Here is a 144,179-nt window from a genome sequence, read left to right as displayed (position 1 = left end):
GACCCACACTTTTTTTCTTAGATTAGATTTAGTACAGAATTCTACAACTATCTATAGTATAGGTGTCAAGATAACAGTGGAGAAAGTGAAACCTATGATCTGAATAGTCATTCTTATACATTCTCTCTTCTAGCCGGTGAAATAATAGTGAAATTAAATAGTTCATTAATTTGATGGGGACCCCCTGGAACCCCTTCAAGGGCCCCTTTGAGAACCACTGCCGTATAGTTTCCATAGTTCAAACAGTGCTGATGTGGTTCATACTGTATACTTTCTAGGTATATTTCTGTGGGTGTGCCAAAATCCTATATTCAAGAAAACCTCATTTTCTATGTGCATATTTTCACACCTTTTGATTCACTGAATGTTAATGTCAGACTATCAAATGGTGGAGGTTAATGTTCCCCCTAGTGCCCATCTGACTGAAACGGACAATTCTTCTCCCTGACTTCCATAGGCCTTCATTTGATTCATTTAAGTTTTTTATTTTGAAATTTCACTGGAGGATAAGCGATGCAGCATCTCGTTTTCGAGGGGGTCCTCAAAGCACAACACAAAACAAGAAAACAATTCAACAACATAGAACAAAACAAATCAAGGACATACACATAAAGGTTCTTCCGCCATCTCAAACCTCACTACTATGGCAGTATACGTAACCTTTAGAAATGCTTTAAATTTAAATAAAATAACATTTAACAATCAATTCAAATAAACAAACATGATGCCAATATTGGATCATCTTAAAAATACAATAGATAAGTAAATAAATACAATCAGAAACAGGAACAGCTAGATGTAAGGTGAACAAGCAAAGAAGTCTTGTAAGCATTAAAAATTGATCTAATTGACAAGGACAGGTTCTTTCAGTCTGACGATGCTTTGAACTTAAAAGCACGTCTCCCAATTTCTTTAGAAAGGCTGGCCACAATGAAAAAAATGAAGGAAAAAAAACATAAAGAATATTTATTTTTGTATCATTCTAGTAGGAGTGATAACATCATTGTTTAGTCATACACTATTATACAGCTCTTGGTTTTAATAATAAAGGCTTTACTGATGCTATGTTGTTTCTCAACTATTAACCAACTGATTACCTGCCAAAGACGTATATATACGTCTTTTAATAATCAGCTGTTGTCCGCCAAAGACGTATATATACGTATTTGAAAAAAAAAAAAAAAAAAAAAAATCAATTTTTTTTTTTTTTTTTTTTTTTAAATTTTTTTTATAATTTCAACCCTTGTCGAATTACGAACAGATTAGGAGCTAAAAATGTTCGAAGATTTGCTGCTCCATTCACTTCAATGTTAAAATTCAAACGGACAAACAATTCACTTTGTTTTTTGGTTTAAAACTACTGGTTTTGAGCTATATTGAAACATCAAACAACACATGTCAACGAGGTCAAAATGACCTCGTTGACATTTGTGAAACCACACCTGAATCTCATCTGTGATTAGAAACCATCTGGGGATCAATCATACTGGAGGAAAAAAAGCTGTGGCTAAGCGAACAGGTACCAAAATCATGGCAAAACCCTGGCAGAGGCTACAGACTGTTCTGAAAAAACTCTGGCAGGCATTGTGCAGGCTGTTAAAGATGTTAAAGATCAGCTGTGGTCGTGAAAAAGTATTTTAGTGAGTTATGTGCAGTGTAGCAGCAGAGGGTCTAATCAGTGCCAACGGTTGTTATCAAGGGGGATGCAGGCATAACCCTACCGTATGACTTCTAGGCTTTGAAGGCCCAACTTTTGAGAAGGAAAAGTTATAAATATCAACACTTTCTCTGTTTTATTTCTTTCTTTCTTTTTTCGTACCTTAAAGACAAGTAACATCTCAGTGGTATAGCTCAAGGGATAGATAAATCAGATCCCAATGAGTCCCAGTTCTGGCACATTTAGCCTAGGTGAGATCACACAAGGACCCCTGGACCAGTTCTGCTACTGGATCCCATGTAATTAATCGTGAGTTTACAACTTCAACTTTCTAAGCATCCACCTGAAAAAACATGTGACTGTTTTAAGTAGCTGAATAATGTAATTAATTAGTCATGAGACTTTTTTCAACTTGGCTTACACAGTCGCGTAAAGTAACTAAGTATTTTTTGCTTTACTGGAGTACTACAATTTTCAATACTTTTACTTCTGTTCTACACCACTACATCTCAGATCCAAATATTGTACTTTTACTCCATTACAATTATTTGAAAACTTTATAGTTAATTTGTAGATTTTGATTATTGTTACAAAACATACATTAACCACTTCAGCACTTTATATACTTCGGCTATTTGAAAATAGCCGATCTATAAGCTCACAACTCGCCACGATGTGACGCGTTGTGAGCTTGTAGATCTGCTATTTTCAAAAGATTTCTATGCATTTTGAAAACTTGTGAAATGGGACATGCTGCGTAATAAGTACTTTTACTTTTGGTGCTTTAAGTATATTTTGATGCCAATTGTACTTTTACTCAAGTAAATTTTGAATACCAGACTTAATTGTAACAGAGTATTTCTACATTGTGGAATTAATACTTTTACTTAAGTAAAAAATGTGAGTACTTCCTCCAACACTGGGCTTACATAAATGTTTAGAATTTGGCACTTGACAGGAAACAGGAAGGAATTTAAATGTTATCTATTCTGTAAAAGTCTTCCAACTTAGCTCCAATCGTGCCCTGCCCAGTCATGGTAACAATGTAGCCTATACATGCCTAGTCTGAAATACTGATAAAAACTTGAGATGGTAAAGAAATGATAACATTTCATTACCTGCTGACACATGCAGTACTATAGAGTGCATGTAGAGGTAGAGGTCATTTAATGTAGCTCTATGGATCTAAAAGGAAAGTTTGGATGCTTGGTAAAAAATAAAAAATAAAACTTATCTGACAGCTAATGTCTGTGCTTTAGCCAGTGAGCAGACAAGAAAGAGTGTTCCTCCTGGGGGGCACACGGTCCAAGTCTACTGAGAGGATTAGGCACTGTGGTGATGCCTTCCTGCACAGCCCCCCTGGGACATAGCCCTGTCAACATTCTGTCACCAGCAGTGAGCGCACACACTTCCACTCACACTGAGATTACTCTGTCCCGTTTACCTCCCCAGAGCCTTTGATGAATGCATACATTTCAAGTAGTTTCTACCAAAATATAAATAAACTTTCACTGGCTACTTTATGAGTACAGAATAAAGAAAACTGAATAGAGTGTAAAGCATTGACTTTATTTTTATTTATAAAAAAAAAAGAAATTGGGGTTAAATAAACCAACGTTGAATGCACACAGTAAACATAAGTCTACAGAATGTACAAAATTGAAAACTAAAGTCAGTCATTCCCTAAACCCCCCATCCTATAGCCAACCAGGGCCCAATTAGAGGAGCTTTAGTGACAAGTCAAGCATTAACGTCCTCCACAGGCCAAGAGATCTGGACTCTTGTTTATCTCTTGTGTCAACTGTAGATACCCTGGCTGCAACCATTAGAAAATACTTTGAATGTGTTATTAATAAGTGCCGAACCAACATAAGCCGCATGGCCAATATATGTTCAATTAGGATTATCCAGAGGGAACAATGCAGCGGGAGTATAGAGTTCAAGTCCTCATGAAGCTTGTCAAACTGCACAAACTTCCATGAGCCGTTAAAGGCTTCAAGAATTGCAATTAAATAGAGCAACAGCGAGGAGAACAATGCACTACGCACAACACCACCACCCCACAGCTTTTCCATTATTTTAACAAGCACAACAGCATATTGTATGTTAATAGATTTCGTCCCTTCCCTCTAGAGTTTTCTCTGCCTGTTGTCAGTCTTGCTGATTAACAAGAACACAATTTGAATTAGAGCCACTGTTCACCATTAGTATTCATAATATGTGCCTCTATAAAATTACATCTCTGGCTAATGTTGTATCATATGTGCCTCCTTGCTGCACCTTCAGTGACTGCCCTGTCCTATTTATGAGATACAACCTCAGATGAAAAACATACTTTAGCAAAGTGTTTATTTAAAAAGCTTATGATATTCAGGCAGGGAAAGTTTATATGAGCAATACTGTTATGCAAATGTAATGATAACTAAAATCTAAATATAAACATATGTATTGTAACATGTCTGATTGAAGGTAATTTAATCCATGTGTATTATTTACATTCATTTAAAATCAAGAGATAAAAGCTATTCACTAGTATTCACATAGTGTGAAGTGCACAGCTATGCATTTCAATTCAGAGCAAGTGAAGTATCAACAGGGAACAGTACAACACGTGAGGCCAATAAAAACGGATTAAACCAAAACATACCTAATGACTATTAAAACATTTAATACAAATAATTGCACCGACTTGCTGGCCACATTGCAGCAGTTTTTACAATAGTCCATACACAGGTCAGTTAACCAATAACTGATATAACAAAAATATTTTCAGAAGATTGTTGTGAGAATCTGGTGTCTTTATCACGATTTTCAAGTTAGAAAATGTTTTCTGGAGAGCAAGTTTGAGAAGGACATCCTTGCATCCTTGTATTAACCGCAACTGAATCAATACTTTCCATTCAGACAAAGACTATATTTACATATAGCCTAATCGAACCTCCAGGGTCCAGTCGCCTCCATTCAATGAATGATCTAAATGGGTGGACAGATCACTGATACCCGGTGTAATTGTGTATGCAGTGGCAGTTAGGTGGAATTGGAAAAGGAGATACTGCAATTATGCTTGAAAAAACATCTGTCCTCCGTTCTTATTGTTTCCCTGCTTGCTGTAGAAACCTGATAGGAAGCCGTCATGACTGTTTCTTATTTATGTATTTATTTATTTATTTTTATCAGATGTAGTTTCAAACAGCCCTGCTCAAGAGTATGCATAAGCCCTTATGCTTCAATTAATTATAACAATCTATAATATTGGACTATGAAATCTAGTAAGTGTATAGAAAGCATAACAAAACATTTAAAAAGCAAGACGAACTGTCTAAAAGATCTAAGACTCTGTGCTGCTCCTTACACTAGCTAGCCTTTATTTGCACCGCACTGAGGGCAAATAAAGGCTGGTTATATGATGAACATACCGTAGATCACTCAGGCATTCACCGTTTCCCGAGCTTATCCAACTGAGGGCAAATGATGAATGCCGGGTGATGATTTGTTTATCACCTACCAAGCCTTAAAAATTCACAAAGACAACAAACTTTGCATTTGATCAACACTTTAATTTAATAAATAGATTAACATTAAATGAGGAACTGGAGCTGGGTTTCCCCGACATGACAGGTGCAGTGGGCAGCCAGCCAAGCCATTACGCAGCCATTCTGTGAACCTTTGGATGTCACTGTTTTCCACTCTTTATTTTTCCATTGTCTTCTTAAGCCATGAATTTGACATCGTGCTGAATTTGCTGTGTACCATCATGCTCTCCAAAGGATGAACCCTGCTGATTTGGATGACCCCATGGCTTTTCCTCTAGCCGACTCATAGGCTAACATTTCCACTTGTTTTCTGATTTAAAGACACTTAATTATGATACATGATTTTATTGAACTATTAAGTAGTCTATTTATTTTATGAGCCAATCAAATGCAAAAGAAAACATAATGTTGGTGCAAAATGCATACTTAAATACAATTCAAGAGATTGAAAACATGTCATAATAAAAAATCATTTAGTGACCATTAATCAGTCTAACTATGAACATACAGTAGTATATTTTTGTAGCGTGTTGATTTTCACCTTGTCTCCTGCAGTTGTTTTCTCTGCCTTGTCCTGGCCCCTTCTGGTCCTTTACCACTTGATGGGAGCCAGATGGAGAATTTGGTGGAATGCAGCAGCTTGAGAGCAACCTTCATTCACAGCTCCTCACATCTCTTCTTCAGAGGTTGGATGGTGGTGTCATGCAGGCCTCTTAGTTGAATCTGTGGCTAGAGAACCAAGGATGATACTGACTGCCCTCTTCTGGACTCTTTGTATTGTCTGGTCTATGTTAAAATGCCAAACAGCAACAGCATACTCCACAACTGGACTTATGTATGCAATATATATACGTCCTCAGTTTTCATCCGCTAGAGTGCAACATGTTCACAGTAGTTTTGTTGTTGTTTTTTCAGTAAGAATATGTTGGTTTCTATGTGTGTGTGTGGGGGGCACATGCACGAACACATCCACACAAACTTTTAACCTTCTGGTGAGAGCACAGCGGTTTAAGGATAGGAATGGCAAAACCACTTTGGTCACCGAACCGATACAGCTGGCTCTAATGGACTAAAAAGGTGGACCTAATGAAAAGGGGTAATGCACCACAAGAATACTGGCATTTCATGCATTTTATATTACCATCTTCTTTTTTCAGTCTGTCTGCACCCTATCCAGTCATGGATCTTCAAAAACAAAGGGGAAGAGGAACATAATAGATATGGCTGTCATTAGTCAAACTTGTCCATTGTCAAATGAAAAATTGCTGACTCACCCACATCAGTAATGTGAATGTCACATCCATCATGGCAAAGGTTCTGGCTCACAATACTTCTCGGTGCTGACTGGAGATTTCCTTAGTGCCTGCTGTGTACCAGTTTGCCACCTTCAAACTAGCCCTTTTTCCTGACTTTCTTCCTTATGCATGATTTTCTTCAGGCCTTATATGCAATCTTTTGTGAACTTGTAGATCTGCTGTTTTCAATGCACCACAGCGGTGTGCAACTAAGTATAAATCAGATCCTATCCTTGTTAAAGGAGAAGTAGCAGGAGCTTAATAGTGATATGTGCCAGTTATTGAAACTAAGGCAGCATCGCCTCCTTGATTACTTAACACCTCTAAATAAAAGCAACAAATTTCCCACATCGTCCCTTTTCAATGCACCTGCAGTGGAGGCCTTCCAAATTGCTCTTCTCTTTCCAGCAGCTCTGCATGTCTAAATACAGCAATCAGGAGTAGACATTTACATCCTAGGGTGTAATGTGATTCTGGATCAATCTAGGCACTCACCTGATTAACATTGTGTTCTTGCAATGCACTTAAGGGCATGTAATTTTGTTTACAAGGAAGAAGAGTATTTCTGGCACAGTTATAAAGATTTGAACGCAATGTGACCTTTGTATGCATTTCAAATCATTGTTGATGGTAATCATAGTCCATAGACACAACAATATAGACAGATATTTATGACTGACAAACACAATTCTTCTCTGTGTTCCTCCAATTCCCATGATTCATTTTGTGGGCATGCACTGGTCTGGCAAACACACAACATCATAGTTGCCATTACATCAACATGATTCATGCTGTTTTCCATAAACATAGTGAACAAAGACTATGTCACATACCAAGAGTAGTGACTAAAAACCAGCCAAGTAAGCCAACCAAGTAAGGGTTTTAAGTAAGTAAAGTTTTCTCAGTCACACTGTGACATCATTGGAGTCAACTTTTCAGTGCAATTTTGCCAGTGTTTCAGAACTGCTCAGTGTTATTGCTGTAAATGGAAAATCAGTCCTACAATGAAAATAACGCTGAAAATAGTGATAGTGTCACATGAAAAGGCGTGAAGCCCAATTCCATCATAGATAAGTCATTGTACATTGCCTGTTTTCCATCCAAATGTTTTCTTTTCAGGTGAGCGGCTAATCCAGGGCTCTATAAACTTGATTTATCATGTGCATTGTTGTAAGACGTGTATAAATGACGCATACGGCGATTCAGAGAAATACTGTAGTACTTGCTAAAGGTAAAAACATTCTGAAATCTGTGAAATGTTAATGCTCAACACGATGTCATTTGCCTTTGTTGCGTTTGTTTTGTTTTTGGGAGTTCTTCTAGTTGGGGAATCATTTGCAGAGTATGCCAAATCTGGGAGCCCATCGTCAAATAAAAAGGAAAAACAGCGCCCTCTACTGTTTTTCTTGTATTTGCCTATGCTCACGAGAAACCAGGGTTTTGGTCTGCCCTCAGCCCTCCACTTCCGGTGGTGCGCCTATGTTTTCATTCCCACTAACAATATTTCTCCACGGAACACTAACACCATTTCTCCCAAAGAACATGGATCGTTTTGGTTATATTAAAGCCCACTTGTTTCTATGATGAAAGAGCAAGTTAAAATGATACTAACTTTCCGTGGTTTTGTCGGCTCCGAGGACGCTATTGTTAAATGAGTTTCGGTTTGTTTCCAGTGGGAAGCGAGCCACACACATGTAAATCCCGCCCACTACATTTGATTGGGTAAAGCGTGGCCTTCTTCCTGATCTGAAGGCACGCCCACTTTTGTAGCCAATGTGCATGGGTTCTCAACACGGCTCCCGACAGATTCAAGCGCAGCGAAGAATCTGTTCTTGAGAGATTATGGTATGCCAAGCGAGGGAACCACCTAAAACAATTACATAAAACACCCGCGGCAACAACACAGAGACAATTAAAGAACAATTAAAGAACATTTGGAAAGTATTAATTTCAAAGTAATGAGAAGCCTACACAGTAAAATGTTACACAACCAGTTGGTCCATTTCCATCCATCTATACATAGTAGGGGCTGTTAGTGACACGATACTTCACTTTGTGATACAAGCGCCAAATTTTCCACAAAGTTTCTTCTGGACCTACTTGTTCACAAAAGCCCGTTAGCCACCCAAAAAAAAACAATATGGATGCCATTTTCCAAAATGGCTGCCGGCGAAAGACATGCTATGTGGTTTTTGACCTGGATTGTGATTGGATAATCCAATTTTGATTATTTTGGCATCAGAACATAGTTTTGACTCCCCCCCACCCCCTCCCCCCGTTAGCCATGCAAAAAAAATATATATGACTGCGATTTTCCAAAATGGCTGCTGGCGAAAGACATTTTATGTGTTTTTTTTACCTGTATTGTGATTGGATAATCCAAATGTTTTCTGAGGGTGTACTGTAAAAAGGTTGCGCAGAATGCGCACCATTGAGCTAAGGGACTAACGGGACACAGGTGGAGAAATAAAACTAATCACAAGGTAATGAGACAAGACAGGAAACGTTACAACAAAATAAAACGAACACAACAGTAAAGTAAAAACTAAGTAACCACTTAAAACAGGACAAACAAACACATTACAAAACAGTACTGTACTGTTATTGTACAGCACTGTACTTTACTCTACTGTACTGTTCTGTTATTGTACAGCACAGTACTATACTGTTTTGCTATTGCACAGCACAGCACAGTGCTGTACTGTATTGTTATTGAACAGCACTGTACTGTACTGTATTGTATTGTTGTTGGTTACCAGTTCACGATTTAGTGAAGAATCTAGGCCCTGAAAAATCCATTGGCATCCTTTCTTTCACACTTTCACTGGATGTGATGTCGTGTCAACCTTTCGTGGGAAAAGGCAAAAAGACAGAAACCCGGTAGGCTAAGTGTGGCCTGAAGTGTCTCATGTCTTCCAGAAGCTCAGTCAATACCCACCAGTAACAGTGCATGACAAGAACAGCACTGGTGATGGGGTTGATGATGCAAGATTTTACCTGTTTGCATGGAAGCAGAGGTCCTATGATGCCATTCCACCTACAAGGGCATCTCTTGCACATCATGTGAAGCATGCCACTTATCAAGTTGCCCCTGTCTGAAGCCAGGTAACTGTTTGTCAAATGTCATACAGAGAGCCCTGCCAGCTGGGGATGGCGAGCAGAAGATGACATTTGGCAAGTAGCGTGGATGACACTCTACAATTGCCCAGATTTGTGAACAACTGACAAAAGCCGGTGCAAGACTGAACATCGTGGTAGATGCAAGTGCTAACGCTTTGGCGTTCAGTGCACACAGCTGAGTGCCTGCAAATGTGACGATTAGAACAATTTGTGATCCAGACATTGGGGGGGGGGGACTCATATGTTGATACCAAAATAATCAAAATCCAATCACAATCCAGGTCAAAATATACATAAAATGTCTTTCCCCAGCAGCCATTTTGGAAAGTGGCAGCCATATTGTTTTTTTTTTTTGCGTGGCTAACGGGGGGAGGGGGCGGGGGGGAGTCAAAACTATATTCTGATGCCAAAATAATCAAAATTGGATAATCCAATCACAATCCAGGTCAAAATACACATAAAATGCCTTTTGCCTTAAGCCATTTTGGAAAATGGCAGCCATATTGTTTTTTTTTCGCGTAGCTAACGGGGGGAGGGGGCGGGGGGAGTCAAAACGATATGTTAATACCAATATAATCAAAATCCAATCACAATCCAGGTCAAAATACACATAAAATGTCTTTCGCCAGCAGCCATTTTGGAAAATGGCAGCCATATTGTTTTTTTTTGCGTGGCTAACGGGCTTTTCTGCAAAAGTAGGTCCTAGGCATTGTTCATGCCAAATTTGGCGCTTGTATCACAAACTGAACTATTGTAACATAAAAATGGACTTAGTGGCCCGCACTAACAGTCGTGTTTCTCACTGATCTAGTGAAGATGTGTGATTATGGCTCTTAATAGAGTGATCTAGGTCTGTTTCAGCCCTCTGCTGTCCTGGTTCAGAGGGATACATTAAAATGGAAGTCCCTCAAAACACATTTTCCAAATGGTATCATGATTGTCACAATCCCTGAGATGGAGGTTCAACATCAACACCTTTGCCATTTATCTGTCCTGTTTTGAAGACTGACCATTCATGCATCATTGTCTGAGCCACAGTATCTACTCTTATTAGAGTTATTATGGATGCATTATCTTGGCAGTGACTGCAAGATGTAAATAACAACACCAGAACAGCAGCTGACATCCTTCTACTAAATCAATGGCCATGTGTATGACCAGCCTCTGTGTAGTGACTAACATAACAAGAATTCATTGGATATAAACAATTTGACTGTGTGTGTGTGTGTGTGTGTGTGTGTGTGTGTGTGTGTGTGTGTGTGTGTGTGTGTGTGTGTGTGTGCAGTGTTGTAGTGCTACTTTTACAAGTCGAAGAGCCCCATAACACACGTGCTCGCGCACAAGAATGCATGTTCACGCGCACGCGCATTTGCGCAACACGCACGGACACGCACACACTATAAAAACATGCAGACATAATGTGAAAACATTTCAGCACACCTTGACCAATATGAAAACATTACATTGCATACATGTTATGAATAGCATTAAAAATGTGAATTACATCAATAAATATGAATGACAAAGAGATACATGTGAGCCTATATGCATGACAATAAGTGCATGCAAAGGGTGTATTATTTCCAAGCAAAAGCCTAAATTTGTGTTGGATGTGAATAGTTTCTATAGTTACAACTACAACTTATATAATTTATCTGATGCTTGCTCCAGTCTAATCTTCCACTCTACAATCACCAGCAGTACTCAAGATGAACTCGGATATTTTTTCTAGTGATTGATAAGGTTACAATACAGCAGGATATTATTGCATGCCTTCCACACACAGCCATGTACTCATTGTGTTTTCTGTGGCTGTGTATGTATCTAATAAATGCCATGTATGGAATTAAGCTGCAACTCTCCTGACAAACGGTAAGACAGAATGTAGCATGTTTATTCTGCTGGTTTTATTTTACAATTAAGGCCACTAAAACTGCAGAATGAATTCATTGCTGAATGGGGTTTGACCGGGTTTGACCAGAGCAAATTTTATTTACTTTCACTAGGCTATCAGCAGTGGTGGAAAAAGTACTAACATTTTTTACCTAAGTAAAAGTACCAATACTGCAATGTAGAAATACTCGGTTACAAGTAAAAGTCAGGAATTCAAAATTTACTTTAGTAAAAGTTCCACAGTTGGTATCTACAGTACAAGCTCACAATGTGTCGCATGGCGACGAATAGTGAGCTTGTAGATCGGCTATTTTCAAATGGACGAAATGTATATAGGGCTGAAGTGGGTAATGTATGTTTTGTAATAATAATGAAAATCTACAAAGTAACTAGTAACTCAAGTTTTCAAATAATTGCAGTGGAGTAAAAGTATAATATTTGCCTCTGAGATTTAGTGGAGCAGAAGTAAAAGTACAGAAAATTGGAAATACTCAGGACTGTAAAGTAAAAATACCCCAAAATTGTACTTAAATGCAGTACTTGAGTAAATGTACTTAGTTACTTTACACCACTGGCTATCAGACGCTGATAAGATCGTCAGTCAGATGAGGGGATTCCTCTTACAACTTTGTAAAGTATTACCCTTACCTTGGGCCGCTCATTTTGCTCTCAACAAAACTTTTTTCATAACTAAAGTACAAGGACATGCAGTTTTGTTGTGGCACATCCACATTAGGATCCCATCTCCAGGAGACCGTAGTTTAGGTCAGGATAGATCATATAGCCCGAAGGGACAGTCGTGGGTTTTATTGGTTGTTGTGGTTGTCAGGGCGATATCACAAACCAACTGGTGGACGGGCCTCTGCCTGGCTTCGTCCCCTGCAGCCCTTTTTTAAAGACGTCCCCCTTTCCACAGCCTCGCCCCCTTTCCTGGCTGGGGAATATAAATGAACGGGAGCGCACGCCTCGTTATTGCGGGGGGTTTATAGGACTGTGTTACACACAGTCAAAATGATTCATCATCCAGAGAAGGAAAGACTAAAGTTTAGTCGAACGAATGAACGAACAAACACAGAGATAATTTAGTCACTAAATGATTTCTGTTTGTTTGTTTGTTTGTTTGTTTGTTTTCTTTAACGTAATCATCTATTCCTCTACAAACATTTTCAAGGTGCTTACCAGAGAAATAATAAACTACAACATAAAAAATTATGCCAGGGATGATATGAAGGCCTATTATCTGACAAATTGTATCCTGCTCGCCAGTCACAGAGGTTTTCCAGGCATATGGCATCATCCAGTGATATACCAGTACCAACCAGGCCTACAAATGATCCTCTGTTAGACCCCCATTAAACTATCCTCTCCTTAGAAGAATAAATCCTATATACTGTACACTCCACCTCACAACACAAGCATGTTGAATCATTCCAGATGGGTTCAAGCACATTTTAAAACTATACGCTGCTTCACTGACAGCCACTATCAAGCTCTCAGAAATGTTCAAAAGGGCATAAACTGCAGTTAAATGTGTTTCCTTGCTATTAAGCACAGCTGTTAATGGACTATATTCGTAAAGCATGTCAGCCCTTTGGATGATGTCACACAGATGTCGCAGCACATCCCACAGTGCAACATATAAGTCACATGTTTCTCCACCTTTATGTTTCAAGTCGAAGAATTTAGCTGTCTCCACTGTAAGAGCAACATGGCTTTAACTCATTCACTGCCAGAATAAAACATTGTCTAGCCGACCCTGCCAGTGTTTTCACTAACCTTTGAAAAATCATAGAATATTTGATCCAAAATGTTTTATTTCTGCCAGGCTGGGATTGTCTGGAATGGCTGGAGGTTTGTTTTCACCCCTGTCTGTGTGTCTGTGTGTTTGTGTTAATCTGTGCATGTGCACCACAAACAGAGAGAGAGAGTGACACACACACAGAGACGTGTGCACCTATGGCATGCATACGTTTGCACGTGCAAGGGAGAAATGCCGTTCAGTTAAAGCACACGTCAAATAACACCCACATACTAAACATGACAACATACCCCATACACCTATGACTCACACACATGCGTTCGTGCACACCAGACATAGAGAGGCAGAGAGAAAGACGGGCAAGACAACGGGCAGAGAGCTAGACGTTAGCGCTTCAGAGGGTATACGCATTATTATTGGGCCTTGCCTCCTGGCAGAGATTTGCGCTTCCCTGAGCGCACCTTTCTAGTTGTAAAAATGTGACATTGTAACTGCACACCCAAGTGTGGAACGCATTCCACACTTGGGTGGCAGTGTTGAAGAAGAAGAATTTACCCATGTTTGTTTTAAAGGTGGGTGGTACAAGATCGTTGTTGATGGATCTGTTTTCTTCCTTATCACCCATATATATATATATCCATGCATGGCGAGACATCACATATACTGTATATAAGTACCTGTAACTTTCATAAAAAGCGACAAAGAAAAACCAGACTCAGAACACAGATAGCCATTGGATGTCGTGAAATATCTTGTATTCAGACAGAGAGAGAATGGAAGGTTACAGTATCAACAGGTGTTAACGCATCATCGGTCGTCGCCTCTCTCCCGTTAAACAGAGAAAGCCCTGGACTTTAACAGCGTCCGGTAACATAAATATATGACATCATTGAAGATACATCGAGCGTCCAGCCGTCGGAGGTGTAATCCTGCCATTGGTGGAAAGTGATGATTACGTCGTCGTCAGATGAGGATGATGATGGTAGATGATGAAGATGGTGTGACAGTTTATCTTTGAACAAACAGCGTCCACATGTCTCGAACAACACGTTGGCCTCGTCTCTGACCGGTCACTGGTCAGTGGTGACTTTGTGACACTGCGAGAAGGGTTATGCATTGGAGAAGAACACCGAGATATCGTGTTCTCAAAACATAGATTGAAACAATAGATAGCCACAGAAAGCCTGTAGCTAGTTTGACCTTGCATAGACAGAGACAGGATAGAGTACATGACAGAATTAGGCCAATATGACAGCATTATATTAATTTGACATTTAAAGCAGGTTTAGGGCACTAGACAAATTATGATCAATCAAGATAACGAGATTCTAACTCTATCAGTTGTTGTCGCTCCCTCTGGTATTGTGGCTGTGGGTCCCATTTTCATTTGCTTAACCCTTTCTTCTACCCTGAGCCATCCTAGGCTAGCAAAATGGGTTGGAAAAAGGTGGGTCATGGGCCCCAGGCCGAAGTAGTCCAATTATTGTTTTGGGAGGTTTGAAGCTTAGTCTTTAGTGACATTGAGATGTTGGAGAACCAGGAGGTGCAAGCATAGTCAAAGTGGCATTGAATGAGTCCTGAGAGCACTTTTGTTGACAAAGGAGGAAATTCTGCTGGAAAATGTAAATACATTTTTTTTATCACCTTTGTTGCCATGCTTTCACCTTGGCGACTGTCAATTTGTGGTCAAGAATACAGCCCAAATAGGTAAGCTCGCTCTTCTTTGCTGGAGATTACTATGCCATCAACTCTTACCTTGAAAGCATTTACCTTACTACAAATTAAGATGTATTGACTGACAAAATGTTGTATAACAGCATCACAAAAAAAGTGAACTTTTATCTTCCAAGGGATAGGTTTATTTGAATTTAGTACAACTAAATTTGAGGATGTAGTCACGGACAAGAAACAAACTGCCTGCAGACACATATCTTAGTTCTCAAACATGTATTTTATTCCCACATTGAAGGTGTTGTCTACAACAGCCTCATTGCACGCTCGCCTCAGATACAGTAACTAATCTATTTTCTACGATGAGAGACACCATCGTGCAACAAATTATAAATTAAGCTTAACAATGGGATGGTTGCCAAAGCTTTCCGATGAATGTGGTGTTATAAACATCAGTCAAGAACATCCCTTGAGTTTGTTTGTATATGTCATTAACAGACATTAGTGTTGTCATGTAGGCACACAGAATCACCTTAAAGTCTATTACCTATGGACTATCATTCTTTGCTAGAACATTACAAAATCAAGCCGTGGGATAATAAGAACAACGTGAGATTGATTTCATTTTCTCTGTAACATCAGCACCCAATTGTCTGTCTAGCATCAGAGTGGATATATGCAGGATCTTGCCAATGAAACCATGTTCACATTATTGATTTTCACTGGATAATATAATTGCACATTCATTCAGAGATCATAAGGGGCCATGTGCTTGTTTGATGAATACAAAGCAAATACGCTTAGTCAATGCTCTGTCTCCCATACATGTTACTCAATTAACCCATTGAAACAGGGAAAGCATCTGTGTCATTTTAGAATTTAGCTATAGGCCTACATAGCAACATAAGTTTTTCAGAAAGCTCTTTGGATTTAGACTGGGGTATAGAACAGTGGTTCTCAAAAATAGCAGATCTACAAGCTCACAGCGCGTCACTTTGTTCCACGCTGCGAGCTTGTACATCGGCTATTTTTGAACATTTTTGAAAAATCTTGGAAGTAATTTTGTTTTGTTTTCAATTTTGAAAACACAAACCTTCTCTTCTGGGGGTCCCTGGCACAAAACATTTCAGATGGGGGGTCCATGACCGAATTTTGGGGGTCCTTGGCACGAAAAAGTTCGAGAAGGCATTTGTAAAATCAGCCTCAGGTCTAAAGCATCTATAGCTACAGTATCAAAACTATTTAATGAAGAAATGGGTTTTGGAGAAAAAAAAACATATAAAATCTGTTCTCATTTAAGGCACAAAATGATTTTATCTGGCCCAGATCTTTTTTTATGTAGTATTGTAAGCTACATCATGCTAATTATTCAAGAACAGCAGAACAATGGGCCTTAACTCTTTGATGACTTCATGGTTAAATAACCAAGAGCTCCAAGCCATTCACATTGTCCATATCAGCTATAGATAACATTTCATAATACAGAGCAGTTCCACAAAATTATATTGGTCAATGTTTTGTAACTTGTATGGCCTTCAGGGCAATCCACACACACACACACACACACACACACACACACACACACACACACACACACACACACACACACACACACACACACACACACACACACACACACACACACACACAAACACACACAGTCTCATTAAAGGCAGGGTAAGTGATATTCTTTCGTTAAAACAAAACGTTTTTTGTTAAAAGGTTAAAGCATTATATTCTGATAGTAATCATTGATATATAGAGTGTTTGTTCAGTAACAGGAGTCTCCCCATCTCTCCAGCTCTTTGATAAACAGAAAATACTTTTTCAGGTAGGTGACACAATTTCAGCCAATCAGGAGAGAGTACCCATTTATCAGCTTCAATTTGATAGTTTTCCAGTTCCAATTTTGTCTGCTCGTTTATTTGTGTCAACACTTCCACTTTCACTTGCTTAATCTGTATCCTGTCTGAGTTCTCTATCCTGATTGGATAAAATTGGTGTTCCAACATGAAAATGCATTTTCTGTTTAATAAAGAGCTGGAGAGACATGGAGACTCGTGTTACTGAACAAACACTATATGGCAATGAGTACTATCAGAATATAGAGCTATTAACACTTATTTTAACCAAAGAAAATCACTTAGCCTACCTTTAAGTACAAATTGAATGTATTTAGAGGTTTGCGGTCTACCTTAACTTCCACTTCACCAGCAATCTTGCCCTGTTTCCATCCATGCAGTGTCGTTTCATTTCTGCTCCTGTATAGCTGTTGCACGGTGTCTCATCCAGGCACATATAACTTAAGACAAGACAAGACAAGTAGAGAAACTCAGGTGTTGTAGCAGCAACAGCATGCAGTAAGCATAAAACACACGGTCAGTACAAGTAGATAAGAATATCAATAGAAATGTAATCAAATACACACAAAAAAGGGTATGTATATTTGCAGTGATAGATTTATGTTAGCTACTGGTTTGCCAGGAACATGGCATATTGCCAGTGGGGGGTGTGATGCATACATTTTGATATTGATGCTAAGTACTGTAGCTGAGCCATGTGTCCACGGCAAATATGAATTCCTAGATTTAGAAGCAGCCCAGCATGTGCCATGCCGGCATCTTGGGGGTTTATAACCTGGTTCAAGGACTGTGTGGATGGAATAGGCCTACTAACAATGCAAAACTACCATTTCCATGTTTTTCAACAATACCTAAACCAAACATCGGCAACCTCGTGTACTACCGTTGGAAGGCCGTTTAGGTCGAAACTTTGATTGTTCAATAAAATAGACTGTGGGAGAATTCATGATGGTGCAGACAACGGATCATTCTTTTTGTATTTATGAAATACTAGAGTTTCGGGGGGCTACGCCCCCCTCAACCCCAGCCGCGCACGGGGCCCAGCGTGACCGTGTGTATATTGGGGGACCCAAATTGCCGGAGTGAAACTGTGGAATTTTTTTTTTGAAAAAGGAAAAAATTTGAAGAAATAATATTTGTTATGTTTTAGGGGGTCCACAGGGGGTCCGCGGACCCCCTGATGGTCCACTGACCCCCTGTGGAGTGTTGGGACGCGCGGGGACACCCCTGCAACATTGCGGACCATTTCGGTGTTTTTATTTTTTTCATGAAGGTGGTTGCTTGTTTCTGGCGCAGGCTGTGCAAACCTGGCAACCCAGCGCATGCTGCCGCACGTTTAAGTGGCGTAGCGTCATGAGGGTCAGTGGGGCCGTGGCTCGGTCAGTGAAGACCCTGTAGTGCGGATGATATGTGGCATAGAGGGGCAGATTGTAAATCCACAGAGGAAACATCCGTGGGCTACCATTGGTTCAGCGATGTGTGCGGTCGCCCTGCGGCCCCTCCTCCTCCACCAATGTGCAGTATTGAGAGCCCTGACGTCACAACAATTGGAGCGATGGGCACTGCACTGTGGTTGGTTAGGGTACACCTAGGGCCCAGGTAGAACCCAGTTAAAGCCTGCATGGGCAAACCCAGTTAGGACCCGCCTTGGTCCCACGTAAACATGGCTAGTTGGGGCCCACCTAAGGGGCAGGTAGAAGCTACTTATAGCCTGCATGGGCATCGCAGTTGGGACTGAAGTGGATGCCGCTGACATTGCTGACATGGGGTCCATATGGTTTAGCCCACCTTGAAACCATATGGGAACTACGCTGGCATGCTGGCTGTAATGCAAACGCTGCATCATACCTGCAGTGTGTAGTTTGATGTTGTGTGTGTAGCAGATATACCTGCAGTGTGTAGATCAATGTCCATAGGAAAGTCAATGCCCAGCAGTGTTTTTTTTCCCCAGCAGAGTTTCTAGTGTCTCTGTGTCTCTCTGGAAGAGGTTGCACATGAACTCTGCAGCCGCACTGAGGCGCTGCAACACAAACACTCTGACATTAAGCTGCTTCACACAACAAACATCAGCACCACGCTGCTGTTTGTCCAAAAGACACAATATCTCCTCTCCCACCGACGTCATGTGTTCATTTATCGACAGCCGTACAGAGTCCTTTTGACACATTTAACGTCGTTTATCCAGCTCTCACTGACTGTCCACATCGGGCTGTTATTTTGCTGCGATCAAGTCAACGATGTCAGAGATTAGCTATCACAGACGGACGGACAGGGGGTGAAACATAGTCTTGCGCCATGCCTTTCGGCCTGGCGGAGACAATAAAAAAGCGAAAGTAAAGGAAATGGCCATTTCTGCAACAGAAGTAGTCAATAAACTATGCGATGAAAACATGGGCCACATTGGCAAAGAATGTAAGAAAGAGGCAATCATGTAGAAAATAGCCGATCTCCAAGCTTACAAAGCCTCTCAACGTGAGGCGTTTCGAGCTTGTAGATCGGCTATTTTCACAATATTTACTTGTGGAACGGAGTCAAACAGAATGGGGGGGTCCCAGATCAAGTACGTGTATTTGGGGGGGGGGGGGGGGGGGCGGCGTGAAAGGGTTGATAAACACTGCTCTAATCGGAGCGAAATTATCTGAAATTACTACATGACCATAATGCAGCCTAACATGCGTTGCACGGGGCGGTCCTGCCATTACGTTAGTTACTGTAGTTGCTGTGGAGCTACATAGTTCTCCAGAAGACACACACAAACATACACCATCTACAATGGACGAACTGAGCAGCAATATAGACATTCACCACACGAACGTGCATTGTTGACAAAGTGATTGCACAGGCGCTGCAGGCATGACAACCAGGTTAGCGTTAGCGACATGGCAGCTATCACAGCGCCCTGTCCGTCGTGCTGCAACTGCCTGTGATGGCTACAGCAGTAACAGCAAGCTGTCTGCGATGCCATTGTCTGGAGACTGCTCTTAGCGTGACACGACCAATGACAGTGAGCGCTGTAGTTGTTGCTAAGATACGGTGGCGTCTCTGCCCCATAGCTTGTAGATCTCTCACACATGATTGGCGTAGGCTGCGTTGCCAGGTCTGACTTTGTGTCTAAGCAATGGTCGGCTTATTTTTGCGCGCCTTTGGGCTCGTTTGCATTGTGCGCACGGCAGCGCTTGTTTAGCGTACGTCAGCGCGACGTGGCAACGGACGTGGCAACGTGAAAGGTGATTGGCTGGTGAAAAGAAACACCCGACGTTACACCAGAAATGGTGCCTGGAGAAAATGGTGACCAAAAGAAAAGGTTGGAAAAAAAGGAAAAAACCCCCGCAGCGGCTGCCTGCTGTTGTGGTGATGAGGTCGTGCGCACGGTAAACGGTACGAAGCTGGCTCCCCTTCCGTTTTGTCCGACATTTGGTGAGTAGAATTAATTATGTTTCGCGGTGGAAACGGTGTAGTGAGCAGTGAGATGTCCCCTACGCGAGGCGTAAATTCAGCGCGGCCGGCGTGGCGAGTCAGTAGGCGACATGTGGTCTGGCGGTGCGTTGTTTATTCGATAACAGAGCTGTGGGGTGTCACCACCGAGGGTGCGGAAGTTGCTCGGCATTTATATAGTTAGATAACAGTAAATGTAAGGGGAGTGCAAATAGGGAAGAGGCTCTATAGTGTCTAATGATATAATGACATAAGTTCAAGAAAAAAAAATCTGTAGCCTTAGCAATGATTGTATTCATAGTGTTTAATGTGTTATTTCTGCCATGCTGCTCAGGTCATCTCCATTATTGCTCACTGTTTGTATTGTTTGTTAGGCTATATTTTAGGTTTAGCTTGTTGTTGTTTTATAATCCACTGTATTGTATTGGTTTTATACATTTAATTGTCTTGACACAAAGCACACTGCACTTTAACTAAGCCTGTGTCAGGACAAGGGCCACATTCCCATCAACGATGGCCTAGTTGATTCCAGGGTGATCAGCAGATTTGCTGATCACCGTTTCACAGTTTGTCTCTGCCCTCTACTGCTATGTGGGAATTCTGGGAAATAGCTAAGTATGGTTACTTATATTGTGTAGTCTCATGTGTTACAATTAGGTATTTAGCAGACACTCTTATCCATCGCAACGTACAAGTGGGAGATCAGAATAACCAGAGCAAGCATGAACTCTAGTCAATAAACAACAAGGGCAAGGTAAATAGTCACATAGAGTTGCAGAGAGAACAATGTAGTGCCTCAAAGGAACTAGGATACCAGTTAAACAATTAATCTAGCATATGTCAGTCTATGTAAATAACATTCTAGATTCATATATATTATAACATAATATGAATATATATGTTGAATCAATATGTATTATTGATTGCAGTCACTAAATTCACTGTAACATTTAAAGCTATCTGTGGGACTTATTTGAATGAATAAATCATTATTTCAACCAATACCTATACTAACCAATACAATACTATACCTGTATGGTATAGTAGGGTAATACAATATAACTATCACATCTGCTGTGGTTGGAGACGGTGGTCCCCCTACTCTTCCACTGAGAAATACCGACCCTGGTGTTGGTCGATCGATAGATAGATAGATAGATAGATAGATAGATAGATCGATCGATAGATAGATAGATAGATAGATAGATAGATAGATAGATAGATAGATAGATAGATAGATAGATAGATAGATAGATAGATAGATAGATAGATACCTTTATTGATCCCCCGGGGGGATTTCAGTCGCCCAGAGGCAGCACATCAGTTGAGAGTTACAGAGTTACAGGAACAGAGTAAGGAAAGTACTGTCGTATGTGGCAATACAAAGGCAAGAAAAACAATAACAAGCACTGTTATTGCAGTCAGAACAACAGTATACAATAGTATACACCTATCCAACTATCCTGCACTATGCAGAAAAACAACAACAACACCAGGTTACAGTTTCCTCACCGTATCCTGCCCCAAAACAAATAAAGTGTCCATTACAATCAGTGCAATGCACTGATTGAAATTCTTGGAGTTGAAGCGGATCAGCTGTGTAGAGGGTGAACAGGAAGGGTGCACTGTGCCCTGGGGAGAGCCCATGTGGCGTGTTGCTCACCACCACCTCCGACCGATAACCCTGCAGTCTCACATACTGCGGTCTGCCCGAGATCAGTCTGCGACCCATGCCACCAGACCATGGCCCACCCACCACAAGCTTATCTGCAAGCAGTTGTGGCTGGATAGTGTTGAAGGCACTGAAGAAGTCAAGAAACATGATTCTGATTGTGTTGTCCTGTCTGACTCCGACTGGTTGACAATGTCAATAAAGTTATTTGAAACACGAGTGAGACCACGGGGCATAAAAGTTACGGATTGTAGCTTTAATAGAATTTTGTGTAGAATATTACTGGTGTTTTACAACAGAACTCGGCTCTGCAAGCTGCAGAGTGTCACTCAATGCACAGTATAATATAAAGCGTCAATACAGTGGAGAGAGATTCTGTAGAAAAGATGGAAGTGGGTATGACATGTGACACAGAGCTGCAGTCCAATCCACATTTGTTTTTGCAAAACAACAGCACACACACGCACGCACACGCACACGCACATGCACACGCACACACACACACACACACACACACACACACACACACACACACACACACACACACCTAGTGTCTGTACATACTGCTTACTGTAGGCTATATACAGTACACTGTAGCTAGCAACAGCGACAAACTCTGCGACCGTCTACAGAATCTAAAGGTTACACTTTGAACAACAGTCAAGGAGAGTCGGTATAGAAACTTGGTGAACAGCAGAGAAAATATGTGAAAACTTTTAGCCGGTAGCCTCGCAAGGAATGGGGACTGAGCGGTCTGCAGTTGGAAATGTCATATTGTTATTATGGAAGACATTTTAAAAACATGGGGACAGAGAGGCAAGGCTTTAATCTAAAATCCACAACATGAAATCTTGCAGTGAAGCAATAGTAGCCTATATAACACAGTGAATGTGAATAAAACAATGTAAAATTCTAAGTGCTGATGTAACTGTTAGGGTCCATGTTTACACTCTCCGAGTTGATTCCACACTCCATATTTTGCACAGTAGTATACCAAAGAATCAACAGCAATTTTAAAGCTTAGAGCATGACCATGTAGCCTATATTACTGAGAGGATTCAAGAATATGACATGCAGGGATAGCTCTTTAATTAACCATAATCCTTTTTGGACTAATATGCAGTCTGTTATACAAGTCTGGAAGCAATTTACAGGGAGCAACAATTTTGGGGGGATTACAAAATCATAAATACACAGAGAGGAAATATGTGAACCCTCTGCTGAGATTGATTGTGTTATTGAAAAGGATAATCATGACAATTCTAACATAGGTTAAAAAAATATTATGTGATCTCCGATAAATTATTGTAGAACTAAATCTTTCAATATCCATTCATCAGAAATGTTTTTTGAGGAACAGTTCCAACAAGCAGCAATCAGCCTATTCCCACTGCTGACAAGAATTAATGTTGACTTTGATTCAGTTTCTCCTATTACTTTTTAAAAAGGGGTCTTGGCCTAACTGTTTTTGTTTACTCGTTTTGGTGGAAAGAAGTCTTACAATTTCTCTCTGATTTCTGCTTTGTTTGGGTTTGAGTTTATTTTATTTATGACAAACTCTAGGTGGAGTTTGTCATAAATAAAGTGTCTTGTTTTATGTGGGCTGAGACTTCAGTTGCTAGTTTTTAGAAACAGCCCATATGTGCCATGCCAGCAATCTGGAGTTTTGTAAACTGGTTCAAGGACTGTGTGGATGAAATACTAACAATACAAAACTCCCTGTTCCATGTTTTTGAACAATAGTTGTTAGCTTCATGTACTACCTTGCAACAAAAGATGCAACATCATTCTACATGCTGTTTATACACCTTACATGCTGTTACCCCAAAGGGGCATATTCAATATTTACGCAAAAAGATTGAGGTATGTGAAAAAGTGCCTAGATTATAGATGAGGTCTAGTCCATACTGCATGTTAAACCTCTTTTGTTCACAGTTTCTTATTCCATAAACACAGTCAGTCAAGCCTGGGCAGCATTGGCTCAGGAGGAAGTGTGGCCATCTGAGAATCGGAAGGTCGCTCAGAAGGTTCACTCCCCGGCCTTTGTGCCACCTGGTTAGCCAAATAAACCCTATATTTCATTGTCTAGCGTCCCCCAGGGTTCTGTACTAGGCCCGTCCTTTTTTCCTTCTATACAAAATCTCTATACAAAAACGTGCATTGTGAGCTTGTAGACCGGCTATTTTTGCTGAATGTTCGCTTATTATGACATGCCCAGAATATGGACACTAGGTTTGAGGTTGAGTATTTCTGAGCAAGACTTTTGCAAAACAATTTATTTTGATATTACTCCTACAAACGTTGTCAAAACATCACGCAAATCGGTATAGTATCTGTATGAGATCAACATGATTAAAAATGTTATCCTACAATTCATCTGAATTTGAGCAATTATTACCGGTAAGTTGTTTTAACCACATTAAAGGCCAAACCAGTGATACAGACGTAAGAATGTATGTATTTTTATTTTTATTTTAAGACATTCTCTAGGTGATTGACTCAGCTCTTGATAGAAGGATTAACACTATACTGTATAGAGACAATAGTAATAGGTTTGTTAGCAGCGGAAATGTTTGTAAGCATTGGGGTAGAACAGACATGTAGTTTCATTTTTGATGGGGTAAGAAAGTTCCAAATAGCATATTTTCAATCATGTGAATAATAAAACCCTAATTTGTATATTCAAACATACAGAACATACTGTTGGCGCACTTGTAATTATTAATATAAAATAGACCTAAATGAAATGATTCCGCTGTAGGCTACTTGCTGACTCATTAGGAGGGTTTAAAAGTTCAACATTACATTCCAAAACTGTATCAATAATACAGTAATTATAAAAATAATTATTCACTTTGTGTTAGCATCATTTAGTATCTTGAAGCCATTTATATACGATCAGAGAAAGACTCACACACAGGAATGAAGAAATCAGTCTATAGCTCTTGGTTGCATATAAAGGTCTTTAAAAGATCAGTCCACTCAGGGACTATCATCAGTGCAGTGACCTATAATAGTCAGATTTCTCTATCCCTATGTGCGAGTCCTTCTCTGCTCTTATGTGACTTTTAGCCTTGACTGCCAGAGAGAAAGACAAACAAAGGACAGTTTTCTAAGGCACAGCTCAACTTGTGCTGAATCCATTTACAAAATTGTAACTGTTACAAACAACTGTGCATTGCCAAGTATGTCATTAAAGTTTCAGTCACTGTAGGTGGAATTTTACTGGAAGGCAAACAGAGTGATTTATAGAGTCAAACAGTGCCTCAACTGCAGCAAAATACTGTACCATATTATTGAGAAAAGAAAAGGATTCCAACTGAGTGAAGGAAGTGAAAATGAAACACCATCATGCTACGTGTTGCATTTGACAAGATTGAATGTGAAGCCTGACACACACTAGTAGAGCCTGGAATTTAATAGCCCCTTTCCTTCTCAACTTCTCCTTTTACAAGAAATGAATCCTTGCTTAATATGTTGAAAGGATACACAGTCAACAACAAGTCAGTCATTGTTAACCACGTATAGCTTCCCTATTCTGGGGCTAAACATTCTGCGAAAATGGCAGATCTAAAAGCTCACAGATTGTAGCTCTTGCAGATCTGTTATATTTGGCTAGAGATTTGGTGTAGAGGGGGGAAAGGAGTGGACCTAGTATAAAGGTTAATAACTGCATACAAATGAAAGCAATTTGTTTCATTTGTACACTTTTTACACAAGTTACAAAGAGTTACAAATGAATAAATGAACACTGAGTATTTTAGCGTGCGCCCCGATTGTAGTGTTTTATATTTGACATATCTCCTTAACTGTATTTGGATATAATTGATCTGATACAGATATAATATTCAATGTACTGCATAATGTACAACACATATGTATATAGTCTATATCTGTCACCTCAAAAATGAAAAAAGAAAAGAAAAATGCAATCAATGTAACAGCTTAAATAAAATATTAGCATAAGGCTTTCAAGCAACCTTGCAAGGCTTAGAATCATTGGGGCTTTATACACAAAACTGTCCAACCAAAAGGGATTTGCTTGTGTCTCCCTGTTATTTTGTAAACCGGCATCCTGGTGATTGGTTATTCATCTATTTTCACTGTGATTGCACATCCTGTGTGTGATGATGGAGAATAAGCTAATTTCAGTTTTGTCATGGCAAATGAAACTTCATTTTCTGCTGCTGAGTCACAACAATACATCCATCAAACTAGCCACATAAATCATCCCTGACAGGGCATTTAAAAATAAATACATATTAAAGACACAAATGGTGACTAACAACATGTCGCTTGGGTTGTGCACTTGACTCAGTCTCTGCACCAGTAAATCCACATTTGGCATTCGATCATTGTCTCCGTCAGACCGAAAGGCATGTCCAAGACGATGTCCGTCCGTCCGTCCGTGTGTCCGTCTGTGAACAGCTAATCTCCGGCATCGTAGGCTTGATCGCAGCAAAACTGTGCACACACACTCCCTGAATTCATGGCCTGTTCTAGCGCCTCCAGTACTCCTAAAGATTTTGTCTAAACATCACGCAAATCGGTACACAGTATCTCTATAGTCATTTAACGAAACAGGTCTTTCAGATTTTTTATATTCCATCCTGATTGGCTAAAATTGGCTTCTAAAGTTAGCAGGGGTGCGCCGTTTTGAACAAAACACAGCATGCAATTTCCGTCAAATTTTGCACGCACATTTCCACTAGGCCGGGGAAGAAATGCCACTTTGTGTTTTTACCTATAACTGCACCTATCTGTGTAAAACTTTGTATGTGCACTCTCTACAGGCCAAGAAAAAACCTTTGTCCTGCATTATTCCCATCTACCTTTTATAGCGCCACCAGGAGGCCAACTTATGTAAAAGTATTTGTTTGTTATTACTCATTCAGATTTTATCCAAATATCACTCCAATCGGTCTCTATAGTCATGTGATCAAGACGGATCTGTTTGATTTTTTCATATTCCAAGATTGGCATGTAAACTTAGCAGGAGTGGCCCATTTTGCACAATTCCGATTGCGGTGAAACTTTGCATGCACATTCGCACTACGTTGAGGAACAAATGCCACCCTTTTAACCTTTTAACAACTCCATTACAATCCCCTGGTGCCGCCACTGATTCCATGTACATAGGCTATCCATCTTTGAGATCTCTATGGTTTCACCTGCATGTGACGCAACCTTGCAATCGCATTGACGCTGGTAATGGACAGCTGCTGTGAGTCTCCTTAGGCATGTTGGATGTTTCATCTTCAAATGTGTGTGCATTGTTGTTGATTCATGGTATAGGACAACATGGCACCTTTCCCCTTGTTTTCATTGAATTTTCGTAACAGTTCCACATTGATGGAACTACCCATATGTGCCAATCTCTCATCTTGCTTGTGTTTCGGCCTCTCGTTTGTCTTTGTCTGTGACGTGTCTGTGACGTGCGCGCGCGCGCGCGCGCGCGTGTGTGTGTGCGTGCGTGCGTGCGTGCGTGCGTGCGTGCGTGCGTGCGAGAAAGTCAGACAGACAGACAGACAGACAGTGTGCATTTGAGGTGCAGAGGATTTGAAATGTGTCTGATTTCCGGTGATAATAAATTGCTGTGTTTTGCCGACCAGGATGGTGTTCAGGCCTGAACATCTAGATCTTCAGCTTTATACATTTTCAGGCTGCTTCAAGGCCTGATAATCCAGTTCCGACTCGTCTCCATATATGGCCGTAACACGTCTGTGACGTAACCCAAGACAGTTTGCACCCATTAGTTAACATTGAATCACAAAAGGGACACAGGTAGGTAACGTCACGTTTTTTTTGTCACAATTTTCGTCTGTTAACATTAAAACGTGATATAGCTTGAGGTGTGGGTTCTACTTCAAAATCATGTTCTTCACTTTTTTTTGTCATTACATGATCATGGTTGCGGTCAAATTACAGTAAAGTACCAAGTGAAAAGGTGTGGTTTTTAAACAAAAGCAGTACTGTATTCAGACCACTTGTAATAATGCAGTAATCTAAAATGGCACGGTATCCAGGAAGCCTGTCAAAGAGTGAAATATATGCCTCTTACTTAGGCTATGGAACATCAATAATATGGATGTTCTGTCCACAACTTGCTCTTTTGATTAACTCACTTCATTGGGATCAACTCTCATGAGCTTGCTTTCAATCCCTGCTTAAATCAATGCCCTTTCTGTTTGTTAAACAGCCACATGATCTGGAGTCTTACTTTTAGTATCAACATAATCATTTATTGCATTGCCATGCTAATTTTATATTATGTAGTAAATTGTTTATTTCCATTATAAAACGTACAACCATCCAGAAGTAACCAATCACTTCAGTCAACATATATCATTGGTAGGCATTATAAAATAACATGCCATGTCATTTAAAGTCATACTTTAGATGATAAGACGAAGTCATAGATAACTACTAACTAAGGCTTACCAGCTCTCACACAATATTGCAGCATCAGTATTGTTCAGCTTAGTTAAATATTAATGTTATATTACATGAATCAGCAAAAGACTCCCCACTTCATAATGATTCAGCAGATACAAATCTGCAATAGGTCCAGTAGGTAATGAAGTCCAGTTCATCTCATTAGAAGAACCACTGCTGAACCCGTAGTCACTGCCAAGGAGATACAAATTACCTTGATTTTGAGAAGTTCTCATCATTAAGGGAGGATCCAACGTAAATCAAAATTCAGATATGGATTATCAGAAACTATGAACAACCCTATCCTCATCTGTGAAAGTGTGCAGTTCTCTCCTAAAGCTTGCAACAAAGCAGCCAAGAATCGTTCTCATTCTTGAGCATGCACAAATCGGCGTTGTTCATCAGCATCATCATATATTTTTTTTATGAATCAAAAACTAATTATACGCGGTTTCTGTTGTGTCTGACATCAGTGCATGTTGAAAATCTCCATATAAATTATGAGCATTTGATACAGGGTGCGCGTGCATGCGTGCGTGCGTGCTTGTGTGAGTGAGTAAAGATAAAAAGACAGACATTTGTCGCACACAATTTATTAAAACTAGAGATCCGCTACACTGTTCTCACACCTATACGCGGCGGCACTGCCAAAAGTCTCCATGGGGTGACTAATCAATAGAAAAGGAACTATCCCTTTAATGCATCGCTATGTACAAGAGTGGTGTTCTAGTGTGCAGTTAGCTACCAGTTACCATTGAGGCAGCGGTGCATACGTGACGCAAAGCTCGGCCAATCCGTGAAGCCGATTAGGTTGGCCAATCAGGGAGGATGCCTACACGCACACAGATTCAGTGGTTCCTCCACAGAGCCGCGGAAAGATACCGAAATTTGTGGATTTCTGGTTCTGGACAATCGCCTGTCGATTCCCACTTGACACAACACATACCGGGGTCATCAACGACACACACGGCATGATTGAAGTTGATTCGTCATACAGTGGCCAGGTTATACTCGGGACAGATAAACACACAGAGACAGATCCAGGTTCCTGGAATTTATAGATAGATGAAACCAAACAGAATTTCCCTTGTGGGATCAATAAAGGTCAAATCTCTCTCTCTTTCCCTGAGCCTTCCCTTTCTCTCTACCCCAACGCTCTGGCAGTATTATTGTGTGGGTGAAAATATGAACAAAGTACCCAGTGCAGTAACCCACTAACATAAAACCAATTGACTAAATATGGAGATACCTGATGTCATCAGAAACTGGTGACATTGTGATGATGTACAATTGTACATGATCATATGCGAATGGAGTTCTATTGTACACAGTCACACGCCATTTATATTGACGTGGGTAAGCCAGTGCCTACACTTCCCCAAACACACAGAGATTTGGTGTGTCCTCCACAGACCCCCAGATACACATAGATATTTGGGGTTCTCCGGTGCTCCGACCGAATTGCCACTCAGCACTGACACACTCGCCAAGTTTTAGGTCATTCAGTCGGACAGTGCCCGAGTTATGCCCTGGACACACACACATACGTTTCTGCAGTTTAATGATAGATTATGATAACTATCAAGCTCTGATTATGCCTAGTGCAGTTGTTGCCTGTGCTGGGCCAGACAATAATCACAATCATAATCATAGGAGTGAGAGGATATTGAACATTTTCAGAAACTTGGGGGAGAAAAGAAAAATATAACTATTCCTTCTGGCCTAAGAGGGCCCTATATGTTGTGGCTTATTATTAACACAGGCCACTTTGTTAATTTCTGATGAATTCCCATTGAACAGTAATTACCCTTACGAGATGCTCTATTGTTTTGTAATGTAGTATTTTATCGTTCACTGTTCTGTGTTTTTTGTGGGGACTGAGGAGAATTTGCATCACTGCTACATCCGGAGTATTTACGCTACATTTACTATGTGTACTGTTGATTAACATGCTCTGTCCCGTCAAAATAAACAAATAAAGTAAGTAGAGCTGGAGCTCATTTATGCAACTTTGCTCACCGAATGTTGATGTCATGTCTCTGCCTCGTAGCAAAAAAATATGTTAATTGACGGATTGCATTTTGATTCATCAGACTTTGATTATGTTTCATTTGTACAGTAGTTAGGCAAACAAAGAGCCTTTGTGAGGGCTGCAGTCACTTTGCATATCTCATCCTTGGATGAGATGATGCTGTGTTTATGGACATATTTGGAAATAACCACATACCTAGTGGGCAGGGCTTCTATCAATTGCTTTGGGCCTGTTTATTCCCAACCAATCGCAGAGCTGATTCCTTTGTGTCCGTACCGTATCAATGTCATCACTATCCCAATTAGTGTCACATAGCAGGGTCATAGTATCATCCAACACTTCTGTCTCTATGACGTCATCATAAATCAGCAGCATCTCATACATCTGGCTGGCTGTGGTCTTCCTGATGTTAGGAAAGGGATGGCAGAGGAGCAGCAGCAGCTGCTGCAGAACTTTCTTCCGCACATTGCCTGGAAACTGGATCAGCCCACAGAACACAGCTATACACGGTTTTAGCTTCTGGAAGTCCCTAGACCTCTTGATCTCCTTGCAACACAGTGCCAACATGTCCAAACAGAACTGATGATTCTCTTGAGTTGTGAAGATTTCAAAGCAGCTGTTAGCCAGAATCTGATCCAACATTTTCAGGAAAGGAACAGACACCCTGTCATTGTGAAGGTGGTCTCTGAATATGCTCAACAGTGTGTCTCCAAACTGTCCAAGAGCAGCAGTGTTTTGCTGGATCCCTTTCAGATGGTCAAACAGCGACTTGGAGGAAAATCGCATCGTGGACTCTGTGATTCCTCCGACTGACACGGTGAGACCCAGAACAGTGTGATACTGGTACTGAGGCAGTCTCAGCAGCTGGGTGATGTGGGGGAATGCTTGGGATGGATCATTCCAGTTTAGACTAGCTGTCTTCTCAACAGGGAAAATGCTCAGCAGCTCCTCCCGGTGGGGGATATGAAGCACTGCAGGCTCTGTGCTGTGGAGGAGGCGTAGAAAGACTGTGCCAGCATGGGCTCTGTAACGGTTTGTCTTTTCAGCTGCCTGCTGGGCCAGGCAACACATCATACGCTGCACCATGTCTGGGGAGAGCAGCTCTGGAGCATTGCTGGCCACCAACAGGCTAACATCCAACAGACTGGACATGGCTGCCTCTCTCACCCAGGCCCCCACATCCCCTCTGTGATCTATGGTATAGTCATCCATGCAATCAAGCAGGACTGCGTACACACCTGCTACATTCTCCACACACACAACAGAGTCCAGGGACCCACTGGCCTGCACACCTGCTGTCAAGCTCACTTGAGCGATGGCTCTGACCGCATATGTTCTTGCCTCTATGAAATTTGCTTCCTTCTGACTAGCTTTACAAGTCTGTAGAAGGCCCTCCAGGATCTGTTGAAGTTTGCCATAGATCATAAATCGTGGCAGACAGCCCAGAGCCATGGCTGAGCCGCAACGAGTCAGCACTGCTGGACTCTTCAGCCCTGTAATGTATTGGGAAACCAAGACCTCCTGCATTTTGGAGTCAGCTTCACCCGTCTCTGTCTGGTAGTTCTCCTCACACAGAGCGGCCAGGGCTGACACTACTGCATCCTTGCTGGACATCAGGTCAAGGCTCTTTAGGGTGTCATCAATCAGCCACTGCCAGCCGGTAATTACAGGGTCGTCTTTGAAAGGCATTTTGGAGAGGGACATCTTTTCTATGAGAGTACATACTGCTGGTCTCAGCAGCTTACCATCACATCCCCGGTACTGCTTCCTGTCAAACAGCCTCTGGTGAATGCTCTTTAATCCGTCCACACATTCTGAAGAGATGTAGTCCACTGTAGATCTGTTGTTCTGTGTGGCCAGTTTGTGCAGGGCATAGGTGATCTCAGCACATGCCAAGATAGCTCCATGGCGACTGTGGAGGCTAGTAATGTGGAGGTCAACACTGTGTAGGTCAATACAGTCAAGGTCGACACTGTGGAGGTCAATACCCATCGCCATGGACAACAGCTGGGGTAAAACTGTTGTCGCCATATAATCAGGAGCTTGAGGCGTTAGGTTGTGAAGAGCTTTGGTCGCAAGCTTCCTTATCACTACATCCCAATGATTGACCTTCATGGCTACCAGGTGGTCTATGATTGGCTTGGTGTACTCTGGCAAACTAGCTATGTAGACACTAATGGTCAGGTAGCAGTTGTTAAGATTTCCAACGGCATGGTAGTCTGCAGTAGTTACAATGTCAATACCATGAGGAAATGTGCCCTGTCTTCCAACATTCTCCTGAAAAGCAGCTGAAGCAGCTCTTCTGCAGATAATATTTTGATCAAACAAGGCTGTGATGAGCAGTGCACTGGCAATCTGGTTGACGAAAGGCTTGAGCTCTGAAGGTTCATAGGCCCTGGCGAAAGCCCAGCACACATAGCAGGCGGCATCACGCACATTGGAGCCAGTGCTACACTTACCCCTCTTTTTATCATAGGTCAGGGCCTTCACAACGAGTGGAACGACCTGTTTGAGTCTGGAGGGCAGCAGCAGGCCTCTTCTACCCAACTCTGCCAGTGCCAGACAACCACCATGCCAAGCATTGTCAGTTTCCTGGGAGCTTAAGCAGCTCAACACTGACTCAACCACCTCATCTGCCAGCTCTTTTGGAAGCCTCCCAGTCACTCTGCCAATGCCCTTAGCTGCAGACCAGCGGACAATTGTTGCCTTGTCTTTCAATCCCACCAGCAGTTGCTCAATGACATTCTCCACTTCCTCCGGAATGTCATAGTCTTCCTGATCCTGCATCCCCACATCTGGAGTCACAGCCTCAACATTTGTAGTAGCCTCAGACACAGCCAGGTTGACTACAAGGGAGCGACTTCCTCTCTGGTATCTCCACTTGGCCAGGCGTGACTTGAGGAAGGTGAGGGCCAATCTTTGGATTAGTTTAACTCCAAGCTTCCTCAACATCGAGTGGCCGCTCTCCGACAGATTCTTCTGTTCCAGACACTGTAGAACCATAGGTGCATACTGTAGAAAGTCATCCCGTTTTCCATGCTTGAAAAGCTGTGCCAAGGACTGAAGGGTACCATCCAGCACTATTATGCCATCCACTGACTGGTCATTTGTCTGGGATATAGTGGTGAGGCACCAGTCCAAGAAGTCTCCGAGGCGCTTCTGTTTTACATCAGGGCGTGTCATAAACTTTGATACCAGTACAGATGCAGCATCTCTGGATTTATCACTGACAATTAGATATGATTTGGCAATAGCTAGGATGCGATCCATGGTTGACTCTCTGGCCTGGCTGACGTCAAAGTCTAGATGGCCGTCCAGACGTGAAAGGTCAAAGGGTATGAGGCAGGTCATAGAGAGCCACAGCAGCAGAATGTAGCGGGTTTCCCAAACCTCTGCGTCTTTGGGATCCTGCCTACACAGCAGGTCCAGAACTGACTGAATGTCAGAAACCTCATGAGGTAAGAGCTGCATGAATATCTTATAACCCCTCACCTTCGAGACAATGTAGAGAAATCTGAAGCTCAAATGAGCCAGCATAGGTTTCTTGCTCTTTACCAAGTCCAACATCATGTTCACCATCCATTCTAGATGTGGATCCAGCAAATGTGGCTGCTCCTGGTATCTATCCATGATAAGCAGGAATTTCTCTGTTGCAGACTCCCTTGTGATATTGTTCCCGTGGACCTCTGGGAGGCTGGCAATTAAAGCACGGACTTCTGCACTCTCATTGAAACCCTCCAAGATTAACATTACGTGCGGTTCACCTCCTTCTTCACCGCTACAACCATGTTCCGTCTCTGTGAATGCCATGTTGCTTTAGCAACAAAGTTGTATAACGTAAGTTTAAAAACAGAGGTTGTTATCAAGTGGAAATGCCTCCTATACAGTACTATTCCTGTGCCCACCTTTCAGCGCTTAAAGGCCCTACAACACCTTATATAGGCTGCCTGAGCTCTGGTCTGACGTCACGCAACACAAACGGTTTGCCTAACCACAAAACCTTGCACAAGCGTGTTCTGAATTTGGCATTGTATGCCCACGGCTTGTTGGTCAGCACAGTGGGAAAAATTAATGGCCAGTTTATGATTTAAGTTGGGGTTTAAAACTGGGGTGTTCTTATCTGCAGTGGTGGAAAGTAACTGAGTACATGTACTTGTTTTAACATTTTTGAGTTTTTTTAGTTTTTACTTTACTGGAGTATTTCCAATTTTAACACACTGACACGCTGATACCCACCAAAGAGCATTCTGTCAGAATGCCCTGAGGCGGTTTGCGCTATATTGGATGGGCGGGGAGGAACACTTGTTTCGTGTCAACTGAATAAAGAATGGTTTGCACAACTTTTTACATCATGTAAAAACAAGGCAGGTGTGCCGACAGTGAGTCATGAGTGCCCGTGCTTGAGCAGCTAATGGCCTTGCGCTTCAACAAGTGTGCTGTCCGAATTGGGAAGCTGTGGTCGATGGAAAAGGTATCACCAGATTTGGCACATTGAGTGAGACAAAACGAGTACTCCCCGTCCCTGACACAACCATCATCAATAATTATGTGTTGTGTTGTGTTGTGTGTTTCATTAAGGTTAAAAATGTTCATCCTCAAATTAAACAATCAAGTACTGGAAATGATCTTGTCAGACTAACTTTGGGGAGCAAAGATGGAAGATTTAAAACAGTATGCAGAACGCATTAAAAACAACAACATTGATATAACTCTTTATCTCATCGAGATGCAATATGGTGGAATTGGAACCTAGATGACTGTGATTTCAAGCAAGAAGAGTCCCTGGCAACATTTTGTATCCACTACTGGAAAAGGGCATTGTATTCATTTATTTTATTTATAATGAGATTCTTCGAAATGTTCAATAAAAGTAACATTTTATACAATAAGAATATTGGTTGTTTGTATCAGATCAGATGGGAGTGCTTTTCACATCCTCCAGCCGTCTTAAAAGTTACAAGTGTGGGGTCTTCTCAACAGCTGGCTGATACTACATGTATTGGGTCTAAAGATTCATTTATAATCTGTATGTTAGTGTCATGTTGTGAGCTTGTAGATCTGATCTTCTCTGCAAGTGACGCCATTATTTTTATTTTTTATTTTTCATGTATTCATCAATATCCATTTAATTTAATGTATTAATATCAGTTGCTTTGGTTTTAATGTTCATTCAAATACATAATACATGTTGGCTAAGTATTTAACCACATGCATTACTACCATGAATGTATTTAATTTTACATTATAACTAATGGTTGTCACAAAGCCGGTGTACTTAGCAGAATGAACTGAATATAGTGTTGCACAGGCTTACTAAATAAAAGAGCAGAAATATGCCTTATATACTAATTGTCTCTTCTAAGACACACAGAAAATGTGTTTGTAATTTAATGGCACAAACGATGCAACCATAGGCTAAAAAGATGATCATTTACTGTACATTTAAAAACAAACAAACAAACATTTCATGAGTAACCGTTTGATATAACTTTGATGTCAAATTACTTGTTTTCATGGATATTTCATATGTTCATCTCAATTAGAGGTTTCTTTCAGTGGGTTGCCCCCAGATACATTAGTATGTAAAAACGTTCTGAGGAATTTCATAAATACTAAAGAATGCTTTATGAATACTAAATCATGCCTCAGATTGGTAGCAAGTTAGCTACTTCAAAGCAAATGTGTATGTTCCTGTGGCATTAAGACGAAACAAGACACACCCCAGAGCAAATGAATCAGGGGATGTCTTATACACAAGCATTTAAAAAAAAAAAAAAAAAAAAAAAATCTAGAAGCTTGCGACGCGTTGTGAGCTTGTAGATCGGCCATTTTCAAATAGCCTAAGTATACATAGGGCTGAAGTGGTTAATGTAGGCTACGTTTTGTAGTAATAATCTAAATCTGCAAAGTAAGTGGTAACTAAAGTTCTCAAATAATTGCAGTGGAGTAAAAAGTACAATATTTGCCTGAGATGTAGTGGTGTAGAAGTAAAAGTATTGAAAATTAAAGTGTATAGTAAAAAGTACCTACAACTTTTAAGTACAGTCCTTGAGTAAATGTACTTGAGTAAACTTACTTTCCACCTCTGTTGAATAGTTGGCTACATATCCTGCAGGCTATGGTTTGAATCCCAATGTGTGCTGGTTGCTTTGCTGTTGTACGATTGATTGATTGATTGATTGATTGATTGATTGAATACTTTATTATCAGTTTGCAAAAAAAAGCACAGGAAAGTACAGTTCGATACAAGGTCGCCTAAGAGGATTTAAAACCCGAGAAAGCCTATGGCTTGTTTCCATTCATTGGGGTTCTTTGTACTCAATTCATAGAGACATTTAATGATAGAAAGATATACACTACTATGCAAAACATCATGTTTTGTAAAAAGCGGCCTCCTGGTGGCGCTATTACAGGCCCATGTGAAAAATGTGGGGCAGAGGTTCTGAATTGGCATCCAGGGAGTGTGTGTGCACAGTTTCGCTGCGATCTCGCCAACGGTGCCCGAGATTAGCTGTCCACAGACAGAAGGAGTCCCACACACGGAGGGACGGACAGGGTGCAAAAGATACTCTCTCGCCATCTTACAATACAAAACACGATAACTAGTAAACCCACATTAATAAACTAAACTGAAATTGAAAACAAAAAGTCAAAACAAAATATAACTAGAAAAAGTGCTCCTCGGAGCACAGGTCTCCGCCAGGTCAGGTAGGTTATTGTGGCCTCCTGGTGGCGCTACAATAGGCCAATGTCAAAAGGGTGCCATTTGTTCTTAGGTCTTGCACGGCAATCGGACGCTGCATTCATGATTTGAGGCATTTTGTTCAAAAAAATGTTTTGCTAAATTAGACCTGCTGGTGGCGCAATAACAGGCCAATGTTAAAAGGTAGCATTTGTTCCTCAACATAGTGTGAATGTGTGTGCAAAGTTTGACCGAAATCGGTCGCTGCATTCATGATGTGCGGTATTTTGTTCCAAACGGGCCACTCCTGCAAACTTTAGATGTGAATCTTAGCCAATCGGGATGGAATATGAAAAATTAAACAGATCCATCTTGATTACATGACTATAGACATCATGTGTACCGATTTACGCGAAATTTGGATAAAATCGGAAGGAGTAATGTGAAGAAATATGTTTTACATAAGTCGGCCTCCTGGTGGCGCTATAAAAGGCAGATGTGAAAAATGCAGGGCAAAGGTTTTTCCTTGACCTCTAGGGAGTGCACATACAAAGTTTTACACAGATTGGTGCAGTTATAGGTAAAAACCAAGGGGCAAGTCTTAGATATTTACGATGAGGCCGACACGGAAGCTTGTAAATGGCCAGAGTGGCGCTGTTTTACCCTGCACCGACCTGCGGTGTCAGAAAGAATTTATTTTAACGCAAGTGAATGGGTTTTTTGACAAACTTTAGACTAGATTTTCTTACTGTAATAAAAATTGTCATAAATTCTATATGCTTCCAGTCGCTAGTTTAAAGTCTCCTTTCAATCATCAGGATATGCGTTTTGCTAAATTATGGTCCTATTTATTATAAAATTGACGATAAAGTAGGCTATTCTCTAGGAGGGGCGAGATGATTTGATTGACAAGCTACACAACCAATAGCATTCATTCCCCGCCCCCCGCTCTTGATTGACAAGCTACCCAACCAATAATGCTCTGGTCTCATTCTGACGCGTATTGAAAGATGGCGGACCTAGTCTTGGAACAATCGGCTTCATTTTCGGTCTGTAGAAAGCAGCGGAGTGGGTTTGTCCATCTCATTTATACAGTCTATGGTAAAAACACGAATCGGGCTGTTATAGCGCCACCATGAGGCTGATTAGAAAAATCTCAAGTGGAATTTCTTCCTCGGCATAGTGGGAATGTACTTGCAAAGTTTCACGGAAATTGCATGCTGTGTTCATAATTTGTGGCATTTTGTTCAAAACGGAGCAGTCCTCCAAACTTTGGAAGCCATTTTTAGCCAATCAGGATGGAACATGAAAAATCTGAAAGAACTGAAAGTTTAATGACTATAGAGATACTGTGTACTGATTTGCGTGATGTTTGGAGAAAATATGTAGGAATATTGTGAAAAAAAATGTTTTGCAAAAAGCGGCCTCCTGGTGGCGCTATAACAAGGCCATATGAAAAAATTGGGGCAGAGGTTCTGAATTGGCATCCGGGGAGTGTGTGTGCACAGTTTTGCTGCGATCAAGCCAACGGTGCGGGAAGACGGACGGACGGACGGACGGACGGACTGACGGACAGGGGGTAAAACATACTCTCTCGCCATGCCTTTCGGCCTGGCGGAGACAATAAAAACAAGCTAGTTTAAAAAGCTTGTAACATTGCAAACATTTTGTATAACTAGGGGTGCTTTTTTCTTTTCATTCATTGACCTATTCTTTCCTTTGTGAGAGAGATGTCTTGCTAAAAGTGTTGTCTTCTAATGCCTCTGGTGGAATGAGTACTCTGCCAAATGGTGAATGTTTGTACCTTCCAGGAATTAAACCAGTCAACCAACGCAACCAACAGAGAACTGTGGGGGCCTTCTAGATTCTTCAGACTGTAATTCAGATCTGTCTACCGTTCGTGAGGGAAATATTCAGCTACAACCAGATCTCCATACAGTGCTGACATGGGCCTTTGGGGTACTTACTGTAGTATGGTGTAAAAATTTGCCTTCAGCATCTTTGGAAAGATTAATGATCGTGTGCACTTCAAAACACTCCCTTGCTTCCACTCTGCCTTTAAGTAATCCAAGGGGCTTTCATCAGTCATTACCTGAGTTGCTAAGTGGAGAAAATTAACTAACTTGGATGATATTTAGCAATTACATTGTGGCATATTGCCAAGAAGCAATTTGTATATTTCTAAAAATATTAAGCCTGAGAAAATAAATAATTATTGTCGCTGTCGGGCAGCAACCTTGTATGTCCAAAAACTTTAACAGGAAAAAAACTTTCTTGTGATCTAATGTAGTCACAAGCTCTTACTTTTCATTTGTTAAATATTTATAAAACCCACACAGACTTAACCACCTTCGACCTTGTGTATTTTGGACATGTCATAGGCTAAATTCTTCACCTATAATGTTAAAAAAAAAAAAAAAAAAAATACATATATGTATTAACTTTTAGTACAAATAATTACTTAAACCTACATTATTATACTCATTGATCAAAGTCCCCCAGGGGTCTGTCTATATTAAGACCCCTCCTTTTTGATATCTACACCAAATCTCTTCACTGAAAATAGGCAATGTAAGCTACAAGCTTACATTGTCTACATGTGCCTTGGCCCCACAGTGGTGGAATGAACTTCCCACTGATGTTAGGACAGCAGAGTCACTGCCCATATTTCGCCGCAGGCTGAAAACCCACCTCTTCAGGAAACACTACCCTTCCTCTCTGCCTGGCCTACTTGTTGTTAACTAGTTGTACGAACGCTTGTTTTCCATTGCTGTATTGTTTATTGGATCTTGTTTAGTCGATACACTTATTTGTTTTAGCTCCTGCTCATTTGATTTTGCTATTTTGTCTCATCTGTTTAAGGAAATAGGTAGCTGATAAATTGCACATTTACCTTAGCGCTAGGTATACTCTTGGTTGCTTGTTTTTGCAGAAAATGCACTTAAGACTTCTGGTGATTAGTAGTTTTCGTTCCCTATCTATGTTGAATGCACTTATTGTAAGTCGCTTTGGATAAAAGCGTCTGCTAAATGACTGTAATGTAATGTAATGTAATGTAATGTACAAGCTCACAGCGCATTCCGTTGTGATGCACTGTGACGCGTTGTGATCTTGTAGATCTGTTATTTCCACTGAATGTTCACCCCATACGGACAGGGGGGGTGACACTAGGATTCATTTTGTTAAAACATTTTGCCCAGTGGAATCCACAAACTCTAGTCTGCAACTTTCATAGTTCAACACATAAGTAAAATATCATTGCTCTTGTACCATTTGTCCTCCATTCAATCCCAGTTGTACATCCACCACCCAGCAGATGGCCCAATGATCCCAAAAAGACAGCTTCACACCCGTCCCTTGAAAAGTTAATTAACTGTAGAGGAAATAAAAAATCTAATTAAGACATTTCTGTGAAAATGTAAAACTATTGTGCTTATGAAGCTATCTTTAAGCAGACATACTGTATATTGGACAATTAACACTGCTGCATGAATGAAGAAAAAATGTGTCCATACATGACAAAGGCTCCGTTTTACCCATTATATCTTAGCTTGTGCAGTGAGTAGTCTGCCTTAAAGCCAGAAGCCTAATATCTCCGTTGGCCAGAGATTATTCCCCTTTAGCTGAGCGGTACATGTTTGGTTTTCCATGATGGACGCCTGGGTTGGAATTGGTAATGTGATGTCAAAATAGCAGAGTAGCCCTTCCTATAGCCCATACGGCTAAAATGGTGATTCAAAAAGTAACATTCTGCTTTAGCCTAGGGGCTAAAAGGAGCATTTCACTTATCTTCATATTATAAGATGATAACATTTCTGTACTCTCTCTCAGGGCCGGACTGGGACCAAAATTCAGCCCTGGCATTTTGGTCCGGACCGGCACCCCCCCCCCCCATTTTGTCAACGGGGGGGGGGGGGGGGGGGGGGGGGCGTTTCACTGTTTCAGCCCAGCCCTGCACATGAACTCTGAGGCCGCACTGAGGCGCCTGCTGGAAAGCATCCCAGCCCAAACATTAACGTAACTAATAATTGGGCCGCGCGACTCGGATATGACCGTAATAACCCTAAAACATTTAAAAATATATATTTTTCAAAAAAAAAAAAAAAAAAAAAAAACTTTTTTTTTTTTTTTTTTTTTTTTTGGGCCCAGTGGCCCACTGGCCCAGCGGCCCACCGGGCATTTGCCCGGTACGCCAAATGGCCAGTCCGCCGCTGCTCTCTCTGTCTCAGAGGTGGACTGTGGACAGTTAAAAAAAAATGCTTATCAATGACATCATCGGTGGTCATTTCAAACAAGATTTCAGACTTAAAAGTTTTATTGATGAAAGAACACATTTTCTTCTATTTCTTCCCTCTATTTCAACTTTGAAGGCAGATAAATGCTGTACTATCCATTAGCTTGGAATCCTCTGATGATATTGGTGAGCAGGTTTCTGAACTTTCCACAGCTTACCTCTGAGACTCAGAGCAAGTAGAAGGAAAAGGTGCTAAATTATAATGAGCATTAGTGAGGACCAATTATATACAGATTTTGAAAATGGTTGAAGTGGCTCCTTTTAACATGAAGTCCTTCTTCCTCCTGCCACCATTTTTGTCTGCCTCCAGGTAAAAAAAAACGAAATAAATACTTAGTTAATATGGGCACATAAAGATGCATGAGTTGAAGGAGACCATAGATTTTTTTACTCTCCCTTCTCACTATTTTCCTTCCTTCTTTATTTAAATTAACAAAAGTGAAGCTCAGGAATGGAACACTTCAGTATTCACCATATTATGCTCTCTGATTTAGTAAATGCATGGAATTTACTACATCACCTGGAAGCTTTGGAGCAATAAGACACCTAAGTGTGTGGGGTGCTCTTGACTTGAACCATTTTGCAAGAACCTGGCAACATAATATCTAAACAGGTATGAATGTTAAGTGTTACTTAATTTGACCATCCCACACCATTGAAGAGGCATTATTACAGTGGTTTACAGAGAAATGAGCCTATGTGAAACTGCTTGCCAAAACAGCCACATGATGAATTGAAATCAGCGCCAAAGATAACAACAAAACAATTATAAAGATTATTATAGCCTTAGCAACTCTGAACTGAATTTAGAATTTGTGGCACTCAACCGTTCCCCCTATGATTCACTAATATTTACACTTAAACCACCAGCTGGCCGGACAAGAGTGAATTAACCTGTGAATTAATCATCATTTCATCCCATCGCATGGCTGAGCTCCAATAGAATTTACATAAATCCCACAGTGATTTTGAAATGATTTGAATCTAAACACCAAAGTGAGGAGTAAACGACAAGCAATGAGGAGTAAAATTGGTCATCTGTTCACTCACTCAAGTTCATCTAGTCTAGAGCAGTGTTTCCAAAAGAGAAATTAGTATGTTTGCCCGGGACCCAAACTAGTGAAAATACCAGATCTACAAGCTCACAACGCATTGCTTCGTGGCGCATTGTGAGCTTGTACATCTGCTATTTTCACTACTTCTTAACCTTATTCATTTTTTTATTTATGAAATTACGTTTTTTCATTTTATCTATGAAATACTTTTGGAAAATGTTGGAATCGTTTTAAGTTGATGAAAAGTTGTGATTCTTTAGTTTAAACTTTTTTACATATTTTGAAATAATATATTAATTTTTTTAATGTAGGAAACAAGGAGATATTTACTCACGACCCATACAAATTGGTCCATGACCCAAAGATGGCTGACATGTTGAAACCTTTTCAAAAATAGCAATCTAAAAGCAGATGTCACCATGCACCATGGTGCATGCATGGTGAGCTTGAAGATCTATTTGAGAATTATTTGAAAAAAAAAAGAAAATAATATTATCATCACAATATCAATATAAAGGTATTTGGTCTTTATTGATAGTGAAGTGAAGTTAGACAGGAAACGGGGAGAGAGAGAGATGGGGAGTGACGCGCAGCAAAGGCTGTTGCGATGCGCTGTCAGGCTACATAAGAGCCTAAGTAAATTATTCCATATTGTGAAACATAAGCACTAAAATACATATTTTGAAAGTTTTATTTTACAAATTTGACAGTGCAACTTTCACTTGTAGTTGAGTAATATTTGAAAAGGAGTGTCTATACTTTGACTCAAGTACTGGGAGTACTTTGTCCACCACTGCCAATAGGGTATAATTTGTGTTATCTTTGCAAAGTCTATATTGGGAACACTGCTTCTGTATTCTGTCATTTGAAACGTAATTTCCATTTTCATGTTTATTTCATTATCAGCTCTGATGGAGTTCTATTTAATTCCAAGTAAACCAACAGGAGTTTCAAACTCTGATCAGAATAGAATCAGATGAAGCATTAAAGCCCCAAACAAAGAAAAACAAAGTAAAAGCAATTCCCCGAGTATTCAGCTCACTGACTAAAAAGGGAATGTCAGATGGGAGCCGTCTACTGAGCAGAAATTATTCCAAATAAGACCTCTCTCTTCTATAATCAGCAGAAGAAAAGCTTCTTGTTTTTCCATTAGTCATGCTGTACGTGATTCCTTTATGCATTCAGTTTTCCCTTTATAAGCTCTTAATGAAAATGATTATATATATATATATATATATATATATATATATATATATATATATATATATATATATATATATATATATATATATATATATATATATATATATATATTTCTACTTGACTGGCAATGCAAATTATTAAAACAACCAGGATTGGTAAACGACACTCTCCTACAAAACAAATACCAGATTGAATTCAAAAAATAATATAAGAAGAAACACATTTGTGTTCTTGAGGAATATGGCACAGGTAAATCTTGAATTTAATGTTGATATTGCATCAACTGTTCAGAACAAAGTGAAAATAACCTGCTCATTGAACCAGGCCATAGTGATTTGCCTATAGCTTCAGAGCTATGTCTTACTGATGCCTAAAGAGTGCCATCTGCTGGTCTTGTTCTTTTCTTTTACAGAATGTTTTCATTGCCCTCAGGATATATTGGATTACTCGTCTGTTGGGACAGTTGTAAATTATGAATTTTGAGGTAATATCAACATTGTACAAAGCCAAATCGCTCCACTGCGATGTTTTTGCCCAGAGCTCAGTGTTTTATCTAAAGCCGAGGCCCAAACCTCAGCAAGACGATACGAAAACTAGTAAACTACAGTCATTTTATTTGGGTTTTGTACATTCTAGCAAGGAAATACAGCTCGGCAGATTCCTTTCTGCTGGCTTTTGGCTTCAATGTCTTCACACTGCTAAAAACACCACAGAGTTTATCTCTAAGTGTGTGTGCAAGAGCCCCATCCCAGTATTTACAAACCAGGGAGCCTCCGGGGCGTAAGATTCTTTCAGCCAAGTCGATCAAAGACAGACACATATAGATGAGTTTCTCATGGTCCAGCTCTCTGAAACCACTGGCGTTAGGTGCCATGTCACTCAGGATGACATGTGCTTGGCCATTAGGAAGAAGTTCCATTAGCTTGGCATGTGTAACAGGGTCAGTGATGTCATGATCAGACAGGAAGTGGACACCATCCAGAGGTGCTATGTGTAGTAGGAGGTCTACCCCAACAACTGCACCACAGGGCAACTTTGGATCTGGGGGGGGATAAAACAAAATAATCACCAAAATGTTAGCTGTGGCTTCATTTTGCTTACTATACACAGTAAAATCCTCACTGTTAATTTATCAATCGAGTTATAAAATCGAGTATAGAAGAGTGAAGTATAGCAGAGTATAGAAATGGAACAAAATGTTGCTTCAATTTGTACACTCTTGAGTTATAAATATAACTCAAGAGTGTACAAATTGAACCAACATTTTGGTTCATTTCTATACTCAGAGATAAAGCTGCAATCCAGACCTTATTTTAACTAAATCTAACTAATTTTAAAAAATCTGTACAGTGTTTCATACAATATAACTGGCACATAACTGGTACTCTTCAGGGCCATTCACACTGAGCACTATAACTATAAAAATATAGTTTTAAAAATCGTGTCAAGTGGATGGCAGAGTTCAGTCACACAAAAAAAATACAATGGTGAACGATATATTGTTATATTTATAGTTAGGACACATACTGGTTGACAATTCCCTAAAAGCTCATAATATCCCCCTAAAAAGGGAGAGGGACTCTGTCGACTGTGTCCTACACGGGAGACCAAGGGTGCAACTTTAAAGTAACACTTTTACTGCGTACACTTACTTAGTGGTTCTCAACCTTTTCAGGCCCTGACACCCCCCCCCCCCCCCCCCAATATAATCATATTTGAACTGGGGACCCCACCCTGACAAGCACTTGGAATTGTAGGAGTTGAGGCATTACATTTAGTTTGACTCTATTCCATAGATAGATATTGTGAAAATAGCCAATCTACAAGCTCAACATTTTTTGCATATTTTTCTTATGTTATTTGACAATTTGGCCAATGCTAGACCAGTTTGTATAGTATAGTTTGTTGATTACTTTTGATGCAGTGATGGACTTTTTTTGGTATTAAAGTCTTAAAAGTATCATGGGGAGTGGGGACCCCCCTGGAGATCCCAACCCACAGGTTGATAACCACTGCACTAACTAACAGAATATTGTTGGTTGATACCTCGGGATTAGCTCAGGTACATAGCGTTAGAATGGAATTTTAATATTGACAAGATCTGTAGGCGGCGCAGTGGAGTAACTAAAACATTTTTTCCCATCCGGTGTATTATTTTACATTTAGGCTAAAAAGTGTATTTCAGACGGGAGGTGGGGGGGCTCCGAGTAATCCCACTAAGGAAAGTAGGCTTTCAACATATTAAAACCGTCCTCGTTTTGCTGAGAAGCGAAAGTGTATTTCTTATTTTTACTAAAGACGAGAGGCTGCGCTACCGCGGGTGTGCGGGCAACGGATCGAAAGTAACATAGCATTAAGGAGAACTCATTCTAACGCTATGGACCAGAGCTACCCCGGGATGGATCACTCACTTGTCCCTGCCGAGTTGACCTTCTGAGCCGCTATCTGACTCCACGCCCCGGGCGCAGCGCCGCAGTCCAGGACGCTGTACCCGGGTCTTAATATCTTGAACTGCTCATCTATCTCCAGCAGTTTGAAGGCACTTCTACATCGGTAGTGGTGGACATGGGACGCCTTGACAAAGGGGTCGTTGAGCTGCCGCGCCAGCCAGCTCTGTTCGGACGCGCTCTTGCCTTTCAAGTTGCGTGGGTTAATCTTTTTCACGAGACATAACGTGGTGTGCAGATGTCTCTTCTGCACGGATGATGGACGCCACATTATTCGCGGTTATAATAATCACATACTTGCATACTCTTTCATCGTGTTCAAGCTGCGTCTGTGTCAATCGCAACATGCGTTTAATTCGTGTTTATGTCCATGAATGAACTCTCTGGAAGGATATGCAGCGGAAGAGGGCGGTGATTGTGTGTGTGTAGTGTACGTTCCCCGTGTTAAAAGAAAGCACTGACATAGGTTCCTACCTAGAGTTGCCAGGTTTTGCGAGAGAAATAAGCAACCAGCCCAGGTCTACGAAAAAAAGCCCAAAAGAAGCGGCTGTATGACTTTAACCACTCATCGACTATTTGAAAGTAGCGCATCACAACGCATCGCAACTTGTAGATCTGCTATTTTCAAACATGTTTTTTTAATCTTCAATGTAGAATATGTTTTAATAACATATATAACGTCCCTGGTACAATATATTTTCAGATAGGGGTCTGTGGACAAATGGGTCCTCGGCATGAAAAAGTTTGAGAACCACTGGTTTAAACAACATTTAGTTAAGAAGCCCAAAATAAGCATTTACACTTTAGAAACAAGCCCAAAAAACATCAACTAACAAATATTTACGAGCGACTGAACAGGAAAAATAAGCCCAAAGTAGCTTATAATAACCAGACATGGCAACCTTGGGTCCTACCTCACATTTGGACGGTTCCAAGCCGAGCACATTTCAAGGTAACGCGTTTTCGCTGATCTTTAGAACAAGGACTGGACTCGTAGATCGTGGTGAACGTTGCGATAGACCCATCCACATTGTTTATGTCTCAGTGCATCTTGTGGCTCTCACATGAGGCGGCTGTGAGCGCTGGTGGTGTTATAGTAGTCTCGCTACTGGTTGGGAATTGAACCAGCACTTTGGATTTTCTTCATCCGTTCAACTAGTAAGCGATTGATTGATTAATTGATTGATTTAATACATTATTAGACAGAAATGCAAACAGCACGAGTATAGTGAGTCATACATTTAAAAGGATAACCCAACAAACTACCGAGGACTTGTTTCCTGTGTATTCAATTCATAGAGAGAGTTAACATTTCGAAATATTGATGTAATGTAATCAATGTTACTTATGTTGTTACAATTTAGCTCTAATTCTGACTTTTTGTCAGTTAAAAAGTATTCCCATCACTTTACCCACGTATAGGTGCGATGAAGCTGCTGACTCTGGTGCTGGTGGTCCAACCGGGGAGAGTGTTGCTGGGCATGAAGAAGAGAGGCTTTGGAGTAGGAAAATGGAATGGCTTTGGAGGTAAAGTTCAACCAGGAGAGTCCATTGAAGAGGCTGCGAGGCGGTAAGTGATTAGTAATGTGACCACCAGTAATGTTTATTGTTTCTGTAATGTATATACATGTTGCCCCTTTGATGAAGGCTGTCAAGGTCAACTTTATTATCCCAGCAGGGACATTCAGGTGGTCAGGGCACAATATAAGTGTAAGTGTGTGTGTGTGTGTGTGTGTGTGTGTGTGTGTGTGTGTGTGTGTGTGTGTGTGTGTGTGTGTGTACTGGTATGGCATAATAAGGATTAAACATTGCACATGTGGCCCTGATCACATAATATTACCATCAGATTGTTGTTGGTGTCCCTCTCGTTAATTAACAGTTTAATTGCTGAAGGAACAAAAGACTTGTCAAACCTGGCTGTTCTTATTTTATTTCGTTTCTTTGCCAAGATTGGCTTGAACCTGTTATGTAGGCTAGAGCAGTGGTTCTCAACCTTTTCAGGCCGTGACCCGCAGAATAATCATATTTGAACTGGTTGAACCCCCCCCCCCGTGCCCCCACTGTGACAAGTACTTGGAATGTAGGAGTTGAGGCATACATTTAGTTTGACTTGGTTCCACAGATTGTGAAAATAGCCAAGCTACAAGCTCACAACGCCTCGCATTGTGATCGTCTATTTTCACAAATGTTGTCTCTTTCTTATATTATTTGACAAGTTGGCCAATGTTTGACCAGTTTTTATAGTATAGTTAGTTTATTACGTTTGATGCTGTAATGGTCTTTTTTATTTTCTTGCTTCTTTTTAGGTATTAAAAAGGTCTTAAAAGTCCTTAAATTGTCACTTCACTGTCATCTGGGGACCCCCCCCAAAATCATCTGGGGACCCGACCCACAGGTTGAGAACCACTATTAATGTAGAGGGTGAATAGGGTCAGCCTTATGACATCAGTTCACTTCACACCCAATGACCCAGCTCGCCATCCTAATGCACTGTAACCTATCTTGGTCTTGGTTGCGCATTTTGCTAAACACACAAGTCAGGCCAAAGGACAGGACTACTGAAATTCTTCCTGTAACAGCATCCAATAAAGTGATAAATTGTAGTACAACAGTGTAGAGGGAAACATGTATACATATTGCACTTAAATTGGTTGAAAATGGCTTCTATTTATGGGTCTTTTCAAGAGCCCTGCATCATGTGAGCAGAGAGCATGAGTAGGGAAGCCAATCAGTGATAGGCCTATACTGCAGTTTAATGCTTTTAAGTAATCAATCAGTGCGCATCTAGAGGAAATAGTACATTCCAATGTTCTGCTTTGCATGAGTTGGCATATTGTTCTTTGGGGTGTTGTAGGGTGAATTTCAGTAGTTCATTTCAAAGGTACCCAATTGTGGGATCCGTTTTTCGATGATGATTGGTAATTGCTTTAATCTTATTTGGTCAAATGAGGGGTTTTGGATAAATTAAAAAAATAATGCTTTTGACAGACCCCTTTGAGCAAACTGCTCATGGGGTCATTGAAATTCTTCTTAAGTGTGGTGTGATTAGTCAGTTCTTTTCTGGTATTTGTCATCCATCTGTTGATGCATTTGATTCAAGATTTGTTTATACTATAGTTCAGTGACGTCACATTACTATTTTTTACTTTCTATTATCTTCATAACACTGGCTGACATTACCAAGGGGCAGCATGTAGAATGAGTATGTTGAATCAGAAATACATAATTTTATCTGTAAAAACATCAAGTAAAGTCCTGTGATGAATGTCCTTTGTTCTGGGCTCCACCATAATGTTGAACATGTATCTCTATTCACAGGGAACTACTTGAGGAAAGTGGTCTCACGGTAGATGTTCTTGAGAAGGTCGGAAATATTAAATTTGAATTTGTTGGAGAAAAGGAGCTGCTTGATGTCCATGTTTTCAGAGCGGACAGCTACAATGGCGAGCCAGTTGAATCCGATGGTATGAGTTCCAATACACCTCAAAAGACCAATTGAATTAGACACCACAATGTGTGTAAAAGAAGCATGACTGCATTGTAAATGTCACCATGCACATACCCTAGGGCGGGGCAATATGGAAAAATCTAATCAATCAAGGCAAATAATAGAACAGCTATAACAGTCAAGTAAGTTAAAAATGACATCACTTTACCATGATGCAGCCTTTAAAACCAGGAAAAGACAACACCTTTGAAATATATTACAATTATATTATATATCCCAAATCCCATACACTATATCTTGTCTCATATCACATCACAATATCATTATCGATATATTGCCCAGTCTGAAAAACACTTGCAACCTAGCATTACATACAGTATGAGGGGCAAACATTCCCCTATCTAAATATCTTTGGTGTAGAGGGAAAAAGCCATAGGAGATATAGTGGGAAAATTATCAGTGTTTTCATTATGATGTAAATGAAGATGGCGAAGGAAGATTCTTTATAACTCCTCTGAGGTCAACTAACTAATTTCTCTTCTGTTTGTTTGTTTGTAGAGATGAAGCCTCAGTGGTTTGAGAGTGACAAAATACCTTTCAATCAAATGTGGGTCGACGACATACTCTGGTTTCCATTCATGCTGGAGAAGAAGAAATTTAGTGGCTATTTCAAGTTCCAGGGTCATGACTTGATGCTCAGCCACAAAGTGGAGGAAGTGGAGGAGCTATGAGCGATCCCACTGAAGGTCTGCAGAACTGTTATTCACAATGGAGACAAAAACAAAACAAAAATAACATACAGAAGAAATCCATCAGCTCGCTATTCCTTGTTCAGTGGCATTTGCAGGAAGAGGTAACCAAGCCCTGCGGTCTTATCAGAGCCTTGTGTTTACCGTGTATAAAAAATGTCATAAATTTGGTTCTTGGAAATTGTGCACAATTTCTTTTTTGTCTAGTTTTTTCTTTTATTTATTTTTCAATGCAATCAATGTTGGTTCCCCAAAACTGAAATAGTTTTGACATATGTCATACCTTGCATTATTCAAAATGAAGGCCACAAAATATTTGTTTGTGTTTTTATTTTTTCAACATAGCTGATTCAACAAACAGGTTTAAAAAAAGCATTGTTTATTAAAACCATATTTACAATATAGGAGACAATTTAATTGGATTCCTATTGTACACCCCTACAATGCTTTAATTTGTGCACATTTATGTTCTTGAATCCAAATGTTTTGCAAAAGCAAATTTGTTTATATATTACGTTTGTCAATAAAATATTTTGTGGAGACACAATGTCCACTAAGCGTCTGGTGTGTTGTTGCCCCTGCATCTCTATTCAAACAAATAATTCAATTTACATATCTTGTAGCCATCCCTTACATGTTTGATCAGTGTTTTAACTCCAATAAAATATGAACTCTCAACAGAATTATTACTTATAAAAGCTTAATTACAGTACTTCATACTCATATGATGGTGTCGCTTGCCAAAAATAACTGCTCTTCAAGCCAACAACGCGTCACATTTGAAAATCAGTTATTTTCGGCAAACAACAGCGTTATGGAGGATAAACTAGGCTAATTTAAACTGTTTTCAATGAGAGTAGACACAACAAAAGCCTGATGTATAGTTACAAGCCAGTGTCTCACATCGAAAGTAGCAGCTCTACCAGCTCACAAAGCATCACGCTCAAACGTGTTGTGAACTTGTAGATCAGCTGTTTTCGGTGCGCGATACGATGTGCAACCCATTTACATCAGTGGCATGCCAGCATCTGACCGTATAGATAATTACATAATTACAATGTCCCAGGATGAATACTAGCTGGTGACCTGTGCAGCATGTCCTTCCCCCTCTCTCTGACTTCAGATTCTTCATCTAAATGAAAAGGAAAAACCTTTGCTTTCTAACATAACTGTGAATCTGGCTCCTGTTACAATATGTCTCGTCTTTTCTCTCTACCAAAGTCCTATAATACATCTAAAAAATGTATGTGCAATACCAGTCTTAGTTCTTGTCAGGTAAACCTCTGAAATTAAAAACAATCTTCGTGGTCACTGGTCACATTTATAAAGTTGAGCATTATTAGAATAAAAAAGACATCTGTAAAAGACCAAACAGAAAATATTTCTGTCAAATTCAATTGCACCACAATCGGTAAGTGATGCAGTACATTTCATTGCACAAATTATGACTCAGTTGGCATTATGTTGTGTCTTTGGTACTGCAAATCAATAGTTATTAGTGTTAGTACTGCCATAAAATCAACATAATTTTAATTATTCTCAACCCCCTCTGCCAGTTGTAATGGAATATTTTAACTCTTACATTTACTTTTAAAAACAGCTTATGAAATAATCTTAGGATGAATTTTACGATCTAGAAAATAATTTAATCAGGGAATGTCGGAACACTTACTGTAAAAACATATAGTAACCAAAGATGCATTAGTTAGAAGAATAGCTGATCTCCACAAAAATATATAAAAAAATGCCCCTATGTTTATAAAGAAAAAAGAAAGAAAGAAAAACATCTGTATCAAAAATATACTGGTCTACAGTTAATCAGAAATAAATCCTAGAATGCCTTCATAACAGGTTTGAAAAACTTGTGTGATACTTAAGAGTATCAATCCCTCAATAAAATATAGGATAGGATCTTCTGTTCCTCTGACAGTATTTCAGTTATATGAACATGGTTCAAGATATCAGTTTAGCCCACAAATATGCTATTCTCCTTCACTTCTGCAGACACTCATTTTCTTTCTATGGCTGAGTATTGAATGTTCTGTGGTTCAATTTTGCAACTCATTAGCGCATTTCAAAAACTAGATCCAACAGATTGTTGACCACAACTGAATAGCCTTTATGCAATATCCCTTCCATTTAGTGTGGCTCTTGATCAAACCCAGTGATATAAAACAAACTACGAGCACCATTAGTGGCAGATCATCTACATTCACAATAATCCTGTCATACTAAAGGCAATTTTGTGAATGTATTTTCTGCATTCCACATTTTCCTGTAGCTCAGAGAGCAAAATACTTGTCAGTATGTGTCATCATCACTGTCACAAGGTGGGTGGGGGGGTTGGGGGGGTTCTCTGTTGCATCCGATATTCACTTGAGCTTCAGTAGGGAGGTTGCATGCCATTATTACCACCAAAGAGACACCCAAGCTTTGGCTGAAGATCATTCCACACTTCACCCATCTGGACAAAGAACAAAGATCAGGTACTACCACAAGTGACATAAGAAAGCTCAGATTTACGTGTATGTTTTAAAATAAGTCGGTAAAAATTCTGAATATTTTGATGCGTTCATTTTCTGCTTTCTATCATGAAGCTTTAAATATGCTGTAAAAAAATATATTCATGGTCAAATAGTCTCACCTCTCTGTGTCCTTGGACCTGAGAGTTGACAAAAGCCCCCAGAATATGAGATGTGATAGGGAGGTACGTGAAGATAAGCTGTGTCTCTTGGTGAAGGCAGAAGAGAGAAAAGTAGTTTCTTAATTCCATGGTCTGAATTGCGTTCTCTTGCTATAAAAAGGGGAAATAAAACAGATTAGATTTTTCATGAACACAGCCTTTTGCCTAATTTATACATGAATGACCATGTCATATGACAAAGACTTTCAACTGAAAACATTGTCAACATTTTTTTGTCATACAACATGGTCACACTCCTAAATATAATTAGCCTTTACAGCATCATCACAGTCATCATCATAGACAGCGTAGCCACAAGGGAAGAAAGTGCATCTAACTTTATAATACCAACATTGTTTTGATTTAGCACATTGCAACACTATTTATGTAATTCTCTGGGATTTTAGATTAATTTAGCCCAATTTAACAATTTGTGTTTACTTTTTAATTTAATTCCTTTGGATAAAATCAAGCTAAATTATGATGAAACACCAACCTGGACGATGCGAGACTCCAGCTGTTCCACAGACACCTGTTCCTTGGGCTGCACCGTAGCACTCATCATCTGCCTCTTCATCACACTGTACTTCTGCAGAGCTCTCTGGTGTTCATGAAGCACCCCCTTCTCATGCCGCTCACACAGATCCTAGGAAAACACCAAACGCTTCACAGTCACACTGTAGCCATGGGAAAATGCTGAAACTCAGAAATTGTTGCTAATGTGAAAATACACAGTGCCATTTTTACAGAAAAAAATGTTGATTGTGAAATACAATGTGTTTTGACTGTAAAAAAGAATGGACTAAGCTACGCCATTGGTTTCTACAGACCGTAAATGAAGCCGATTGTTCAGGAATTTCAAATCCGCCATCTTTCAATATCGTGTCATATCCTGCGCAATGCAACTAGACCATTATTGGTTGGGTAGCTTGTCAATCAAGAGCGGGGGCGGGGAATGAATGCTATTGGTTGTGTAGCTTGTCAATCAAATCATCCCGCCCCTCCTAGAGCATAACCTACTTTATGGTCAATTTTAAAATAAATGGGACCCTAAATTACCAAAACGCATATCATGATGATTGAAAGGAGACTTTAAACTAGCGACTGGAAGCATATAGTATTTATGACAATGTTTATTAAGGTAAGAAAATCAAGTCTAAAGTTCGTCAAAAACCCATCCGCTTGCATTAAGATAAATTCTTTCTGACACCAGCAGGGGTAAAACAGCGAAGCTACAGGCCATTCATATGGTCACTTGAACAACTGCCAACTGTCACTTGAACTCTCTTCCTATATCGACTCAATTTCAAAGCAGGAAGCTGGCCCCTTGGTTTTGAACTACACAGAGGTCACAGCAAGTACCAGTCTTCAAATTATTTGCCCTGCTTGCAAGAGCCACTTCAGTTCTGTGAACTGATGAATGAATGCCACTTATCTTTTGGCATTATACCATACAGGAAGGAAGCACGACCACTGAGCTAGCCTATGATGGGAGATATAATTAAATTCCTTTTCTTTGTGGATTCCTTGTGTTTTCTTTTGCCACATCTGTATGAAGTATAAAAACATAAACAAAAGTAACAGCCACTCACTCTGTATGACTGAAGAAGATCCAGGAAAAGATTCAGTTTTTCCACAACATCATCTTCTTCCCTTCTGCCCTGTAAGTAAGGATATTAGGAAAAAACAACTTTCATTCTCAACAACAGTTCCAGAAAGGGGGCCTTTGTACAGTAGAGTAGGTGACAGGCGTAAACGGATCGTGCTTTGTACCTGTTGGGCAGCTTTGTCAGATAGCAAAGCGAACTCCACAGACAGGCCTTTCAAAGACTGACGCAGTGTACCCCAGGAGCACGGTGCAGAGGACAGGGAAGGGATGGACGAGGCATCTGAACCCAACGTGCTGCAACATCACAGATTATTAGAGTAACAGTCTGTGACACTACCTTACAGAGTCTGGGGATCCCTAGAGGTTCTTGAGGGGGTTCCAGGGGGTACCCAGCTAAATTATTTGATAGTTAGGAACCAAATGGACACTTATTACATGGGTCTGTAACTCTTAAGAGTATATGGGTCCATTTGATTCCATTTGTACACTCTCAAGAGTTAAATCAACACAGGATTTTAGTTTAGACGTTTAGATTGGGGTCCCACATCCCAGATATATAACATTTTATAAATTAGGTCCGTGGCCTACTGCATATCAGATGATTTACATGCATTTGTATATGCATGCAGTTTGTCCTGACAGCACTGGAAAAACAGTCTGGCAATCAATTCAGCTTTTTTGATGTTGCAAAACTTAAATGCTGAAGCAGTTTGTTAACCACTGCTGTAGAACTGATGTGAGCTCCTAAGAAAATACCACAAGAACCTGTGCAGTAAAATAATCAATAAATTAATTAAAATCAGAGCGGGTACAAATGAAACCAAATGGACCTGTAAGGGTATCATGAAGTACTCATAATGTTTGTCTATTCATAGCTAGTCTGGCCTGGCCTCAGGTATGTTTGGACTGTAGAGAAAGTATTTAAAAATATTTCAAAACTCAGATAAGTTCTTAGGTCTTTCCTGGTTCACAGTTACTAATATTGATTTAGTTTATCTGTAAATAATTGTATCTCTTATCTAAATATTTTTTATATAATTTAAAAAGTTCACATCTAAATATTGTAACATTTTGATGCTGGCTGTAACTCTATCTCTTTTTATTCAAATGCACCAACCTCACCAGGTCAAATTCCTTGTGTGTTCAAATATACTAGTTGATATAAATAATTTCAAAGTACTGTTCTTTCCCCTGAACATTAGGTACTGTATACACCTACACCAGTGGTTATCAACTCTTTTGGGCCTGGGCCTGGCCTGGCCTGGCCTGGCCTAAAACAAGCATTCGCTTACAGGGCACGTCTTGATCTCTAGCCTATCACAGAAAAGGACAATTATTTATATAGGAATATTTTACATATTTTGATATGTAGCATATACCTAGCCATGTGATTTCCGCGACCAGGGTGGTTTACCAGGCTAGCATAAACCACTCCTTTATTTAGAATGTGTGAAGGAATGCAGAAGTGAGAAACCTAGGAATTACTGGGTTGGTAAGGGTAATTCTACTGTAGAAAGATATTACATGCAAACAGTAAAATACCTGAGCTCTCTGCCAAACATGAGTAGATCAGTTGCGTTCTCCTTTGAGCGCTCTGCCATTCTCTCAGACCTGTCTCGCAGCTTGTGGAAGCTGTTGTGGATATTTCTAATCAACTCTCTGCTTGCCGAGAACTGAGCTTGAATGTCAGCCGGGAGATACTCCTACAAAATACATGAAGTGAAACTGTGAAACCGCAATCACATTTTGAAACAATGCATCGCCTTTTCCTGTGAAACTAATGCGGCAAACCTTTGCTAGGGTCGCTATCCTGTTGGTCATGAATTCATCACCCATTTTCTTGTAAGCATCGCGTAGTTTAGGCTGAACATCCTGTTTGGAGAAAGCGGTGAGTGGGCAGAGAGAATTATCACACAAAAAACAAGTTTTAAGACAAAGCAGGTAGTGTAAGCAGTGTAAGAAATCAAAGGCCACCTTACCGAGCCATTGAAGGTAAGGAAAGTCTTGACCAGCTCATCTTCAAAGAAGAATGGGTGCCTTGCTACCAAGTTAAGGAACCTGCAAAGAGCACGTCGCCTCCCCTCTATGAAATCTCGCTCCGAGACAGAGGTTAAGACTGTGGACAGATATAAAAGCTAAACTTGAAACATGTTGATGATGCAGTGGGAAAGGATGTGGCATAACAAAGCACACTATATTGCAGCACTTAATTAATACGATTCTGAATACCAAAAGTAGGAAAATGGTGGGCGACTTGGTGTAGGACGTTTGTAATACAGTACATACACAGAAATACAGACATGTTCACAATGTTGCATTACTTTTCACTGCTTGAACAATCCTTTCCAGTTTCACATCCTCATCAATCTAGACTAGGGATATCACCAATTGATTGGACAGCAATGATATATTTATATATCTTTTCGTTTCGTTTTCTTTTGCAATCCTTTCAGACAGTAGGCTAACTTCTAGACTTGGCACAAGTGGCCGCTATAAAGTATTCTAATGTTGTTTATCGGCCAAAAACCTGCTCAGCAAGTCAAGCACTTTTCTTTTTTTACTCCAAGGCAACAGGAAATGACACAGGGATACAGTAGCTATGAATGTAAAAAAAAGAACAACAGAGAGGTGTGATCGCGGATACGAAGGAGCATATAAAATCACTTAAGAGTAAAGTACCTCCTTTCAACATTCTTTTAGGTGGCAGAGCAGGCACCATTCTGTAGGCAAATCTCTGAATCAAAAGCTCATGGAAGACATCAAAATCACTGTACCGTCTGTAAACAGAGATCTTGAAATACTACAAAAAAATACATTAAAAAAAACACGTTATTAAAGATTTTTGTTAAAATTGTGTTTTCAATGCATACATATTTTATAACGTGGGCACATTAAAAAAATCATGGACCATTCCACAATGACACCAATGAAGCAGTCCATGGCTATTGTAAGTGACCATATTTGTAATGTTCACGTAATTAAATCCCTTGCCTGGCTAGTGATCTGGTACTCCACGTGTTTGAGAAACAGGCCTTTCTTCTCGGGGATGAGCTCCACCTTGACTGTGTCCCTGGCCAGCAGTTTGTCTAGTGTCTGGGACACCGTCAGTGGATCCTCCTGAGCTGGCTGCATCCTCAATGTGCACAAGTCTTTCGGCTCCCCCAGCTGGGGCTTTGGCAACTCTATCAAATACAAAAACCAACTGCTAATTAGAGCCCGACCAGCTGCAGATCTTTTGGCCAATAGCTTATCTACTATTTTTGAAAAAAAAAAAAAAGAAGAAAACCTTTGAAAGAGTTCTACTAAAATTAAATGCCCCAAATAGTTGAAACTGGTTGAAGATCACTGTGTCCTGATTTCTCCCATACGGATTTCATCAAAGAATTTGAATAATGATCGGCCAGACCGATAGATCAGTCGGGCTCTGCTGATAATATTAGCAGCAGTTTGAGAAGTTTTATTTTATGACCAACACTTCTACAAGCAAATTAAGTCATTTCTTAAACTCTAATAATGTAATGGTTGTGTTGAAATCACTTCTCTGAATCCAGTCACTATAGCCAGTACAAACCAGTGGTGCCCACTTCATGTTGTGGTTGTGGCTAGAATTCATGTGATCAGCAATTTACCACTTCTCCCACATTCCAGAGAAATCATGCACAGAATGTAACGTTCTGTGTCAAATGGTAAACTTGTAGACGTGACACACCAGTTTCATAGTATGCAGTCAGCTGCCATATTGGCAACACCTGAAATAACATAGAGGGCCTTAAATAATCATAGTATGTTTGAAACGGAGCTAACTCAGGCCAGTATAATGGCAACCTCTATGAAAACCATGAAACCCTTCCCTCTCATCTTTCCCACTACAGTTCTGGTAAAAGAATAACAACACTTGTGCAAGAAACAGACTATGCTGAGTGAAGAAACTATTTTCACAAAAGAGCCATTTCTGTTGTGTTATTGCTTTTGATTCTTTGTTGAAAATAGCATTATAAATACTGAAATTATGACATTTGACCGCTTCATGCCATCTTGGTATATTCATGTGTGTGTGTGTGTGTGTGTGTGTGTGTGTGTGTGTGTGTGTGTGTGTGTGTGTCTGTGTGTGTGTGTGTGTGTGTGTGTGTGTGTCTGTGTATATATATATTATTTTATTTGTATTATTACAATTATTATTTTACAGAAAGAACCACAGTGGAGATAAGTCCATGACTTTATGATGTTTTACCCTTTTTTCAGATAAGGTTTTTCGTTTGCAAGCATCACTTGATTCATGTAAACTATACTACATCCTCCCCCCCGGGTCCACACGTAGATCATATAATTGTATCCTCCATTAATAGGAATAATAAAAACGTTATAGGCGTTATAAACGTTATATTTACAAAGCCAGGGCAACAATGTGTTTTACACCGCCGAAAATGAAATAGAAAACGTAATATCGAGAACAGATATACATCCAGAATTAATGCATCATCATCAAATTGAATCAAAATTAAATTACATTTTAAGAAGCCAAACATATACTGTATACAAAACTATAAAGAGCAAGATAAAAGTCTAAATCCAGTGAAAAACAATACATTTTAAGATGTGCTTTAAAATTTGTCGGGCAGCAGGAGTCTAGTCTGATCACATAGGACAGAGCTTTTTCAGGTCTTTTAACATCACAGACCAACTAATGCCCCAAATCATTACAACTATGAGGTTATAGGTATGTCACAATAAACTGTAAATGAGACATTTCTGAGCCAATTGAGTCCTGTGAAGACAGAGGCCTACACTAGTAAACTTTACAGGGAGCTAAAGTTGCCCTTAGACACTCTGAAGAATTCAAGGCTACTCATTAAGCAATACATTTACTGCAGTACTATCATTAACACATAGCCACCTACCTTGTATGCAGTTTTCTAACAGTTTGGGACTTGGCTGCTTTCCTTGCTGAGCAAGAGCAATCAAAGCTAGTGATTTATAGAGGGACAACTTGCTTAGGAATCCATCACTGAAATCAACATGCTCAGCAATCTGGAAAACAAAAACATAATATGTCATAAAGGTCACATTTTTTTTTTAAATCCAAGGGCTAAATTCAACTGTGGCTTGCATTCCGCAGCAGAAAAAAGGCTGGACACAACAGCAATGATATGCTACAAAATTCGACAAACACAAAGCAGGAATCCAACTTGACCACGAGCCACAGCTGAATTAGATGTTTTCTGAGGTATTTCCATAGACAACGTTATAAATGTAATCCTGGCCAATTTGATAAAGCCACTGTACAGTGTTGTTAGCCTATATCACAGTATGATATAGCATTATACAGTACATACAAGTACAGTATGGAAACAACATAGTAGAAATTCAAGATGTTTTACAGGAAAAGCCAAAAGAGAGAAAATAATGGTTGACACATTTTCAATACCCATGTCATTTCAGGTCACATGGGTTCACAAAGCTTGCACTGACAAGCTTTATCAGCTATATCAGCAGTAGCCAGCATAAATGCATTTTATCCATACTGCCTCATATAAAAACGACTTGCACTTTGCCCACTTCACCCATTTTCATATAACCGGTCCTCACTAATGCTCACTACAATATGGTACCATTTTTGTCTACTCTGTGTCTCAGAGGGCGGCAGTGGACAGTTCATCCAAGCTAATAGAATCTGCAGGCTTTCTAGTTTTCACATAAAAAATAAAAAATGTAAATCTTGTTTGAAATTACCAAAACCTGAACTGTCCACAGCCCTCTGAGGCACAGACCAGGTAGACAGAAATGATTAGTGAGGAGGACCAATTATATGAAGATATGTTGAAAATGGGTGACGTGGTCCTTTAAGCACATGTAGCAGTAGTGGCTAAAAGCATCTGCCTGATGACCAAAAGCCTAATATCCTAATATAATTGATCAATTTGTAATTCTGAGATTGAACAAGTGTGCACTCTCAGAGTGTACATGCACCAGTAAGGGTTACATTTGTCTCAGACTTTATACTTTGCAGATCTACTCTCCTCACCTGGCTTAGAACAGCCTTGTGGAGGTCTGTCCTGTCCAGCAACCGATGGAAAACCTCAACCTGAACCCTCTCCTCTGCCCTACAGCGGATGGCCTCGTATACTTCCCTGTAGTATGAGGGAACTGATCCTAAGAGAGGAACAACAACACCACCTATTAGACAGTAGACACCATTGATATTTGCTCAACTGTGGCACAACTGAGTACATGAATGTATCTGAAATATAGGCTGTCCACAGTAATATCCATTAACTAATGCAAATGAGTGCCACCACTCGCCTCACATCAATGCATGCATGCCCTTAATCACAGTAAATTAAATGAAGATAGAAGAACCTCAACTGTGATCCTGATACTTAATCACCATACATCAAATAAAGATATTGCAGAGCCTCAACTGTGATCCTGATACTTATCACCATACATCAAATAGAGATATTGTAGAACCTCTCAACTGTGATCCTGATACTTAATCACCACACATCAAATAAAGATATTGCAGAGCCTCAACTGTGATCCTGATACTTAATCACCATACATCAAATAAAGATAATATTGTAGAGCCTCTGCTGTGATACTGATACTTAAATCATAGAACACCAAATAAAGATTGAACCTCAGCTGTGATCATGATATCACAGAAGTAAATGAATAAAGACAGAACCTCAACTGAGATCATCCAGATACCTAAATCACAATAGCCTGAGCCTACATTACTGATTACATAATGAAGGAACCTCAACTGTGATCTTTTACGTCCTGCACCAACATTTCAAGGACTTAGTTGTCCCATAATAACACGATGTACAATAGAAATCTGTTCAATAATACCACATATGGTCCAATACTAATTGGCGTTTTTGAGATTATAGTCGTATAGAAAATCACAACAGGTGACTCGATCCACGTTCGACTGCATCGATTATTGGCGTTTTGACTTTTGAGGGACCTGCACGAACCAATCGTAAACGGTACTGAGGAGGTAGACCGTGGCGTGGACCAACCGATCGATTCACAACGTTTATGTATGTACCCAAAAAAAAGTTGTCACGGCTGTCGTTCGTTACATCACCACATCTGCGGGCATCCCAGCTCCCAAACAGCTAGTAAACATTATTCTAGTAAAACAAACGACCACTTTAAGAGGACTGACAAAAGATGCTATTAAAGTTAAGTTCAGCTCAGTTCAGTAAAGTCAAGTGCTGTCGGTTCGAGGTGAAACACTACATTACCTTCAGTGATCTCTCCTGCCATAGCTCTGATCGTCATGTGAGCACCAGAGCACCTCCATGTGATTTCCTGAAGAAACGAGGAGGAAAAAAAACACAAACGGGGGAATTTAGTTCTTAAAGTTGTAGCGAACCTTTGGACAAAGTCCAAGAACACAGTCAGTAGCACAGTGTTGAATGTTACTAAACCGCACCCACTGTTACAACTGTAATGCCCTGTCATTCACTGTGCATTTCATTTCTATTGTTATTATTATTTATTTACAACTATATACCTGAATTATGCTTCGTTCGTATGACAGTGTCGCTCGGTCGAAAATAGCAGATCTCAAAGCTCACAGCGCGTCGCGGATGAGCTTGTTGTGTGTGACGCGCTGTCAGCGTATCTGCTATATTCTCAATAAAGCCAGCTGTTTTAGACAATAGTGGAAAAAGTACTGAAATGTTTTACTTAAGTATAAAACTATCAATACCGCAATGTAGAAGTACTCTGTTACAAGTAAAAGTCCGGCATTAACATGTACTTGAGTAAATTTACAAAAGTATTGGTATCAAAATGTACTTGTCTTAAAGTACCAAAAGTAGAAAGTACTCATTATGCAGAATGTCCCATTTCACAAGTTTTCAAATGTATAAAAATAATTTGAAAATAGCAGATCTACAAGCTCACAATGCAGCTTGTAGATCGGCTATTTTCAAATGGGCGAAATGTGGGCTGAAGTGGTTATGTTTTGTAATAATTATCCAAATCTAAAAAGTAACTAGTAACTAAAGTTTTCAAATAATTGTAGTGGAGTAAAAGTATAATATTTGCCTCTGAGATTAATAAGTAAGTACAGAAGTACAGAACATTGGAAATACTCCAGTAAAGTAAAATAAATACATTTAAAAAGTACAGTAATTGAGTAAATGTAATTAGTTACTTTACACCACTGGTTTTAGATAGATCATGTCCCTGCTGAAGAAGTGCTGTTCCTGGTATAGAGGCTAGAACCCATGGTCAGGAAATTAACACCATTCTGTGATTGGCTAATTGGTTGTCAAGACAACATGTGATTCTTTTCAAATGTGGGGTGTAAATTAAGAATATATTATGCTGTTACCTAAAACTAAGTTGCATTAAACCAAAGTTTTTTTTTTTTTTTTTAAACGTTTTGTTTATTCGTTTTTGTTATTTTACATACTCATAGGTAGTACAGACATTAACTGAAGCAAATAAGCAAATAAACAGAGTATCTCCAAACAGTGAGAGTAAGATATAAACAACATCCAAACAAAACAAAACAAAAAACAGACAACACTCACAAAGAAAATATAACAGACAACAAAACAAATACACAACACAACGTAAAATCTCCAAAAACATGTATGTATATAGAAAACAGTCCATGATCTATAAACGCTACATCGAGTTAGGCACAGGTCATTGAAAGCAAGTGTACATGTCAGTGAGGTGATAAGCAGGCACACACCAAGCATTAAACCAAAGTTAACCTTAAAGTTCTGTCTAGATGGACGTGTAGAACAGAAAAGAGCAGAGCACGCCAGCACGGAGTATCGAAGTTGTTTGACGACGACAACAACGCAGCCAATCACAGTATGACCATCCCTCCGCACCATGGGATCTAAAAGCTACTTAGGTTTGACAGTAATCAGTGCAGGAGCGTCGAAAGGCCTCTAGATGGCGCGCGAGTAAGTCTATTATTTTAGCCTCGTTGCCATGTCTGCTTATTATAAGCGACTTTGGGTTTGACTTGTAAAGTTGCTTGTAGATATTGATAGTTGTGGGTTGCGTTTTTTTGGGCTTGTTTCTAAAGTGTAGTTGCTAGTTTCCTAATGTTGTTTAAACAAGTGGTTCTCAAACATGTTCATGGCAAGTAAAGAAAGACTTTCCTGTGCTTTTTTTGCAAACTGCTTATAAAGTATTCAATCAATCAAGGACCCCCCCCAGATTAATATTTGTCCGCGCGTGGGCCCAGCCCACCATCTAAGAATATGTTGTGCCAGGGACCCCATACCAGATTTGTGTTGTTAAAAATGTTTCAAAAATATTCCAAAATTCCCAAAAATATTTTTGAAAATAGCAGATCTAAAACCTCACAACACGTCGCATTGTGAGATTAGGTCGAATATTTTCAGACCTGGCTGCTTATTTCTCTCACAAAATCTGGCAACACTGCGAGCGACACCGTCGTACTAAGGTGTACAAATGAGTTCAGGCTCCCGATCTCCATCTAAAGGATATTTATGATGTGTTTGTGTGGCAGAGAGAGGCGCTTGTGTTGATGGCTTGTTGTCGGTAGAGCGGAGGAACTTATTCTCGTTGAGCTGATTTCAGGAATAATAAACCAACGTCGTCATAAATAAAAAAAAACCTGGGTATTCGGTGTCACTCACACGGAGGACGAAGAGATGTCAAAGTGGAACAAAAGACACTTGGATTGATCTAACCAGCAGCAGTAACATGCTAACGTAACGTAGCTTGGATGCTAGCTGACAACAAGAAGAAACCCAACAGTGAAGAGGAGGACCGACTGCTCCTGTTACTGCTTCATGACGTCTATATATGATCAAATGGACACTCGCTAGTTTCTGTTCCCCCAAACAAAGGTCAGTTTGCGCTGGTTTGTCGGACTTGTTTGTCTCTGGACTCTGGGGACCAAGTTGACCGCTTTAGCAAACTAGCTTTCCTCCTGATTTGCTAAGCTTAAAATTAGCAGGTTTAGCTAGCCAAGGTGACGTTTGTTGTCGAGGTATATAAAGCTGTGACATCCTGCCCTCTGTGCGTGGTTGGTTTGTTGGCTTGTTGTTGACATGTGTGAAGAAGAACAAGGGCTAACATTGTTTTACACTTGAATGAGGAAGTGATATTGATTGGCAGGCGCCTGGCTGTTCGGGGTGTTCTGCTGCTGCAGAGCACGGATGTAACTTATTATGAGCGAAGCGGTTCGGGGAATCTTTCTTTAACCCCCCCATCATCCTGGATAGAGACTTTATGAGGTGGATTCAGCTGTCTGTCTTCTATACCCAGCCTCCTCCTCACACCTCGCTTGTTTACTGAGACACCTTGGCCCAGATGGCAGCGGTGGCCATCTACTCCCCACCATGGTGGGTGAACCTACTCCACAGACTGCCCCATTTCAACATCAAGTTCGAACAGACGAGCAGTGACTTTCGACCCGAGGATCCGACCTATCAAGAGGTAAGTTATTATGTTCATAATAATATAACGTTGTGGTGCTATAAGTCCATGGTTCTCAAACTTTAAAATGTCAAGGTTTTCCCTTAACTCTGACAGTATACAAATGAAACTAACGGGTCCATTTGGATCCATTTGTACACTGGCAGAGTTACAGACTTTAATGATCCACTTAAAACCCCCTAGGAACCCTGAGAGTTCCTGGAATCCACTTTGAGAACCACTGCTATAAGTTATGTCAGACAATGGGTCATATTTAGTGTAGGTCTAATAGAGCATCTCTAATCACAATTCTGGTTTTTGCTCCATGATGACAGTCAGAGATCTCTTTTTACACTGTAAAATCCTCAGTGATAATTTAACTCACAGAGTGTACAAATGTAACTATGTGAAGTGGTCCATTACTGGTCCATTTGCCATCATCTGCATCTGCCTTGAATTCAACCTTCATGTGGACACCAGACCAGCTGGCTTGCATTGTTGGATAAGTCACCCCTCCCTGTTGTGGGGACGATTTCCTCAACTTTGTACATTTTCAGTTTGTAAGCAAATATAATCATGCCACACCTATGGCTAATATGTGGATTTTGAACTGCTCTTGCAAATGACAGTTAACATTTATTAACCTGGAGGAAGTTATTGGTGCGATGACGGGAAATTGTCAGCCTTGCTTTCTCGTGACATGATGGCCCCTTAGTCATGACCCTGTAATATGGTCACTAGATGTTACATTGTCTATTTCTTCCCAACTCAAGTGTTCTGTCTGGGGTAAAGTGAGGTGACTTCTAGGAATGCAATGAATCAAGAATTCAACAGCTGTGGGGTAGTAGCCTACTTGCAAGGCCATTATGCGTGAAGGCAGGTGTAAGATCACTGCAAAGTCATGAGTCGGAGGGATGTATGGTGGTCTTTTATGTGTGATGATGACGAAGCACACACTTTCAGTGTACTTTTTTTAACTGCCAGCGTCAAATTGCCAAGTCTTCACAGGGCTCCAGAGAAGAGTGTACCCAATTTGGGTACACATGCACTCAAAAATCTTTCCAGTGCAACTACAAAATGTAAGTGGTCGCACCAGTGCACCTTGCATTCAGCAGGTCTGGCTATGTGTTGTGTATGTGTTGGTGCACCTAAATTATATGCTGGTGCACCTTAGCGCACTAGTGCAACCAACTAAAACGTTAGTCTGGACTCTGGAGCCCTGCGTCACTGGAAGAGACTAGGAGGCTACACTGTAAATCTTCAGTGTTAATTTAACAGAGTGTACAAACTCTGTTAAATTAACGTTCAGGATTTGACTGTTGTTTCAGCCAGCACTGATGTCAGAATGAGTAATGAGACCTGTGGCTAGTCAAAAAAGGGTATTTTCCCCAAATAGTCTTTTAATACAGAGATTGGCCTTTTTGTAAAGCATCTTAAGTGAACCTGATATTACCAGTGCGATACTAAGCATGTGGAATACTCCCCCAATCAATCAATCAAGTGGATCTTAAATTCTCCATGGTTAGTGACTAAAAAGTGATCTGTTTCACTCCACATTTCTTCCTTCCTTGTTTTATTTGTTTCTTGGAAATAGTGAGTCATGACTGCAAAACGGAGGGCAAGTAGGACATGCTTTGTTTGACAGTCAGCACCATATGTTTCGGGAAACTAAGGTTTTGGGGAAAGAGTTCTAACCCCCTCTGAGTACGACATGGATTGTGCGACATAGTAACATTTGAATTCGGAAATGTCTCTGTGGAAGTACAGTACACTATTCTGTTTTCAGTTTTTTCATTTGGGTATAATTGTGTTACTCTGTGTACTCAGGAGTATATAATCATAAGCGAGCCCTCCTGACCTACATATTGCAGAAGTGTGGTCTAGTCTGCTGTCAGAGTATTACTCTGCTACAAACTTTGAAACTCTTCTGGTGAATTAGGATGACGCACATGACACCATGGAACCTGCAAATTGCATTGCTTTTTAAAATTCAAATTCTTTGAGGTGTCAACTTGGAGAACAGAGGGTTAGAAATCCAGCATCTAAAATTAGCTCCATACTTCGTATGCACAAAGGAAAGGCCTAATTCATATACTGTACGCAAATTAGTTGTTCTTGCCCAGTAACATGCTTGAAGCATTTGTACAAAGCCTTTACTGTAACAAGAAATGACAGGTATATTTACTCAAATCTTCTTCAGACGTTTGTTTGACAAATGTCACGTAATAACGGTGTGGCCTCCCTGTCCATTCTTGAGTTATGTGTGTAGTTTGTGAACGAAGCTGCACGAATCAGACGCATCAATGGAAATACAGTCGCAGAGTTCATAAATACTTCATAAGAACAATAGTGGTTCATAAGAACAATGGCGGTGTGTGTAACAAAAAAAAACTTCATCAGTAATTTCAGGCATCCATGGTGAAATGTGTTTCTGTATCTTAAAGCACGCAGAACAAGTGTGAAGTGTGATTGTTACACTTTTGTGGGGACAGACAAAAAGCTCTGTTCTAGATGGCTTGGCCTAACGGCCATGCCATAAAAATTTCCCATGAATGAAGCCACATTATCCATTCAAAATGTTATACCAATTCAGATTTTATGAACCATATGCAACTCATCCATGAGGCTTCATTGTTCTCGTTTCACTTCCACCAGTCTATTCTGTTGCTGGGAGGGTTGGCTCTTGCCTGTCTGGCCCTAGACCTTCTGTTCCTGCTCTTCTACTCCTTCTGGCTGTGCTGCCGCAAGAACAAGGGTGAAGAGCGCTCCAACGCTGACTGCTGCTGCACAGCCTGGTGTGTCATCATCGCAACACTTGTCTGCAGGTAAGCACAAAATGCTGTGATGTTTTAGGACCTTCAACCCTCCTAAACTCTCCAAACACACTCTGAGTACTTGCTTCAAGCTATTTCACTTCAGTTTGAAATTAATGCCGGTCAAAATGGTATTTGTTTTGGGGAGTTTGTTGTCAAAATATCTCCATTAGTTACTTTGCCCGCAGTGATGCACGTGTGGCAGGGTATTGTAATCGGCACTCTTTTTATGTGTGTGTGTCTGTCTGTCTGTGTGTGTGTGTGTGTGTGTGTCTGTAAACAAAATAACTGGAGGCAAAACATGGTGGGAAATTATCAGTATGCTGCCTGGAAAATTATGTTGAATTGATATGTGCAAGTTTTGCACCGTCAAGTGCATTTAATTTTATAGTTTGCATTAGGGATATGCTGATAATCGATAATATAAGTTTGTGTATTGGGCAATTTTAACTGTTTGGAATATTACTCAATTCTTCCTCTTCAACGCACATTAATTTAAGTGAAGGGCTTTCTTGACCCTATGCACTTAGTAGGCTATGGTAAAGCAGTTATCTCTGCCCCACAGGATGTAAACACATATATGTTGTCTCAACGAACACATAATGGAAAGCATATAGAAATACCACCCTCATTTTTAAACCTAATGTTGTTGTATTGTAATACACTTTTTTTAATTAAAATATCCTTTTTAGGCATGCATTGTCCGGTAGCTGATTGGACAATGACCACATAATCACATAGGCCCTCATTTATCAACGCAGCGTATAAACCGCCATATATTTTTCCATATATTCGGCCGTACACCAACGTCGAAGTCACATTTATCAAAGGATCCTACACAGCTGATCCGAGCGTACATTTGGTCCCAGCGTTGATAAATGTCACGGCTGAAACCGAGCGTCATTTAAATAACACGCCCTTAAATATTCTCAAAACGCCCTGATTTTACGACATAAAGACGAACCAGAATACGACCAAAGACATGAAAAGCCAATAAGAAATACTTTCCCCCGATCGCTTCGCTTCATCTTGCCGCACACGCCCCTCTCTCTCTCACACACACACACACACACACACACACACACACACACACACACACACACACACACACACACACACACACACACACACACACACACACACACACACACACACACACACACTCCGTACCGTAGCGGTACACACTCCGTACCGTAGCGGTACAATCTAATTGTCACGTAGGCTTGTAGCCTACATGAATGACATATTATGAAACCAATTACATCGCCATGAATGGAATACGTTTGTATATTTATTTATTTACCCCATACCGAGCAGTGCGCGTTCCAAGTTACACTAAAGCAGTCATGTAGTAGGCTATATTCCCCATGAGACTCGGGCGGTCTGCAGACTGCAGTGATCCCGCGCCGCCCACGTTATAAGAGATTGGAGCGTCAGGTTTATATCCTTAACCCAGCCAGGTTGTAGCCTATAACTCCCTATGACATAACTCCATACCATAGGACAAGCTGCTGTAAGTTAGTAGACCTCACTGTCCCGACCGCGCGACTCCCGACGCAAAAGCGCTCGTTGTTTTGAAAATAGCAGATCTACAAGCTCACAACGCGTCACGATGCGATGCTGGCTTGTGAGCTTGTAGATTTGCTATTTTCAATGCAGCCAGATCTACAATCTTATCTGAATGACTGCTAAAGTAGTTTGTTTAAATTAATTTATAATGTTATATTTTCACAGGGATTATTTATTAGTGTAGATATACATTTTGGAGTGGATATATGTGTCCAGATGCCTGTCAGACCGTCAGACAATGCTGCTCCGCAGGTCTAGGATGAAATAAACGGGTGCAGCCAACGTCAACAACTGGTCTCGACCAGACGTGAGATCTCAGCGTACCGTAGGATAAAGCCCACGTCAGGATATATTGATAAATGCCGAAAATTGCGGTGAAAACGCCGTACGCCCATTATTTGGGCTGCACCGCGTTGATAAATGAGGGCCATAGTCCCCAGTTTGATTCTGGCTGGAGACCTGTATTGCATGTCCTTCCCCCTTTCTGCCCTCAGTTTCCTGTCTCTGTTATCTAAATAAAGCAAACGCTTTGTTTTTTATTAATAAATAAATACATTGTGTATAAATTCATTATGCCAAAGTAGTTTAAACTCAATATTCTCTATATTGTATGTATTTTCAATATTGAGAATCCATTATTGGCCTAACCCAATTTGAGTTTGACTGGAAGTATGCCAAAATAAGGAAGCTGTCTCCCTCCCTCCTGCATATCTCCAGAAGGTTTTCCCACCAACACCTGTTTCTGACTTTACTTTGCCAGTAACTAGCCTTTGTTCAGCCATGCAGCTGTAATAGTTCTTTATTTAGTAAAAGGACTTGTTATTCTATGCGAATGGCTGAAGGGCACTTGCTGAAGCAAAAGGAGGAGGCAGCTATAGCTCATGGGTTTAATTTTAACTTGGGTGTTTGCATCTTTTATGAAGATAACTTCCACAATAGCCCACGTATATAACATATGTATTATATATATATATGCAACTATACTGAAATTAAATAATTCAGCACCATTTCATATACTATTTTAAACCAAAAATATATAAAAAACATGTTTTGTGTTACTTCTTAGTTCTTGTGACAATCTGGTAATGAGTCTTCAGTGTTCAACGCATCTGCAGTATATAGAGAACTCTGTGGCCACAGGTATAAGATGCACCTCTCACCTTTTTTTTTTACATTTCCCTTTTACATTGAGGTCTGGTTCTTTCCTGTTTTCTTCTTGTTCCGCTGATAGGCCAATGAGGAGACCTTGTGGTTAAGTCAGTTCAGATTCTGAATAGCACACTAAACAGACTTGATTAGTGCAAGCATTGCATTACAGCAGTGTGTGTGTGTGTGTGTGTGTGTGTGTGTGCGTGAGCGTGTGTGCACATGTGCGTGAGCGTGTGTGCACATGTGTGTGAGCGTGTGTGCACATGTGCGTGAGTGTGTGCTTTCATGCTTGCTTGCACATGTGACACATGCAAATGTGGTTTTGAAAATTGTTTTTTTTTTAACTGAAGGGAAATTGTTGTGCGTAAGAGACATCAAAGGAGTACTTAGCCTCAATTAACAAGATGTCATGCTTGTAAGTGTGCAAACTGAATGGTAAACGAAGGTGCTCTACTGCTAAGGATATTGTCACTTACACTCAAGGGATAAGAGAAATGATCTTGAAAATGTAGGCTATGTTGCCAACTGCTGATGGCATACGGTGATGTTGTGTGTTTTGCTTTGGCCTCAAATCTTCTTTCGTGATGATCAGGTTTCCACCAGTTTGGTCCCAGTGGGAAGACAAGCTTTGTTTTTCCCTGCACTTGGACGCAGCCCCATTCCACCTTTTCCACCCTTCAGTGTGTGTGTGAGAGGAAGAGATTAGCGGTACTTCAGGAAACGGGCAAACCCATTCACGCGCTGAATGCTGCTGAGTGAAGAGGGTTACGGTTAGGACTCCTCCATCTCTGCCTGAGGCGCTTACCTTATCAGGATGACACTTACAAAGTCAAGTCTGACTCTAGCCGATTGTACGCTTGAATAGAGGGGCTTGCAAAATGAGGTGGAGTTACGTCAGAGACATTAGTTAACCATGCTCTACAAAGTGTTTCTGAAAGCACAGGAAGTAAGTCTTTTTTTCTCTCTCTCTCTTATCAAAACAAACTGTCTGAGAGATGCTGGAGTACCAGGGCGATTCATTGTCAAAACTTGAAACAAGCGTGTTACAAAATGCAAGTGCAAACTAAATTATATAATTAATTTCAATTCAAAATATATAAACTGTGAACCAAAGAATCAGAAATGGTTTCTGTGTGACTCCCGTTTTCTATACTGTGCGTTATATAGTTGATATGCTAGTTATAGATATAGTTTTATATTTAGTCATTTATGTAGTATATGCTATTTATGTTATTCATTCTAAATAGTAGTTCTTGTTGAAAAAAATGATTAAACAATAATATTAATAATAACTGCCATGTGTGCCATGCCCCTACTAGCCCAACTGGCTATATGGTACGTCTGTGATGATCAGAATGTGTCCCGCTCTAATCTGAGGCCTTTATAAATGGTTGAGGGCTGATGTCCTGTCTCAGTGCTTTCTTTGTCTGCCATCGTTTGGGGTTGTGGGCATAGCTGGCCAATTCCTCTCGGTTGCTAAGGCGCTGTATGGAGGGTTTCCGCCGGAGTTCAATGCTGCCTGTTCACTGTGGTCTGAACAGGGTTAATCCCAAGTTCACACGCCTCACTCCCTCTCTCGTGCTCACTCTCTCTCTCTCTCTCTGTATCCGTCTCTCTCTCTCTCTCTAGCGTCTCCTCTCTGTTTCTCTTTAAGTCAGCCCCTCCTCCTCACCACCCTTCTGTCTCCTCCCTTCCTTTTGTGTGTCCCCCCCAGCGCTGGCATCGCCGTCGGTTTCTATGGGAACGGTGAGACCTGTGATGGAGTGAATCGGCTGACGTACTCCCTGCGCCATGCCAATCGCACAGTCACAGGGGTGCAGAAACTGGTAAGAGTCTCCCCAGAAAAAAAGTGTGACGGAAATATCCATCTACATTTGCCCTCAGCCTTTATTTGTTCCCTGTTTTATTAAGTTTTGTTTTTCGTATCCGATCTTGCACTCAGCCAGTCAGTGGCCTGGTGTATGTATATTAAGCATTTGAAATGATCTCTTGCAGGTCTATGACAGTACGTCCTCCTTGAACCAGACGGTAGACGGCAACCTGCAGCAGCTGGAGGGCCAGTATGAGAAGCACACTGATTACGTGTCCATCATCCAGAAGCTCCAGGGCCAGCTGGATGAGCTGGTGAGACAGATGGGGAAGATCCCCTTCTGGGAGAACACCCGCATCTCCCTGGAGGAGTTGGCAGTGCAGATCGAGCTCTACGATTGGTATAGGTGAGACACTCGAGCGGAAGTACAGCACTGTAACCTAGACACTTGAGTTTATGATCCAAAACAAAAATACCAAAAGAAAATTCCACTTTCCCCTTTGTTCTGCTGTTAGTTCGGCAGGTATTTTATTATTGGCCAAGAATCAAGAAGAGGTATTTTTTTGTCATTCACTCATACAGGTACTTACTCCTCTTTGTCCCCTATGGCACATAAGGCTTCAGTGAGCCTTCTCCATTGCATTCAGTCCCTGGCAGTATGTTGCAGGTCTCCCCATGACAGGTTCATTTGTTCCAGCTCTTGTGTCACAGTTCTGTACCAGGTGTTTTGGGGTCTCCCAGGTTTCCTTTGCCTGGTGGCGTCCATCTTAATGGGCGACTTTTGTGATCCGGTCCTGCTCTGTTCTCAGCACATGTCCTATCCATCTAAAACGTCTGTGTGTAATCTCCTTGGTGATGCTCTGGCTACCTGTTCTCTTGTATAATCATTTTTTGGAGATTTAGTTGGGCCATATAGGCCATGTTATACAGGTGCAAGCAGTGAAATGTTGGTAGGACATATTCTGCAAAGACTGTGCTAGCACAACAATACAATTTAACATCAAAATAATAATGGAGGTACAAAACAAAGAAAAATAAATGTGTACAGGTAAGATTTTTCTTTTTTAATCTTTCAAAGAGACCCACTGGAACCAAATGGTAGAGGACTTTGATGCCAGTCTGTGACTTCAGTCATCCATGACATAAGTAATCTGATGTCATTGCTATCATCAGTACTGGGACGTCAGTACCCGTTGTCAGAGTACTTGGAGGGCAGTCTGTGACATCGGTAGAGCACGCGGCTGTGACACACAGACTTGGGAGAGTATGACAGACAGACAGACAAGACAACTTCAGCTTTACTATAACCTTGTAAACAATAGCCTGCATCACCACCACAACAACCGATCATTATGCGTTCTTTGTTTTGCTGTCCTGCCATTTGATATGTTTTTCCCATGCTGTCCAGAAGGTGTTGTCCATCTCTCTGAATCCATGTGACCACAGCATAACAAGCCCTGAGGCTTATTTATTGTTTTATCAATAAAATCATTCTACAGTTACCCCCCCCTTTCTCTTTACTCTAAGTTCTTTGTGTCTGCGCTTGCAAAAATGTACTTTTAATGCAAAGTGTACACAATTTGAAAGGGGTAAAAGTAGTTGTGTTGTTGCCACTGTAAGGCTATTTTCTCCCAAAATAAAATATTTGTACTTTTTCCGTTTGAAAAAAACTGTCTGTCTTTAATGACAGTGGGTCAGGTTGCGAAAATAGATATGTCGTGTTTGTGATTTTGTTTTTTTACGACCTTAGATGACACACGCCTGTCCCACCCCGCCAGCTGTGCTTTTTACACAAATGTCGATTCTGCTCTGTGACTACCTCCACAGCAGGCTTAAAGGCAGCACAACATTCATGTGTGTGTGTGTCCCCCCATTCCATCTCTGTAGTACCTTATTATACAGAACAGCGAGGCGGAATAACAGCACACCGTTCCTGCCTTGGAACAGGCTGTGTAAAAGGGGCTATTGTTAGCCAGCGTCTAATTATCTCTGAATGGGAAAGTAGGAAGCAGACACAAGTATTCCTACTGTAACAATAAAGGATTTCGACTTGTTCAGCTTCTTCTTTAATAAGCAGCCTCCCTATCCTGTCCAGTCCTCAGGGATCTCAAACCAGTCTTAGCATCACATTTAGGGACAACGCATGGTGTTAAAATACTCTTTTGGGCTTTGTGCAAATATTTTGTTACATTTATACCTACAATATAAACATATATTGTTAAAACCACATTTGGAGGCTATTAACATCTTTAATTAAAACCTTTAAGAGTACCAAAACCATATTTGGAGGTCATAACATCTTAAATTGAGATGACCTTGGGAATTAAGTTGACCTTCATCTTCGGAAATTTGTGTTAAATGAGATTGTTCAGTTTAATACGATTATGTGGTATTGTATTGTCTTTTTTTTCCAGTATTCATGTGTGTGCTGTGTTAGTGGGTGTTTAATTATGTTTGTCTACACAGGTGGCTGGGCTACTTAGGGCAGCTACTGTTTGATGTCCTCATCTGCCTTCTTGTGCTGTTTGGCCTCATTCGTAACTCGAAGGGAACACTTATAGGGTGAGTTTCATCAAATGGTCGTATGCATAAACGCACTCGAGAAATAGCCTTAGCTCTTTGTCTAGAATGAGGGTGTGGGGTGACATTTGAATGAAGTTCCTTTTTTTTCATGCTCTGAAATGTCGGCCATCACATAAAACGTGTATAAAAACAAAAGAACGTGCATAACAAAAGAAATTAGTTCCTAAAGATTAGTCTATTCATTTTCTTAGCACATCACTGAAGGTTTTGGCAACTTTGTAAAGGAATCCAACTCCAAAAATAATCATAAGTCATAATGCCGAACTAGGTGTTATGACATGTGGACATAACAGTACGTTTAATTTGCTTAATGAATTGCTTAATTGGTTCACCAGTTAATGAGCTGGAAGTGGTTGTTAATGGATTTCTTGAAGGAAAAAGTCGTATTATTTGGACCGATGACTTTAAACCATCCCGTTAATTTGGACCAATATTTTAAATCTCCCATTTTGTTTAAAATACCATTCGCACAGAGCCATAATCCAGAGCGGTCCATTAGTCACAACCCAAAACATTGTGGTCCTACAGAAATGATTGAAAGCTTTGACATTTGAATGCGTAGTTGAATTAATACATCTGAGCAATCTGAGTCATGCCACAGCATGTGTGTCTTTTCTTTATAAAGAATTAATTTAAAGATTTGATGGATTTCTCCATGATACACGTCTGCCCTGTGCATCGTGGTATGGAAGTCACCACACAGATCCATTACATTCAATAATGTAGTCTGTCTTGGTGCACCTCTGTGAGCGAACAGCCTGTAGTTCTTTCCATAGAGCTGAAAACACTGGCCCTTGCAAAAGGACCCTTCCACTGCAACCTGATCCATTGTAGAACCATTCACACTTTGGTGACCTACATTTTTTTTCTCTGTTCCACAGAGTAAAATACTGTTACTTAGACAAATAAAACAATCTTTGAATCCCCCCTTACAATAGATAAGTTGTGTTTAACGTCAAAATGATTGTTGCAGTATATTAACCCGCCACACACACACGTTTTTGTTGAGTGAAGGCAGTATGTAATTAATTACCATAACAAGGAAGGTTAAAAGGCCACCTTCTCTCTCTCCCCCTCTCCCCAGAGTATGCTTATTTGGCGTGTTGGCTCTTGTAATCGGCTGGGCTTCCCTGGGCCTGGAGTTGGCCATGTCTGCGGTAAGTGTCTCCATGGGAACACAAGCCCATGCTCCAAGTCCATGCTGGAATATTAACATCCAGCTGCTTGTAGGGATGGGACCATAATCGTTATCGTCAATCACGATTAAAAAATGCTCACAATGATCATATCGCAGAGGGAAACTGTCCGTCATACTGAGTTGGCTCTATACTAAAAAATAGCAGATTGTAGTTCTGCTATTTTTTCCGATGTGGCTACAGACAGCAATATAACATCATGATCAGACATGGTTGGTTGCATTTGGAGACTTTGGAGATTTAAATATTAGGCATTGGTATAGTTTTTACCATCATAGTGTGCTTGCTCATAACTTATGTTATTGTGGGAATCAGCATGAGCATGCTGTTTCCAAATACTTTGAAAAAGTTTTCATGTTCAGATCCCCCAAATTGATATGTACGTATTAGGCCGCGTCCTTCATCTGAAAATATTTTGTGCCAGGGACCCCCATTAAAGATTTGTGTTGAGCCGATGATGAACTGATTTTGATGCTATATTAACTGATTTACCTGGGGACCCCCACCCCCCCAAGGAAGCCTGGGGTTCTCTTGGCCCCAGTTTGTGAACGACTGCTTTAAAAATGTGCTGTATGTTGTTTATTTTCCCAGGGAGCTAGTGACTTCTGTGTTGCACCTGATATGTTTGTCACCAAAGTGGCACAAAAATATGGAGTCATGAATCAAGGTGGGTACTGCATGCAAGTTACTTCTCTGTGCAATGTATTTGTCCTTTTATATGTTCTGTATTTATTCTTTGGCTTTGCGGGTTTATTCACTGATCCATTGTAGAAGCCCATTTTGAGACCGGATAATGTCCTTGAATAAGACTACATGGGGAAATCCCTCAAGTTTAAATTAGGTTGACCTCTCTTACCATGGTCATCCATCAGTATGGAGGATAACACATGAGCAAAATATTGTATGTCCCTCCTATCTTCACAATGTACTCAATGCAACATGTGCTTTTAGTTAAGAGAATTATCGTGTGTGTGTGTGTGTGTGTGTGTGTGTGTGTGTGTGTGTGTGTGTGTGTGTGTGTGTGTGTGTGTGTGTGTGTGTGTGTGTGTGTGTGTGTGTGTGTGCGCTAGAATGCGCGGAAGAGACACAGGGCAGTGTAGAGTAGGTGGTGGTGTTCCATCCTCCTGCAGTACTTAAAAGACGTAGAATGATGCCTGTGAGAGGTGGGAAAGTCAGCAATCACACTTTCCATACATAAATTATTGTTTGTTCTAAAGAGAGGCTTTGCAAGTCCAGATCACTTTACATGCAATACATCAGCCATAGCTTTTGTTGAATATGCCTCATTTCAGCCATGACTCACAGCTCTTCCTCTACTGTACTGTATTATATGTACTGACAGTATGTACTGTACTCCCCCCCCCCCCCCTTAGGCTCAGTTATAGATAATTATACTTCTTCACAAGACTACCGTATGGTGCTCAACGAGAATTACTGCTCTTCAACTGAAAAAAATTGTATAATTATAGTAATAGAATCAGATTCTGTGATTTCTATTACACTCACATCTACTGATAATATTATAATTCTTCTATTTTTCGCCCTTTGTTGTCCAATGAATTTAGTGTGCTACTATCTTGGTAGTTTGGAAAATTCCTCTCATAAAACAAAAGACTATTGGGACCTCATCAATATTGTTTTCCTTTGACAAAATTAGCCTGACTGATGTGATAGTTGAGAGAATGTTCAGATTGATTTCCAAGTGAAGTTGGCATTGGTCTGAGATCACTAATTTGGGGACATGATACTTGATTTATATGAATTGACGTGCTAAGACATAGAAAGAAAAAGGATGCCGAAATTCATTAGTGTCTGTCCTTATCACAAGGCATAAATTATTCTACCATTCAGACTCTTGTGTATTGCCAGCAATGGATGTAATTGCATATGCAATATATTTCCCTTGTCAGCACCATAATGACTGTGTTTATGAGGGACACTGGGAATTAGCCCAACACTATACGACATGGGAGCAGTGTCATCCATAACCAGGTTATCTGCTCGTGTGCGCGCGTGTGTGTGTGCAATTTTGTGTGTGTGTGTGTGTGTGTGATCATCATTTAGTTAACTGAGAATTTCCATTTGATGACTTAACTCAGTTGTGTGGGAAAGAAGTGTGTGTCAGAGCCATGTGTATGGACGTCACCATACCATGTGTTGGGTTGCTGGTGGTTTTCTCACAGCTTGTATTTCAGGATCAGAAGCACAGTCATGCCAAGTCTGTGTAGTGATTTACTGTAGCACACACATCAAGTCACAAGCTCTAGCCTCTAATTATCATTATCGCCCTATGTGTCATGATCATCATCTCCACCCCTACGGTACTGTGAGGATGGATAACATTGCCAACTAGAAATGGATTGCAGGCGGCAGGACACAAGGACGCCAGGGAAATAGTGTTTCTATAACAAACAGTTAAACTTTTCACATTTGTGGTGCATCCTATGGGCAGAAGTGAGGTGCGCTCTACAAAGGCACAGACACACTCACACACACGGACTGGACAGGAAAATAGTCTTTGCCGGGCCTGGTGAAGACATCTAGAGAGGTGGAACAGAATGAGTGGAAAAGCCTATATAACCTTGTATATAACCCCTCGATTTTTTCGAGAGATGGGGAGTGACATGCAGCAAAGGCCGTCGTGATCGAGAGTTGAACCCGCCACGCGCTGTCAGGCTACATTGAGCCTAGGTGCCTGGACCGCTACGCCAGTAGTCCAGGCCACCCCTCGATTAGATGCAATGTGAAGTCTGATCTTGTAGTAAATGGAGCTACTGTTATAACCAGAAGAGTTTTCCACAGCAGCATGCCAGACCCTACAATAGTGTGGGTTCAAATTCAGCTTTTTTTTACCAATATAGCAAATGTGTGCCTAACCCAATGGAAAGTTTCTGTTCAAAGTGCAGGATTTGCTTAGAAAGCACACATCAACTAGAGTAGCCAATCTCCACCATGGCAAGTAAGCAATACAAGCACACACTAGGGAAAAATGATCAGTTAGGTCCACTGTTTGGCAGTGTTGGGAAAAGACGTCAGCAGCACTGGGCATGGTATCGCATGATGCAAGAACCACTTACCTTTACATCCAATGATGTAAAGATACAACTATCAGTTCTATGAATCTTTGTCAGTTCAATGTGTTTGTTCCCACACATTAACACATGTTTACAGAGCCGTGACCCCACTGCCCCACTGACCCTCACTTGCAGCATTCCTCCTTGTTAACAAGCTAATGAGTAGGCATGCATTACTCGCAGTCCCCATTCAAGGTTTATGGAAGCTGAACCAAAATGACCTCCAGGCTGTGGAAAGGCTAAGCTGAGATGGCAATGTGTCATCCTACCTGGCCCCTGAGATGGCAGTTTCACTACCCCATCGCTTCTAGACAGGCCTCGAGCAGTTAAACCACAATCTGACTGTTACTATAGTTCAGTTTAATCTGCATTGGATGTCATTGCCCAGGGTCTTCTTTCATATGTCATAGTAACAATGGAATAGGTCAGTCAGTACAATGGTGATGATGCTCAGCTCAGCTTCTATCCAAAGCATATATTGTCATTCCATAGACAAATCTCAACCATGATCTCAGGCCTCATTTACAGTATTTACAGTTTTAGTTTTTGTGTGATTTTCTCACATTTTCTGATTTACTTGCGTTGTCCTTTATTTCCCAGATATCCTTCAGTATTATCTCAGCTGCAGTATGGATCAAATCAACCCCTTCCAGCAGGTATGTAACACATGGAACTAAATTGGATGTACTGTAAACCATACAGTATGCCTCAACGTTTAAGTAATTATCTCAATCTGTTTTTCTCCCCAAGCTAGCTAGAGACATTTCCGTCTGGGCAAGACATGAAAGATTAAAGCCTGATTTATCTTAAATGCTGCATGCACACCAGTGTCGCATATGAAAAGAACCAATCGACAAGCTCGCATCACATCGCTGCGCAATGTGTTTGAGCTTATAGATCGGCTATTTTCGGTGTGCAACACTGGTGTGCAAGTATAAATCGGGCTTTAGAATACTGTTGCTAATACTGTTATGTAAGGTAGAGATGATGCACCGGACATATCCTCTTGCTTATCCCATTAAAACCGGGAAAGCATCTTGTGTAATTTTAGATTTTAGCGTTGGTTATTCAAAAATAGCAGACATACAAGCTCACATTAACTAAGTATATTTACTTGAGTATTGTACTTCAGTACATTTTTGAGTATCTGTAATTACTTGAGTATTTGATTTGTATTTTTTGGATACTTTTGGATCACTCCAATACATTTCAAAGACAAATTTCCACTCCACTACATTTCTAGGCAGGGAAGAATTAGGAATTAGTCACTTAAACCCAATTTCAAACCCAATTTAATTATTTTTAAAAGCAAGTACTTTAACTCATGTACAAATGTAACTGTGCAACCTTCACTTGTAGTTGAGTAATATTTGAGCTCTCAAAGTGTATGAAAAATGATGAATAACTTTGAATTACGAAAAAGTTTGAGAACTACTGATTTAGAGGGCATTTGTTGAATCGGACTCAGGTCTCAATGGCTGCGGTTACATGGACAGTTGTATTCGGAATGAATACACTTCTATTCGGAATGAATGAATGGATGAATTCATTCCGAATAGATTTGCTCATGTAAACACCCCAATTGGAATAGAATATTCCATTCCAGTCTGACCCGAATGCATTTTCATTCGGAATAGGAGGGGTGGTATAGACCGTTTGAATCGGGTTAAATCAATCGGAATTGACCATGTAAACACTTTATTCCAAACGCTCCTGTCTGTTTGGAATACATGCATTCCTTTGCGCATGTCCGTGCTTAGTAGGGCTGTCAGAATTGTCCAAAAATGACCTATCAAATCTCTAATTCGGCCACGGTTGGTGCTGAGAAGCGCTCGCTCCTGCGGGATAAAATGAATGATTCTAATAGCGTCATTTAATAAGCCTGTAATGGTTAAGCCCAGACTTGTCCAGGAGAACGGACGCTCCGAGGATTGCTGGCCTAGGCTACACTTATATGGATCTTTTTCTAAACAGGTATTTTAGTCCTCAGTTTTTAAAAAGAATCCCTGGCCACATGACAAAGATTTTTTTTTTAAATCCCTATCCACACGTAAACGCAGAAACGCATTGATCATAGACTGTAGTGTTGCGCGCGCGTGCGCTCTCTCTCTCTCTCTCTCTCTCTCTCTCTCTCTCTCTCTCTCTCTCTCTCTCTCTCTCTCTCTCTCTCTCTCTCTCTCTCTTTCTCTTTCTCTCTCTCTCTCCATTTATTATTATAATGACCATGTGCGAATGCGCGATGACATCATCGTACGGTACCTACATGAGAAATGTGACAAATACTATAGGCTAGCCTACGTTTTACCGTGTCTGGTACCAATACAAAAAAAGAAACTGGTCTGAACTTGTAGATCTGCTACTTTTGCATTAAAACGGCGATGAAAAAGGAACACAGGCTTGCACCGCATACAACGCTGCCTGGCCAGGAGTCGGTGCGTTGCTTACCGGCCTGCCTACGACCGATAGACCTCCGCCGCGGAGGCACAAGGGGGCTATTGCCTCCTCCCATGCCCACCAGGGGAAGCTCTGCTCCGGGTAGTGGCCCCTGGTCCATGCCCGGGCGTAGGCGGGAACCACTTTGCGCATGTCAAAAGTTATATTCTGAATGAATGCTTTGGTCATATAAACGAGGAATACTTTTATTCAGGTCCCATGTAAACAGGTGAGTGGATCAGATTCCTCTATTCAGAATGAGTTCATTCGGAATGAATTCATTCTAAATGAATACATGAGTGTCCATGTAACTGTGGCCAATGTGTTATTTATGATCTGGCTAATGAGTCACAAGAGACCCAGTGACTCACTCCTGTTGGATTGAAGGAATGTTTTTTCAGGAGACAGTACAATACTTATCAGTTTGCCAACAGGAAACCGGAAGCTAACACGTGTCATCACCACACATTCACAGGAAAGACAGGATCGCGTCAGAGCACATATGGAGCTAAAAAAAATTACGCTAAATATGTTCTACCAAAATAAAACATGCCTGTAAGACTACATCCATGACTTGTTTGTAATACACAGTTTACTTTCCTTTTCCACTCCACATGAATTAATGAAACGCCGGAGTGCTCAGCTGCCCTGTCCCATGTGGTATTACCGTTACTTATGTCTGTATAGGACAGGAGGTTTATATATAATTTAAGGAATTCTCCTGGCGGCTACAGAAAGGCTGGTGTGCTTCCACCGGGCTGGCACGAAAAGGATGCCTCATAGTTAGAATCAAAACGGTACCCTGCTGAGGTGTTCATCACTGATTCTGTTTTTCTCCGTTTCAGAGGCTTTCTGGGAGCCACAAAGCATTAGTGGAGATGCAGGATGACGTGTCTGAACTGCTGCGTTCCGCCACTAGAGAATACGTACAAACCAAGGTCTGTTCCAACACCACCCCTGTATGCCCTCCATCCACTCCCTGCCACAAATGACAAACATGTAGGGTAGTGGTTCTCAACTTTTTTAGGCCGTGACCCCCCCAAAAAATAATCACATGAACTGGGGACCAGTGGTGGAAAAAGTACGCAAATGTTGTACTTAAGTAAAAGTATCAATACTGCTATGTAGAAGTACTTCTTTACAAGTAAAAGCTCAGAATTCAGAATTTACTTGAATAAAAGTACAAAAGTATTGGTTTCAAAATGTACTTAAAGTACCAAAAGTAAAAGTACAAAAATGTTTGAAAATAGCCTAGGTATAAAATAAGGCTAAAATGGTTAATGTATGTTTTATAATGTAATAATTTATATCTACAAAGTAACTAGTAACTAAAGTTTTTAAATAATTATAGTGGAGTAAAAGTACAATATTTGCCTCTGAGATGTAGTGGAGTAGAAGTAAAAGTATTGGAAATTGGATTTCCAAAGTACAAATACCTCAAAATTGTACTTAAGTACAGTACTTAAGTAAATGTACTCAGCTCCTTTCCACCACTGCTGGGGACCCCGACAAGCACTTGGAATGTAGGAGTTGGGGCATTCAATTTTGTTTGACTCGGTTCCACAAATAAATATTGTGAAAATAGCCGATCTACAAGCTCTATATACTGTATATACACTGTACCCTGCCATAGGCCATAGTGTACACAGTATAATCCTCAGTGATGATTTATCCATTTGTACACTCTCAGAGTGTAGTACTAGTTGCCATGGCCCATGGGTGGGTAGTAGCTGCCTTGGCTGAGTGGGTAATCGAAAGGTTGCCAGTTCAACCCTCTGCTCACCTAGTGTATGTGTCTTAAGTCCCTGAGCAATGGCACTTTGGTTGAGGTTTGGGTTGTGTAGTAACCCTGCCATGACGTAACTCCAAATATTGCTGAGATATGCTCAATATTTGATCCATTGATCATAAATTGATTATCCAAAATATTTTCCCTGTCGACTTACATTGCACAGGTCTCAAAGTCACTGTATTAGCAAACAAAATGAAAGCATATAAAGCTGATTTTGCCGCTGCGCCAGGTTTTTTATTCTTATTTTTTAAGTAAATATTTCAACTTCCTGATTTTACTCTTTGAAGATCCAAATCTGGATCTCCGGATCAAGTTCCGATCTTCTTAATTTAAATTCAATCAGTAGACATTTTTATTTAAAAAAGAACAGCAGTGAGCCAGGTTTTTTACAATCCGCTTTTGCATTCGTTTGTGTACTAAAAGTGACTTTTGAGACTTCTCTGTGCAATGTAATTCAATGTGGAAATTATTTTGGATCATCAATTTCGATTCAACGGAGCAACTATTGAAGATATCTTGCCAATATTTGGAGTTACATGATGATAATGTATGTGCAAATGTACTTGACAAATACCTTAATAACAACTAAAGACACTATTTGTTTATTTACACTGAGAATTTTACTGTGTACCGTTGTTTCATTTGTATCGATTGAATCCGTCCAGTGAATGGAGCCAAAGCACTGACTTGCAGAGAAGTGAAGTGCACCTGTGCAGCACATAAAGGTCTGCTGACAGCCCACCTGGGCCGTGCATTATGTCCATTTGAGTGCTGTCACTGGCCACTGTCTCAATGCAACACAGTGGCATTGTCCCCCACCGGTCCTTCCACTGGGTGCACCGAGGGACAAATGAGGGCTGACATTTGGAATGGAAGAGAATGGAGGGGAGGCGTACTTTATACTTCACTGGTGTGGCCACACAGACAGAAACATGCTGAGTGCATGAAAACATTCATATCAGGTTGTCACACGTGTTTACCGCTGGAATGATATTGGGGAAGGAGAAAGAGGGGTTTTCTGCAGTAGAGGGACTTCCATTTACAGTTCCACAAGGATATAAGCCCCATACATAATTTATACTCTTACGGTTGTGTCGCTCACCAAAACAATAACTTTTTTTTTCAAGATTTAGTTTTCAGAGGGTAACACCTTCGTACGACGGGATATAAATTAAGCTTGGGTTTAGATCAGTCGTCATGAGGCTTTAAAATAAATATTGTGTATGGGTGTTTACTCAATATACTGCAATATATGTAATTTATGTATGTTGATTTATTTCACCGATAGACTATATGATGAGTTGAGAAAGGGCTGGATGTGCTGCACAGTGAAGTGAGTATATTGATTGACATTTTAATGAAGATGGATGAGTCTATGCTGTCTCCCTCAAACACTCTAATTATCCTCAGATGCACTCTGGTATTTAACCACTTTCAACCTGGCCTCCCTGTATTGGGTATGTCATTATAAGTAAACATTTCAAACCCTTTTAAAAATAGCAGATCTTACAGTGCATTGTGAGCTTGTAGATTGGCTATTTTTGAATAGGTCTTGAGTCGTTAAAATGCCCCCACATATACACAGAGACAATTTCATTCACAAGAAAGACATTCATTGCACTGGTGTAATTTGTTGTTGTGTGTTTTGAAACGGTGTGAAATTGGTGTGGTGTCTCTTGCAGGGAAAACTGGAAGAGATCCAGGGAGTGTTGAACAGCACAGAGATCAGCCTGCATCAGCTGACTGCCCTGGTGGACTGTCGTAGCCTACACATGGTGAGCAGCACCATGATATCTGACACAGCCTCATGGTATATCGCACTCCCGCACTTCCCAAACAGACGGATCGGGACCCATCTTTAGGTCGTGGACAAATTTGTATGGGTCGCGACTAAATATCCCTTTTCTCGTTTCCTACATTTTTATTATTTCAAAAATATTTTCAAAAAGAAAGATTTTTTTTTTACTAATTTCATTAAAAAAAGAAAAAGAAAGAAATTCCATAACTGTAAAAAACGTAAGAAGTAGCTTAGTGAAAATAGCCGATCTACAGGCTCACAACGCAGCACGATGTGATGCGTTGTGAGCTTGTAGATCTTCTATTTTCACTAGTTTGGGTCCCGGGCAAACATCAAATTTTTCTTGGGTCTTGAGATAAAAGGTTTGGGAACCACTGGTATATCGTACAGGAATATGGTCTGGGAATCCGTTTTCTGCTATCTGTGTGGGACACTTTGAGCTAAATGGCATATATGTGGTTCCAGTTGTGTGACGTGACCAAACGTCTATGCGAATGCTGCAGTTTAATCAACCACACGTGTCAACGTTGATAACAATTGCTTTCCTGTACTGTACATGAGCTGTGGTCGAGTCGACGCTGGCTGGCTATGCACGATTTGAGAGATTGTAGGACATTAATGGACTGGCTTGCAGTGCCTTCAAACTAGCAGTACTGCCTACACAGTCAAATCCGGAGTGTGAATTTAACTCCGACAGTGTACAAACTGGCATTTCTTACACTGTCACTGTTAACTACATCCATGCCCATAGTAGGTATGCCAGGGTTTAAGTTGTTAAATGAATACCCTGGATTTTATACTGTAGTACTCAACCCTGCCTCTCCTCGAGTCTACTACGCTACGCTAGAGCTCATTAATTATTGCATAAGAATTGCAGCAGCCTACTGGATGTGTTTTGGTCTCAGCAGTGCAGAGAGAGGCAATGTGCACACTGTGGCAAGCATTGTTTTCTTCTCAATCTTATACCTTGAGCTCATTTCAACATCTCTACGGGTGAAACAGTTAATCGTACGAATCAGTTTAATCGATTATTTAAAAAAAAGAATCATATCATTTAGTAAAATAATCGATCCCTATTTAGAGCATGTCATTATAGGCCAAAGAATTCTAAGAATTAAAAAAACTTTTAAAATAAAAAATATCTTATCTATAAGCTAGATCTGATTTTTTCACTATTGTGAAACGAAGTATAAAATAGCGCTTAAGTAGTTAATCGATTCGTTGAATGAATTTGTTGAAAATTAAAAGAAAAAATAAGTAAGCGAAAGGATTGTGACTAAGAAAATAATCGATAGTTGCAGCCCTAATAGGCTCATTGTGGAGAGCTCCATTATACTTTTTTGCTGTTCAGCAGTATATGCTAGAAAAAATAAAACCCCCCCCAAGGGTTTCTGGTGCAGAAACCCCTGTGGCTAAAATATTTAATATGGCTACCAAGTCCTGGTTTTCTTTGGAATTGTTTTTGATGGAACCTGCCTATTTCTAGTCTGAGTGCTTTCCATGAGAAATACATCGTTTTAAATATAGATTATTCTATCAATTAATTGTAATCAATACAATTCTGTGTAATACCCGTTTCATATTCCATCGTACCCGAAAATAGTAGATTAACAAGCTATGTGAGCTTGTAGATCTGCTATTTTTGGCGAGGGACACCTTCGTACAGTGGTGTGTTCTACCGTCAGATGCTGTGTACGGCGTATACCTTGAGATTTTTTTTCGGCGCTACCGTATACCTTCAAAAACTGTTTCATCCATTGAAAACGCGAGAGCGTATACCTACGACCACGCGCATCGTATCGTAGCGTATACCTTCCGAAAAAAAATAGAACACAACACTGCCTTCGTATGACTTAAGTATGTGCAACCCCCTCAATGTTGCAGGATTATGTCCAAGCCATGACAGGCCTGTGCTATGATGGTCTGGAGGGTCTTATCTATCTGGTCCTGTTCTCCTTCATCACCGCTCTGATGTTCAGCTCCATTGTCTGCGGCGTGCCCCACACTTGGCATGCCAAGAGGTAAGTGACACCTTCTACCTGGGACTGTCATCATAATACACAGGAGGATCCACTCAGCCACTTTTGAGCTGCGTTTATGTTTAGTCGGTTTGCACACATTGAGAAATAATTCGGAAGTAATTCAACTAAATGAGCCTGTCAAACAATTATGTATCATATTTTATAATTATATAATTTCCCATGTAACTGTTCTTTGTTTACATGACATGGAAAAAGGACAGCGGAGATGGTGAAACAGATGGTATCACAAAGATGTTATTCCGTACTTGAGAAATGCATCTAGCAGCCTTAAAACTAGCTTTTTTTTTCTTGGGAGACTGGCTGAGTTTACCACTGGGACATAGCCAGGAGACTCCAGCTGCGTCCTCAAATAGATTGCTTCCTGTTAGGCCCCCTTAATAGTGAAAAGCTGCCCTGAATCTATTGCAGCCGTTGCCTGAACCGGTGTCACTTTGTGCAATACTTAGATGAAATCTATCCGATTTACTTCTCCCATTGACGGCAGATAAGATTAGTGGAATGGCTGTGAGGAAAGTGGTTCACAGGCACAACAGCTCAACTGCCCTGTGTAATTAACACAAGCACTCCTAACCGCTGGGCCATGTTCCTCTCAACTTCATCTCAGCTAGAGTTTCCTGTCATCAAGCAAAGGAGCAAATGCCCCTTACTACTCAACACTACACAGTAACATCCTGAGTGTCATTTTAACTCTGAAAGTGTATACATTGAAAAATTATGTTTAAATTACAATCAGCAATCAGTGCTAACAAATGATGTTCAACCCCAAATGGATTTACAGCCTCTGATAGTAGGTTATTGTAGAGATTTTTCCTAATGTTAAAGATCAGTGTCATATCTATAGTTTATGAATTATAGCCTTAACATCAAAAGTCGGATTTTCCTTTGAACAGCGTGGTAAATGTGCTTTATGCTGCAGTGAATGCAATTCTATGATGTCATCGGTTAGTTATGCTGGGAAACACCCGGGGGTGTCCTGAACACTAGAGGGAGACAGCCTCCTTGATGTCAGGCTCATTGCACCATGGGTTGCACTAGGCTTTTATAGCCTTTGTTATTTGCATTATCGTTATCTCGTCTTTCTTAATGTCACAGTGCTTCATACAATTTCATTGGCCCCATCTCAATCATCAGAGTACAGCTTGTGCTTGGCCCTCAAGCACAAGCTGTACCTCAAAGTGAACCAATGCATGCACTGTGAAGTGGCACAATTGGGGCATTTACATTTTCTTGTGGACACTGAAGAAATTACATGAATATGAGGCTATTTTTACATTCTTCGTTCCCTTTGCATTAACCAAATGAACCCTACCATCTCTATTGTGGGCATCTCATAACAGGCGCACATTCTGCAACAACGGCAGTTTTGAGCTTGTAGACCTGCTATTTTCAGCAAACGGATGTGGTGTAGAGGGAAAAAGGAGGGGACTGTGTATAGATCCCTGGCAGACCCTAGTCAATGAAGTATATACAGTAGTATTTAAATGGTAAAGCACCGTGGAAACATTGCATATCCCCTTCTCAAAACGCATAGAACTTTTATTCATCCTTTGGGTAGTGATGAAACTGAATACAACCACGAATAAGCACAAAACGACACCATGTGATATTGTTGCTGTTATTATTATTATTATTATTATTATCATCATCATCATCATTGTGCAGCTCTTATGTGAGTGGGGGTCCCCCTGGTGGTGGTGTCTGACGTTGCAGCTTTTGTGTGTGTGGGGTTTTGCAGGAATGAGGAGGACAGCGAGGACGAGTCCCTTGCCCACGGAGGCAGACAGAACCATGACAACCTTTACCGGGTCCACATGCCCAGCATGTACAGCTGTGGCAGCAGCTATGGCAGCGAGACCAGCATCCCTGCTGCAGCGCACACCGTCAGCAACGCCCCGGTCACGGAGTACATGTAAGTCACAGCATCTCCAAACCAAAACCCGCTCAGAGACTAGCGGCACTATGTGAAAGACTTGGAAGTGTGAGATGATCCGTTTTCTTGCCACTGTCTCGGTTGGACTCCGAGTTGGGCTTTCCGGAGACGAGGAATGTGAGACGCCAAGTGATGGAGCGCTGTACTTCAGTCACTATTTAAGAGTCCCCAGAGAGGAGTTGGGTTCTCTCATAGAGTAGTGGAGTAGTGGCTGACACATGCAGCTGTCGCTGTCCAGCTGCAGGGGCCTTTGAAAACCAAAGCCACCAGCCTTATGAATGAACATCAGGATTAGGAACACTAATGGGGGGTGGGGGGGTTACACTGCCATTTTTGGATGGTACAGCATTGATATGATGGGAACTGTGGCTTAGCAATTGACCGTATACAATGCTTAATAACTGTAAATTCATGCCTGGGTGTATATGATTATGAGGCGTTTAGGTGAGCTGGATGAGGGATTTGCGCCTTTCGCCTCCATGCCGTGTACTGACATGTACATTTTAACCCACAGGAGTCAGAACGCCAACTTCCAGAACCCACGCTGTGAGAACACCCCTCTGATAGTGCAAGAGAGAGAGTCCCCTCCCCCCTCGGTAAGTGAAGCGCTCCCAGGAAAACATGTCTTGCTGAACGGAACACCTCAGGGTCATTTGGAAGACTTTCTGTGGGGAGGATTATAGTGAAACACAGCCCTGCACTCCACATCACAGCACACATCTAGCCACTTTCAACCTGGTGGCCTTCATTTAGGCATGTCATTATTGTAGGCAAAACAATTGTAATTTCAACAATTCTAAAATGGTCACACTTTTAAAAGAAAATAGCCAGAATGGCAGATCTACAAGGTCACACAACACGTCACATCATTGCGCGTTGTGGGCTTGGAGATACATTCTTTTCACTATTCGGCCTACAGCGAATTATATAGGGCGTTAGTGGTTAATGTGTCAGAAACGTTCTCGTCAACTTCAGCCTTCAGGAAAGATTTTCTCTGGTAAAATATTTAGTGGTTCAAATAATGCTGCTTAACTTTAGTTAAGCAGAGGGATCAGTGACATTTATAGTGTATAACATGCACCCCATATCCCCAGTTGTTGCTGTCTTTCTTAAAACTGATAAAAACAATGAACATCCAAATGTTATCAGTAACCACAATACATCGTTACATTCATTCTTAAGCATTTTCACTGGAACATGTTTAACCGCTTACAACCTGGCATCCCTATTTTAGGCAATATGTCAAAACTAAAAGCAAAAATAGAAACGAGCTCGCAACGCATCGCAACACGTTGTGAGCTTGTAGATGGGCTATTTATGCAGCACGACACCATCATACTATATGTTAATCAGAAAATAGGGCTTAAGTGGTTAAATAACAATCTACCCTAACAATATTTTAATTTATTGGTCATGTAGTTGATTAACTGCTGTGGACCAATTTGGAAACCTTTTTTTTGGCGGTGTTGTGTGTTTCTTCAGCCTGATGCGTTAAAAGATTTTCCTAGGTTAAAGCATTTCCGTAAGTGTTTTAATAGGCTGTGTGTTGTGAATGGACCTCAACCATAACACTGACTGTTCCCTGACACCAAACCTTGCCTGAGCCCCTCTGGAGACTGCGCCCCCTTTCCCTTCCCTGGTATCTCTGTGCGTCCGCCGGGGACAGAGACGCCGCTCTGTGTATCTTCTCTACATACTCTTCTCTTGTCGTTGTTCTCTTTCTCTTGCACACCCATCCAGTTGTATTTGACTCCCATGGACAGTGACAGCCGTCTCGGCTGGCAATTAAAGCCCTCGAAGAGTTCAAGATCGTTTTGGTAGCCTCATCCGCTGTGCGAACAGGTACTAAACATGCCTGCAACACCTCCACTTGCTGGCCTCCTCCTCCCTGTGTACTGTGCCGCTCCCCAAGACCCCAGCTCCACTCACCCTCCTGTCCACATACAACCAGAGTCTGTTGGGTCTCTCACTGTGTCTTGACCCTTGCTAGTGTGCCACCTGATGTGTGTTCCCTGTGGCCCTGGGCTGCATGTTTCCCTGAAGCCCTGACTTGTACTTAGTTTCACATCTGTGTCCTGCTGTACTGAAAACGGTTGATCCGCAAGCCAGTAAATCTGCTATTTTCTGTGCGCGACACTGGGATGCAACCAAGTATAAATCAGGGATTGTCCCTCACCACAACTTTTTAGGAGGAACATATGAACATCTGCCCTGAGGCGTGACCATGGCCCTTGAGCGCACAAACAATTCAACCTCAGTACCGGGAAGCCCTCAAGCTGAACTTTGGCTATAGTCCCTGTGGATTGTCTTTAACTTGAATTGGTGGGGGTTGCAAGTGACATTGCGTGTCCAGAGTGTGAAAGAATCCTTTTAGCCTGTTATTTCACCAAGTATGTCACAAACAAGGAGTTTGACTTGGTGTCAACCACACACAGGACTAATACAACAATAGAATAAAGGTACAGGATTGAAAATGGAAGTTGACTAAAAGGAGTTCAGGAGGCCACTAATCTGTTTACAGGAACATGCATGTAGAGGTCAACCTATTGTTCTTAAAAACTACACTACACTACAATCTGTAGTTTAAATCTATTTGTACATATACTATTACAAAAGGTTTTTGTGCTGGATCCCGGCAGAATAACATAACCCACTGTTCGTGATTATAGATGGTTGTCATATAGCCTGATTAATAAACCATTCTTTGACTTCCATAGAAAATTCAAAGGTGATTTATTTTTTTATATTGTAATGTTGGAAGATGAACTGTTCTAGATCAAGCATGTACATTACAATTAATACAAAATTGTATCCCCTGCCAGGAATTCTGGGCCTCATAAAACGTTCTGATAGGAGATATGATATGATATGCCCCTTAACCACATGAACCCTAGCGCCCCTGTTCTGGGTCAAACATTCAGCAAAAATATTTAGTGTACAGTTATAGTACAGTTAAGAGTATAGTAGTACAGACCCCTGGGGCACTCCGGTTAACTGACGTATATCGAGTTTAAGTGGTTAAAACATGCATTGATGTTGACATTAATACTGTGGGCCCCCATGTAGCCTGAGGACCCGTGAGTCATTATGGTTCATCATCACTGCTTTATGATGGTCCTATCTCCTGTACAATTCCAATACAAAACATTCAAGACATATTTATGTCCAAGGTAAGCCGTGTTGCTTCAGCGAACGCGTCTTCTTGCAGCAGCTCAACCAACCAAAATGTTGCATTGCAACAACTAAAATAAAAATGATTCCAGCTTAGTGTCATCATAAAAAGGCAAACATTTTGTGCTTGCATTGTTTGTTTTGCATGCATGGGTGCTTCTGAAATGGCAATGAATGTTTGGCCCCGCCACTCTGCATGGAAGTTTGCACAATTGAAATACTGTAATCTCCACTGAAAATGTTTCTTTTTCATTATTTCTTATCATTGATCTTCCATATATTAATATAGAAAGATTTGTTCTCTGAAGTTCTCCTTTGCTTGATTTAAATACTATGATCTATTTATAAAAAAGAATAGCGACCAAGAAACTCTTGTGGAACCAATTCAAAAGCCTTTATTATTATGGCTAATGCCCTGGTCGGTATCCTTTTTCCTTCTTTGACTTCATCACCCCTATACCAAAGAGCACTTTGTTTGGAATTTCATTCATCTGCCAAAAAATAAATCCTCCTCTCTCTGTGTTTTCTACATGATGTATTTATAGTCTCTATAGATATCTGTACTTGGAGTTAAATGCATTTTAATTAACACCTGACCTGGCACTGTGATCTGTAGAACCTAGTAGCATATAGCCCATCTCCTCCACCCTGCTTCTTTTGATATTTTCAAGTCAACCAGGTTTCCTCCTGATGGCACCAGGAGTCAAAAGGCAACTTTGCCGATTGTTAACATAAATCCTAGTCGACGTCTGATCATAGCTCTTCGCAATGCATTCTTTGTCTTGAGAGCGCGCTCTTAAGGCGCTGGAATCTGCAAAGTTGTGCTTTAACCTCATTAATCCTGGAGTCCCTACTTTGGGCATTCAAAGGTTTTCGAAAATAGATATACGTGTATATATATATTTTTTTATAGATCATCTACAAGCACACAGCATACATACACAATGTGACACGAGGCGTGCTTGTAAATTGGCTATTTTTTAATAGCCGAAGTATAACATTTAGAAATGTAATTGTTTGAATATTCTCTTTGCAATGTTGACAGTTTTATCATTGGATCGTGCTGAACTGTATATTATTGCAATCGCATATTTGGAAGAAAGTCCTACAAGTACAGTAGTATCTTGTGTATGTTAGAAATCAATGTAATATTTTCACTTTACTCTCTGAAGATCTGTTCAGATTGATATTGATTAGATCAGTGGCTCTCAAAGTGAGGTCCAGGGTTCCTTGAGGGGGTTCCAAATGGACTCTTACAGGTCTAACTGAGGGTGTGGTGTGCATATGGAAGCAAATGTGGACCCTTACCCCATTTGCTCACCCTTAGTTATAGAGGTCCTTGAAATTAAAACGTTTGAGAACCACTGGATAAGATGCAAGTTGCTAATTTGTTTGTTATTCCATATCCTTCTACAGTACACCAACAGCATGAGGGTTAAGTACCTGGCCAACAGCCCACCAGATGCAAACACCTCCCCAGCACGCTAGACAACACTGGACCTGTTCCTCCCACCTTACGGACCAATGTGAAGCCCCTCAGCTGCCAAGCTCCTCCCAAGTGATTCATTCATTTCTTCATTCAGTCAATCAGGCAGCGATGTACTGTACGTAACCACTGGCTTTACACCTTCAACATCATAGAACCAAATACTGCACGTCATTGTGCAGGCTGGATGAAGGATTACTAAAAAAGACTTCGGAGATCTTTCAGATTTTATTCAACAAAATGTGTGCAAAAAAGAGGATTGTTTTGTTTTGTTTGTTTGCTTATTTCTTTTCCCCCAACGAGTCTTTTGTTGGGACTCCCTCAGTTATACATTACTTAACTATTATCTGCAATCAAAAGTTGACGTTTACCACAAACTTGTATCTGGTGCTGGTTGCATGGCAATGAAATCAATTATTTGTTTTTATCTAACTCTGTGATATGCCTGGAATTGCATATTTTTGTTTTAACTTGGCATTCCTTTTTTCCAACATTTGTTTCCTTGAAATGTGTTTTTTTTAATGTATCATTAAATTTGTGAAATCACATCTAACTAGGCATTGCTGTGATGATGATGATTGTGGAAGTGTTCAATGACTAACAATGATTTACTACTACTACTGGTTCCGATTTTGTTAAATACTTAAAGTATTGTAGTATACTCTCACTTCTGTGGGGCAGTGTGAGAAATGCCTTATTCACAACTATGGAAGAAACCTACTGCCCTACCCCACAATCTAGTTGTACCAGTAAGTCCTCAAGGAACCCTGTCAACAAAATAGTTTCAAAATTGGACCACTGGAGTACTGTTGGTTTAACACTTTTACCAGTGTCACATCTCAGCACCTCCTTTATTTGTGGGGAACACGCTCCTTTTCAATTAAAGTTAACAATAGGGAACTGTGTTTACTCCAGTTTACAAGTCAACCAGGTTTCCTCCTGATGACACCAGGAGTCAAATGGCAACTTATTAAAGCATGCACAACATGGTTACATGTTGGCTTGTTTCTGCATTTGTCTTAAAATGTTTGGACCAGCTGTCTGCAGCATTGCACATACTGTATATGTGATTGGAAAATTATAGATCTTTTCCTTTTGGGATGGTGACCCCCTGTGGCTTTTTTCTTTTTTTTAATTATGTATATATACAATGGATTGATAAGCCACTATTCCACAAATGACTAATAGAAGTTGAAGTGAGGAGAGTGCTTTGAAGCTGTGAACTTGACTATTCATGGATGATCTCGCATCAACAAGGATGAGCTGCACAGTGGAATTGCAGTTGCTCGTCTCACAATTTGCACCGTAGGCTACCGATTTTCATAACTTTGATCATCCGAGACCACAATGAACCAAGTTTCCTGACTTCTGTGCTCTTTTCGGGGGAAAAATACTTGTCACAGGAGAACCGTTTTCTGCTACTGGAAGCACAAGCTGTTCCATCGCCCACTGACGACTGGCTTCTAATGTCGGAGATTCTGGAGCACAGAAGGATAAGGAATATATTTACTTGTCATTTGCAACATTATTAGAGACTCTAGGATAATTACTTTCAATGACCTTTTTTTTTGCCAGATCTGTTGTGGTTGTTTCCATGTTCTTTTGTAAAGTGATGAGTGGATTTGTTTGCAGGGCCTCAGGTCTAAACAGAGCAGAGAAGAGGCCAGTCTCTCTGCTCTACTGACTCCAATGTTTTTTTTTTTTTAAGTTCTTGCTGTCCTGTTGCGGGTTGCTTACATCAGCCATTTCCTACAGGAATCTCAATGCAAATTTCATCTGTTTGTTTAAGATTATGCATGTCACGGCGTCTGATTTTCAAAGAAAAGGAAAAAGTATATGCTTTCGCAATATAGTATCTCACAAATGTGTTCTAGCATTTAGATTTATACAAAAACCAATGGATCGTGTGAGTATGCTTTAACCCCAGGGATAGTGGAGGCGAATGTGAATGGCATTCGTTCCTGCTATTTCCTCTCTTTCATGGGACCCACCGACTTAACTTGTCATATGAAGCATGACGATCCTTCAGATGTGGAGTGAAATCTTCGTACTACTGACTGCTGTTTGAACTGGCTTCTCTAAAGCCTCATTTATACATTGTATAGGTGTCACTCACCAAAAATAAATAAAAATTGGCGAGCGACAACGTCTTACCATGATATATAAATTGTGCTTTAGTTCTGCATCGTGAGCAGTATGAGAGGTGATTGTGCCAATCACCAAACACACGGCCCCTTTTTTACATGTCTTCACTCAAGAGCTGTTTGTAAAGTTCACAGCCCTTGATTGTCTCAGCAATCAAACAAGGAAATGAGCCTGACCTTTTTTGAAATGATACTCATTTATGCTCTGTAAAAGTTTATTATACTAATGCAATCTTACTGTTTTTGAGTAGTAATCATATTGTTTGTTATGCAAGACTTGTACAGACTATAAACTGCAAAATCAAGAAAAATAAGTTGTTGAAAAAGTAAACTTTAATTTCTTTATAATTTCGTTTTTTTTTCCCATGGATTTGCTTTTAGTTTTTTATTGCATTATAGAATCTGTAGCAAGCACAATTTATTGTTTCATTCATGTGGATATGGTGAGTAGTTTTAATCTTTGATTGGTTTTTGTTATTTGTTTTTGTTTTTTGGAGAAAAGAAAATCACTGTAGATTCCTTGTTTTTATATAATTTCTTTCTGAAAACTAAAATCTTGTACATGTGAAACCTGTGGTTTGTTGAGCTTGAACGCTGTGTTTTGAAATTAAACAAACCCTAAATGTTTTGCCACGATTTGCTTGAATTCATGTATTACATGTATATGTGTTAATTCACAAATCACAAATATTTCAGAATTCTTCCAAGTAGATCTTGCATGCAGGGATTCAACAATTCAACTGACTTCATTAAACTGCCTCTCACAGCCAGCTGTTATTACTGCCATATACCAGGGAACTATTGTTTTTCTCTCGATTTGTGTTTTGCTGTAAGGTATTTTTATAGCACATTTCAACAACAAGGCAGTTCAATGTGCTTTACATAAAGCATTAAATGAAAACTATGCAGGCATAGCCTTCATAGCAAGCCATTTTAACTTAAATCACGATGGGTTACCAGTAAAGGCATAATTACATTCACCAGTCAAAATGTTATTCTCAGTACTAGTGTGAATGTAAGATGTAAAACAATTTTGAGCACTCAATGCACAAAAAATCTTAGCAATAGCAATTACAGATATATACATTTCACATGATTAAAGCTCTTTTTCAGATATAAATTTATTATAAAACCTACATTAACTACTTTAGTCCTATTTTGTACGAGGCTTTTTGAAAATCCACAAGCTCAAACATTTTAGTTATTTTACTTTTGGTACTTTAAGTATATTTTGATGCCAATACTTAGGTATTGCTACTTTTACTTAAGTAAAATATCTGAGTACTTCTCCCAACACTGATAATTATTATGATTCATGTCCAGTGTTGGGTTAGTTACTCAAGAGGGCCAGCAGGTGGCTCATGATGAGGAGGTGTAGGATTCTGGGCTGGAGCTTTGCTGTGTTTCTGCACTCATCTGTAGTCCTGCCTGCATGTGGAGTATCAGAGATGGAGACTAGAGCCAACAACCCTATAATGTACCATCTGCAACTATACACGGTAAATTGCAATGCAGTCATTAAAACCAGTCTACCATCCTACTACCTAGGGCCTACCACATGCTGGTTATCTTGGTATTTGATTTGAGGGGAATACATTGTAGTTGTAGTCATGGTCTTTTCCTTGTCTATATAGATTGTATACTAGTCGGAGAAATGGGATGTCGGATTTACGTATGCCTCCCCTGTGTCTGTATGTCTGTACTGTAGCCTATCTGACATGACGTATTAGGATAACCAACTCATAACAAACTGAAAATTAAGTGAGAAAACATGCTTGTCCACCTTTGGCAGTTATACAACCGGTAGTGTTTGTAATGTAACTTTAGTTTAACCGACAGAGTCGTCTGTAGCTTTGTAGTCGTTATTGAAATATATGTGTGTGATGCCTGAAGCCAGGAAGCGTATTACAATAGCACCTGTACCTTGATTAGGAAAGCTGCAGACAGTGGCTATGCACGACCAGAGGAGGGCGCTGTGTCCTGGTAGAGGGGCTTGTTAAAAACTTCGTCATTATTCATGTCAGTAATATGGAAACACACAGTGATGACATGCAAGGCAGAAAGGCAAAACTTATTCTGAAGGCATTTGTGCAATAGTATTTTGATAGGCAAGAGGACAGAGAGAGCAAGATGACATTGACATGCAATGCAAATTATGAGTGTGTGTGTGTGTGTGTGTGTGTGTGTGTGTGTGTGTGTGTGTGTGTGTGTGTGTGTGTGTGTGTGTGTGTGTGTGTGTGTGTGTGTGTGTGTGTGTGTGTGTGTGTGTGTGTGTGTGTGTGTGTGTGTATTTTGTAGTGTCATACATTGCTTCCAGATGGATGATCTTTGACAAATAAGTGCATTGCAGTGCTGCTAAAAGATTATCTATCCTATCGTCTCAAGCAGTGGTTCTCAAAGTGGGGTCCGGGGACGCCCATGGGGTCCTTGAGGGGGTTCCAGTGGGTCCCCAGCTAAATGATCAATAGTTTGGTACCAAATGTACTCTTGCAGGTCTATACAAAAGTAAAGGTCAGACTCGATAAAATACATCTATGATCGACAGTCTTGATCCAAAGCTAGGTCTGAGGGACTTTCACGCTGTGACAGGTGAGTTGGTTGTCAGAAATGGTGTCAAAACCGTTTTGAATTATAGTGTGGTGGTGAAGATGCTCGATGATCACTTTCACTGTGACTTTACATCGGCTTCATGAGAATCAATCAGGTTTTTTTTGTTTGTTTGTTTTATATGGTCACCTTAGTATGAGTACGAGCTGCAGTTGATAATGTTGAACTGACTGTTCCCTGATGTCTCCTCAGGAGCCTGGAGCGATGCACATCCTTGCATAGCAACACAGACGGACCAGACAGCTCCCGAGCTGCTCAACATCTGCCAGAAAGTGTCCCATGACAGACGGCCCATATACCATTTATAGGTATGTTCCACAGGAGCTCATATGTACATGCATTGATTGATTGATTGATTGATTGATTGATTGAGTACTTTACAGTTTGCAAATAGTACAGTGGAACGATTATACAATGATGCTAAAAGGATAACACAGCAAACCCTAAGGGATTGTTTCCATTGTGTACCTGTATATTCATGCATCAAGACATTTAAAGACATACAATTAATCATCAACACTAGTAGCAATAAACGTATATGTACAGAAAATAATTGGGAGGGGTAGTCAGGTGTTAAGCGTAGAAGGAGACTTTTCTAGGACCAGTTACAAATTGCAGACAGGTGCTCTTTTATGGCGGTTTTGAAGGAGGGTAAGGAGTCACACTTTTTGATCTATATCTAGTCTGTATCTGTATTTACAGACAACAAGACCAGTACTGGACTTTAGATGTGTCTTTAATACACCAATGCCAAATTCATCCTGAGGTTACACTTGCTCCATGTACCGTAGAGCAAGAAAGAGCAGGGGGGGGATGCATGACAAGCCAGACTATCCCTTCCACAATCTTTGAATGAGAATAAAATGTCTTCTTTCTGCTAAGCAGCTAGCTGGATAGGCTGTGACTAATTTGGCTTCCAGTAGGAGTTATTTATGCAAGGGCAAAAGGGAAGGGGGGGAATTATTTATTTTTTCATAGCTTCTGAAGTACAGATGGAAGCATTTGAAAATTGTGGGAGCCAAGCCAAGACAAGTCTGTCTTGAGAGACTACATACAACAGGCTAGAACAAAGCTACACATTTATTAACCTTGAAAGTCGTTTACGAGTCATTTTGTGAAGCTATTAACAAAACATGAAGTGCAAATCCATCCGGCCAACAATTTCTCCCCAGAGCATGCAGGCTGGTTCGCTCAGTGGTAAAACTTTCAGCTCTTGTGCAGGAGACCCAGGTTCAAATCCGGCGTAGAACAGAAAACGTACATCTATTTAGTGCAACAATTTCAAAATTCAAATTCATGCAACATTATTTATACCTAGAAATTTGGAATTCCATTTCAGTCACATAACTTGGAGCTGTACGTTGCCATCCAGCTCATCAGTTTTGCCCAGGTTCAGCTGAGCTATTCCCAGCTCAGCTGATAACACAGCAAACAAACTATGGGAAACCAAAAGAGTAAAACATTTCTGGTTTAGTGAGTGAAAGATTTTAACTAGTCAAAACAACATTTAATATTATTATAGCTTCGCTGTCTCTCTGGTGGACATATGCAATCAAGCATGAAGCACTCAGTATTGAACTCTATTTTTTCTCACACAAATATATGATTCATGATGACTTGCTTAAATATATAACGTACAAAATTAATTCATTACAATTATAATAGTTTTGTATTCTGAGTATGCTCCATTCATATGTTGTATATTGTTTCACATTTGTATAATGTTTTAGTTAGGGTGAGGGGAGGGAGGAGGGATGGGCTGTCAAAAACAGGACTGTCAAGAGGTCAGTGTCACCAGCAGGCCAGAAGTCTGGCTCTGTCTGCTTCCTGTGTGCCATCAGCCAGCTGCTGCCCATACACAGTCTGCCTTTTATTTTTTTCCGAAAGGGGGACTATGGGGGTGTTGGAATGAGAGTGTTGGAATGGACTCATGGAAAGAGATGCCGTTCAACTTTATTATCACATGAACTACATAGTAATACTGAAGAGGAGAAATGACCTCAGGTTGGAGGTTTTACCACCCTAAAGGTCACGCTAACAGATATGAGGTCAGCTACTTGAACAAAATAGGTAGACTGTATTTCTTTCTTCCTGATTGATTCTTCTGATGGTTCTGTGACAATGACCAACAACAGTGATATGGGTGATATGGGTGCTAACTGTATAGCTGTTTCTAAGTGTGTACTGTGTATGTATGTCTATATTGAAGGAGGGAGGGGAGACCTAGTTAATCCCACAGGGGAAATTCCGTTTTCAGCTTCACCCAGCTGATGGCTGCTCAGATGGTTCCGATGAGCGCTCGGGGGGGAGCAGTTAGGGGTTAAGTGTCTTGCTCATGGACACCTCAACACATAGCCAGGGCTAGGAATCAAACCTGGGACCTTCTGTTTCTGTTATTGTATGTTTATATTTTTCAATGTTATACTGCTGTTACTGCTGTTGCAAGTCAAATTCCCCCTCGGGGACAGTAAAGCTTTATCTCACCTTATCTTACCTTCTGTGTCGTTTTGAGTCACATTCTGAGATAGCCATGTGGGATTAAATATAAATGGTGAAATCATTTTCTAAAACAGTGCAGTGAATCTCCTTTTTGTTCTTATTTTCACGGGTACTTTCGGCAGTAATGTAATCCACTTCTCCAGGTCCTAGATCCTAGATCAGATTATCTGTCTCATTGCTTTTTGTTACAATGGTGCAACAAGGTAGTTAGCAAACAAAATCATCCTTTTTTTAAACAAACACACTGGACTCAGGGAGAGAAGGGACACTAATGAAATGTCACACGACCAGACTGTCTCGGAAATTGAATTAGCCTCCACTCTATTGTTGGACTGTTGGAATGCGTCACTAATGCTTTGAGGTGCAGGGCTGAATCGGGGTGAGATGGTGGCAGAGCCCTCTGACCCGTTGCAGACACTTCCTGTGTCTGGTTAGGCACTCTGCCAGGACAAAGTACCATAGGCCTATGGTTGTCCTCGCCTGCCGCTTTCAATCTCCTCTGTCACAAGCAGCTGCATAAGATGCTCAGCTAGAGAGCTAATGCTTTCTACACAACTAAATCTGGAGTGATCACTTAACACTGAAAGTGTACAGTTACACTTTCAGAGTTAAATGAACACGAATTGTAATGTATACATGATACATTTAATACTCTGGCGGAGAAACTGGGTCCTCTCTCGGTATCCGATGATACTGCCTGTTCAGTGTACACCACTCCTTTTCTGCGTGAGCACTGGGACTGACTGATTGCAGACCCATAGTCACTTTTTGTTCCCCAGTTCTGTAGGGAATGCTGCCAGATGCTTAAGATGGAACGGGAGTCAAAGGAAGCAGGGCGTGTTGCTCGTCTCCTTTGTGGTCAGACTGAAAAGAGAGGCAGCTGTATCCTGGGTGTCATTGCACACGTTATTCACACCCCAGCTCCCCCTTTGTGCATGTCACCTACACACCAGTCAGAGGCAGCATGCATCCAATGAATGGGTTTATGGAGTCGCTCTGTTCTCCAACCCCTCTACCTTTTAACTCCTCAGCTGTGTGGAAAACCAGTCATTTCAGAACAAGTCTCCATGTCAGTTCATGGAAGTTAACTTCTCGACAAATCCCCTCCTCCCACTCACCGTGACGCACCGAGCCTTCCCTATTCAAAATCTTTTTTTTTCATCTGTCCAAAGCGTCTCCCTCTCCTTCCTGTTCTTTTGAAGGTCATTTTAAGTATTTTCTTATGTAAAGCTTGTGTCATGATCCAGTGGTTTACCACGATCTCCACGGCGGCCATATTTAACCCACATTAGACGTTGGACCATATGATCTCAGCTCAATACCAGAACATTAATGTTTCCATATTAGCGATGTTAACGGCAGTTCAGCTTTTAAAAATAGACGTTATAAAAGAGGAGACATTAAGAGGCTGTCCTAAGGCGAGGGTAATCCAACCCTTTTATCTGCTTTTACAACTTTGGTTCATCATGATGACATGGAACCATCTTTTAGTGTTATGTTGGTAATTTAAAATCTGTTAACTGGCAGCTGGTTGAAAGATTTTGCTCCGTTACAGTGATAAGATACCATTGCCTGGGGCTAGGATATGAAGAGTTCATATGCAAATGCATTTGCATCCGGTTTTACATTTATGCAAAGCAGCTATGACTCACTTTTGACACTGTGTGTGTGTGTGTGTGTGTGTGTGTGTGTGTGTGTGTGTGTGTGTGTGTGTGTGTGTGTGTGTGTGTGTGTGTGTGTGTGTGTGTGTGTGTGTGTGTGTGTGTGTGTGTGTGTGTGCGCGCGCGCGCATGACATTATTTGCATCTGTATTTGTACATTAGTATCGCAGTCAACTTCTTTGTAAGCATGTGTTAGATATTGCCAAAATAGCACTTAATAGCAGTCTTCAGATCATTTTCAGTTCATAATATGTGACATGACTTTATTCCTTTGAATGATATCATGCTGAAGCACTTAAATATATTGTTCTTTTGTCATCCTCAGTATGAATGTGAATACTGTAAATCTGGTGTCCCCAGTGCAATGCCAGGATTCAAGTTTTCATTTCAATATACATCTTGATACTGATCTCTGCTGTTAGACTAATGACTGTACTGTTGAAGGAGGGACTATGCATTACTCAACACACTAGCAGGTGTCAGATCATTTTAATGCGATGAGGTTTAAAGCCAAACTTTGCTCACGTTCATCAGACACGTTCAGTGCCTGTTTTGTCACTTAAGAAAGTTAAAGGATCTTTCAGATCAGCCATTTTAGCTATCTAGAAAGCATAAAGAAACGTGTGGCCTATTTCACATTTTTAAGAAATTATCTAATTATCTGATTGGGTTAATTTTGTCTCTGCTGATTGGAACCAACATGCTTGTCCGTTATAGTGAAAGTCTGTTAACCACAACGGTTTCCTGAACAGTGTCCTGAAGTGCATAAGATACATTTTATCTGTGTTGAATACATTTATTTTTCAGAAATGCTCATATCAGCTACAGAATTTCAGAAAACGTACCAGAGCAACTGTTGATTCCCTGATGATGAATCCACCATAGCGCATTTGTGGACAAATCAAATTCAAATTTGACCAATAAAGAGCTTGACAAATTTGAACAATGTTAATTCAGATGGTTGATCACAACAGCACACAGCAGGACCTGCAAAGTATCAGTACGTATGAAGTCCAGCAGGCACTTTCATTGCAAGGAAATATGATATCTGGATTATAGTAAATTCCTCAACCTTTTGAGCACAGGATTAAAGGCCCATGCCAGTTGTTAGAGAACTCCCAAGTGGGCCAGAGAATTGCACTACCTCTCCTAATCCTGCAGACAATGTTAATTGGAAACTGGCTAATATGGCAAAGTCATGACGACAACGTGCAAGTCACCACCATCTCTTTAATCTCTCTCTCTCTCTCTCTCTCTCTCTCTCTCTCTCTCTCTCTCTCTCTCTCTCTCTCTCTCTCTCTCTGTCAGTTGCTCTACTTCAGCCACCATCCACGTGTCACCAAATCTGTTCAGATCTGTTCAGCTGGAGCTGGTGTCAGGATCCACCAGCTCCAGCTAATTTCCGACAGCCCACTTTGCCACTCCGGGGTATTTCATTTCACACACAGTTAGTCCTCCATTTTCTTTCGTGTCAAAAATTCAAACAAAGTCAAACAGTAAACTTAACGGGTTGTGAATTTTCACATATTCCTGTCCACCTCATTTAGGAGGTGCAGGAAATCACACCTAGGTGTTTGTTTTTGTATCGGCTGGACAAACAGTTGCAGGCTAACAAGCTCTGATCAAAAGGGTTTCTCCCAACGTTGGTAGACATGATAACGAGGGTGGATTTACCCAGTGTTATGTTATGTAAAAAATAAATTACAGGTCCAATTAATCTGTCATTAAAAACAGTGACAAGTGCCTGTTAATTATAACTTGTGAGACACTAATATTCACTCATATATTCACATATTCATTGTTGATTGTACATATTATCCCGATACTCACTGTTGACACTGTGCATATATTATCTCATATTCACTGTTGATAGGTGTATATTGTATATTTATACTTATATTTATGTACATAGCTTAATCAGTCAGACCCAGTGCAGATGTCTAGTATCAGTCACTATGTATCAGATTTTTTAAAGGTTTTATGTTATCTCTCTATCCTTATCTTTACCTATCCTGTGTTTCACTTTTACTGCTGTTGCTGCTGTGACACCTGAATCCCCCCACAGGGAACACGAAAGGTTTATCTCTTTAAAAGAGTCAACCCATTATGTTTTGGATACAACTGCAGAATTCTGAGACTGATCTGACTCCATAGATAAAGGTCTATGTTCTGTTTCTGAAAAGACAAATACAAGTGTTGAGGGGTAACCAAACAAAACAGTCATAACATTCATAACTGCTGGCTGAATTAATGTCATCTTCAATAAGGGAGTTCTTGGAACTGCCTTTCATTACATGGGTAGCAGACACTTCATAACCGCGCGACAGGACGTGCATTAACCCCAACTTTGCAACTACTTTCGCCTGCGCCCTTCACCGGGTATGGTCTAGTGACTATTCATTTTTGTCTCTCTGGGAGTAAAGCCATAAATGTAGAGGAATGTGTCATTCATTTATAAACCAGTGTGATTCAAACCAAGAAACATTAACAAGTCATATGGGATTTCTTTCTGTTTTGTAAACAGGACATGATTAATATTTGGATACTGGAATCTTTATCACTGGCAGAAAATCACTCACGATAGTCTCCAGTCATATTTCACCATAAAGCCTGATTTATATACATGCATCGCATTGTGAGCTTTTAGATCTGCTATTTTTGGCACAACGTGCAAGCATAACGTGCAAGCAGGTGCACAGGAGCATAACCATGTGTAGTGGTGCAGTATCCTGCCACTGCTCTATGATAACCATCTCTCAGCCCAGTTAGATCTTGACTTGTTATTTCTCACCTGTCATTACCCCTCACACACACACAGGAAATAGATTAAATCAAGGCTGCATTACTCAAATGATATTGGACTCAGTCGGCTTCCCTCGCATAGCCGAGGATTGGTCAGCGAAGCCTAGCGTGGGAGACAAATTACACAAGCAAACATCCAGACCACAAACCATAATCATAGGTTTGCCTTCCTGAGATGTACAGTGAGAAAAGCTGGAAGCTTTTATGTGTCTGGATCTCATGTTCAAACGGACATCAATCAAAATGTGCCCGTCCCCCCCGTCTTTGTGACACAATTGGCGCAAATCAAGTTATATGGAGGTTTGAAAATCATAGACTGCGTTAAACAGGGCTAATCCCAATTATCCAATTTACATAGTGATGATTGGTTGATAAACCTCACTCTATATTCAGCTATTCAGCCTGTCATTCAGTGGAAGAAGTACTGCACCACGGGGAAGAAAAGGAAATGTGGATGACATGAGTCACAGAAATTACTACTGTTAATTAATTTGAAAGTTATGGATGTAGGCCTACACTCAAGAATCAGTTTAGTTGTTTACTTACACAAACTTATTTTTCAATAAAGATAGCAATTCATGACCACGTCAGACTATTATAATACCTCAAAATCATTTAGGTTATTATTTATCATATAGTTTCTCCTTTCATTCTCTTCGAGCCAATGCCATGGCTGCCAGCCAGGGCAAGAGTCCCATTCTCTTATGTAATTCTATATTTCATTATCTACTGCGTTTACAGTACATTCATATACATGGAGGGCTACCAAAACATGTAGAATAATTGTGTGTGTGTGTGTGTGTGTGTGTGTGTGTGTGTGTGTGTGTGTGTGTGTGTGTGTGTGTGTGTGTGTGTGTGTGTGTGTGTGTGTGTGTGTGTGTGTGTGTGTGTGTGTGTGTGTGTGTGTGTGTGTGTGTGTGTGTGTGTGGCCCATATAGGAATGCATGTGTTTGATTTACTTTATTTGCTTTGCTGATTTGTTGGCAGCTTTGAATCATTCTCAGCTATGTAAACATATTTCAGGCCGTACTGGCATTTCACGGCACCGCCATGAGGAGCAAGAGTGATACGAGATTAAACTTTGCCTAATACGATTTCCACAAAATCCACATGTCATCTTAACGCAGTAATCCCTGAGGTATACCAAACTGTCATGTCTACTCACAACTCAGCAGCCAAATTACAACTGTTACATGTGATTACTGTTCTATGGTGGTTTCCACTGTGTATTTTCTCTTAAGTGTTTGCTATTGCAATTACAGTATGTCCGTTCCCATACCCACACTTGTAGAATAATAAATAGAGAGACTCAGCCGGTACTTTTAAGTGTGCACCATTAGCATTACAACTTACACCCTGGGTTCGGGCCAGCTTTTTTCAGCGTCACACAGGAAGACGGTTAGGAAAACATATTGGGTCAGTCTAGAAAAGAAAGTGCTTGCCTTAAACCACTTGAGGTTTTTGTTTGTGTGACATTTTCTTATTAAAGTTCACATAATTATTTCCATCTCCTTCGCCCAATGAAAGAAAAAACGAAATAAAATTGTCAGTGCCCTTGACACTGACAATTATTGTATAGCTATAACCTCAGTTAAATCAATAAAATAGTGAAATTAAAAGACACAGACAAATATGTAAATGTTTCTCAGTGGTTATGCAACTTTATTCAAAGTTTGGGCTCCACTGTCAGGTTCCCATGGCAATAATACCAGGATCAGAACATAATCCCTGAGAAGCGAGTATTGGAATGAACTGTCTGAACCCTCCAGATACCGGAGAGTAAACCACAGTCATTGAGTACAATTCAAAGCAGTACAAAATCATATCAAGGTCATCAAAAGCATTATGTAAACCGCCACGGGAAATTACATTCTAAACACATACAATCACTACAGTTTAAACAAAGGCACAGTACACAGTACTGCTGCATAATCCAGATGTACAGTATCACCCAATGTGGGTCAATGCACAGGGACACACACACAGGTGTGTGTGTGTGTGGGGGGGGGGGGGGGGGGGGGGCTGTTGCTCTTTTAAAGTTCTCACCTCTAAAGCCTTAACACTGTCTATGACTCAGCAGTATTAAACTGGAATTAAAGAACATTCATTTTAACAATAACAGGAAGCAATCTTTTTGTGCAAAAATATGTGTTCATCAATCAATATATCTAGATGCCACAAATTCAACCACTTGTTGTTTTCTTCACTGTTTGGGGCTATTTAAACGACACATATTATTTTTTGTCAGTTGTTAAGCCTCTTAGGTTGAGCATCTTTACAGGAGCAGACAACAGTTCATTTGAAACTCAGCTGTGCAATTTTCAAATACAAACATTTTTAAGCTAATCAAAATCTGATTGTTAACCCCAAATCAACATCTGTCATCATATATTATTTTCCCTGATTGTAATTAAATGCAAGGACTGTTCTTAAATACAATAGAATATTGAGATATTGATATTTAGGGGTTGTTACTTAACACAGATCTGATGCATATAATGGACAATGGATTCAGTCAGTTCACCTAAAATATCCAATGGGAAAAGTGCTTTATCCTGATATACCTCAGATTACATCACCCAAGGTTACATTTGTACAAAATAAAATAAAAAACCTAATGCCAGCTCAAATTGTGAGAGAAATAACACTGACACGTATCATTAAAAAAGCATAACCTCTTCATATTATGGAGTTTGTCCGGAGTCATCTGATATTAAAAAGCGAAACGAGAAGAAAGGAAAAGAAAACATCACTTAGGCCTAAAAGAAAACGGATTCGCTCACAATCAAAGAAATTACGATAATTAGTCTGCATGGCTTTACATTTTGGAATAGGTCAAACTTAAACAGAAATCTAAAGAATATTATTTGTTTAAAGCTGGCAAAAGGTTTGAATATTAAGGCATTACATTCTATGAGAATTGCAAATACATTTACAAGCAAAAGTTGCAACACAAAGCTCAATTGATTGCCTGCAAAGCTTAATGCTGAAAGCTACTTCCTGCCAAGAGCCTGGCTCGGCTACCATTGCAACAATGGGAGAGAGCCCAGGCACCAGACAGGAAGGAAGTGTCCCAGGGCAGGCCGCACAGCAGCCTAATAAAACTATTGAACACCATGTGTCACTGCGGCAAAAATACAGCAGCCTCATGGTCTAATACCAAACACTGGTCCCCACGAGCCTTTCAGATACCGAGGCATGATGGGGACGAGGATGAGAAAGGAGTGGTTGCCCTAATAGGCAACTAGAGGGGGGCACCACGGTGTGTCTGGATACAGGAGACAGTGCACAGACTTGAACCTGAAACACAGAGAGGGGAGGGTTGGATTTAGATTAACCGCGCTTACTGTATACATTTAATCCCTATTCCCTATATACTCATACAACGAATAGCAAAAATAGCCGATCTACAAGCTCACAACGTTTCGTGAGCTTGTTGATAGACTATAGAACTATACACACACACACACACACACACACACACACACACACACGCAGGTATATAAATAAATATATTCTGTATAACTCTCACCTTGATGGGTCCTCCTCCACAGGAAAAGCCCCTTTCAAATTGATGATGTTCCTCTTGTTTTCAAACATTCCATAACTCAATGTGATCTAGGAGGAGAATAATGTCACATGAACACATGACCTTCACAAAAAAGACCTTGTCGGAATAAAGCCCAACACTGTCTGCAACAATGTCTATACATTGAGTGAGGATTTGAGCATCTCACCTGCTTGTGAACCTCAGATCTTGTGACTTGTTGGAGGTTCTCCAGGTGTGAGTGGAACAGGTTACTGCGTGTCAGCGGCACCCCCAACACTGACTCAATGATGTAACCGATGGTGCAGTCATCCGGCAGGCGAATCTTTTCTGCCGTGTTCATGAAATGGCCGCCACTGAGGAGACATGATATACAATATGATTAACACAACAGCACTCTGCAGCTGAAGAAGGACAACACATGTCTGCTATTTATGGTCATGTTGCACACGTTTGATCAAATCTTACCTGGCCCATGGGCTCATCTTCAATGCTAGCCCCCGGCTCACACAAAATCCTGCACCTCCGGTTGCAAACCAGAAGTTGACTGGTCTCTGAAACATACAGATAGAGAGCTTGTTAGTTTTCTTTATAGTCTAACATAGCATATTGTCCATAGTTGGCATATCCAGCAAGTACATTATATGGAAATAAAAACAACAATCATCCACCCACCATCTTGTTTTCCCCTAGTCTCTCTGTAGCCTCTATGGGCCGGTCCAGGCTGGGTTTACCAATGTACATGTCCTGGGTGTGGAGGTACTGGGACAGGTGCTTCACCAGAGTCCGCACATTCACATAGTTGTCATCGTCAACATGACAGAACCACCTTAAGAACAGAAATACAGTCAGAATGTGGGGATACAAAGTACAAATTTGTTTTTTCTTAAAGATTTTTCTTAAAGAAAAGGTTTTTTCTTACAGTTTTTTTTTTAGGTTAAACAAATTGTGGGCAACACTTACTTCTTCCCAGACTCTATGTACTTGTCATATTCCACCGCCATCTTACAAGACAAAGCTTGACGGCTATGGGCTGCAGAACAGTTGGTGTTGATGGCATGACTCCCTGTGATGAGAGAAAAATTATTAGTTAGAGTTACAAGAAAGTGCCATACTTTGGAGGCCAAATGTTGGATCTGTAAGGCCTAGGAAATTTAATATGACTTTGTTGGAGTCATAATATGACTTTCCACGAAGACCAGATTGAGATATGATTTGCTTTCAAATTTTCTAAAATTGGCCGTAATGATGAACCTTTCAACTTTTATAGTTGGCATACATCAACTTACCAATTTTCTTTTTCAGCTCCTCATCTTCTCCATCTGTGAAGATGTATGTCTGTAAAAGAAAAAAACTAGAGATGACACAACTTCCTCTTGAAATCCATGAAATGAAATAAAACTCAAGAAAACTTTATTGTCACAAGATCAACCAATTTCCACACAGTCATCTGATGCTTCTTATTCCTAACTCAGAGTGATTTGCATCCATCAACAGTCTTTTATGCAGTGAAAAACACATTGAGTTAAACAGCCCTTGCCCCAATAAAGGTCTTTTGTCCTGGGTTTCACTCTCTCCATGGCAACTCCACAGCCCCCCCAAAGCATCGTAGACCTAGAACAAAGGGGGGGTATGCACCCCCAAACACCCCCCACCCTTGTCTCACTCCCAAACCAGACCCTTAGTCCGCTGGACGCACTGTCTACGTTCAACATGTTATGCAAATAAAATGTGCATTCACCTAACATGTGGCATGCTGCATGCTACAAGTCTCAGTCAACGTATTATACAGACCACCAATGCAATTTTCCTGTTTAATTGTACCAACACAGAGGGCTTAAGAGGAAGTTTAAGTTATGAGGACAAAGGGAGCATAAACTAAGCTGCGGGCGCTAGTTAACAGTAGCTATTGGTAACAAAAGGAGTTAACACAACAAAAGGCTTCCAAGACTGCCACATCATAGAGAGCACGCAGGGATTAGATGATCTTTCATGGTGTCTCGGACTGAGCAGGTGCAAGGTGGGGTGCCTCAGACAGAGCGGAGCGGATGAAAAAGCCGCCGGGCCTCAGGCCGTGTAACTGCCACCCGTCTGTTTACCCATCACCTCAGGTGAGTCAGACAGCACCTGCCGAACGGCACGCTGCCTTATCTACGCCACGTGTCTCGGCACGCCCGGGTCACAGTGCAGCGGCGACTCACCTGCCGACGGCTCCCTGAGTTTGAGTGGTAAATAGTGCTTTATGACAGCCTGAGCTGCAGCAACTGCACGCATCTTTTAAAGAGCCAGCTGTGTCGATGCCAGCCGGGGAAAGACATGCGCACATCGTTTGCCTGTGTAAACACTATTCCTCCTAAACGTCTGTGTCTGCCGTGGAAGAGGGAGAAAAAAAGGGCAAGGCGGCATCATTGGTTTGTGGAATAAACTCTGAGCAGATGCTGCACGATGCGAGAGCCATGAGCCCGTGTTTGTCTAAGGAAGGGTGGTGATTTTGCTGGTGAAGGGATCTGAGACTGGCGCTGTTTGCTTTAAAAGCCCATTGAATGGACAGCCTAATCATTGAGGCAGCTGCCAGGACTGCCTGGGTACTGACAGAAAGAGGAGGGAGAGTGGAGAAGGCGGGGGAGGAAAGAGGGGGGTGTGGAATCTCACTACTGATTAGTAAATCGAAATCTGTGTGTGGCCATTCACCCCCTACTTCATCCCCTGTCCTACCCCCTACCCCCTTTCCACATACTCAGCTAGGCCCTCTTGAATAGAACAATGCTGTGAGTTTTCATGCTGGGTAAAGTCTCCACTGGGTAAATTCTAAATATGTTTGCCAGCATTTGCATACAGCTGCAGGAGTTAACTAAAGAGAAGCCTGCGGGAAGGGAAAGAGATTTTTTGATCGGTCTTTGTCCCTTAACTGAAACTTCCAAAAAAAGAGCACAGTTACGTCTATGGAATACTAATTCATACTGAATGAAAACAATGATGCTGTCTGTGTGACTCCCCCAGTAAGAGATGAGAGGCCACGGGGCAAAGAGAAGAGCGATGAGATGAGAGTTAAGAGAGACTGCTCTCCTCACCACAGGAAGGCCTGGCACAGCCCAGGCGGAGCTGAATGTGGTGCCTGGCTGGCTGACTCCAACACCCCAGGAAGGAAGGGCACTATAGACCCCCCTCCCTCCATCAACAACTGCCCCCACCCAGCCTGTTTCCCCCCTCTGTTCTGGCCATGAGCTCACAAACGGTGAGCTATTACAGCACTTTTTATTGTGACAAAGCAGTTCTGCAATGGGAGACCTGGTATCAGGACGGCCAGAACAGAGAAGCGGATGGCACCAGTAATGGAGCACTCAGGCATTGCATAAGAACTGCCACAATAGTAAAACCCCGGCAGATCACAAAGGCTTGAAAAAAGCAACTTGAATAATAGTACAAATAAACTATCCCTTGTTTTTCAAGGACACTGGATGTTCCTAATAGGTCTCATTGGCTACCTCCATAATGAGACTTTTTCTTTCACGCTCTGAGAAGCTGTGAACAGATCTGTTCATTCATAGTCCACGGCCAAGTCCTGTTCCAACAGCCAGCTATATGAGCACTTGATGCTGGAGCGCTAGCTAATTACTGTAATTTACAGTATATCCTGATATTTTTAATCCAAAAAGACAGCGCATAACGGGGTCATCCGCTGAACGTCTTGCCTCTGGCTGTTCCTAAGTAGAAGTTAGAATCTTGACAAAATTATGCTTTCTAAAACAAAATCGTCAATTATGTGCACTGCATTTATCATTCCCAATGCTGCTCAGTAAATTATTCACTACTATCTGCCGCCTTTATCTCTGGAGGGGCTCAACTATAACAAGAGTCAGACAAAGGAGGCCACAGGCAGTCATTCTTCTGCCTTTGTTTATGTCTCTGTTTTGCGTGTAAACAACAGCATCTCATAGCAACCCCGTCTCTGTATCAGTAAAAGCCAGCAATGTTGGAAAACCAACTTTGGGGGTGGGGGTTACAATCATTATGTTATTATGCCCACTGGCTTATAGCAACAGAACGTTGAATCAGGTTCTCCTGCTATATCCTGCATTTTCTGTGGCATCATGACTAATCAAACCACCACAGGTGTTCGTAGTTGCCACATCTGACCTCATGAGTGGAGGATGACCATATGTATATATGGTGGGAACTGGGTGCATCATATGGCTAGCATTAAGGCCATCTTTTGTTCTCCCTCTCTTGGCCACCTGGCAGCGCTCCTCTAGGAACTCCCTCTTGTATTGTGGGTTCAGTCTGTCCTTTATGTCTGCTCTGCCTTGCACCAGCTGCCTCACCTCTAAGCCCTGCTGTTAAGGCTGGAGGATGCTGGGTTAACTAACATCATCTATCCATTCCCACGCAAACTGCAGAATCAATCAAGCCTTCCCTAAACAGTTACCTGATGTTGTATTATGTATACACAGCGAAATCATCCGCATTAATTTAACTCTCTGAGAGCTGTGAAGTTCTTGCTGTGCAAGTATTTGTGCATATTACTCAGCAGCATATGAGCACAGAAAGTGGGAATTGAATAGCTAAGTGGATGTGACATTGAAAGATAAATGTTGTCGACCCAGTTATCATGGGCCAACTCTCTCCAACTCCTATCCAGGGAGCGTTCCTCTCAGCTCAGACGGCGTTTGGAATACAATGGTGATGGAAATGTTCTATTTAAAAAAAAGAGAAGGAAAAATGTGGATGGTGGGATTTATGTCCGACCCCAATTAAATTGACTTTTTGGAAAACTATGCGTGACAGCTCTGGCTGCTGAGTAAAATCACTTTGACTAGCCTGTGTTTTCTGTTGACTGTGTCTTTGTGTACAATCTAAAAGAGCTTAGTTCTCCAAAGGCACATTTTCATACCCAGCGTGCTACTCCTGCAGGCACAAACTTCCCAACAGATGCACCCCTTTGTCCTAGGCATCCCCTTAACGAAGCCCCCCGTTTTCCCATCCCTCGGTGTAGCTTGACCCAGACTCGGCTCCCACGTTCCCATGGAGAGAGTGAGACAAGACGCTGGGAAAGCTTTTCTTCCCCCATCAGAAAGACGCTTTGTTAGTCCTGGAAGGGGGACAGCACCAGAGTCGCTGCTGTGAAGCATCCATTGCAGCGACTCAGGCATTCACGGGGACGCCCAAAAGAGGGGAGATAATAGGGAGGGAGGGGAGGGTGGGTGGGCTGAAAACTGTTCCCGTCGTTCTCAGGGACATCACTTTAGAGCCGAATAAAAAGTGACAGATCCCAGGATATTCGGAATAATGGAACGGGGCTTGTGTGGCCATTTCAGTGTGTCATCTGATAACAAGGGAACAATGCAACACTGTAGCCAGCTATCATCCAGGCATCACCTGCATGTGTTGCACGGGGCCATTGCCCATTGTTACAGCACAACAGGACAGGGTCAGCAACAATAGCCTCAGTTCAGAGAAACAATGATATAGAGTTACAGGGAGAGGAGGTAGATGCTCTTTCTTTATCATGCAGTTTTTCTCGAGTAGATTATGGCAGTGGTTCTCAAAGTGAGGTCCAGGGACTCTCAGGGTCCATTAAGGGGGGTTCTAAATTGACCCTTACAAGTCTGTGACTCAGACAGTGTACAAATGGAACCAATGGACCCATCAGAGTTAACGGGGGTTCTTGAAATGTGAAAGTTTGAGAACCACTGGATTATGGCCACCCATGATCGTGCATTATTCTAACACGTGTAAAGTTAAGGGATGTAATTTTGTGTGTAACTCAAAACAATTAGGCTATGTAGGCCAGTGGTTCTCAAAGTGGGGTTCAGGGACTATCTGGGTTCCTTGAGGGGGTTCCAAATTGACCCTTACAGGTCTGTAACTCTAAGAGTGTACAAATGGAACCGAATGGACATTTACAGGTCCATTCTGTTCCATTTGTACACTCTCAAAGTTATGCTGGTCCTTCAAATCAAAAGGTTTGAGAACCGCTGTCACTGATGTAGGCTGTATCATAACGTAGATTCTTATTTAGCCTCTTCTTACCTGTTGCTTGTTCCTTGAGATCCACGTGTCCAGAAGAAGATCCAGCCTGGACTGGTGGAACTTCTTGGTGGTCTTGACAGCTATGAAGATGTCACTGGCGCTGAGGTCTTCGGCGTCTGCGGGAGACGCGGAGGGCAGCGCGGGCTTCTCCACCTCTCTGCGTCCCCGGGACAGTTTGGTAAAATACGCGGAGAATCCGATCTTCTTGGCCTGCGGTCCAGGAGGGCTGGTGTGATCCGGCCCGACCACACTACTGTCCAGACTCCGCAGAGAGCGCGTCTCCTCCGGCTGATCCTCTTCTGCCACCTGGAAGAAGCGGTGATGATGCTGAGCTGCGACCAGCAGCAACAGGAGGCAGAGAAATGCTGCACTGGCTATAGAGACAGCTGTCTTACCGTTGTTTTTCAACATGATTACGTTTTTGTTTTTTTTGTTACTTTGTTAATTGGATTTTCCACAAGCGCATTCAACATCAAACCATGATTAATTATTTAAAAAAAATAACAACAACTAAAACGATATTCAGCAGCACACTGAATTCCCAGATGCAAAGTCCATATGGTGATTTCTCTCAGAATGGAAATCGTTATGTGGTGGTGGTAGTCCTACTAGTCCCGTTACGTTGCATAGCTGAGTGAGGATACCGAGCTACTATTAGCGCTGACTGTTGCACGGCAAGCTATATAAACTTCAGTACAGGCCACGCCTTGTGGGCGGGCCTTGAACGCAGCATGCATGCAGCCTTGAAGACACAACTATGAAAACAATGGTGTGTGTGTGTGTGTGTGTGTGTGTGTGTGTGTGTGTGTGTGTGTGTGTGTGTGTGTGTGTGTGTGTGTGTGTGTGTGTGTGTGTGTGTGTGTGTGTGTGTGTGTGTGTGTGTGTGTGTGTGTGTGTGTGTGTGTGTGGCCTTGTTTCTAAAGTACTTGCTTATTTAGGCTTCCTTCCAAATGTTTTAATTATTATTTAAATCAGTGGTTCTCAAATATTTTCATGAAAATGTGCCAGGGAGCATTGTGTAACATGCAAGAGTTTCTGAAAATAGCCGATCTACAAGCTCACAACGCATCGCACCTTGACGTGTTGTGAGCTTGTAGATCGGCTATTTTCAAATAGCCGATGCATATAGCTTTAGGGTGCTCATGTGATCTAAGTTGCTTCTTTTGGGCTTGTTCTCCTAGATCTGGTTGCTTATTTCTCTCACAAAATATGGCAGCACGTGTGTGTGTGTGTGTGTGTGTGTGTGTGTGTGTGTGTGTGCGTGTGTGCGTGTGTGCGTGCGTGCGTGTGTGCGTGCGTTTGCTTGCTTGGAGGAGATCAGAAGTTCAGTTTGCCTGTTCCAGATAAAGGTAAAATATTGACCCAAGGAAAACAGTGCTGCAGATGGTTGTCTGGGCAGGGCAGGTTATAGGCTGCACCTGGTGAAACATTGCATCAAGTGGCCTGTTGCAACACAATATTTTAATTTGTAGTTTACGATTAAATTATGTATTAAAATCTGAGTTTTGTGCCAGAACAAGTTCTGTTCAATGAAGTTAGGTGTGGCCATGCAGCCCAGTGTGGACTGCCTGCTCACCATGGAGGCCAATTCTATTGTTCCTCTCTGACCTTGTGACGAGGCCTCTGAACAGTTGGCCATTCCTGAACACTTGTTATTCAAATTCTGGCCCTCACAAGGCAATGGGCCTTTTGGTGGTGGAGTCTCTGACCCAAGACATGACGTGAGCTCAATTCAGACCGGCATGGCATCATGCAGCTGGTGCAGACATTTAAATAACCTCACGCCCCAACAGACGCCAGGATTAGTACGTTCAGTTCCAAGCATGTTTCTGGTCAGGTACCATCTTGCTCTGACTGTATGGAGTCAAGTCATTCAAAAGACCTTTGGGTGTGCAAAAGAACTGCCCATATGACTCATGCATTCTTCTTACATTCTCACTCTTCTAGCGTAGGCCTAATCATCTTCTTCTGCTAACTTGCACTGACAGGAAAGTACCCTTTTTTAAAATTTGTACATATATCATCTGGAAGTGTTTCACTGATACAATACGTAAGTTGATGTAAGTTCAGTCTTCTTAGATGTTCAACTTTTAAAAGTAGCCATAAAAAGGCAACTAAAAACAAGTAGCCTACCTACAATCCTGAGGGTTAATTTACCTCAGAGAGTATACAAATGTAAATATTTTACCCAAATGAACATTCAGGATTTCAGTGTGTATTAAAAAACAGGCAGATGGGGTGGTGTCTTCTCCCCCCATTCTTCTTCGTTGAACACACTCTTTCTCTAGGCATTTGTCCCACCTCTGAAAGGCCTTTAATGAAAACAATGTCCTATTTTATACGATGGGGTTGCATGTAGAAAATAGCGTCTACGTATTCTGAGCATGATTTTTGAACAATTTTGAAAGTATTTGAGTTTCCCCCCCAAAATAGTGGTTAATCCCTTTTTTAGTATCACATAATGCCTTTTTTAGTGTCATGTTGCCTTCATAGACATTGACGAGACAAAAGAAATACAAAATAAAAGCAACCTCCGTTCTCTGTTCAGATGGCCCCCACACCACCACCACCACATCCTTGATCCACACAGATGACATTACCACTGGATTCCAGTGAAATTAAATCCCCTTCATCCCAAAAGACCACTTCCTCTGCTGGGTGCCCACAAATAAACGCAACAACGCTTGATTTTCTCCTGATCATGTCAACATGTCCGGGGATCTGAGCAGAGCCAGGGAGCCTCAGCAGATGAGCATGATTAAAGGAATGCTATTTATAGTCTGTATTGGGGAGGACACCCACAGTTAGGTGAAAAGTTCCTGAAAAGTCCCAGATCAATGGAAATATCATTACTATTGTCGTAATATGCTGAAGTCCCTGAAAACAATAGTTTTGTGATGTACCAGAACCCGGGTACTTCACAGGATACCTCTACCATATTGACTCATGCACACACCACAGAAAGTTGAAAACACATGTGCTTTATAGTTTAAAAAAAAATTCAGCTGTGTCTTGGTACACTGTGAAACACATGTGAATGGATGCAGCTTGTGCTCTGTACCAAAAAAAAACTACCCAAACGTGGAAATCTTTAGCACAGTTTCATTCTTTTGTACCCATGCTTTGATATGCCCTTCTCATCTCTTTCACACATTGCTCTTGCTTTGATTTTGTCTGCTTTTAGAGTATTCAAATTAATTTAAGTGTGTGTGTGTGTGTGTGTACGTGGGCGTGCACGTGTGAGATGTGGGCACGTGCGCGTGTGTGTGTTTGTTTGTGTTTATGCCAGGGTCCCCACGGTCATGAAATTCCTGGAAATATTTTGAAAAAAAAAATAAAAAAATCCAGTACTGGAAAAGGTTTGAAATTGATCAAACATCATCAAAGGTCCTGGAATTTATCAAGGGTCCTGGAAAAATATTTGGCTATGCATTGTTTTTGGCTATTGATTTTGTTAAAACAAAACATTTTCATAAACATGAATAATATTACACGAAATATGTAACATAAGTAGTTTTTCGCCGAACGGGCTTTGTGACGGCAGCCTAATGTATGTCTCAAACTTTATTTTTGCTACACTGCCTATCTTTGGGCATTCTGCATAGGAGTAAGAGACACATTATTGCGCCGAATGATTGTTATATAGGCCTGGAAATTGGGCTAAATATTCTGGAAAAGTTTTGGAAATTCATTGCTAAAAATGTGTGGGGACCCTGTTATGCATTCCTACTTGCATTCATGTGCACTAAAGAAGGAGACAAACCAAATAAAAAACAGAGAAACAACGCTAAAGTAAAACTGGTTTTCGCGTCTTTCTCCGACAAGCTTGTGCTCTGTGAACCTGAGGATCAGTGGACGAGGGCAGCGTAGTGGGAGCAGCCTTTGGTTCTGTTTATTTTCCCAGTATGGACACACTGGCTGTGATAGGATTACAGGTCACAGCAGAAGTGAGAGCCAGGGGACCGGGCGGCCCTTCAGAAGTTGGTTTCAGTTTCCCTGCCGTCTCTATATACAACATAGGATGCTCTGGTAAGATTACTGTTCAGAATGGCTCACTCTATGGGAAGAGGTAAATAGAGCCTATATTATTTTATTGATTCATCATAGACAGATAGAGTTTCTGTGGATTCAAAAGAACCTCCTATAGATTCACAAAAGGAGTTAACTGCCAGACAAAGTAGGCCATAAGTTAGGTCTAAGACTCACTGTTATGGATACCTCCCTGGTAATTGACAACCGAGAGCGAGAAACTGCTGCTGCTGCTGCTGCTGCTGCTGCTGCTGCTAAAATGAGAGGGAAATTGGCATACTGTAGCTTTGTGCTCATATAACAATGGATTATGTAGAGAATTAATATCATGCAAGGTAGACATCTAATCCCATAACAACTAATAAATGTAGGCTACACAAATTATGGTTCAGCATTAATGATAGCGAGAACATCCAAATGGGTAACAGTGCGTATGATAACAGTGACAGGATTTAGAGAAAAGGGCATAGAAGTTTTGCTACTCGTTGTAGCATTTTCCATTTTTAGCTTCATGCAAGCAATGTTCCGCAAGCTTAACTCTCATTCTCTATTCCATTATAAAATCCAAGAAAATACCTTTTTTACCATATCAATTATCAATAGTTTCACTGACAAGAGAATAGTCTACTGTACAGGACTGTGCGCTGTTTTGAGGAATGAGAGTGCTTTTGCACAAAATATTATTCTTTCAGTTTAGATTTAGGCTCTTCTATCCTGATGAGAATAAGTGATGAAATTATTTTATTGTCTAAGTAAAGTAGTGTCTAAGTTTCTTCTGTTAGAGTCCAGGGACAAGTCCACCCTGTCAGGATAACTGGCAGTTTCTCAACATGTTAGCAGTCTCTTTCTATCTCCCACCTACCTTGCTCTTGCTGGCATAAACAATGGGATATCCAGTGGACAAAGGGATGACAATGGATTCATTCAAGTGCTTAAGCATGTCTGCATTGTGCTCTCTTCCGCTTGTAAATATAGCACAGCGTACAGGGAAAGTGAACCCGTTATCATACTGTTGTCAGTGGGGGTAGGGTAAACCTAAGATTGAGCAAAATCAATTCCCATTAGATCTGATCTAATGTTTTGACCACTTGTGAGGTGGATTTTTTTTATCTTGGCTGCTGAAATGTTTGTAATCTCCCTCTGTGGGATCAATGACATAATCTAAACTAATGACACTGCTGTACAAGAGGTCTGGGTGATCATGGGAAACTCCAAGCATCATCATCGACCATATTGCTCTGATGTCATCATACTAATATGATGTCAGGGCAAAATGGCCACAGCGTGATTATTATGGGCAATTGTAGGTGGTGCTGTCCTATTTTAAACAGGGCTCCTGTGCTTCTCTCCTGACATAATTAGTCACTTTCACCTCCATACTTAATAGAGCTCAACCCAGGCCATTTGCATAATTGTTCAGACATACTAGTCCCCCCTGCCTCTGCCCTACTTCCACTCATTCAGTCTAATGCTTCCCATAGCTTCTTCCTTTGTGTCAGTCCTTGCTGCTATGAGAACAACAAACGATTGACATGTTAAATTGGGAGGGTCTAGCCTCCCAATTTAAGAGAGAGTCTTGTCTAGCCTCCTTTAGAACTATGTGTTTTAGTGGCACAGTTATGATTATGAATGTTTGGGAGAGTCGCGTGGTTTCCTATTTTGTTGTTTTGTTTTTGCTGTTCTCACCAGTTCTCACCAAGAAAGGCTTTATATTCATGTGTGTCATATTGTGGAGTATGAAAAGATATAGCGATGCGATCTGTGCACATATTATAGCAGAAGAATAGGGCTCCGGGACGCAATGCTGGGCAAATGACAGGGCATGCTGATGTGCAAATCTCTCTCTGTGAATCTCACGGGACTGCATGCAGAGTGCTGTTTGCTGTGGGAGATTCTGATGGGAAACTGCTGAAGTTACACTTAAGGGTGTGTTATGTGGGTGTTATGTACGTTGCGTGAAACTCGCTGCATTTCAAACAGAAGTGACAGCAGTTAGAGATATATTGCTTCAGTATTGACAGTGAAATGGCCTATCGTAGGGATCACCCCTGTTCTAAACTTCCATATCTTTCACACCATTTCTGTGGGTTGACCAAGGACAGATTTCTCGCCATGGTAGCATCCACCCCGCTCACATAGTCTACAACAGCATGATAACTGGTGGAGAGTATTCTTTATCAAATGTTATAAAATGGAAGCGTGGGGTAATATTGTAATTCAGAACTATCTGTGTTACCAATGCAGGTCTCTTCATATCTCACACCTTTTGACCATTGAAGAAGGTGGCCGATTTGAAGCAGAGCAATATTCAAGCATTTATCATAAGAATGCAGTAGCCTATATGTAGTAAAACATGATGCCTTCCTCGCCACTTCCTCAGGCCAACCACTTAAGCCCTATTTTACACTTTGGCTACTTGAAAATACAAAAATGAGTTTTGATTTAAAAAAAATAGGGATGCCAGGGTTAATGTGGTAAAAAAAAAAAAAAGGTCTCCCTTGAGTCTCACACTTCAGAGCGGTCTGATACCTGATCTGTTTAGAAACGAGCAAACCACTGTGACCTCCTCACTTCCCTGGCCTCAGGGCCTTGTGGTGGCCCCAGTGGACTGAAAGGAAACCGCTGCCCTCCCCCCCCAGTGGCAGAGGGTCGAATTTTTGTGATACCAAGGTCGAACCACTGCCCTATCTGAGCTCTTTCCCTGTGCCCTCTGACGGTTCCCCACAGAGAACAACAACAGATATTCCAGACATTCAATGTCAGTCATCAAATCAATTAGTAACATCACACCACATCTGTAATGCATTTAGCATCTCATAGTTGTAATTAATGCATTTGTACTCGGTCAGAGGTCCACTGGCAACCAACATTCTTCCAGAGATTTATTATTCTCAGAGGACCTATGTTGATTGACTCTATTCTGTTTTACAGTGTAAGCCATTTCCACTGCTTTGTTGTGGTTGTTGTAATTATGACTCATATGAGTTTCTTTCACTTTGTGTAGTATGTAGGCTGTCCCTAAAAAGCTAAATATGTTTGTTAATAATAAATTAACTGCAGAGTAGCAAGGATTTGTCACATCTTATTGTTTACCAAGTGTGAACCCAAGCAGAGAGTAGCATACTGTACCAGTGTACCACAATATGGGAGGCTGGGGGAATGAAGCCCTGACAATGTAAAGCAGATGTGTCTGTAAAGGCAGTTAAATCACTTTACTGGCCTGTAAAAATCACTGAGACTGTACAGTGAATTCTGGCTAATTACCCAAGACAAGCTGGTAAATGGTCGTGTGTGTGTGTCTGTGTGTGTCTGTGTGTGCGTGCGTGCGTGTGTCTTAAGCTGTGTAAACATATATATGTGCATTTTTGACACCATAATTGATGTTCAATATAACAATATACCGCAGGCCCAAGGGTACAGGATGTTACTGTTGAAGTACTGTACAACTGTCACCTGTTTGTTAGAACATCATGTTTTCTATTTGTTCCTATTCATATCCTGTCTTCACTCGCACATCTTCCGGTCATGTAAAATGACTTGTCCTCATCTACAGTATATATTCCGTGTGTGTACTTAACCACTTAAACCCTACACTACTTTAGTTGACCGTAGTCCGTCCCAGGGGTCTATTTTAAGCCCCTTCCTTTTTTCCCTCTACACCAAATGTATTTGCCGAAAATAAATCTACAAGCTCACAGTGTTGCATCGGATTTTGTGTGTGTGTGTGTGTGTGCGTGTGCGTGTGTGATGAAGAGCTTATGCACGAAACATCAGCTGTGGTCATATCAAACATTTGTGTGCAGATTTAACTTCTTTCCCGTTTTTCTGTACTGTACCTAGTTTTTATTGTATGGATGTGCTTTTGCTTGCTTTTAATATGATTTGTGGACCAGTGTTTAAAGCTTTAACCATCTCATTAGTTAATTGCTGTTGACAACATGAAACTAAACCTGCAGGATAAGAACTCAGTATTTAGGGATAAATGATAATAGGGGTTACCACATGGTATATATTGAGCCACCTGTCAGCATAATACACACACGCGCACGCATGCGCGCGCGTGCGCGCACGCGCGCGCACACACACACACACACACACACACACACACACACACACACACACACACACACACACACACACACACACACACACACACACACACACACACACACACAACCTGGTCAGCTAGGCAAGTCTGCTGTATTTGGAACTAGGATTAATTCCTGGCACCAGGCCTGGCCAGCTCTGGTGAGGGAACAAGGCCAGCTCCCATCCCACAGAGCAGTCTATCCCTTGTGGTGGGTCTAACAGGGCTGATCCTATCATATTAAAATGGATTAGCAGAGACCTTGTTCTACTGTCATTCTCTCAGCGAAAGAAGGGAGAGCCTTTTTTTATACCACATAAACAAACAACTCAAAATATACAACTCAATAAATAAAAAACAATCCAATGCAATGTGCATCTTTTAAAAAGTGAGTGAGGGGTCATGCTTTTTTCCATAGACCTAGTGTTAGAAATGTGATGCCTAGTTGACCTCTTTATCAGGCTTGTTTAGCTCTCATAGTATCCGTGGGAAACTGCAGCATTAGCACAGACTACAAGCCTTATGATTTCCCATGAGAGACATCAGCCAGGAGTAGGTTAGGTTGGGACACAACTGTTATATGGCCCATTATACGACTGGATTGAACTGATCAAGTTACAGATTTCAATGAAGAAAGGGTAGGGTTCACCCTCAATGTAGACAACATACCTGAGTGTGCATTCTTGTATTTGTTATACAGTATATAATTAGGATACTCTATACTGGATCTCTTGTAATCTACCAGAGCACAACTCATCATTTGGCTGAAACATCATATCAGCTACATTATCACACAAATACAGACCATTAATTCCCAAATATACGTATGTTTTAGGCACTCTGCTCCATGCCGTGCCTAACAACTGATAACTTAGCTTATCTAAAATCCCTGTAAACCACAGCCTCACGCGGCGTATTGCTTTTATAAAATAGTTACGAGATATGGCATAGACGTATCCCAATTTAAACAGTTTTAATTTCACTACAGCAATCATTTCTACAAAAAAGTAGCTTGTACCTGACTGCGTGCCCAAACAGGGATGTTGCTAAGCAATGTTTACATTGAGACAGACTCAAAATAGCTGTTGTAAATGTGAAATGATCAATATTGAGCTACTGCATGATCCATTTATCACCTAAAATGTTTTTTTGCAAACAGTTTTTGTATGCAAGAATTCACATAGAAATCAGAATTTTTCAAACAATTTGATTGGTGCAGGAATCTGATGTTGTGCGGTCACAGATGTGTTTATAGAGCTTGGCTTTGAACATGGCTCAGCCAATCACAATCAAGGACCAGAACTGTCTGTTTAAAAAAAAAAAGAAGCCATTTACAGGCATGGTCTGGCATGAGCCCCAGACCCAAAGCCTCATTTATACTGTGTTGAACCACGTGTGTCACATTTTCCACCCACTTGGAAATCAGTTGTTTTCAGCAAGTGGCATGGTCATACGCCGAAATAAAATGTAGGCCTAATACAAAGACAAAAGCTGACAGTGTTAGCTCTGTCTCTCTCTTTTTAAGACCCCATGCTTTGATTGTGTGTGAGAGGAGGAGTGGCAGGTGTTCCGCCTTGCCTGCGCTCTTGTATTAATCTCCTTCCAAAGACAGCGACCCCTCGCCCCTCACAGACCTCCATACGGGCGCCATGCTAATCACACTGTTAAATAGGAGGCTGTCTGTGGCCCAGCCCTCACACTGCCACAGATATGGCTGAGATCAGGCCGGGCACAAACAGCCCTGACCCCGACTGCCCCAGCCCCCCGGTCCATGTTCCAGACCCTGCTCCAGTCCCTGTCTTGGTATGCAGTTAAGCTTGTGTTAGTCTGTTTTTGGCTAACAATCTTAACATGGATCATGAGGGACGTGCCAACAGGAATTTGCCTACACGGATACACTGATATATAGAATGCCTTTTCAGTCTAAGATTAAAGTATTATTATTGTTTTCTGCATTATTTTAATGTTTACATTTTTTTTTCTAGATCACTGGCTGGTGAAGTAGCTTACTTTTGCAATTTTTATGAGCTGTCTGCAGCATATCCAATTAACTCTGTTCACACTGCACATCTGTAGCCCAGCGATAGCCCTGGGCAATGAATGTGCTTTACACTGCATTATTTGACCTGTGATTAATAAAAAAGATTGCCATGGTATTTTCGGGCTAAACTCAAAGGCGGGTCAAATCAGTCAGTCTAAATACTGGGTTAATCCACTTTATAGTTAATACATTAGTCTCTTAGTATGTATAATTACTGAAGGCTTAGAGGTCAGTTAACTTGATGTTAAGAGGGTTCTACAATGCCTTTACGTGGAAAAAAATGTTTATTTCCAAATAATATGGGGAAGCACCTTTCTGTTTATGTATTTGTTATCGTGCCTATGTGTCACCATGGCATATACACAACCTGTCACTGTGGCATGGGAGGAGGGGTGTTCAGATCACTCTGAGACATGCACACACACACACACACACACACACACACACACACACACACACACACACACACACACACACACACACACACACACACACACACACACACACACACACACACACACACACACACACGCACACACACACCATATCACTGTGGCATGAGAGGAGCTGTGATCCCTGACATACACGCAAACAAACACTATTACACTGGTACTGAAACTGAACCCATTGGCTCAGTTGGAGACACCCCAGTATCATTATGGTCCATACAGCCCAGTCAGTAACGCAAAGGTGGCCCCAATTGAGGCCACACTTACTCACTGGCATTTTCCCACAACCTCCAGGCACCTTGGAGGAAGTCATCCATGGCTAACTGTGCTTCTTAATCAAAGGCTGAATGTAGAAGTTGTCCCGGAGGTTGGCTGCTACGAGTGCGGCATTAGCAAAGCACATGCTCTCCTTTCACTGAGAAACAATGCAGACCATTGTGTTAGCTCAGAAGTGTCCATTTTGATTTAAAGGGGATCTCGCCAGCAGCAAGACAATGCCGAGGGGATATCACTGTTTCCAGGACACGGAAGGATACTATTAAGGACGATTGCTTCAAATTATCCGAAAATAAACATCTCTGCGCTTTAATATTTGAATGTTCTCCCGGACAAAACGGTTGTGAGGTGCTTCTTACAGATGTCAACAGCAGCAGATGGTCAAAAATCAGCGATGATAAATATCTGTATCGAAAACATCCAAAAATTGTAATACATGTCCCATTCATTTGACCAAATTATAATATATTTATACATTTGGAAATAAATAACTGAGATGTTTAGCAACTGAGGAAGCCTGAGATGCTCTGTTTAGATCTCATCCTGTCTCCTTTGACCCATGGTGTCGTCATGTACTGTAGGCCTAGCTCATAAATAGCATAATCCATCTCTAAAATAGTGCATTGTTTTCTCAATTGTCTATTCTGGTACTGTCTTGGCTAACAATGCTGACACTGTGGTAAACTTCCTCTGAACTTCTTAACCTTTCACTCCTTTGTTTTTGTTTTTTTCCATTAATATGTTTATTGGAAGTCAGGCACAAAAACTGTGTCATCCACATGACTGCACATTTAAGCACATGATCCCATCATCATTATAAAATCACAGATCACCATGTGCTCTTAAGACACTGTACTTACGTAAAATATCTTAATCTTTTCTTTTTTATATAACCTTCCACTCCTACTCTTATTGTTATTGGAAAATGTCACCCATAAAGACATATGTGACCAAAATTGCTTTGTACTAACATCCTTAGTGTATGCAGGGTAACTAGGCCACTCTGAAGTTGGCTAATTACCAAGTTGCTGTTTATTTTTAAACTAGCATTTATATAATGACCACTATTATTTTGCTAGTCAGGTTTTGTCTTTGTAATTTTTAAATCACTTTTTAAATGATCCTTTAGCGTACCATTTTCATAACAATGGGTATCTCTTTTAAATTGTTAATGCTAATGCATGAAAAGGCCGGCTTTAAAGGTGGGATAGAGAACTTGCTCAGACATGTTTTTCCCCCAAACATGATTAGGCTCAGCAGCATCAGACTGTTTAAGAGGACCCTTTAAGCATCTTTAGGGGTTTGAGCAGGGGGTGTTCTGGAGAGGTGGCTCCCCATTCTTCTCATTATCTGGGTTGCCATTTTCATTGGAATGACGGCCATCCATCAGGATCCCCTATAGGTCTTTTGACTCTTTTCAAAGCTGAATAAAGGGAACACTGTGAGCCGACCTGTCTGTGGGTTGCACAGACATGGGAGACAACAGATGTGTTAAACACGGCCGACTCCCTCACAAAAGTTGAGAGTGAGATTGCATGATCTCTTATAGAGAGGCAGCTTATGCTAATTGTTGAATGGAGTTACTTTATACTTTGTGTATTTAGTGAGCACCACCCTGGACAATTCCCATATCACAAAGGAGAGTGTAGCCTTCACTCTCCTTTGTGGCCAGCTGTGGCCTAAAGGTTAGAGGAGTGCCCTTGATGCCGCAAAGGTCCTGGTTCGATTACCCGGATTGGCGGGAAAAATCTTGGTGGGGAAGTGAATGGCCACCATTCACCCCTCCCCCAATATTGCAGAAGTGCCCTTAAGCAAGGCACTGAACCCTCACCTGCTCAAGTGGAGCTGCTCAGTGGCCAACAGACTGTGTTGTACTGGTCAGCTCCCAGGTGTGTGTGTGTGTGTGTGTGTGTGTGTGTGTGTGTGTGTGTGTGTGTGTGTGTGTGTGTGTGTGTGTGTGTGTGTGTGTGTGTGTGTGTGTGTGTGTGTGTGTGTGTGTGTGTGTGTGTGTGTGTGTGTGTGTGTGTGTGTGTGTGTGTGTGTGTGTGTGTGTGTGTGTGTGTGTGTGTGCGTGCGTGCGTTGCTGAAAAGGAGCACTCATGCTCAGCTACTACTGGGTAAATAAAGGGTAAAAAGCCTACACTTCTCTAGAGTTTCACCATTGTTTTGGACAACCCACAAGAAAGGTGTAAAACCAAGTAGGAAGGGATCTCTGTATCTAAGATGTTGTAGATATCTTCTTAGTTTTTATTTAGATAGATACCAAATCTACTTAAATCTTTACACTTTTTTTCAACCATTTTGAAAAATGTCTCCCAAAGCCATCCCTATCGCATTCCCACAAATCACTTTGTTTTGACTTGACATATATCTCGGCCGTAGACAACAACAGCATGGCTTCCATTCTGCCATGTGATAGCCTGTAGCCATTTGCCTGCTGGGGCCAGGCCTGACTCCTGGGGGATTTAAATGAGCTACGCTTCATCCATATGGATTGTGAGTTGTCAGCATCTCCAATAAATTATGGATTCTATTGCTACAATATTATGCATCAAGTCAGATGCTGTTTTCACATTACATGATATGGAATAGCTAGGACTCAGATCAGATTGTGGCCAAATTATTAGATTTTTCATTGGCATAGAGTTTGAATTCAGATCCTGTGCCCAAATATCCCTCTCTTGCACAGAAGGAGGGGGGCAAAGGTCCCCGCATCGAAACCCAGGCCTAAACAATGGGAGCTTGGCTTGGACAGCCCGAGGCAGGCCATCTGCCATGGAGAGAGTGGAGTCCCATTGTCAGCTATCCTGGAATGTGTGGCCAGATTGATGAGGGTCCGGGTGATTCCTTTAGGGCCCTGTGAGGCAGCAGGCAGTCCACCAGACCCAGTGAACACCAAAGAGAACTCTCTTTCCCGTTGTCTCCTCATACACCAATCACATGATGGAGCAGCCTGGCTCTGTTGCCTGGGGGAAATAAAAAGGAAATTCATTCAGAAAAGCCAAGGTAAAGTTATATAAGAATCCTTGTCATTAGTGCTCTTAATAGTGTCATTGCCATGAAACATTACATTACTAGCATACCGCTTCAGTTTAAGAACTTTTATTTTTTACTTGAAATTCCCATTACAATTGGGCAATCTAGGCTAAGAAGAAATAATCCTCTTATATTAAATGTGTGAAGCCATCAAATATTTACAAGTAAATTCTATTTAATAAAGTTCCCGTACATCGGCAGACATTTTCAGAGTGGAGAACATTCAGGGGTCTTCTGATCAGACTAGGTTATATGTACTTGTGCTTCATTGCCGTCATGTTTCAGTAGGCATCTGTAGGCATAGGGAACTGTCTGTTGAGTTTGCAACAGGCAATGGAAGTAATAAAAGGTTATGATTTTTATCGCTCCGCTTTAAGTGACGTGAGAAGGGGGAACCCCTGGTCTTTTATTTTGGGGTGGGGGTGGGGGGTTCTGGTTGGAGTCCAGCCATGCTGTGGTAATGTGGTCGTGCTAGGATGGTGACCTGTGACCCTCTCAGCAGGTGTGTGTGGCCAGGCTCTATTGAGAGAGACGGCCCCTCTGGCTTCTAGAGTGGGCGGGTCGGCTGACAGGGGCAGAGGGGGGTACAGGGGACAGATGCTGTATGTGAAAGCCCAAGGGAAAGTGTGCCGCCACCAAAAGGAGGAGGGGCAGAGAAAAGGGGGAGGAGCTCTGACACAGCCTCTCACACACAGTGGCAGACAACTGTGGTTTCCATGGCAGCTTGTTGCTCTGCCGGGCCGGCATCACTAAGGCCGTCTGTTCTCTGGCATATTAAACAGGGCGCCTTGGTATAGACAAAATGTGCTTATTTCTGCACAGAAGTATTATTGCCAGAGTGAAATCTTATTGAATTTATATCATGAACCATATACCTTTGTATGACTTACCACAAATAAGGCAAGCATAGAAACATAAGCAAATGGTGCATTTATATAGCGCTTTACCGACGGCAGAGGCAACCATGCAAGGCAACAACCTGCTGTTCGGGAGCAGTTAGGTATTAAGTGTCTTGCTCAAGGACACTTCAACTCGCAAACCAGGAGGAGCCCGGGATCAAACCGTGAACTTTCCAATTCCAAGACGGCCGCTCTACCTCCTGAGCCACTGCCGCCCCCGGTGGTATAAATGACTGAATGAAATGAATATTTTTTAGTCAGTCCTACCCTGCTGGTCCCTTTACTCAGTGTTGTCCGTAATCCAGAAGCTTTGGCCAACTACAGTATGTGGTTTGGAGGCCAGGCAAAGACACAATGTTGAATCCTGACCAACGAACGGGGACAGTGTGACAGAGGAATGCAATATCTAGGGGGAAACAACATGGAGTTGTGGAGCAGCAAAGCCACAGGGAGCACCAGACATAAGACAGAGAGATTAAAAGCACAGCTTGTTGTCTCGTCTGTTTACTGCACTTGAGTCATTTCCTTTGAGGTGATGCCTGCAGCGGAATGCAAGTTGCGGCCACTGTCTTTGATCAAACCGTGGCCTCATCAGATCGTCTCAGTATGCAATAAATGGGTAATAAACCACTCACTGTAGTGGTCTGACAGAATGATCACTCTCTCCAGCAAAGGCACGTTGTGTGAGGAACTAGAGCAGATAACATCTTTATTACAATGAAATCTAGGAGGCACCGCAAGTGGACTTGTTCTTGAAGCTGTCAATATACTTGTATAGAGAGGCTTGTATAGTAGAATACTAAGCCAGAGGACCTAGCATGTACATGGACGCCAGTCTATTACATCAGTCGTCTCTGACCTCAGTATTATGACATCAGCACATCAGTATCCGTTGTCAGAGTACTTGGAGGCCAGTAGTAGATGATGCTGTGATGCACCAACTTGGGAGTGCATTACTCATGCATTCATGCATTACAGAAGACTCTGTTAACCTTGTTGATGAATGAATTGATGCTGAAAATAAATGTGATATGTGGACATGGGATGAAAATAACATTAGGTGAGACTTTTTCTTTATCACATCAGAAGTGGGCCGGTCAAGGCATTAAATGCCAGGACCACATTTTTGTCTCAGTCCAGCCCTGCTGAAAGATAAAACCTGTCATCATTTTGGGGATAGAAGTTGAAGGTGAAATTTAGGTCTGAGAATGATATACCATGCATGTTATAATCATGTACTTTAGGCTACATTATTTCCAGTCATTTTCCAAAGCACATATTTTTAATTATTATTTGTGGGCACCTAACTAACGTTGAGGTGCCCACAAGGTTTAGCTGCTCACTGGACCTGTATCCGTCTGGGGTTACAGGAGCCTTTTACATTGGAAGGGGCAAAACCCCGGAAGTTTTTTTTTTCCTAGTCTACATAATTTTAGCATATCTGTCCAGACTGTGAGACAGACAGACAGACAGACAGACAGACAATATTTAGCTTATTGTGTGGCTATAACTTTGCAGTATAAATATAGTATAAAGCATGTGATAGTCATATTGAGCACAACACAGCAAGCTTCACTGAGCTTGAAAGCTTGATAGCATTCATAATAAAGAATCGTTTGTGGGACTAACTGTGGAGCAATACCCAAAACATCCAACTCTAATAATAAATAGCGCTAAGACAAGCAATAAAGAAGCTGAAGCATCAAAGAAGTTCTACAGAGGCTGTGACGGGAAAACACTGCCTCTCTATGCCCGTGTTTTTTTCTGCCTGACCTTATCAGTAAAACACCATTGTTCATTTAGTCAGGGGTCTCTGTTCTATCACAAAGAGCCCTCAGACAATGTTCGCAGGCCAAACGCTTGCCTCTTACATAGGAGCTGTCAGTCCTATGATGCATGACATTTGTATAACATTACTGGGGTGACGGCCTGGGGTCAAAGTGATCACAGTGGAAGAAAGACAGTGGGCCAAGCCTCTGGACAAGTCTTGAACTTCAGTCGACAAGAAGAAAGCTCAGGTCAAATAACACTTAGATATGCATCTTTGGCCCTTACTTGACCATAAAGTATTTGAAAGGGACTCAAAATAGTTGCTTAATATCCCCCCCTATAATCTCCACAGCAGAGCAGATGCATGATGGTTCTTGGGAGACCACAACGAGTGTCATATCCATGTATTAAATATGTATATTCATCTATAATTCCCACTTCAGCCACAGATTCACAAATGTAATGTTTCCCAGAAGTTCAGAAAAGCTAATATAAAAGTTTATGTGATTGACATGGAGGGATAGGGATTGCAATGAACTAAAACTTTTTTAAAGTAAAATAAATTAACTTAGATTTTTTGTTTCTAGGCAGTTCATTTAGCCTCGAATGTCACTGAGAAATAACCATGAGACAACAACAACATGGGGCAACCTGTGTTTACTGCCATAAATGTATAAACCTATGTATATACTGGGAAGTCAGTACCAAGTCAATATAATGAAACAACGTTGACAGAAATAGCCTATATGGTTAATTAAGTTCAATCCCTTCAATGCTTTGGTATTTGGAAACAAATAAGTGACCATTTCTAAAGACAGGAAAATTATTTCATGTCATTTTAAACAAACAAACTCCTCAGAATGTAGGGGACAGTCTACTGAAAATGAATTGCCCTTTAAAGTTCTTATTGTCAATACCAAACCAATGAACAGCACCCGTACTCTGCTTTTTTTTTTTAATGGTATTTTTACCATAAGCCAACGCAAACATGGAAACCTCATCACTGTGTGAGCAAAGGTTAGGGGAGGAGTCCTTCCTCTCTGCATATCTCCTCCTGATTACCGGGAAAGGGTCATCATCTCCTGACATCCCTTTGTGTCTGCAGTATTGACGGAAAAGATGTTTATTTCCCCAGGTCAGGGTGCTCGTGACCAATCAGGGGACTGTACAGTAGGTCCTCGCCAGTGGAAAGCTACATTCACTCAAGCGCTTACTTTACTTTAGTATTTGCGTTTTGTAATACTTCATACTTAAACTCCACTGCAATTATTTGAAAACTTTAGTTTAGTTACTAGTTACTTTGCAGATTTAGATTATTATCACAAAACATACATTAATAACCCTATTTTAACCCTATATTATTACTATCTACAAGCTTGTAGATCAGCTATTTTCGAAAAAGTCGTACAAATTTTGAAACATTTGTGTAGTTTTATTTTGGTACTTTAAGTATATATTGATGCCAATCATTTTGTACTTTTACTCAAGTCAAATTTCTAATACTTGTAACAGAGTATTTATATATTATGGTTTTGCTACTTTTACTTAAGTAAGAAATCTAAGTACTTCTTCCACCACTGGTCCTTGCCAAGGTCTGATATGGACTTGGTCCAACATCCATGTAGTGACTTTAGAGACAACGTGAGCATGGTCACATCTCCAGGAAGAGTCCTTATTGTGCTTATGCTTTTGTAGTCTGCATGGGCTCCTCTCACATTCCAGCCTAAGGTCAACATGGTCATTTTCCCTCAGATGTCACCACTATTTACAATAGACAATTGTTAGAGTATTAAAAAAAGAAAAGAAAATAAGAAGATGATTTATATGTTGATTCCTGTTTATGTGTGCATTCTGTTGTGTGGAGCTGTTTGATATATTTTTAGCATTGGGATATGTCAAGTTTACTGTGCTGTTATGATTATTCTAGGCCTGACCCAAGAAGGCGCTGTTAAAGATATCTGTTTAGAGGATACAACTGTGCCTAGACATATATTTAACATCTGGGGTTTATCTTTGCATGTTTTGGGAATGAGGAATATTACATTAGCCAGCAGCAGCATCCGCTTGTCCGGATTTAGCGGTGGCCTGGAAAAGCAGAAAACGTGCTACAATTAATATCCGAGTAGGTAGTATCCTAAAGAAATATGTAAATATGAACGTGAATGTGAGTTGAAGGCTCTTCAAAGTGTGTAGGACAGCTCCACCAGAGGTGCCCTTGTGTTGCCTTTGGCAGTGACTTATAATCAACTATAATTGTTGTGGGTGAGTTGGGAGTAGTCTTTTAAGTTTTAACAAATTAAACCCTAATAGGGGCCCCCCGGGGTCCTTTTTTCCCTCTACTACACCAAATCTCGTTGCTGAAAACAGCCTTTCTACAAGCTTGTGTTGCAATGCACGTTGAGAGCTTGTTGAACAAGCCCAGAATAGGGATGCTAGGGTTCATGTGGTTACGTTTAAAAGTGTAAAAGTCCCATAGGGAGCAAAAAAAATAAAAAAAAATGTTTTGTTTTTAAAGATGAGTCCCTGGACAGTGTCCCTGGACACAATCCTGTCTGTGTGTTGGCGGGGAGTGGAATAACAGGATAAATAGTGAGTAGGATGTGAGCCACCCAACTTTGACCTCCATCTGCACTGCTTCCTGTCCAAGCTCCCTGGGTGGGACTCCCTCCAGGCTGCTAAAACCCACACATTATCTACTATTCCCCAATCATGTCTCCAATTATGCATGGCATGCCGTCTCACTGGCTGTATACATTTCTCAGGGTGCTGGTGTTGGGGACTGGTGTGATAACATCATCAGCCTGGTTGTTGTAGTAAGGATTTGTTGCAGTTGGGTTGTTGCCACTGCAGATTTTAATCTGAAGTTATGGAGCAGGAAATGAAAAATGAGCTCCAGAACACATCAAATGAGTGGAAATAGTTAGTAAATCCATTCTCTTCATAATAGTCAAATATTGTTCTTGTTTCCCTAAAATATCTTATCTCGGGGATCATTGCTGCACTTTGCCCTAATGGAAACAAGATGATTTTAACACCAAGATGTTTTGGGAAACCACGCACTGCCCAATTGTGTTTATATTATATATTATATTCTGATCCATGCAGTTACTGTTATCTCAGTAACTAACAGGGACAGCTTATGCAGTTCTTTGAGAAAATAAAATGGATTTATAGGATCAGGATTATCTTATTATGGCATTTGCAAAGATTTGAGGATAAGACCAGAAATGTTTCCAATTGACGTGATAAATGTTTGGAAATTTGACTTGAAAAGATAGTGGGAAAAGGGAGATTAAAATGTAGAACAGGATAAACACAGAGTAAGGTTTTACTGAAAACAACATAGTGAGAACAGGAGGATGAGGAGATGTTGAAAACACCAACTACAGAGTACAATCCTCGTTTAACACTGAAAGTGTAAAAATGGACCCAAATGGAACCATCCATTTTTACCATTTCAGAGTTAAATGAACTGATGATTTGTCTGTGTAGATCAATCCATGTGATAATCTGATTGGAGTTTACAATATAATCTCCTTCATTTGCCAATTAGAGCGAGTCTAATCTTTATGAATGGAGTTCAATCAGATGTATATCGCCACATCTACACATAGACAATCCCCTCAGGAAGTGTGTGCACTGGTACAAGCAAGGGAAGTTTACTCTTCTGCTCAACAGATCAATGTTTATGTTGGGGCCACCTCAAAGGGGCACACAGGGGCTTTGATTATATCTGTGTCTATCCTTTATATTGTGTTCACTTTGCCTCACAATATTTTTTTTAATATGAACTATATTAGCTGCTGTTCCTAGAGTCTTGTGTAGACCATACCTCTCACTTCTTCAGTTCTCTTTTTTGGACTTGACATTATATGTATTCCCACTACTTTGTGTGACTTCCTTGTAGAAGAATATCACTGACCATGGAGCATCATCACTCTCCTGTGGCTAATGACCTTGTTGCATCATCTCAGGAGGATGATCCCCACTTGTTTGGTCTGTGGTTGTATGGAAAATATATGGTCGTTTCAAGGGAAAGGTAAATCACATGGGAAAGGTACATTTTTAGTGTTCATTCAGGAAGCATGCAGCCAAAGTGTTGATAGCAGGATGGATGGTTGCCTCCAACCAGGTTTCCTACTCTAAAACCTATGCTCAGCATTTTTGCAGGTGGACATTGAAATCAGCATAACATTGTCCATACACCTTACTCTTACAATGCAATTCTGAATGTTGTATTTTAGCTTATTTAACAGATTTTCAATGCACAGTATAGGATTTTTCATAGCTGGGTTGAGCTGACACCAACACTAAAATTAATTTGTAGACCTACTACTCTCGCAAATTCACTATAACAATATCAAATGTTTAAACATTTGGATTCAACTTTCAAAGGCTAAATAGGAAAGTGCCAAAGTTGTCTTCAGAGACTCAACAGTTAACCATTTCCTTGCTTTGAACTGAGGTGGTCTTCGAGATGAAATCTATCTTAAGATAAGGTGATTTACTGTTTGTTTTAGTTGAGGGGCGAAAATGCAGAGTTTGTTTGCTCTTGTGATTGTTTGGGATTTGTCCTTATCTTTATCGCGTCTCACACATTACAGTGAAAGACTCATGTTCTTCTGGGGGCCAGTCACACAATGGGACAAGGTTATCTGTTGTGTCCATGGATGGAGTTGTTTCCTCGTGGCTTTGTCCCTTTGCCCTGTTTTGATATTGAGTGAAAAGACGTGGAATTCTAACCCTATATCCTACTAATCTATTCTCAATCAATTTGTATTCATGTTATACAGTATCTTTTAGGGCTACTTAGTTAATTTACTATGAGAAGTGAATTCACATTGTTTTTAGACTCAACAAACTCACAACACAACACGTGTGCTTATTGTAGATCTGCTATTTTTGGTGTGCAACACCATCATACGACAGAGTATTAATCAGGCTTACGGCTTTAGTCTAATGTGGATATCAGTTGACACAGTATTCTCAATCTCTAATGTGTTGTATTCACTCTAGTGCTGTGTCCTTGATTTGTACAGTACAGCACTAAATAATGGTTGTCTCCTCGAAGTATTTCATTTACCATCCAACTTGGAAGAGGAATCTAGCGGGATGAAGTAATAATAGTCCAATTAAAGCAGCACAGTGAGAACTAGGACACTGTGACAGTATCATATTCAAATGGTGGGAACCAAGGTCACATGAGCAGTGGATGTTGTTTTCTCATTAGACCAATAGTACCCAGTGAGCATTTGTTTTTACTGTTTTTAAACACACTTGTACACAAATTAAATATAGCTGTCCAGGGAGAGACAGTTATTATCAGTGTTTGTAGACAGGCAACTTTACTGCTTGGAATAAGAAGCAGTTTGTATGTGTTACTGTTGCATCCAAAATGCAAGCCATTGACAGACTCTTACCTGTGCAACTTTTTCTTTCTTCTTGTTATAAAATAAAGAAGTTGCCTGACTACTACGGTTCACTGAGATGACTGAGATTCATATCCCCATTATTTTTATTAACTGATAACATGTTCAATACACAAAAGGGACAAAGCAACTTCATTATCTGCAATCATGCAAAACATGAAAAACTATATATTTCAATCAAAGGAAGAAAAAGCAAAAGGAGTTCTCCATGACTGACCTAAAATACCAGAAGCACAGTAGCTGTCTGTGTGCTCTGATATGAAATGAGATACATCAATTGAGGCAAGATGGCGAGATTGATTACTACGAGTTTCCCATGGTCCCGTCTCTCCAGGGAGAGACTTGCTGCAGCACTGCGTGGGTCTCTCAACTGTCATTATTGCCAATGCAAGCCACAATAGGTCAGGAAGATGAGATAACATTGTCAGTGGCGAAGCAGCAGGTGAGAGGCTCAACAGGGCGTGATTAGGTATCCGGGTCCCAGGGTGTAGCATTGCCTTTGGCCCTCAGGGGCTCTGCCTCGCCATCTGCCAGGGAGAATTCCTCCTGCTGCAGGGGATAGCTCACTGTTCGCTGTTGCTGTGGGGCGTCGCTTTGCCTTTCTCCAGTTACCTTTACAGAACAAATTGTTGCAGTTTAAGTATTAAATCGTATGATGCTGCTTAGGTCAAAAGGCTGTAGGAAGCCTGGAGTAGTGTACTGAGATTGCAAACAATTTGTGTATTCAAATATGGAAATAAACAGAGTTTGCACACTGACAGCTGCCGTTAATCTTTGAAAACAAAAATGTGTACAGGGTGCTGATAAAACAGTCAGTGTGCAGACTCTGTTTATTTCTACAAGGTTTAAGATTCACAGCCATATATACAGTTCTATATTTACTATACTTTATGCATTCAAATTCCCAATTTGTCTTTTGAGCAGGAATAACAGAGCATTTCACATGGCACAATGAGTGTCAGCTGCATTCCAGTTATAGGCAAAAGGCAGCTGGTATTGACCATGACAAGTGAAAGTAGCTCCTGTCATCTCATAGTTAGATATGTGGTCCAGATTATGGCAGTTTTCAGCTTTTAGATTTCATAAGTCCAGTGTGAGCCCATCAGTCACATGGGAGTGCACCCCGGGGAAGCTGTCATGACAGCCATGCTGGATGGTTCACACATGACCCAAGAGAAGACACCCTGTACTGTTGACCTTCCAGCACCAGAAACCCTTTCATCTCACATCATGGTATAAAACTGCACATATCCACCACACTTGCCAAACATCACTCTGTCTGACAGGCAGACATGTCTGGACACGAGAATATTAAATTAGGACCCTGCCGTGTCTCCTTTTAAAGTTATGAGCATGTGTTCATACAGTAGGAGGGAGACGTTGGTCCAATGCCCAGTTTCTCACCATTTGAGAGATACGTTTCCTAACTGCTATGATAAACAGCAATCGATCAGGGTTTTATACAGGGGATTCAATACTTGAATATGTTGATATATTGTATATCTTCAATATTACATGAAACAATAAGCAGAATCAATTGTCGTGTACGTTGCAAGTACATAGTTTAACAAGTGTTAAACTATGTATTTGAACATTTTCACTTGTGAATAAACATTTTCTAGGGAAATGATATGGCAAAGCTTTGCGCAACATGAACATAAATGCTTACTTTTGTTTATTTATTCACTCTGTGTTTCAGAGGCCCCGGGACCACCAGGACCACTCCAGGTTTGTAACTCAGAGAGTGTACAAATGCATTTGTTTTTTTTGGTACACTTTCAGAATTAAATGAACACATATAGATTGGGGTCCCACCCAGAGATAAAATTGTATCAAATGGGGGTCCGTGGATTAATGCTATCAAACTGGGGGTTTGATAGCATTAGGAAAAAAGAAAAAAGAAGAAAAAAAAGGTTGACAACCACTGGGATGAATGATGTGTGCAGTGGAAGCCACATATGGTGCATCGCTTAAAATCAGTTAAGCGTCATGGTGCTATTGTTGGCACCAGATACTGATAACCATGACCAGTACCTCTGACCCTAGAGTCATAGATCTTGGCATGCTAATTATTACACCATATCAACTTCTTTCACTGAGACCAAGCCCCCACTGTACATGATGAAATCCTACAACACATTTAATACATATGGGCATGCAGTACTTGTGTAATAAACTTCACCAAGTTTATTACTTCACAGTAAAAAATGGTTAATTTAACCCTCCAAGAAATAAATGGATAAATTAAAACCTTTCACTGTACACTGTATAGTGATGCGGTATATTATGTTACAATTTGAATTTGTCCAACCCCAAGTTCTTGATTTAATCCCATGTTCCTGTTCACATTTGAATGGCAGATGACTTGTCCAGATGTGGAGAGTGACCTAGCTTTGACCCACAGTGAAGCCCACCAAGTTCCTCTGGATCAGCCCAGAAGTGTGCTGCTGGACATTGATGGGTTCAATAGTTGACTGTAGCACAACACACACAACAATATGAAGTTAGCAGTGACTACAGCATAAATCTACTGAAAAACCTGACTTGGTGGCTGATTGAGTGGATGTTGTGTTTACTAAGTATATTGTTGCTTTCGATCATCCCCATGTTTCAACTTTTTTGTTTTGTTTTGTTTTTATAAATTAATGCAAGTATCAGAAATAGCCAATAGTTTCTGTGGGTTTTATAAATATTGAACCATAGAAAAGTATTAATAAGAGCTTGTGATTAATAAATACTAATTTGATCCACTGGAACATAGGTTCTTTTTTCTATGTTCTGAAAAGTAACAGTTTTGGACATACAAACAATGATTAATAATATTACTCCTGTTGGGGTAATTCAGTTTCAGCTTCACCCAGCTGATAGCTGCTCAGGTGGACATAATTGAGCGCTATGGTGGAGCAATTAGGATGCGTGTCTTGCTCATGGACACTTCGATACACAGGCGGGGCCTGGGAATCAAACCAGGGACCTTCTGTTTCCCAGGTGGCCTCTCTACTCATTCAGCTATGGCCACCCCACACACAAGGTTTCCACCCGACAGCAACTTCACACAAAGTCTGCATCAAAATTCCAAAAAATGATATACTTTAGTGCAGGGGGATAGTTTTATATTGCTATCCCAGCCCGAAACCTGAGGCATCTTGTTCATACAAAGGAGGGGGGCGAGGGCGGTCTGTATCTAGCCCAGCCTAGACTCAACTAGATAACACTGCTCCCATCTGTTCAGCTCATCAGGCCTATTTCCATTGTGGCCCCTGTCCCTGCTAGAAAACTTCTTTTTTTTTGTGTTGTTGACAGTCTCCAAACAGTGCTGAACAGGGGCCTTGCACAGGACCATCACCAGAAACTCCTGCTGGGCTACCATAAGGTCTTTGTTTTGATAGCAGTCAGGGTTAACCTTCTAAGCTAACATCTCTGCCCATTAGACACACAAGTAAGCACGCCTGCAAGCATGCTCTGTGACACTGGGTAAACATGTTGGGCAAAGCAACCGGAATGTCAAGTGACACGCAGTCAATTTATGGGTAGGAAAATGAGCCAGTTCAAAGAGTTGAGGGCCTACTGGCATTCCTATGCCAGCGAAGAGACCTCCACCCTCTCTCAGCAATGAGCTATTAAAAGGATATTTCCAGAATCCAAGAATGTGGTGACAATTCAGATGAAAAGCTCAAAACTCCTATTACTGGTGTTGACATACAAGATATAGTGTACGAAAACTGGTAGATGGGGAAACACTTTTTATATGAGTTACTTAAAAAATTTTTTTTAGCAATTACACTTCATGGTAGTTTTAGAAAAATACATGGGTTTTTCGCGTGTGGGGTGGGGGGATGGGGAGAGTAAAGAGTTGGGTTGAAATTGACTGCCCCTGTACTGTCTATCAACTATATCCACAATTAGGGAAACAGTTTAATTCTCTAATAAGACCAGAGGTTGGATAACAAACTGTATACACAGCGATTCAACCTGTTGGCCGTGAGGATATTGCAAGTGGGCCCCCAAATAGTAGGCAAAACACTGCGATTGTTATAAAAACTTATTTTTACAAAAAAACATTGTCATGATATTTTTTTCCTTTAAACCAAAAAACATTTTTCATTGTGGTACCAAAACTTAAACTAGGAACTAATTAGTATACTACAGTTCCATTGATCCAAGCCAGAACACAATCACTTGATTGATCATTAAAATGAAGGTGCTCTGAAAATGCATGCAGCCTAGCCATTTCATGCATGCAGCCCACCCATGCAGCCCACCCATCTGACCACTTAACACGTGGGCCGCAAACACTTTTGAGATTTTTAAGTGGGCCCTGATCCAGAAAAGGTTGGGAACCACTGGTACACCAAAGATTCTTAACACCAAAGATTCTGCTACAGATGCAATAGATAAATTATGTATTCTCACACATTGGGTATAATTATATTAGATTTAAAGCTTTGATTCACTTTGTCATGTGGAAGCCCAAAGGCAATAGGCAACAATCAAGTAATTTGCACCACACCACTGAAACACAAGAAAAGTACACAATAAATATTGTAAATCATCTACTGGATCATTAAAAATGTGCCCTTTGTCTCCTTTAAATAAACATGCTTACAAATTAAAGAACAGACACACAATAATACCATAGTTAACACAAGAAAAGAATATGCCAGAATCTAAATCTTTGACAGTGATAGATAGATTGTGGGGATCAATAAAAACTTATTTGGTTACCAAATTCTGTGTAATGTATAATTTCACCAAGTCAACACTGTATGTTGATCTTAGCAAAGGACCCACTTCTGGTTGTCATTACCTCACATGACGTATTACCTCAAGTGTTAAAGATGAGCACAAACCAAACAAGTTTTCACAACAGCAGTGATTCATTACTCTGTGTGACAGATTCATGTTGTATACTGAGGCCTTATGAGGGGTCAAACCTCTGTGTCCAGACAAACACTCTCTGGGAGCATGCACTCTTGTGGGATCGGGTGTCCAGCTGTGCTCTCTTTCGCTCCCTGGGGTGTCTGCTGGTGAGATGGTCTGTTCTCCACAGAACACCCTCCTTCTTCACCACAGTCTCATAGAAGGCTGTGGGGAGCTGGAGCTTTATGGGAAAGCCCCAGTAGAGTGTGAATATTTGTAATGTTCCCCAGCTGACACATTGTTGTGGTTAAATACTGAAGCAAGGGTGCAGGGTTGGGATGTTTGCTATTGCAGTAACAGCATCTATCTATTGCTATCAGAATATAGAGCTATAAACGCAAAACAATAACAATAATAATGTCATGCCCGAAATAGGGATGCCAGGTAGAAAGTTGTCATGTGATGAGCCCACAGTTTGGGTTCACAATTAAACCACTTTCACCCCTTCCACATGACCACCATATGGCCCCCACATTTACTCAGACACTGAGGCCCACATTCACTCAGACACTGAGGCCCACAGCCCCACATTTACTCAGACACTGAGGCCCACATTCACTCAGACACTGAGGCCCACATTCATTCAGACACTGAGGCCCACAGCCCCACATTCACTCAGAGACTGAGTAAAGAAGCTCCTTCAGCATTGTTGGTGACACCGACCCATCAGAAAGTGTCTCTCTATTGGAAATAGAGAGACACATGCACATGACTCAACAGATGCATACTTTTGTACACAGTTCATATACTGACATCCATTCTTGTTAGTAGTTAATAGTTATTAGTGTTTTTGTCTGAATCTCAGACTCTGTTTAGCATAACCAAACCACCATCAGTAATGGATGGAGATGGAGCAACAGGAAATGCAATGCCAGATTAATCAACATTCATTTACACAAATAAAATAAAGAAGTATTACAAAAGTCAGGGGACGTTTTCAGTGATTTATTGAAGACGGTTATTTATTTTCTGGTTTATTAATACTATTACGATACAAAAGCTTGTTTAATGTAGGCTTAATGTGAATTTTACTAGGAGAAAATAATCATGAAGGAAATTTATCTTTTTGGTTTTATGTTGAGAATAACTTGCTATTATATTCTGCTCAAGAGTGGTCCACAAAAGTTCTGCAGGGTTCAAGGGTATAACTGTTATTTGCCGCCCTCTGCTGGTAGCCACACGGCGAGACACTGGATGCATATCATTTCAGCATTGGCCCTTCTCCAGTACTAGAATGCACAGCAGCATTTGAACCAGTGCTCCAAATATAAACAAATGTATTTGATGTATATGGTTGCTCTAAAAATCTAAACTATTGTTAATATTGCATCACCTTGTGTATATTTTGAATTTAAATGTTCTACTATTGTACATTACAGTGACACACATTGAGATTTTAACAAAGAAATTGCGAATTAAGTTTTTTTTTGTTTTTAATAGATCCTGCTTCCATGGCCTACTAGAAAGAGGCTAATTGAGGCACTGTTCTTCTCTGCTTTGGACCATTGGACATTCTATACAGAACATTCTCAGCTACTAAATTTTACACTTTATCCATTTGTATGTTGGCTATTCAAAAATAGCAGATCTACAAGCTCACAGCATGTCACCTGCAAGCTTGTATATCTGCTATTTTTGAAGATATTTGAAAAATTGGTCCCTGGCACTAAACATTTTCAGATGGGGGTCCGCGGCCAAATATATATCAATTTGGGGGTCCTTGGCACTAAAAAAAACTTTGAGAACCACTGTCATATAGGATAAAGTATATATAAGTATAGATCAGTATTCCATACATTATAAACTCAAACTGCTGTGAGGTTCCGTTTGGAACCTACCCTCATGAGCTTTCAAACAGATTTTTGGACATACACAGTAAATAACAAGGGTAAAGAAGTTGGACAACAAGGTATCAGAGAAAATAATTAGCAAAACGTAGCTAAAGGCTAAAACTAGCTACTGGAACATTACATTACAGTCATTTAGCAGAACATTTCAATATAACATCATGAAACAACCTCACAAACTAACCTAAAATACTGTACCTCGCCAGAGTTGCCACTCGACATCATGCTTGCAGCTTGTCTCCTTCACAAGAATAACTGCACTGCAGAAGGGGGTTTCTCCTCCAAAAGCCCAACC

At 40.8% G+C, this 144,179-nt stretch overlaps 6 protein-coding genes across 7 annotated transcripts; 2 read left to right on the top strand and 4 right to left on the bottom strand.

Moving 5' to 3' along the window:
* Nucleotides 1–30,559: 30,559 nt before the first annotated feature.
* On the bottom strand, nt 30,560–34,174 carry LOC311054714 (tubulin-specific chaperone D-like; the record flags this gene model as incomplete). Its single annotated transcript, XM_084070717.1, has 1 exon — nt 30,560–34,174. One exon carries the CDS (start codon nt 34,172–34,174, stop codon nt 30,560–30,562), a length of 3,615 nt encoding a protein of 1,204 aa, XP_083926843.1.
* Nucleotides 34,175–43,708: 9,534 nt separating this feature from the next.
* mrm2 (mitochondrial rRNA methyltransferase 2) lies at nt 43,709–46,451 on the bottom strand. The gene is made up of 2 exons (XM_084071696.1): nt 46,010–46,451; nt 43,709–44,639 (listed from the first exon to the last, which is right to left on the bottom strand). The coding sequence occupies exons 1-2, from the start codon at nt 46,314–46,316 to the stop codon at nt 44,206–44,208; spliced, it is 741 nt and encodes a 246-aa protein (XP_083927822.1). The 5' UTR covers nt 46,317–46,451; the 3' UTR covers nt 43,709–44,205.
* A 575-nt stretch (nt 46,452–47,026) lies between these two features.
* On the top strand, nt 47,027–50,230 carry nudt1 (nudix (nucleoside diphosphate linked moiety X)-type motif 1). Its single transcript, XM_084073011.1, has 4 exons — nt 47,027–47,203; nt 47,468–47,615; nt 49,364–49,509; nt 50,052–50,230. The coding sequence occupies exons 2-4, from the start codon at nt 47,473–47,475 to the stop codon at nt 50,222–50,224; spliced, it is 462 nt and encodes a 153-aa protein (XP_083929137.1). The 5' UTR covers nt 47,027–47,203; nt 47,468–47,472; the 3' UTR covers nt 50,225–50,230.
* Nucleotides 50,231–52,578: 2,348 nt separating this feature from the next.
* Nucleotides 52,579–62,102, bottom strand: snx8a (sorting nexin 8a). Of its 2 annotated transcripts, XM_084073009.1 has the most exons (14): nt 62,060–62,102; nt 61,788–61,854; nt 60,557–60,684; nt 59,433–59,562; nt 57,526–57,716; nt 57,214–57,334; nt 56,514–56,650; nt 56,326–56,406; nt 56,077–56,237; nt 54,699–54,828; nt 54,518–54,586; nt 53,422–53,571; nt 52,887–53,036; nt 52,579–52,706 (listed from the first exon to the last, which is right to left on the bottom strand). In XM_084073009.1, the coding sequence occupies exons 2-14, from the start codon at nt 61,822–61,824 to the stop codon at nt 52,626–52,628; spliced, it is 1,566 nt and encodes a 521-aa protein (XP_083929135.1). In that variant the 5' UTR covers nt 61,825–61,854; nt 62,060–62,102; the 3' UTR covers nt 52,579–52,625. The 2 variants fall into 2 exon arrangements, with proteins under 2 accessions (XP_083929135.1, XP_083929136.1); XM_084073010.1 differs by lacking the exons at nt 60,557–60,684; nt 62,060–62,102.
* Nucleotides 62,103–64,015: 1,913 nt separating this feature from the next.
* Nucleotides 64,016–96,582, top strand: ttyh3a (tweety family member 3a). Its single transcript, XM_084070988.1, has 14 exons — nt 64,016–64,986; nt 67,621–67,790; nt 72,211–72,322; nt 72,492–72,712; nt 74,773–74,868; nt 75,974–76,046; nt 76,677–76,752; nt 79,760–79,815; nt 82,438–82,530; nt 85,067–85,159; nt 87,067–87,203; nt 88,960–89,133; nt 89,669–89,750; nt 93,742–96,582. Exons 1-14 carry the CDS (start codon nt 64,861–64,863, stop codon nt 93,811–93,813), a joined length of 1,581 nt encoding a protein of 526 aa, XP_083927114.1. The 5' UTR covers nt 64,016–64,860; the 3' UTR covers nt 93,814–96,582.
* A 10,625-nt stretch (nt 96,583–107,207) lies between these two features.
* On the bottom strand, nt 107,208–115,735 carry lfng (LFNG O-fucosylpeptide 3-beta-N-acetylglucosaminyltransferase). Its single transcript, XM_084073034.1, has 8 exons — nt 115,102–115,735; nt 110,361–110,409; nt 110,035–110,137; nt 109,747–109,900; nt 109,540–109,625; nt 109,262–109,427; nt 109,057–109,142; nt 107,208–108,824 (listed from the first exon to the last, which is right to left on the bottom strand). Exons 1-8 carry the CDS (start codon nt 115,510–115,512, stop codon nt 108,758–108,760), a joined length of 1,122 nt encoding a protein of 373 aa, XP_083929160.1. The 5' UTR covers nt 115,513–115,735; the 3' UTR covers nt 107,208–108,757.
* Nucleotides 115,736–144,179: the final 28,444 nt, after the last annotated feature.

Source organism: Gymnoscopelus microlampas (assembly GCF_963454915.1).
Source record: "Gymnoscopelus microlampas genome assembly, chromosome: 11".
NCBI classification, from domain to species: Eukaryota; Metazoa; Chordata; class Actinopteri; order Myctophiformes; family Myctophidae; genus Gymnoscopelus; species Gymnoscopelus microlampas.
The sequence above is the reverse complement of the archived record's forward strand: the minus strand, read 5'-3'. Positions and strand labels throughout refer to the sequence as shown.

Excerpts from the sequence above, each read along its gene's own strand:
- mrm2 (XM_084071696.1), bottom strand. The coding sequence starts at position 46,316 with ATGTGGCGTCCATCATCCGTGCAGAAGAGACATCTGCACACCACGTTA. Across the intron at positions 44,640-46,009 it reads GGTCAACTCGGCAGGGACAA|ATCCAAAGTTGCCCTGTGGT; the intron begins GTGAGTGATCCA and ends ATCCCCCCCCAG.
- nudt1 (XM_084073011.1), top strand. The coding sequence starts at position 47,473 with ATGAAGCTGCTGACTCTGGTGCTGGTGGTCCAACCGGGGAGAGTGTTG. Across the intron at positions 47,616-49,363 it reads ATTGAAGAGGCTGCGAGGCG|GGAACTACTTGAGGAAAGTG; the intron begins GTAAGTGATTAG and ends CTCTATTCACAG. Across the intron at positions 49,510-50,051 it reads CGAGCCAGTTGAATCCGATG|AGATGAAGCCTCAGTGGTTT; the intron begins GTATGAGTTCCA and ends GTTTGTTTGTAG.
- snx8a (XM_084073009.1), bottom strand. The coding sequence starts at position 61,824 with ATGACGATCAGAGCTATGGCAGGAGAGATCACTGAAG. Across the intron at positions 59,563-60,556 it reads ACAAGGCTGTTCTAAGCCAG|ATTGCTGAGCATGTTGATTT; the intron begins GTGAGGAGAGTA and ends TTTGTTTTCCAG. Across the intron at positions 52,707-52,886 it reads AGGTCCAAGGACACAGAGAG|ATGGGTGAAGTGTGGAATGA; the intron begins GTGAGACTATTT and ends TTCTTTGTCCAG.
- ttyh3a (XM_084070988.1), top strand. The coding sequence starts at position 64,861 with ATGGCAGCGGTGGCCATCTACTCCCCACCATGGTGGGTGAACCTACTC. Across the intron at positions 76,753-79,759 it reads ATATGGAGTCATGAATCAAG|ATATCCTTCAGTATTATCTC; the intron begins GTGGGTACTGCA and ends TTTATTTCCCAG. Across the intron at positions 82,531-85,066 it reads GAGAATACGTACAAACCAAG|GGAAAACTGGAAGAGATCCA; the intron begins GTCTGTTCCAAC and ends TGTCTCTTGCAG.
- lfng (XM_084073034.1), bottom strand. The coding sequence starts at position 115,512 with ATGTTGAAAAACAACGGTAAGACAGCTGTCTCTATAGCCAGTGCAGCA. Across the intron at positions 110,138-110,360 it reads GGAGCTGAAAAAGAAAATTG|GGAGTCATGCCATCAACACC; the intron begins GTAAGTTGATGT and ends CTCTCATCACAG. Across the intron at positions 109,428-109,539 it reads AAGATGAGCCCATGGGCCAG|TGGCGGCCATTTCATGAACA; the intron begins GTAAGATTTGAT and ends ATGTCTCCTCAG.